Source organism: Rattus norvegicus, chromosome 10 (genome assembly GCF_036323735.1).
Source record: "Rattus norvegicus strain BN/NHsdMcwi chromosome 10, GRCr8, whole genome shotgun sequence".
Classification (NCBI taxonomy): Eukaryota; Metazoa; Chordata; class Mammalia; order Rodentia; family Muridae; genus Rattus; species Rattus norvegicus.
The window spans coordinates 103255161-103357352 of NC_086028.1; the positions used below are offsets into that span (position 1 = coordinate 103255161).

General features: G+C 50.4%; 2 long non-coding RNA genes across 10 annotated transcripts; one reads left to right on the forward strand and one right to left on the reverse strand.

Annotated features, from left to right (window-relative positions):
• Positions 1–9972: 9972 nt before the first annotated feature.
• Positions 9973–20338, forward strand: LOC102546977 (uncharacterized). Of its 6 annotated transcripts, XR_010055894.1 has the most exons (5): positions 9973–11546; positions 11834–11969; positions 14523–14653; positions 19514–19663; positions 20057–20328. It is a non-coding gene; the product is annotated as an uncharacterized LOC102546977 (long non-coding RNA). The 6 variants fall into 6 exon arrangements; XR_010055892.1 differs by lacking the exons at positions 19514–19663; positions 20057–20328 and adding an exon at positions 14737–16165; XR_005490562.2 differs by lacking the exons at positions 19514–19663; positions 20057–20328 and adding an exon at positions 14906–16165.
• Positions 20339–41259: 20921 nt separating this feature from the next.
• Positions 41260–88958, reverse strand: LOC100912319 (uncharacterized). Of its 4 annotated transcripts, XR_010055896.1 has the most exons (8): positions 88001–88285; positions 72382–72521; positions 67034–67147; positions 64381–64618; positions 58698–58735; positions 58126–58290; positions 46999–57275; positions 41260–43949 (listed from the first exon to the last, which is right to left on the reverse strand). It is a non-coding gene; the product is annotated as an uncharacterized LOC100912319 (long non-coding RNA). The 4 variants fall into 4 exon arrangements; XR_010055897.1 differs by lacking the exons at positions 67034–67147; positions 72382–72521; positions 88001–88285 and adding an exon at positions 88304–88958 and having other exon boundaries at positions 50348–50421; XR_005490566.2 differs by lacking the exons at positions 67034–67147; positions 72382–72521 and having other exon boundaries at positions 50348–57275.
• Positions 88959–102192: the final 13234 nt, after the last annotated feature.

Consider the following 102192-nt stretch of genomic DNA (forward strand, 5'->3'; position numbering starts at 1 on the left):
TTAGAAGACCCAGCTTTTTCCTCTAACTCTTAGTTCCTGGTGGCTGCTAGGATTGTTGCCTGCCCTATGTTTTCTCTTAAGTGCTAATAAAGCAGTTCTCGGGCTTAGAATAAAAATGAAAGACACCCCCACCCCCTCGACCGGTGGCTGTGAGGCTGTGGTGAGACGCTGGCGGGTGAAGGAGATAAGAGAAGGATTGGGTAAACATGGGCGCTGGATGGAAGGCTTTGTGAGGGATGGACCAAAGCAAGGCTCTGGGCAGATGCCAGGACAGGAGGACCAGAACAGTACAGGTCACTGTCCACCCAACCCAGGTCCTCATGTCTACCAGGGCCTCCCGTCTTGACTGTGGGACAAATTAGATAGGACCTCACGATCTGCCCTCGGCTCCTGTCTCTTGTCCTACAGAGATGCAGGCCATGGCTCCAGAGATCCTGGCACCATGGACGGAGACAGTATATGCATTTTTAACTTATGGTTTGGGGGTCATCCTTAGAGGCCTCCTGTCCCCGGTAAAGGGAGCCTGGAGGGTCTGGCTTGGATTTGAAGTCCTCTCTCAGCCCAGGCATCCCTGACATCTAGGAAGGGACGACTCATAAGAAGCTTGTTCCCTTGAGCAAGTGCTGGGGGATTCAAGGTGTCCTCCCGGCACCCTAAGAGCACCAAAGCAGTCCAGGGAGGGAGAACAGCTGGGAGTTGATAGGGCAAGGCTCTGGGAAACATGGAACCTTTCCAGAAGCAGAGAAGGCTGAGGAATTAGCATTGGGAACACCAAGGTCATCTAAGGAGACGTCTTGCGGCGGGAGGGGCATTTCATCATCCAGGTGGCCAAATCCCAATGGAGGAGACTGACTGTGCACCTCGCTTGCATCGAGTGTTCGCATTTCCAGAGTACATTCCCTTCCACTTCCTTCACTACAGCCTTGCAAAAGCGGCAGGGAGGGAGGGAGGGAGAGAGAGAAGGAAAGAAGGAGGGAGGGAAGGGCAGAGGTTTGGAGAAAGGGAGGGAGGCTGGGAGAAGGAAGGCAGGGAAGGCAGGGAGGGTGGGTGGGGAAGGGGATGAGAGGAGGGAGGAAAGGAGAGGGGGAACAGAGGGAAGGATGGACAGAGGGAGGGAGGGAGGGGGAGGCACATACCCACCTATCTTCATATACACAGAGCTCAGATCACTGAATGCATTGTGAAATGATTACAAGAGGAAGCCAAGGCTTGGAGGCACTGGATTAGCAGCCCTGCAGGCCAGAGGAAGAAGAGGTTCACAAGGGTGTCCGTACCATCTCAGTCACGGCTTCTCTTAGATAACTCCCCTCTAGATGTCTCCTTGAAATGATGGTCAACTGGGGCAGCACAGACGACGACGGCTTCTATCAGATTCGTGCTCTAGCTGACAGTAGAGCAAAGTTGAAGTGGGAATCAAGGGTTAGTTAGGCTGAGGGGCTGGTGAAATGATTGAGCCATTAAGAGCGCTTGTTCTTGAAGAGGACCCAGGTTCCGTTCCCAGCACCTACACAGGAGCTGGCAATCACATGTAACTCAGCTCCTAGGGGCCTGGCACCTTCTTCGGGTTTCCAAAGGCACTAGGCATATACACAGGCTGTGTGGTCATACGTGTAAAGAAAACACTAATACACATGAAATAAAGTGAAATGAAGTAAAATAAATCTCAATTTTTTTCCCACCATGCTTAAGGGCCTGGGGGGAGGTAGCTAGGTCAGTAGCGTGCTTGCCTACCATGTGCAAGGTCCCGAAGTACCTCATAAACCAGGTGTGCTGACACACATCTGTAATCACAACACTAGGGAGGTGCAGAGAGGAGGACGAGAAGTTACACAGCAGCTTAGAGACCAGGCTAGCTACAGGAAATACTGTCTAAACTAACAAAGACTCCAGCTAAGGAGGATCCCAGACACCAGGATCAGAAGTTTCAACCTTTCCCAGGACTAGTGGGGACTGAAAGCCTCCCTCCAAGACCACTGCGTGCCCACATCTTACCTCCCAGAGCCTGTGAATAGGGTTGGCTTGGAAGCAGTCTGCGGGTGCAGTCTCTCTGCAGAGCAGAAGATGAGAGGAGTTGGTGAACCCTAAACTTCATCTCAAGGGTCCTTGAGAGACACAGGCAGACAGACTTGTGAACACAGAGGTAGAAACTGGAGGGATACAGTCACCAGCCAAGGAACACAGCAACCACCACAGCAGGATGAAACAAGGAAGGGTCCTCTCCTGGACATCCCCCAAGGAACACCTGCCTGCCAGGTTTCAGACTTTGGCAGACACCAGAGCTGCGCTGCACCATCAATATAGCAGCAGAACACAGATGCTGGGATGTGGGGATGCAGGGGTGCAGGGGTGCAGGGGTGCAGGGGTGCAGGATGTAGGGCTTCAGGGATGCCGAGGTGCAGGATGCAGGGATTCAGGGATAGGCTACATGACGCTGCTGGGCAGGCCTTGATGCATCAGCCCTTCTCCTCCATTCAAGCTCACCTTCATGGACCAAGGATCCAGCCTTGGTCTTGCTGAAGTCACACAGTGAGCGTGAAGGACCAGAGCCCAGGTGTCCTTACCCCAACCAGGCTCTCCTTCCACACACTGTGGAGGATCAGAGACTGTGTCCGACTCTGTGCACTCCAGTCCCTCCCTGCCTTCTACTCCTTTTGTAGACTCTACTCCTGAGTCTACCGATATTTTGACCTGATTTTCACCAGTCAGGGAAAGACCCAGGAGAAACCTCTGAGTTGGTTCAAACAGAATCTGTCTTAAGGAGATAACTCAGGCTGCGAGGTGCGTGCACTGTGAGCGGAAGGACCTGAGTTGATCCACAGTCCCATCCACATGAAAAGCTTGTGCATGGGGGAGTGTAGAAACTCAGCACTGGAGAGATCAAAGACGGGGAGGGTCCCAGGGGCTCTCTGACCAGCCAGACTAGCCAACTCAGGGAGCTCCAGACCAATGAGAGCCTGTGTCAAGGAGGTGGATGGGCTTCCCTGAAGAGGGCATCCGAGATTGCTCTCCGGCCCACATATGTATGAGCACACACATTCCTGTGCATACACAGACACACAGACACACAGATGCACAGACACACTCTTGCATGTGCACACACACACACACGATGTGTGATAAAAACTCTACTTTAAAATAAGTGGGGAGAGTTGAAGAGAAGGTCTCCGACTTAGGAACGCGGCCACATTTTCCGCCCATTGCTCTCCTGAGGTCACGATGCAGGATGTGTGACATGGACACCAGCTCTGAGGTCACCACCAAGGGCCTGAGGGAGAAGAAGGAAGCAGTGCCTGCTGGGAATGCTAAGGGGGAATGGAGTGCAGGAGGCAGACAGTGATGTGGAAGGGGGGAGGAAGGTGGTGGTGAGGACAAGGCTGGAAACTGAGGCCACCAGAGGGAGGGGGCTAAAGATGACGTTGAAGCCAGAGACAGGTGAGCAGGCAGCCACAAGCAAAGCTAAACTCAAGGCCACTGTGACCTGACCACCCTCCACTTTGCATCTCAGCATCTAAACTCAATGACCTCCTTCATATGGAGAAGCCAATTACCCCACCCACAGCCCACAATGCTACCACCCAAGGTGACTCACACTACCACCCAGGGAACGGAAAAGACCCTGTTTTTATTCTTTAAAGTAGGTTAAAAGGAAATTTTCTTTGTATTTGTATTTATATTTTGTGTTTTTGTAAATCCTGCTAGAAGTCGGCCTTTTTTGCTTTTGTTTGGTTTGTTTTGAAACATTGTTTCTCTCTGTAGCCCTGGCAATCCTGGAACTTGCTCTGTAGATCAGGCTGGCCTCGAACTCACAGAGATCCACCTGCCTCTGCCTCCCAAGTGCCTCCCATACCCGGCTAAGGTCAGTTATTAATGACGACAGCAACTTCTACCCCAGCCTCAGAGCATTCTCTGTCCTAGTTCTTACCTTTCTTGTAGCATGACCAAGCTCGTTTCAATCTCAAAAGAGAGATTAAAAAAAAAAAAGCATGTTAAAAACAGCTACAAAAAAAAATCTTATTTTGAGCTTTCCAGTAACTTTTTTGCATATCTAGCCGGACTGTAAGTGGTTGGTTTGTGTGCGATCGTCTAAAAACCAAAAATAACATTTTTCTCTTTTTTTCTTCGTCTATGAAACGGCAGGGGTTTTCTTCTGTTTGAAGGCTGTTTGGAGTGTGAAACAACGTCCAACAACAAACTGGAATTTTATTTTGTTGAGTTGTTTTTTTGAAAGAAAGAGAGAGAGAGAGAGAGAGAGGAGAGAGAAAGAGGGAGGGAGGGAGGGAGGAAGGAAGGAAAAAAGAAAGGGGATCTGGGTAGGGATCTAAGACCGTCATCTCTTTCAGGATGACTCATCTTTGGAGATGAGGACCAAACCCTTTGGGGATTATTTTTTGTAGTGGTTTCTTCCTAGGGATGCCATGAAGAAAAATAAACAATAAAATAAAGTAAGTAATATATCAAGCAGGCAGGATGTCAGGGTCTCATCCAGATCCCAGTGGAGGAGGACGGTGATGGTGACCACCATGAAGGTAACAGTGACGGTCTTTATGGTGATGCTGGTGAAAGTAAACTGCTTAAGTCCGTGATGATGCCAATAACAATGATAACTGAAGAGCGTGGTGATAATGGCGGTAGTGGTGGTGGTGATGGTGGAGGTGGTGATAGTGATGATGAAGATGGTGGTGGTGATGGTGGTGGTGGTGGTGGAAGAGGTGGTGATGCTGATAATGGTGGTGATGGTGGAGGTGGTGATGGTGATGATGAAGATGGTGGTGGTGATGGTGGAGGTGGTGATGGTGATGATGGTGATGGTGGTGATGGTGGTGGTGGTGGAGGAGGTGGTGATGCTGATAATGGTGGTGATGGTGGAGGTGGTGATAATATCTGTGGTGATGGCTGTGGTGGAGGAGGAGGTGGTGATGCTGATAATGGTGGTGATGGTGGAGGTGGTGATGGTGATGATAAAGATGGTGGTGGTGATGGTGGTGGTGATGGTGGTGGTGGTGATGATATCTGTGGTAATGGCTGTGGTTGAGATGATGTTGGGGGTGATGGTGATGGTGATGTTGATCATGGTGGTTGCGGCACCATATTGAAGAAGCTTGATTTCACTAGGTAGGACTCAGGAAGAATGGGACTTGTTTGGAGCATTGGAGATCCCCCAGGTAAGAGCCCACATTCTGACCTGGCCAGATGAAGCAGAATTAGTGATCACATCAGGACAACACTTACAGTGTCCTCTGTTGGCCACAAGGTCCCCCAAGTCACCTCTCTCCCTGGAGCATGGCCAGCCACCCATCGGCCCTTTCTCTTTCTTCTTCCTGTCTAGCCAGCTCACCCTTGGGATCAGATACAAATAATTTGCCTCTGTTCTGGTGATTGTGCATCTGTCCCCTCTAATTCTCTGTCCTGCAGCAAATTCCCAAGTGTTGCTAAAAAGACAACCATGTGACACACTCGGCTCCTGACACCAGCAAAAGAAAGGGCACACGGTACTGCCTTTCTGCTACTTTGAGTCAAGTTAGAGTGCACTGGATGAGCGGAGAGCGAACTTGCACCCAGCTGCAGAAGGAAAGGTGTTTGGATCCAGGTAACACATAAGAGGCCACTCACATCACTGCACAGACTTTATGCCCTCTGGGCATCTCAGGGAAGGTAGATGTCAGCCGTGTTGTGAGTCTTTAATAACCCACCTCTGCCCACTCACTGGAGCATCAAGGCCAGATGTTCACCAGTTGCCCTGGCTCTCTTCAGCTTGGCACCAGCAGATGCTGGACACTACAGGACAGATCCAGGCTCTGTGAGAGTGAACAAGCATAGGCCACAAGGCAGCATCTCCTGACAGTGAAGAGATGAGCTTCAGCTTCCTGAGCATCCAAACAGCATCACCAACCACCTCAGCGGGCAGATGTACCCCATCATCAGCCAATCAGCAGTGTAGAAGCAGCCCAGTTGGTAGAACTGTTTGGAAAGGATTAGGAGGTGTGGCCTTGTTGGAGAGGATGTGTCACTGGGGATGAGCTTTGAGGCTACTTTTTTTTTTTAAGATTTATTTACTCATTTTATGTATGTGAATACAGGGTCACTATCTTTTGACATGCCACAAGAGTACATCGGATCCCATTACAGATGGTTGCGAGCCACCACGTGGTTGCTGGGATTTGAACCCAGGACCTCTAGAAGAGTAGTCCATTCTCTAAACCACTGAGCCATCTCTGCAGCCCGAGCTTTGAGGTTTCGGAGAGCCATTGCTAGTTGGCTCTCTCTCACCTGGCTGTTGTTTGAGCGTGTAAGCTCTCAGCTGCTGCCCCAGCACCATGCCTGCGTGCCACCATGCTCCCCACTGTGGTGGCCATGGACTCACCCCTCTGAAGCCGTACACCCCTAATAAACTCTTGCCTCAGTCATGGTATCTCTCCTAGAAAGTCACTAGGATATTTACTTCATCCCAGAACCCTGCTGGTCTCCTCTCACCCTCCATCTACTGAAGGGATAACACAGGTGAGGAAGGAGGAGACTAGAGCTAGAGCTGTGTCCCATATAAGATGAGGAGGGGGGGTTGGGGATTTAGCTCAGTGGTAGAGCGCTTGCCTAGGAAGCGCAAGGCCCTGGGTTCGGTCCCCAGCTCCGAAAAAGAAAAAAAAAAAAAGAAGATGAGGAGGGGCCTCCAGAGGTTCCATGGGAAATTCGCTTCAGCTGCAGCCAAGGCTGGATAGCCATAAACACCATAAACACCTTCTCACAAACTGTCTGCTCCCTAGACTCACAGCCTCCCTATGCATTGCCCTGCCCAGCTTCCATGAGCATACAGGGCAGGTGGGAGGTGGGGGGGGGTGAGGGAGGGTGAGGGGGTGGAGAAAGGCTGAGTACCAAGTGAGACCCAATCACAATAGCAGTGAAATCTCCAGGCTCAGCATGGTCCACCAGGCATTGTTCATCCATTCTGTGTCTAAGTGACTGTCTCAGTCAGGGTTTCTAATCCTGCACAAAATATCATGACCAAGAAGCAAGTTGAGGAGGAAGGGGTTTATTCAGCTCACACTTCCACATTGCTGTTCATCACCAAAGGAAGTCAGGACTGGAACTCAAGCAGGTCAGGAAGCAGGAGCTGATGCAGAGGCCATGGAGGGGTGTTACTTACTGGCTTGCTTCCCCTGGCTTGATCAGCCTGCTCTCTTATAGAACCCAGGACAGCACCGCCCACAATGGGTCCTCCCTCCTTGATCACTAGTTGAGAAAATGCCTTACAGCTGGGTCTCATAGAGGCATTTCCTTTCTCTGTGATAACTCCAGCTTGTTGGCACACAGAACCAGCCAGTAAGTGACACACTTGGTGTCATGTTGGATAAGAAAACATGGTCCTGGGGGTCAAGGAGAAGACAAAAGACCACAAAGAGTCACCTCGCCCCCGACTTGAGCAATGGCAGAAAGTAACAAGACGATGATGTCACCACACTCTCTGAAGGCGTGACTGCAGTGTGGCGTCCTCTGGTCTACAAAAACATAGACCCAACCAATGACAAAGATCAAAGACGGCAGAAGAGACAGGTTGACAGCATGATCCTCCGTGGCCATGGCCACGCCAGAGTCTCAGCAGGTCAGCTCCCTCGAGTCCTGGAGGTTGTGAAATCCTGATTGGTGGATCAAGACCTGCCCAGAAGCAATAGTGTGGGAACAGATGACCCCACCTATAGCTGGGCTCAGGATAAGTCTGTATGAAGAAACATGACACCTGCAGGGAGCTTGATGTGCCCCATGGCTGTCCTGCAGGCTGAGAGGTCACACACAGAGCAGAGAGGGTCTTCTCAGCTGAGATGCCATACCACCCAGCCTGCCCCCTGCCTAAATTAGGATGAGGCTAGCTCAGCTCCTGGCCCCAGTATGGCCACCAGATGCACCTGCTGACCAGGAAAGCAGCTCTAGAAGGTAGTGGGCCAGCCGACCCACAAAGAACAACACCGCTGACTGAAGCTACAAGGGACTGCATGTGAGAGACTATTTATCCACGCTCCCTACCCTCTGCCTGCGTCACTGGAGGGCAGAAACGACCCGATTTGAATTTGTCTTTTCATGCCCAAGACAGGACAGCCAGCGGTTGATCAAAGGCAGCACAAACATATGGTGCGTGCACACGTCTCTCGCAGCCAGGCACCCGCTGAATGCATGGAGGCGCGTGAATCTCAAGCCTCTCTCCCTGAAGACACCCTGATTGGAATTTTCACAGCGCCACTGTGGAATAACCGTCTATAATCTCGGACGGACACGTGCGGTGATATCCGGCTGTCCAGAAAGCCATGTACAGGACGACCGGGATACGCCAGCCCCTTGTCAACCTCCGGCAGCACAAGGTGAAAGCAAAGAATTCCCAGTGCGTTCCTGGGAATGAATGTGCACATGTCACAGGAGACTTCCTGGGAGTGACAGTACAGAGGTCTTATAGGGCAATGGAGACTAGGCCACCCTTGCTTCACCAACGGTGCACAGAACGCACGGGACCTCACACCATCTGTGAGGAATACTTCTTCCCACACCTCAGAGGACATGCCTGCTGGGGCCCTCATGAGCTCGGGTGTGTGATCAGAGTCTGGCGCTGCAGCTGGGCCAGTCAGTCCACGAAAGCCCCTCCTGACCTGTCAGTCAACACACGCACTGTCCAGTCCTAGGTCCAAGCAGTTCTCTGCTGATTGAGAGGGAGAGGTGGCAGGTTGTGGGAACAGCGGGAATGCCCAAGAGCCAGGCCAGCAGCTATGGACATGATTTCTGAGGCTCAGTGAGGCGGGAAGAGGGCAACAAGAAGGAGGCCCGAGCTGGGGAAGTTGCAGAGAGAGCTGAACTGGGCGGCACCCCCATTTCCTCCTGGCAGGACCCCAGGGCCTGAAGCGCCCAAGGGCAGCCTGAGCTGGCCATCTCCTGACTCCCAACCAATGGTTTCCAGGAAAGGCTCAGTTGTCATGGCAACATCCCTCCAATTACTCCACTTTTGCAGAAATCACTCACCAGCCAAGTTGGCTGGAACTCACCCCTTCAAAAAGAACAAGTCCTCCACTTGGCCTCACTGTGGCCAAGCGTGTGAAGCAAGAAGTGGAGAGGCGGGTAGGAGCACTCAGGCCACAAGAGAGATGGTCACAAAGCCAGGGGCTGTACCCGAGGGACAGTGGCCAGCCTTCATAAACCAGAGATGGACAGAGAGCTAGGTCCCCCCCAAGGTGCAGAAGGATAGACTCGTGAGGAAAGCAGCTCTACACTAAATAGCTTTGCTGCAGACTGGGCTGGCCACTGAGAATGCAGAGGGGCCTGCAAAGTCTTCCTAGAGGCTGCGGAGCCCAGAAAGAAGGGGCTGGCAGTTGGTTGTTTTCTGGAGGTAACAAAAGGGAAGACAAGTGGAGAATGGGTAACCCAGAGGCTGGGTTGTGATAGACACATAGGAGGTTGCCAAGCCAACCAAAGAGGGCGGGTGCTCCGGGTAGAGACAAGGTGAGTGACAGTGGACGGTAGAAGATCAGTTGATTGAGTCCGGCCAACAGCCAGAGCAGGCTGGGAGAGAGGTCAAACAGGCTGGCTTTGGGTTGGGTGCCGCGGGAGGAACTCAGGCTGCCACAGGGAGTCCGAGGGCTGGATGGAAGCCAGAAGGCCGGAGAGGAGACTGGGTCCCTGCAGCAGAGGGGGAAGAACCCGAACCTGCAAAGGATAGATGTAGAATGGGCTGTGAGGGCAAGGCCATAACTAAGAAGAGAGCCAAAGCTCTCTGCCCAGCTCTGAGCTTCAGGGAGGACGGGAGTGGAGAAGGCCAGGTTGGGCGGCTCTGAAGAGGGGAACCCATTTTGCACTGTGGAGGTACTTCTGAAGCCTGACACCAAGATTCCCAGTCCCAGTGCTTCTGAATGTTAGTTAATCATGCGTCTTAATCATGTGTCTGAACCTCTCTGAGATGCTCTCGTCTACAATAGCATCCTTCCTCCTCACTGGCCCCTTTTGGGGACCTGGGCTCTTGGTATGAAAGGCATAAGCCTCAGGATGAGTTAAGATGAGTTTTAAGTACCACATCCGGGGCGGGCCTCCAGCTGCCAAGCCAGCTTATGGTGCTGCTTGGCTCTATAAGGTGTGCTGTGGGGGTTGGGGATTTAGCTCAGCGGTAGAGCACTTGCCTAGCAAGCGCAAGGCCCTGGGTTCGGTCCCCAGCTCCGAAAAAAAGAAAAAAGAGAAAGAGAAAAAAAAGAAAAAGAAAAAAAAAAGGTGTGCTCCCTGGGTTCGGTCCCCAGCTCCGGAAAAAAAAGAACCAAAAAAAAAAAAAAAAAAAAAAAGGTGTGCTCTGTGCAGGACTCTCTCCATTAGCCAGGTCACTGAGACTACAGGGCAGATTCCAGAAGACCCTCCCGTCCCTCCATAGCATAGCCCACAGCTTTGCTCGACAGAGCTCAGCAAAGACAGAAGTCAGCACTTGTGGGCCCTCACAGCGCTTACAGCTGGCCTGGGTTCGGTTCCCAACACTCACATAACTCATGACTGTCTGTAACTCTAGTTCAGGGGTTCTAACACCTCCTTCTGGCCTCTGTGGGAACCAGACACACATGTACATACATCCAGGAGAATACACACATGAAATAATAAATTTTTTTTAAGATAGGCAACCCCTGCCCGCCAAGGTGCTGATTTTTTTTTTTTTTAAGATTTATTTATTTTGCGGGGTTGGGGATTTAGCTCAGTGGTAGAGCGCTTGCCTAGGAAGCACAAGGCCCTGGGTTCGGTCCCCAGCTCCGAAAAAAAGAACCAAAAAAAAAAAAAGATTTATTTATTTTATATGAGTACACTGTCGCTGTCTTCAGCCACACCAGAAGAGGGTATCGGATCCCATTACAGATGGTTGTGAGCCACCATGTGGTTGCTGGGAATTGAACTCAGGACCTCTGGAAGAGCAGTCAGCGCTCTTAACCTCTGAGCCATCTCTCCAGCCCTAAAAAGTCTTTTAAAAATGTGTGGTTTTTCATGAGTAAGCATTACGGCTCAGATCCAGCAGCCTCTACTGGAATCCCACCTCTCCCAGCCCCCACTGAGCGAGGGCACATCCTCCGGAAAGCAGCAAGGCCAGTGAAGGGGTGAGGAGGCCAAAAGAGAGAGCATCTAGGACACAGGAGTGGAGAAGGTCAGCTTCCATTACAAATGGTTTTCTCCCATAGGAAGTGGTGGACGCTGGGCCTGGTCAGGAAATTCGCCCACCTCCAAACCTGGAACAAATTGTGCCCTCCACCTTTCACTAAGTCTCTGCTGCTGCGGGACACGCAGGCGCGAGTGACGTCATGACTTCCGAGCCCAAGCAGAAGCTTCCTAGGCCAGGAAGTAAGAAAACGGACTCTGACCTTTACTGGGTCATTTCCAAATCACCGCCCAGCAGGGGCCTGAACAGCCCGTGTTCTCCATGTTCCGCCTGTGTACCATGAGCACTAGATTTTGTAGATCCCCACATGTCAAAGTCACAAAAACCTCAAAATCTGGAGGTGACTGACTGGGAAGGCAAGAACTGACGCCCAGACTGATGGAGACAGACGCACACGGTATGGCCTGACCCAAGTCCTGCTCTTCAGTCTTCTTCAGTCACCATCCAGGCCCGGTCTACAAACCCTGACATCCATCCGCCTCAGCTTCTAATGAGGAGTGGCCACGCCCACGCCAAGCAATAGGAGAGAGGAAAAACATCAGACCCCCTCCGGGCTGATCCTCGTTCAGGAGGGCAGGGAGGGTCGGGGTGGGGGTGAGGGCGCTAGCGGAGACATTACAAACAGCCCAAGGGGAAGGCCCTAAACAGCCCCAAGCCCTGAAGATTGTTTGTTTCTTTGTTTAGCTCCCAGCCTTGAGGAGCCGTCTAACCTCCCAGGGACTTGATTAAAAGGTTGCTGCTGTGCCCGTGGCTGGCCCACTGTGCCGCGTGTGGCACCACCTTCCCGGGAAGGACTCTTCCTCTTCAGAACAATGGGCAGGTGGTAATTAGTGAGATGCTAATAGAGGTTTGGGCGGGGTGAGAGTTCACCTGGGCTCTCCGGAGGCTTTTGCATCACACTTAATGACACCCCCCCTTCCTCTGTCTTCTGCAATTTTTTTGAACTGTAATTATTTTAATTGAGATCTTCCCCTAATAAAAACAAAGAGCACAGCCTGGAGCCCTGTCTTCTGGGGCCTCCAGAAGCTGCCGTAGCCTCCTTGCTGGCTTTGGAGACCCAAAGCCTCTGAAAGTTTCCACCTCTGTCTCAAGCTCCCTGTTAGGAGTGTGTGTGTGCATGTATGTGTGAGTATGGTGTGCATGTGTGTGCATGTGTGTAGGTTGTGCATGTGTGTGGGTATGTGTGTATGTGAGTGTGGTGTGTGCATGAATTTTTGTGAGTGTGGTATGCATGTGTATGAATGTGAGTGGTGTACATGTGTGTGTGAGTGTGGTGTGCATGTGTGTGAATGTGTGTATGGTGTGCATGTGTGTGGGTATGTGAGTGTGCTATGTATGTGTGTGAGTGTACATACGTACATGAGTGCATGTGTGGTGAGCATATGTGTGAGTGTGGTGTGTATGGGTTTGTGTCGTCATGTCCCTGAGCCACAGTGGACAAATGGGAAATGTGATATGTCCCATGTGTCCTGGATTACCACTTCTGTCCTCCATCTCGAACTGGGGTGAGAGTTGGGGGGGTGCACGACCCTGGCTGAATGTCTTTGGGCCTTTGTTTTCTGTCCTTTAAGAGACCAGGTTTGCCCTTCATCTCAGTGGGACACTGAACTCTCTCCTAGGTCCTCTCATGACTCTGTCACAGTAGTGATCAGGTAGGAGAACAGATCCCAAGACTTCATTTAAACCAAGGGCCTTGTTCTAGAACTTCTGCTGTTCAAGAATCCACAAATCTGTTCACAGAAATGAGAAACGCAAAGAGCAAGCGTACAGTGGGCCAGACTTCAGACTGAGCTGCAGGGTTGCGGGGAAGTGGGACTGCGGGGCAGCAGAGTAAGGGTGGAGCCCGCTTGGTGTGGTGCCCTGGTCTGAGTGTCCTCTGGGATGTACCCTCCTCCCAGGCAGGAGCCCTGGCTTGGCCCACGAACTCTGACTCCCAACCTTCAGTGCCTGGATTCTTTTTTTTTTTTTTTTTTTTTTTTGGTTCTTTTTTTTCCGGAGCTGGGGACCGAACCCAGGGCCTTGCGCTTCCTAGGTAAGTGCTCTACCACTGAGCTAAATCCCCAGCCCCCAGTGCCTGGATTCTTAACTGCAGACTTCCTATTGCTGGCATGAATCTGTTGCCAGCAAGGCCTCAGGGAGGGCTCTGCACACACACACACACACACACACACACACACACACAGGCACTCATAAATATACACACAAACACACATGTGCACACACTGCACACACTCAGACATGGGCACACACACTCACACACACTTATGCACACATACACACTTATGCACACTCACACATACATGTGTACACACCCAGGCACACACACAGGAACACACATGTGCACACACTGAACACATACACACTCAGACATACAGGCATACTCTCACACACACTTATGCACACTCACACATATGCGTGCACACACACAGGCATACACATAACTATACACAAGGACACACATGTGCACACACTGAATACACACTCAGACATACAGGCACATTCTCACACACACTTATGCACACACACATGCACTATGTGTGCACACACAAACACACATATGCACACACTGTACACACTCAGACGTACAGGCACACACACTGTCACACACACACTTATGCACACATACACACGTATGCATACTCACACATACGTGTGCACACACCCAGGCACACATACATAAATATACACAGGAACACACATGTGCACACACTGAACACACACTCAGACATACAGGCACATTCTCTCACACACACTTATGCACACACACATGCACACATACACATATGTGTACACACACAAACACACATGTGCACACACTGTACACACTCAAATATATAGGCACACTCTCTTTCTCTCTCTCTCACACACACACACATACACACACTCACACACACCAAGCTGATCTTGCCCTTGTTTGTGGAAGCTTTTTTCCCCCAGAGTCTCAGGTAGCACAGGGTGATGAAGAGCCCGCTCTGCTCAAGTCCTACTCTCTGGCAGACGAAAGACAATCAGAGACTGAGTTTGGTGACATACACCTATAATCCCAGTTCTCAGGAAGTTGAGGCTAGCCTGGGCTACACAGCAAGATTCTGAGCAAAAAAAAAAGTTAGAAAGCATGGTCTCTAAGAGCCATGTTTCACAGTAGTTAGTGTGGGATGGCCCAGAGAGCCACAGAAGAAAGTAATGAGCACAATTAAATAGTCAGGAACCCACTATACCTGAGGCTACCCCCAAAACCAGAACCCAGTGACGTCACTCACTCAAGATAACCAGACACAACCCTAGAACCCCACTGGACAGTGTCTAAGCAGAGACCACGAGCAATGCTCAGCTCTGCACGTCTGGAGAAACACCACCTTGATTTGCCTTGCAGCTAGAGAGTCTTCCCCAGGATCCTGACCTGCAATCTGTTGGAGACTGGACCTGACTGTTGGCCTTCTGTTCAAGCTCCACTCCCACAGTTACCTGGCAACAGCCAGGTGTGCCTGACCTCGAGTTGCACAGGTGAGCAGCCTTGGAGAGATGGGTTTAGGACCTTAGTTAGGAATTTAGAGTGTCAGCATAACAAGCTGGAACTTCTGTTACAGTAACTACGGTATCCACCTTTTACTGACTGTTTAAGAGGAGCGTTAGCAAAAAGTCAGCTTTAGATGACCCCAGGGCATCAGCCACCTGGATTCAGTTCCCAGGAGTACTTGGCACATGGGCCCTAATGAGCTAGGTTTGCTGAGAAAGACTCAACTGTCTCAAGCACAGCCTGCCAGTCTCCGGTCTCAAGACCACAGCTCATCATGGCCCAGATCCACGAGGGACAGAATCTTCCACACACTGAGCCCCACACTCTGGGCCACACGGGGCCATCTGGACAGCCAGGCATCGTGTGAGCAAGCCTCAGGGCCTGGAGCCAGGTACCCTACCCAGGCCCCTCCTTCCAGAACCAGCCCTGTCCACCCTCCTCAGCCACAACCCTCCCACTTCAGGACTATGGAGCAGCTGGAGGAGGAAACTCCACCCTGAGTTTCCATTGTTTTTACAAAAAAGCCAAAAGGGAAGGATTGAAATGGGAACAGTGGCCTCTGGAGACTTGTGACTTCTTCATGAAACCCTTATGATTCGATTGGCCAGGAGGACTCCTGGGGTGGGGTCCTGGCCATCTGCCCTCAGCTCCTCCTCAGTCTCCTGCTCTGTAGGCTCAGGAGCAGGACTGGATGGGACATCTGAGTATCAAAAGGAGAAAGAAACCCCAGACTTCAGAGGTAGGGCCATGCCCAGAAACCCCGACCCAGGATTCCTGGCCTGTAGCTCCCATGACATATAGCTGAGGTTCTGATTAGAAAAGCTGCCCTGTCACTTCCATGGTCACAGGGGTCCTGTTGGACGCCCTCCTTGTGGAAATCCAGACCGTCAAGCTGGCTAGCTGGGACCTCCATGAATTCCCTGAGCTGTGAGTGGTCAGTGTCTTTCTCGGCTTCCTATGAGTCACCACTAGGCTGGGTAGGAAGCAGTTCTGGGAGGGGGGCGTTCCTCCACCCTCCCCAGATGGCCCAGGGGAGCTGGCCTCTGAGCCCTGTGAACTTGGGGAATGTACTGCTCCCTCCCTAGCCCAGCCCAGCCCAGCACCTCCCGGTTCTCTGCCTGCCTGGGCTCAGCCTGTGGAGCCTTTCAGCTTCTGTCTCTGCTACTGGGGAGGTCAAGTGACTGGGTAGTGTTGTCTCAAAGTGGGGTCTTCCTGCCAACACCTCATCTGGAGAATGTCAAAGAGGAAAGACAAAGCCATTAGGCGTCCTCTGGGAGGTACGGGTGGGCAGTCCCAATGGCAGCCCCTGGACTCTTGCTCATTGTAGCATCTATTAAACTTCAAACTGGGGGTTCTACCCCACCTTGGATCATTCAGTTCCCAGATCAAAGACACATTTTATATTTATCACAGGCCTTTAATGCGCTAGTGCTGGGCAGATATCTATCCTGGAAGCTATTATTCTTACCTCCCTATCAATAAACTGGGTTATAACCACCTGAGCGGCTCTTGACTCCAATTGGCCAGCCCTCATGGCCATGTTTTCATAACTCGCCAGCCCCATAGTGACTTCTCCTCTCTACACCTTCTTCTCCTCTTCCCCTCATGGTCTCTCCTCAGACCCCAAGCCTGGGAACCACCTATATCTCTCCTGCCCAGTTGTACGCTGTAGGAGTCTTTATTCACCAATCAGAGATGACTTGGGGGTCAAAGTTACGTAGGTCACTTGGGTCAATGTGTGGACTCTCTCATCCCTAGGGATGACAAGGCCATGTGGGCCAGTATTTAGCCTTGCAGTACACAGCAGAAGACTCAAAGAAACCTCAACACCTGCTTTTCATTTTTTCCACAGTATCCTGGCCGCATTCCCACCGCATGTTAGGGTTTAGCTGCAGAAGAACACCTCGGCAGATGCAGGCCAAGCAAAGCTGCAAAGATCACACCACATAACCGCATTCACTCAAGAGATTTATTGGGGGCATAGAAGGCAGCCTCTGAGAGTGAGACCCAGAGAAAGGAACAGAGACAGAGAGCAAGAGGTAGACAGACAGACAAGAGAGCGACCATAATGGAAGAGAACTTTTAAAAGAGTAGAGTGTACACACTTAGGGAGACCATGCCCCAGGATCCATGTTCCTTCCCAGGCCTGCACCTTTAGGCCAGGATCAAGCTACACCTCCCCAAAGCTCTCTCAGGAACAGAGTTGAGAAGTTCGTGGTACCTAACTCCTCCATATGCTATGCCAAACTAAATCATGCAATATGACAACTTCTTGCCAGCCCTAAGGAGTTATTAAAAGTCAGATCTTGACTTTGTTCTTGGAATTTAGGTTCAGAGACTCCTGGTAGTGGCAGGGGGGCAGAGGGGTGGAGCAGGGTGCTGGGAAAGGTGTTCTGAAGGCTGCTTCCTGAAGAGGTTCTGCCTCTCCATCCACTCACAGCAGCTATCTCTCTCTTTCTCTTCTCTCGGTTTCTCTCTCTGATTCCCACTCTTCAAGTTCCTCTCTGAGCTCTAAAGGGAGCCTCCCCTTGCTGTGAGCGCCCCCATTTGTTTAGCTCATGGCTATTGTACTGCTTCTGTCTAACGCTCCCCTCCCACCTCAAGCATCATGCCTGGGAGGTTCTCCCATTCTAGCATCACGAAGGGAATTGTGTCAGCTTCCGTTCCAGATCCGCCTCTGCTGCTCATAGTTTAATTCTGTTTGACCATAGCCAAAGCAGGCAAAGCCACAACCATCGCTTGAGGTACAACCCAGAGGTCTTCCTCCTGGAGGCAACTCCCACTTTTCCAGGGACATTTTGGACATTTGGACAGGTTTCCCATACAATGGTAATGTTGTTTGCACTCGAGCTATGACATCACCTCTGGATTCCCTTACCAATCTGAGACCAATGGAAATGCTGTGCAAATAAACCCTTGTGTTATATGTTGGGGTGTTATCTGTATTTTGCTCTCTCTCTCTCTCTTTCTCTGTGTGTGTGTATGTCTGTGTGTGTGTGCGTGCATGCTTGTATGTGCACACGCATGCACGCACACTTCTTCCAAAAACCTTCCTTCGATTGTAGCTTATCTTTGGCTACTTTGTGGGTTCTTCTTCCTTTCATCCTTTCAACCACTACCTAACACAAGATGAGAAAAAAACGAAAACAAGGATAATGAAGAGAGCAGAGAGATCCTGAATAGAGTCAGGGGTCAGAAATGGGGGTGGTGTAATCATCAAACTACTTCCTGTTGATTAGGAGCATTAAGTTCCTTGGGGCAAGTTTGATCTTCACTGTCAGGATACCTATTTTTTCTTGTTGTTCCAACAACCTACCACCAACCCAACACTTATCTGGGGGCTCCAGCACTTATATACTCTCTGAAAAGCCCCCAGAATTCCAAACATCACACAATCACAGAAACCATCCGCCGCTGGCAAAATCATGTCCCTACTAGAGCATGAGGCAAATCATAGTCAACCGCTATGGAAGATCTGAAGCAGCCCCCCATCTCCTACCTGAGATTAAAACAAGAATATTTCTGTGGGGTTGTTTTGTTTTGTTGTTGTTGTTGTTGTTGTTGTTTTGTTGTTTGGAAACCCAAATTCTGGGGCTGGAAAGATGGCTCAGCAGTTAAGAGTACTGACTGCTCTTCCAGAGGTCCTGAGTTCAAATCCCAGCAACCACATGGTGGCTCACAACCATCTGTAATGGGGTCTGATGCCCTCTTCTGGTGTGTCTGAAGAAGATGACAGTTTACTTATACATAATAAATAAATAAATCTTTTAAAAATAAAGAACTGGGGGTTGGGGATTTAGCTGAGCGGTAGAGCGCTTGCCTAGCAAGCCCAAGGCCCTCGGTTCAGTCCCCAGCTCCAAAAAAAAAAAAATAAATAAATAAAAATAAAGAACTGATATTGGTGTTATCCCTTATCCACTTGTCCATAGGTGCTGCTCTTGCCTTTGATGGGCTAATAACTTTCTTACATTTGGTATTCCCGTTTTTCAAATGCCAAGGTCTCTAGCAACACTTTCCTTTTGTCAGGGTCTGATATGGCTTTGTTCCTAGCTGAGACTAATCTTTGTCAAAAAAAAAAATTGACTATTTCTCAAGCTCCTTTTATTTTTGTCTATTTAAGTGTCTCTTAAAGCCACTAATTGGCCCTGTTCTATAATAGCAGCGTCAGATTGAATCTGTTCTTGTATGTCAGAGAACCACCTTTCACCCAGGAACTGATCTTTGACTCTATTCATTTCCCATGATCTATTTCACTGTTCAGTATTCTCAGCGTCCTCCCTCCACCATGTTCACCATTGCAACTGCAGACCAGCCTCGAGTACAGCTGTTACCAATCTCTTCCAGTCTTGAGGAGTAATTCTACTTTGTGTAGCCCAGTTATTTAGAATTCATTTCACATAAGGGGAGTGCAACCCATATGAAAGCATGGCCTCTTTAAAGAAAAAAAAATGCCTTGGATCTAACATTTCTTTTTATTTTTTCTTTTTTTTCGGAGCTGGGGACCGAACCCAGGGTCTTGCGCTTGCTAGTCAAGCGCTCTACCACTGAGGGATCTAACATTTCTATGGGACACCATCCTACCTCATCATAACCTTCCTCCCCACCATTAGCAAGCGTATGCTGTATGACTACTGGGAAAGCTGTTGGTGATCTGATAACCTTGGACAGCTCCTCCTCCCACTTTGGTAACCCTTTGTTTTGAAACACAGCCTGTCCTCCCACCCTTTCAGGCTTTCTCTGATCTGATTGCCCTCTGGCAAGGTTTCCTTCCCTCTTTCTTTCTGAGGGAAACTCCTACTCTCTTGCTCAGTCACTGTGACTGAGCCTTCTTGTTTTCTCTTTTCCAGCATTCCTCACCGCCTAAGCGCTTCCACCTCCACCTGTAATTTTTCCAACTGCTCAGCCATTCTTCAAACCTTTTCAAAACAGAAGATATGAAGAAGAAATAGAAAACACAGAAAATCCCCTCTGGAAGCAAAGTGGGGCATATCACAGAGGTAGCACCCACAATAAATTTTTTTGCTGGTGTTTTGGGAGGAAAAAATCATCCTTCATCCCCTGCAAGTTTTTCTATAGCATTTGAAATGAAATTCCCACTCTGGTTAGCCCCATATCTGGGGTCACTTGTAGCTGGTCTTTGGCCACTTTATGGGTTCTTTTTTCTTCGACCTTTCTCTACCCTTTTTTCACCCTTTTAACACCCAACACTAGATTAGAGAGAAAAAAGGATAGAGAGGAAAGGAAAGAGATCCTGAATAAAGTCAGGGGTTCGGGAGGGGGGCAATGCTATCATTAGACTGCTTCCTGATGATTATGGGTGTTCAGTTCCTTGGGGCAAGTTTGAACTTCACTGTCAGAATATCTAATTTCTTCTTGTTGTTTCTCTTTAGTACATGGCCGCTTAACGAGCCACGAACAACAACAACAACCAACAACTAACAATCAACAACCCACCAACAATCCACCACCTCTCTCGGAGCCCTAGCAATTACACACCCTCTGAAAAATCCCCAGAATTCTAAACATCACACAATTGCAGAAACCGTCGGCAGCTGGCAAAATCGTGCCCCTGCTGGAGCATAGGGCAAATCATAAACAGCTGCTGTGGACAATCTGGAGTAGCCTCATGGTCCTGCACCTGGGATTAAAATGAAAACATTCTTATTATATTTGTTTTTTTTTTAAATGAAAACCAAGATTCCAAAATTCTCTCTATATTCCATTGTTGCACAAATCTGGGAAGAGGGAACCCACAGATGAAGAAACCTCCTGCCTTGGGACCCAAGTCAGTGTCTGCTCTGGAAGAAATGCAGAAGATCTAGGGGAGTGGGGCAAGGGAGAACACACATACAGGCACATGCATATACACACACACATACACACACACATACACACACATACACACATACACACACACACACACATACACACACATACACACACACACACATACACACACATACACACATACACACACATACACACATACACACACATACACACATACACACACACATACACACATACACACATACACACACATACACACACATACACACACATACACACATACACACACATACACACACATACACACACATACACACATACACACACATACACACACATACACACACATACACACACATACACACACATACACACACAAATACACACACATACACACATACACACATACACACATACACACACATACACACACATACACACACACACATACACACATACATACACACATACACACATACACACACATACACACACAATACACACACATACATACACACATACACACACATACACACATACACACACAATACACACACATACATACACACATACACACACATACACACATACACACACACATACACACACACATATGCATGCACGAGTCATTCCCTATTCTGATTCATAGAAATGTAAAAGAGGCTGGTTATGATGCTAAGGTCCTGTTCTCTAATTGGTTCTTGATCCATCAATAAAGATGCTAGGGGTCAATGAACTGGGCAGAAGAGGCAGGACTTCTGGATCGCCCCAGACAAGCTAGCTGATACAGGGTAGAGAGGATTGAGAGAACTGGGGATGCAAAAGGAGGGAGTAGAGGAGGAGGAGTTAAAGCCAACCAGCCATGTGAGTTTTCAGTTAAGAGTGGCCAATGGACTCTATCTGATTATGCCTGGGGTCAAAAGGGAGGTTTAAGAGTGCCCAGTCATTGATCTGGTAAAGGTATTTTAAGATTAACTGATAATGGTGGTGGCGGTGGCGGCGGCGGCGGCGGCGGCGGCGGCGGCGGCGGCGGCGGCGGCGGCGGCGGTGGTGGTGGTGGTGGTGGTGGTGGTGGTGGTATGTGTTGTTTTTTAATCCATGGATTCAAGGGAATCTGGGTGGGGGCTGGTATCAAGTTCTGCCTGGAGCTTAAAGCAGAGTAGCTAAAACTACACGCTACACAGAAATACATCATGCATCTCATCTGATAACCTGCCTGGGGGAACTGGACTCACCCTGAAGCTTGGAGGTTTCCTTGTGTTGAAAACCAGTGAGCCACCCTCTGCTTACCCTGAAAGCCAGTGAGCCACCCTCTGCCCACACGTGGTTCTGGTCTGAAGGAATCACATGCTCTCAGTTACCAGCACCACACACCTTGTGGTACTGTGGCATCTCCCGGTTAAGGCTACATCCCCTTGATAGAAGCTACTAGGGTAGCAGTTTGAATGAGAAATGTCCCCTATGGTCCTGGGTCCCAGTTGGTGGCACTGTCTGGGAAGGTTTATGTGGTACAGCTCATATGCCATGATTGGATCACCAGCTGACAGCACTCTTGGGGGACAGTTGGGAAACTTTAGGGGAGATGGAATTAGAGGACACAGGTCAGCAGGGGTGCATCATTGAAAGCTGTATCTGCTTCCTGTCTTTCAAGAGGTAAAAGCCATCTTTCTCTACTCAGTCCCTCTGCCATGATGCTCGGCCTAGGCAGATGAGGCCAAGCAACTGTGGGCTGACCCCCCCCCCCGAAACCACAAGCCAAAATAAAACTTTCCTTCCTTAAGTTTTTATGTCAAGTATTTCAGTAACGGTGATGGGAAAGATATCACCTCCAATACCTGACCAAGAGGTGGGATGCCCACACTGCTTTTAATCTGACACCATGAGTAACTAATTACTAATTAAATAAGTCTCTGGCATGTATTCAGTTTGGATTCTATGATGGCCATAGTCTGTGTGTATATTACATGTGTTGCATGTGCATGTATATGTGTGTGCATATGTAGGTGCAGACACATGCAGATCCCAGAAGAGGACAGTGGCTGCCTTGTTCTATCACTCTCCAATTTATTGTCTTGAAACAAGGTCTCTCCTTGAGCTCAGAGCCAGGCTGGCCTCAAACTCACAGAGATCCCGCCTGCCTCTGCCTCCGTAGTGCTGGGATCAAAGGCGTGTGCCACCATCACCCAGCCAATTTTCTTATGTGGGTGCTGGGAATTTGAGCTTACACTTGACCCACTAAACCAGGTCTCTGACCCCAACCTGATGACGCTCTCTCCCCAAGTTGACAAGAGTAATGAAGGGATGACTGCTTAGACCTCTGAACACACTATACTGCAGACACCCACTAGACTGCATGTCCTGCACGTGACCTGTGGGCTTCTGCTCTCTTATCCTGTCAGAACAGCACAGACCAAGGCAGCCCGGCAATGAGCCACAAGCAGGTGGCTCCTTGAGAAGCCATTGTCTCTAGCATGGAGATGTCTTTTTCCGCATCTTCATGAATGCTTCTGTGCCTTTAAAGGACTGCAGTCGCCAGGGCTGGAGCCCGCCCTAATCACATCTTAACTGTCTCTATTCCTCGAGGCAGGCACATGTACAGGCACACGGTTTGGGCTCACATGTGAATTTGGGAGGATACAACACAGTCTGTGGATAACAGGATGTAGAACTTCTGTCTCGGTGAAAGTGTGGTGAAGAGGCCAGCAGGATGGCTCAGTGTATAAAGGCGTCCGCTGCCGAGCCTGATGTCCTGAGTTCAATCCCTACAAAGTGGAAGAAAAGAACTGACTTCTGCAAGTTGTCCTCTGATTTCCAAATGTACATAATGACATGTGTGTATATTTTTATTCACACACACCCTAAAAATGTAATAAAAATGTTTTAAAAAGAAAAAAAAGAAGAAGGGGGGTGGGGATTTAGCTCAGTGGTAGATTCCTAGCAAGCGAAAGGCCCTGGGTTCGGTCCCCAGCTCCAAAAAAAAAAAAAAAAAAAAAGGCCTTTCCTTCTGGGGTGGGAGCTTATTTCTTACCAGATGGCCACAGTGTAACTTCCTGCATATCCCAGCTGCCCCTACACCCTCAAGATGGGTGGATAAGACCTCTGGAAAGAGCGATGGACCACAAGTGCTACAAGGTTCCTGTATCCGTCTGACCTGTAATCCAGCCTGACTCAGGACATACAGGAGAAGCAGACACCTACACTGCAAGCAATTCAGACAGCTCCAAGTCTAGAAACCCTGGCCCAGACACTGTAGGCAAGTGGGAACCTCAGGCCTGAGCATAAATGTGGCGTCCTGAGGGGTCCTGAGGAGGAAGGGATTCTGTCCTGTGCTCACCCTAGCCCAACTCCAGGACTCTGCAGACACAAGCAGAATATATATGGGAACTCGTGGGAGGGAATCTGCCTGCAGGGGGAACCTACTGCAAGCCCCAGGGGCACAGCTCCTTTTCTAGTGCTCCCTCACCCATCTGGCACATGCTTGGGAGCCTGTAACGGGAAGGGACAATGTCTGGGAGAGATCGGGCCCTCGCTCTCCTGTGTGCTGAGCTCAGCACCTCAGATGGTCGCCAGCCAAAGCTTGGTGGATATCCACTAATTAGTATAGTTAGAGCTGTGGCTTTGGAGTTGCTATGGGATCAGTAGAGGTGATAAAAACCACCTGCTGAGCTCCTGGGGGACTCCACCCCAGCTTCCCAGCTTCTATGCAAGTTCACACCATAGCCAGGGGAAGCAGAAGGAGGGTGGTCTGCGGAAGGGGGAGCAGTCAGCCCCTCCCTGCCTGTGACCTAAGGGATCTATAGCAGTAGCTGGTCTGGAGGGAATCTTAGCCTGAATCCTGGGGGTCAGGAGATAGATGAGAACTAATCTGACATTGGCTCTGGGATCCAGGGGACTGGTACCCCAGAGTATCCCCAGACCTGGGTGAGGACTCTCGAAACGGTTATGGGGCAGGGTGACTCAGGAACAGCTCTGGGATCTCTGGAAAGTTGCTTCATTAGTTCTTCTGTTCACTAATTCATCCATCCATCCATCCATCCATCCATCCATCCATCCACCCACCCATCCATCCATTGACCACCGCTTTCCCTGTTGCCACGACAAATGGCTGACAAGATGCGGCTGAAGAACGGACAGTTTACTGTGATGAGTGCTGTAAGGAAAGAAACGCCCCTTGTGCTGAAGCAGGGACCCTAGCAGGACCATGAGCCATCTAGTCACAGTGCTTCCTCAGTCAGGAGGCACAGTGACAGGGAATGGGAGCAGCCTATAAAGGCTTGGGGCTCTCCCAAAGTGACCCACTTCCTCCAGCCTCCACCTCCTGAAGGGCCCACAGTCTTCCAAACCAGCACACAAGCCTGCAAGAGACATTTCACATTTACATAGCATCGCTGCGTATGACATTTAAACTAGAGAGAGCCATTCCCTACCTCACAGGGCTGGGGTGGGGTGTGCAGTACTCTCAGCTTCGAAGCTTGTCTAGATTAGTCATACATCTCAGGCAATCGCTGGGTTAGACAGCTAGATTTTCTCAGGGCCCTCTCCTTGTTTGTCCTCAGCAGACCCCAGTGCAGCTCCTATCACACACAATTGCCCTGGACTGTGCGGGCAGTTGTCTGCTGTCCTCCTGGATTCCTGAACTCTGCTGAGTCCCCTGAAAGTCATGGAAGCATCAATTCAGAAGCGAGAAGGAGCACTGATGGCCTTTAAAAGTGTGTGTGTGTGTGTGTGTGTGTGTGTGTGTGTGTATCTATGTGTGTGTATCTATGTGTGTCTGTCTATGTGTGTCTATGTGTGTCTGTCTGTGTGTGCATGTGTCTATGTGTGTCTGTGTGTGTCCATGTGTGTGTCTGTGTGTGTGTCTATGTATCTGTGTGTGCATCTGTGTGTGTCCATGTGTGTGTCTCTGTGTGTGTATATCTATATGTGTATATCTATGTGTGTCTGTGTGTGTGTCCGATGGTATATCTGTGTCTGGGTATGTGTCTGTGTGTGTGTGTATGTGTCTCTGTGTATGTCTATGTGTGTCTATGTGTGTGTGTATCTGTGTGTACGTCTATGTGTGTGTGTCTGTGTGTGTGTCTGTGTGTGTGTCTGTGTGTGTGTCTATGTGTGTGTGTCTATGTGTATGTGTGTCTATGTGTGTGTGTCTGTGTGTGTGTCTGTGTGTGTATCTGTGTATCTGTGTGTGTGTCTATGTGTGTGTCTGTGTGTCTATGTCTATGAGTGTGTGTCTGTGTGTGTGTGTCTATGTGTGTCTATGTGTGTGTGTCTATGTGTGTGTCTATGTGTGTGTGAGTGTGTTTGTGTGTGTGTCTATGTGTGTCTATGTGTGTGTGTCTGTGTGTGTGTCTATGCGTGTGTTTATGTGTGTGTGAGTGTGTGTCTGTGTGTGTCTGTGTGTGAGTGTGTGTTTGTATGTGTGTGTATGTGTATCTGTGTGCGTGTGTGTGTGTGTGTGTAGAGCAGAGGTTGTTGTGGTTGTCTTGCTTTTGATCACTCACTCTCTCCATTTATTCACTTACTCTGTTTGTTTGTTTGTTTGTTTGTTTGTTTTGCTGGGTCTCTCTTTGGCCTTTGGTCTCTCCCATAGGTTAGGCTGGTTGGCCAGTGAGCTCCAGGAATGACTCTGTCTCCATCCCGCAACACTGGGGATATGGTGCAGGCCACCATGCTGGGCTTTTACAAAAGTTCTGGAACCCAGTTCAGATCCTCATGCTACTGACTGAGCCATCTCTCAGTCCTGACCTTTAACCTTCTGAAGCAGAGGAGCCACAGATGGTGAATCTCAGTTTTGACACTTACATGGTGACTTGGGGTTTGGGGCTGGCAGGTGGGAGAGACTTGGTCTACAGTGTTGGGACCCTTGGAGGGCAGAGAATAAATGGGCGATGTCCTTCGGACCTTGTTGAGGAACCTGCTAGTCTCTTGGTGACCCTCCTCAGCACCTCCCTCCACCTCTGACTCAGAAAGCATTGTTGTCATCTCTGTGTCTATGGAGGCAGCTCTCATGGCTTCACTGCCTGGTACTGAGGCCGAGCCCAGAGCAAGCACTGCAGAGGAAGACCCACCTTGGGTGTTGATGAGGATCAGACTCTACGCTGGCATCCATTCAGGGTGGGCTTCTCTATGGAGGAGAAGTTAGGCCAAGGGTAGCAGGGCCTGGAGTCTGGAGACTTTGGACTCAAACAAAAAGCCCCATGGAGCCTTATTTGGAAGGGAAACTCGCCAACTCCCAGAGCCTCATGAGTCAGCCGTCAGGAATGCCTGTGGTATTTCATAACGAATAATAAGGCTGCAAAGGTAGCATTGTTAGCTGGTTTGGCCTGCACGAACCTGTGAGTAGGCAGGTCCCGAGTTTTATCGGTGAGATGCACATGCAGCCCTGGCAGCCTGTTGAAGATCACAGTGGGTGAAGGCAGTGGGAGCCCAGATCGGGGCTTTGGCTTCCTCCCCAGAATGGCTCAGACACAGCCACCCTGTGGCTCTCCAGCACTTCCAGTGCATGAGCCAGTGCCCGCCGTCCATGTAAGAACATGAACGAGGTACAGCTCGGGAGATAAGCACGAGGAAGACACTGGGTCAAAAAGCTAACCTAATGCCAGCATGGGGTGCACGCCTCTGACTACACAATTCTGGGATAGAAGCAGGCAGATCACTATGAATTCAAGGCTAGCCTGGTTTAGACGTGGTGAGCATCAGGCCAGCCAAGGCTACATAATGAGACCTTGTGTCAGAACAAACACAAAATAGGAGGAAGAGGAGGAGGGGGGGAGGGAGGAGGAGGAAGAGGAGGAGGAGGAGGAGGAGGAAGAGAAGGCAGTAAGAAGAAAAGCCAGTCTGCCTCAGAGGCAAGTTGTACAATCAGGACATAGTAGATCAGGGCTCCTCAGAGAAGATGGGCCCCCAGGCCATACTGTGGCTGGCAGTGTTGGGTGACTTGTGGCTCACCTTGGTGTCTTGGCTGTTGGCACAGAGCAGCTTTCTACTCATTGAAATATAAGCCTCCCCCAGAGGTGGTCCTTAATACCATCAAAGCCAGAAAGAAGGGAAGAAGAGGAGGAAGGAAGGGAAAGGGGAGGGGGAGACACAGAAAGAGAGAGACAAAGAGGGAGAGAGGGAGAGAGGGAGAGAGGGAGAGAGAGACAGAGAGAGACAGACACACAGAGAGACAGAGACAGAGACAGAGAGAGTGCAAAAAGTACACTTACTATAGAGACAGCCTGGCTCTGCCCTAGCTATCAGAGAGAAGACCTCATCTCTGCTCAGAAGTGAGAGAGAGAGAAACACAGTGTCCCCAGAAAGGAGGCATGTAACCCATGTTCGCAGACACAGGTCTAAATCATGTATGACATGTCCAGGTGTTATCCGGGAAGCTCTGGACCAGGTTGCTAGTAGCCCAGTGCTGCCAAGGGGGTTGGTGGCAGAGAGAGGAACTGTTTAATTGACACCACCTAAAGGTGACCAAGTGGACATGTGTGTTGCCAAGGACTACCTGTGTGTGACAGAAATACATATCCTGTCTCAAAGACGTGTTGTCATCAAGGGAGGCACTCACTGTTGAGGAAGACAGCTTAGAAAGTCTCACCCCCAGTAGTCTCCCTGGGGAAGCCAGCTTGCTGTGACAATCTTCAACACCCACCTCTGGAAGGGACCTCTGTCTATAAACATTTTCAGTCAGGTCACACCTAGGAAATGGACATCAGCTCCTGAATGTTCCTCAAAGACAACACAGAGGAGGGGCAGAGCTTGGCTGGACTCAGGCTGAGCCCTGGCCTTTACACATGGCTAACCCCATGGCTATCTGAAAGAGACAGACTCCCACTAGGGGACAAGGGCCACCTTGGGTAGATGAAGGGGTGTGGGTGAGACAGGGGTGTGCCTCTGGAAGCTGGGCTGCAGGGGTATGTAGCAGCCCCTACAGTCCAGGGCAAGGCCTCAGGGGACTGCCGAGAGCCAGGCTGGCCAGACTCTTTGGAGTCTTATCTGTCTATGCTTGAGCAGTTATCCTGATCTCTGTCTCCCTAGAAACCTTGGGGAGTTGCTAGTGCCCGTCTGAGGAAACTCGGAGAAATTTTCCAAGCTACAGGCTTCTTGGAAATGCCTAGGAGAACAGACCTGTGGGCACAGGTGGGCACCTCTTTTGGAATGCCTCTCATGACAAGGACATGAAAGGACCAGAGTACAACAGAAAGTGGTTTCCCCAAGATAGTGGATCTCCTGGGGCTGGGGCTAGCGGATATACAGTGCTTGCCCAGCATGCACGCTGTCCTGAGTTGGAGCCTAGCGTTGCATAAACTTGACACAGATATGTGTGCCTGTAATCACAGCCTCATCGGGAGATGGAGCCCGGAGAACCAGTCCTTCTCTGGATACATAGCCATTTTGAAGCCAGGCAGGATACAGGAGACTCTCTTTAAAGAGGCACCAAGGGCCTGGGTCTGTGGCACATGCCCATTGTGGAAGGAAGCAGAGTGTGCCATCAAGTGATTGGTCAGTCCAGCTACACTCATCTCCACTGATCAAGAAAAGCAAAGGAGCGGGGTTGGGGATTTGGCTCAGTGGTAGAGCGCTTACCGAGGAAGCGCAAGGTCCTGGGTTCGGTCCCCAGCCCCGGAAAAAAAAAAAAAAGAAAAAAAGAGAACCAAAGGAGTGTTGGTGGTCCAGGCGCTAGAAGTGAGAGCAGTCACAGCAGCTCTGAAAAGGTGCTGGCACTAAATTACCCTTCAGAGGTGAGCTCTATTGGGAGAGAGGACCAGAGGATCATGGGAGCCAAGATCAGGTCCTGAGGTGGGAAGAGCACAAGAAAGGGACAGGACATTATGTCAAAGACAACACAATGGGGCCTTAAAGGGGAAGAGAGGCCCCTTTAACCTGGAGTGATAGCTTCAGGTAAAAGTAAGAGAAAACCCACTTCGTGACAAGATGCCGAGAGAAGGCTCGTAGGGAAACCTATGGAGAAATCCTCTGTACGAAGGGAGATGTTAGACTCTTGTGTCCTTCCAGAGGGTGCACCCACCACATGACTGAGCCTGTGTGACAAGTATGGAGGAGCCTGGCCCTGGGAAGAATCATAAATTAGGACTAGCTCTATGTCCCAGAGAATGAACTGTAGGGTACGGGGAGGGCCCGTGACATGATTGCTTCAGACAGTGAGCTCTGACCAGCTTACAGTGACGAATATCTTAAAGAGGCAGGCCAATGGCTACTACCCAACCATTCAGGTAACCTTCAAGATGGCAGCAGAAACGACAGAACTGTGCTATGTAAGGGCTCCAGCCAAGGTCTTCCAGGGATGGTAACCAGGAGACAATCCACACACTGGGCAGGTGAGGACAGACATGTTAGCACAATCAGACTGTAAACACGGACTCTCAAAGGCTCGGGAGAGTAAAGGCATCCAATTTACATAGCACAACTTGCATGGCGGGACCCACGTGTCATTTGCATAATCTTAGTGGATTGACATATGAAGGAAGAGATTTCTTGTGAAGGACAGACTTTCAATGTCCAATGGGCTCCCCAGAATTCTGGTTTTCAATCCAACATGGACAAACGGCTACTTGGTATGAGAGAGGAGACTAAAACCGGATGCTAATTCTTTTTTTTTTTTTTCAGAGCTGGGGACCGAACTCAGGGCCTTGTGGTTGCTAAGCAAGCGCTCTACCACTGAGCTAAATCCCCAACCCCCTGGATGCTAATTCTTAGATGACTCTGCCAGTGTGCACTGCCCTCCAAGACATGGGTCCAGATAGAAGGTACAGACATATGTGTGTGTGTGCATGTACATGTGAATGTGTGTATTTGTATGTGTATGTGTGTGTCTTAGCACCAGAAGCCCCCAGATATCACCTACGCCATTTTCTCTCAGCTTGTCTTCTTCCCACACACTGGCTACCAGGATGGATTCCAGAGCCCCAGACTGTCCTGACAATCAGGGCACCGCAACTGGGGTAAGGCAATACACGCTTTCTCCTCTGTTCACACCCCAAACCTGAGTGCCCAAAATTGCTTCCAGAAGCCTTCAGGAGCACTGGGTCATTGGCCCTGAACACCCCAGCTTCCCTGTTATTATTTGGGGTGCATGTGTTGGTTGTTTGGGTTTGTCTTTAGTAATATTCAGATGCACACCTTTCGGGGTTGTTTCAATACATGTTGTTTGTCAGGGTGTCTGTATCACCCACTGAACTTGGGGTCTTTCTCCTTTGATCACTAACGAGAAACCCACTTGAGTGAAAACCTGAGGTTATTTCTCTCTGTGCCCACAATGAGAGGAGAAGCTCACTTAACAATCTATCTCCCATCCAACAAGAATCTAGAGAGTCAGCTATCTACCATTTACTCACTTATCATCCCCACCCATCCGTTTACCTATTCTCTCCCTTATCCATCCACCCATCCGTCCATCCACCAATCCATCCACCCCATCTGTCTATCCATCCATCTACCCATCAGTCCATCCATCTATCCATCTACCCATCTGTCCATCCATCCATCTACCCATCTGTCCATCCAGCCATCCATCTACCCATCAGTCCATCCATCCATCCATCTACCCATCTGTCCATCCAGCCAGCCATTCACCCATCAGTCCATCCATCCATCCATCTACCCATCTGTCCATCCAGCCAGCCATTCACCCATCAGTCCATCCATCCATCCATCTACCCATCTGTCCATCCAGCCATCCATCTACCCATCAGTCCATCCATCCATCTACCCATCTGTCCATCCAGCCAGCCATTCACCCATCAGTCCATCCATCCATCCATCTACCCATCTGTCCATCCAGCCAGCCATTCACCCATCTGTCCATCCATCCATCCTTATATCCATTCATTCCCTTATCCATCCTCAGCTACCTACCCACCCACTAACTCACTTAACCATTCCTATCTATGCATTAATTATTTCTCAGTTCATCCATCCATCCACGCATCCATCCATCAATTCATTCATCAATCCATCCACCTATTAACTCACTTATCCAATCCATCCATATATCTATTCATCCCCTTATCCGTTCCCATCTACCCACTCACCCACTTACTCACTCCTATCCATCCATCAATTCATCTATCAGTCCATCCATCCATCAATCCCTCTTCTCACCCACTCTCCAACCCAATCTTCCATTTACCTATCCATCCAGGCAATCATCCATCTATCGATTTATACATCCAACTATTCATCTTTCAACCTCCCCTCCCATCCACCTTTCCACCCACTAATCCACTTATCCACTCCTCTTCATCTATCACTCCATCACTCTTTCCTCCTTCGACCCAACCCACTCATCTACCCTCTCACCCATCTATCTACCTACACGTCCTCCCATTCAGCCGCCCACAAAGTCATCCATTCGCCCATCGAAACATCCAACAAATCCCCTCCAATCCCCTCCCATCCTTCCATCCATTCATACATACATACAACCAATCCATCCTGACCTTGACAAGCTGCAGATATGGCTCCTTCCCTCATCCAGTGGAGAAGTGATGCTCACACCCAGGGACAAACAACTATGAAGGTTAGGTGTGCACGGAGACAAAGGAACCTGGAACCCCAAGGGCCATCTTAGGTTTATCTACACAGCTCCCCTGAGACACCAAGAAAGCAGGAGCCACTACTGCAAGCTGGCCTCTCCCCCCAGGCAAAGAGCAATGCTACGGGCCAAGGTGACCTCACAGACTCTCCTAGATCAGCAGCTGAGCACCCCCACCCCCAGGCTTTCTTCCAGCCCAGCACTAGGACTGGGAAGAACCCTCTGTGCCTCAGGGAGGTGGAGTAGAGGAGGGATAGGGTTCTTTGTACTCCATTCCCCTGAGAGGTCCGAAAACACTGCCATGCACAGCCAGCCCAAGTCTACTCTCAGAAAAGAATGATTTAAAACACACACAAGGTCTGGCCTGTTTCCAGCCTGCGGGTCCTGCTTGGGAATCTGTGAGGCTTCCTCAGGGAGGAACACTGCCCCTCGGGTGTCTCCTCTGGAGTTCCTGGTCACACCCTGGGAAAGGGGCCCCAAAGAGTCTCAATAGCTTAGCCCTTGGGGCCTGTGGGAGAGACAGAGGGAGGGACAGACAAGACGAGGTTGATAGAACTGCTGACAGAAAGAAGGAGTGAGGAGGGAGAGAGGAAGTCCTTGCTCAGTGCATTTCCTGCAGCTTCAGAGAGAGGGGTTCATGTTGGAGAGGAAGGTCGATACTCTAAGTCAGTGGTTCTCCACCTTCCTGACGCCATGACCCTTTAATACAGCTCCTCATGACCATAACAGACCATAAAGTTATTTCATTGCTACTCCATAACTGTAATTTCGCTACTGCTAGGAGCCGTAATGTAAATATCTGATATGTGACCCCAAGGTCATGACCCACAGGTGGAGAACCCCTGCTTTAAATAAACTCCAGATTGCGTTCCTAGAGGCAAGTACATCTCCTGGGTCTCCCAGGCTCTCTGCCCTTCCTGACTTCGTACCGTCTGAGGATAGAGATGGCTCTGGGGTGGTGTGGGAAGAACAGAAACCTCAGAACTCCCCCGGGTTCAGGCCACCTTCTGACTTGGGTACTGGGAAGTGACCATGAACAGAGGACACCTGTTGGGACGGGAGCCATGGTGGAACTGAGGCTAGACAAAGCAGCTAGAGAAAGAGCTTCTGGGAGGACCACCAAGCCCTGGCACCGAGCACAGAGAGAAAACCGTTCCTCTCCAGGCTCCAGCCAAGCTCGGCCTCTGGTTTTCAGACCCACCCTGTGGCTGCCGTCTCACTGGAGCAGGAGCTGGCCCTGTCTGAGGGCTGCTGGGCTACCAGGCTGTCAGGCTGCAGAACCACCTCTATTTTTAGCCTGGACGGCTTGTTTTATTTATTCGTGTTTTTGGCTCCTGTGCAGGAGACCTCTGAAGCTTTGCCCTGCCAGAGTGAGGCTTCTCTCCACTCTCTCCCATGAAGGAGACCACATGCTCCAGCACATACATGTGCATGCACACTCACACGCAAACACCCACATGTGTGGGTACACACATGCGAGTGACTGCACACACATGCACACAAACCAACATGGACAGATTCCCTCCTGTCTTCCTCTGCACCACGCCCCCAGCTTCCCAAGACCCTGCTGCCCCCCACCTACTCTGCCCTTCTTGACATAAAACACTTCTATTCCTGGTCTGGTTTTGAAAACAAAAACCTTATAATGACCTAAAGTCCAGTTCCTTCTGCAAAGGAAACCAGATGAATCCTAGTATAAAGCCAAAAGAGGTTTTTGAAAGCACAGAACCCCATGTTGTTGCCAACTGGGAGAAAGTGCCTCATAGTGAGGTTACGGTATGTCCTCACCACCTGGTAAGAGGAGGGACATGGTTCCACAGCCTGAGTTTTTTTGCTGCCACCATGTTGTGGTTCAAGAAGAAGCCATGGGGAAGCCAGGCAACCATATCTGTTCTTTCCCAAAGCTCCAGTTTGCCTTTTGCCTGTGCCAGCTGTGGGCTTTCAAAATGGGTGTCACGTCCTGGGCTGAACACCTTCTGCTTGCACAGTGTGACTGGCTAACATGGGTTGGGGCCCTTGCCACTTGTGTCTGGCACCAGAGGGGTGCAGGGTGTGTGTGTGTGTGTGTGTGACTTTTTCCTTTTGTTATTGTTGGTGTTTTTTTTAAAGATTTTATTTATTTACCTCATGTATGTGAGTGCACTGTAGTTGTCTTCAGACACACCAGAAGAGGGGATCCGATCTCATTACAGATGGTTGTGAGCCACCATGTGGTTGCTGGGAATTGAACTCAGGACCTCTGGAAGAACAGTCAGTGCTCTTAACCGCTGAGCCATCTCTCCAGCCCCTTGTTGTTGTTTTGAAACAGGCCTTTGCCGTGCATTCTATCTAGGCTGGCCTTGAACTCACAGTGATCCTCCTGCCTCAGTCTTCTGAGTCTGGAAGTCCAGCCCATGTCACCATACCTAGCTTCTGTTTGATTGAGACAGCCTCACCCCGTAGCAAAACTGGACTTGAGCTCTCAATCCTCCTTCCTTAGCCTCTTAAGTGCTATGGTTTCCTAACAAGAACAACAAGCCTGGACTTACTTATTTTTTCCATCTGTCCATCTGTCTGTCCATCTGTCCATTTGTCCATCCTTCCTCCTTTCCTTCTTCCCTCTCTCCCTATCTCTTTTCCTGCTCTTTTTCTGGTGCTGAGGTAGGAGCCCGGATGCCCTGAATTAGGGGAACAGTCTGTCTTGTTGGAAGCTCCCTTTGGTCACTTCTTCCTAGGGAGGAGAAGAAACAAAAACAAACAATCGAACTTCAATGGTCACCAAAGCCTAGCCCCTCCTCTGGCTGGCGTGCCCCCCATCCCCCATCATCCACAAGCGCTCCTCTGACTCTATGCTAACCCGTCCGCCCAGCCAGGGCTCAGAAGGGTGAGTGGGATGCATGGGCAGAGGTCTGGGTGGGAAACCTGACCTGGCTCTTTTGAGGAATGGACTTTTCGGGCTGGCAAGCTCACCAGCTCCACCCCAGGACCGCACTCTGAGCAGAGTCTGGCTTAATCACTCCAGGTCATTTACTGTCACTGTTAAAAGAGAGACTGGCCTTCAAGAGGCACAGAGTGGGGCTTTGGACCTGAGAGTCTATCACAAGAATTCTGTTCTCTCAGGCTGAAAGCGTAGCTCAGTTGATAAGAGTGCTTCCTAGCATGTTTGAAGCCCCAAATTCCATCCCCAGTGCTACTCCTGTGATCCCACCACATGGGAGCTGGAGACAGGCACAGGGAGTTCAAGGTCATCCTCAGCTACCTAGCAAGTTCAAGGCCAGCCTGGATTGTACTAAGCAGAGGACAATATGAGTCCGACTCACAGCTGATGATGACTAAGACAGAACTCAGACCCAGGGCCAGACTCCAAGCTCGATCCCTAAGCTGGGGCTCAGCCTGCCCCTCAAGGCCCTGAAGGACCCAGGTTCTGCTCTATCTGGGCCCATTGATCACTTTCCCTACCTTCTCCCAGGGTGGAGGATGCTCCCTCCTCAAGCTGGTCTCCAGAGATTGGGGAGCTCAGAATAGACACCCAGGTCAGAGGCATGTTTCCTCCTAGTGGGCCCTTCCCTGGGAAGGACTAAGGGAGGGTTGCCCACCTTCTTCCTGCTGTCTGTGTTCATAGAGAGGAGGAGCCATCTGCCCTAAGCACGACAGTAGCTGAAGAAGTCTTCACTCTTGTTCATCAACAAGGGTTGGGCGGCTTCATGACCCCACCACCTAGAGGCTAAGAGCAACTTGGGAGCTATTGAAGGACCCCTCTTTGCTCCCAATAGACCTCTGTCAGCCTGTGGAAGCTGCTCACATCTCCTGCTGTCTTCTCGGCAGAGACTCCTGAGCTGGGGTGGGATGGGTTCTCGTGAATGACAGGGGCAGAGCAACCTTCCAAGTGGAAGTCGGGCAGCCCCCTGCCCTCTGGGCCCTCAGCCAAAATGGCTTCTCCAGTGGCTGACACTCAACTCCCTCCTCACAAGAGCAGAGGGTTCTGCTGTGGGGTGCATCATCTGGACATATCACTTCACCAGACATGATAGACTGGAGCTAGCTCTCTGTCTACTGTGGGGTTAATCCAGGTTCCCTAGAGGCTTGCATTTCCCATGGCTCTGCGTAAAGTGCTTTGCTGGGTTTTATTTTGCTGGTGGGAAAAATACGAATGTGTACTGGGGACCCTCTTGCCCCCCAGTACTGAGAGCCCCACCTGCAGATTTCAGGCCTCCCTGGACTTTAGGGTCAGGATTCAGGGGACATCAAGGCAGAAGGCCTGGCTAGATAGGATATGAGGGTGGGAAGGAGTGTGTGTGTGTGTGTGTGTGTGTGTGTGTGTGTGTGTGTGTGTGTGTATTTGAGTGGTTGTGGGTGTGCGCGTGTGTGTATGTACGTATGTATGTGTGAGTGTGTGTGGTGTGTGTATTATGACTATATGTGCTTTGTGTGCGCATGTGTGTATGATGTGTGTGTATGGATGTAGGTATGTGTATGATGTATATGTATGTGTGTATGATGCGTATGTATGTGTGTGTATGTGTGTATATGATTGTATTATGTGTGTATGATGTGTGTGTATGTATGTGTGTAGGTATATGTATGATGTGTGTGTATAATGTGTATGCTATGTGTGTATGAGTGAGTGTGCATGTGTGTGTACATAACAACACCCCTCCTTCCCAGTGCCATGAATCCAGAGCCACAGGGACGTCTGAGCCACATCACACTCAGCTGTCTGCCCCATGCACTGCCACCTCTCACATGTCCCAGTGCCTGGAATCACAGATGGGCTCCAAGTATCACCTCAGAGGTTCCATCCAGTCCCAGAGGCCACAGAAACAGTGTCTGTCAGGTAACCCTTCTAACAAGCAGACATCCGGAACCAGCATCTTTCTTCAGTGCAGAAGAAAGTGCTTGCAAACCCCACCCTGCTGGACTCTGTCCTCTGTGGGTGAGCACATCAGGTTTGGTGCTTACAAGGTCTATGCATGGTCAGCCCTGTGCTCTGTGGCTGATCTTTTCCTGTACTAATGGAAGAGCCGTCAGTCCTTCTCTGGCTTCTCTAGCAGGGCTCTTTCCCCCCAAACTCTGATGTCCAGGCACAGGAGCTCCGAGCTGCCTCTGTGCTCAAATGCTCCTCATGTCTGACTGTTCACTCCCTCTGAGTGGAGGGTCAGTGGCAGCCTCTGTGCATTTGCCTGTAAGGCCTGGAACCACAGAGGAGCAATTAGGGTACCCCACATAAATACATTTGTCAAAGTCTTCCTACAGCACCAGGGGACACTCAGTCTGCCACACGGAGCTCTTAGCTGTTGTATGACTTGTGTTCAGCCTTAGATTAGCTAAGGGCTTTCTTGGATGTTTTCCATTAAAAATTTTTATGCAATATATTTTGATTGTGTCTCCTCCTCCTCCAATCCCTTCTCTAATCACCCCTCTTCCTTACCACCCAACTTCTTTGTTCCTTCTCTCTCCTTCTTTAACACACACACACGCACGCACGCACGCACGCACGCACGCACGCACGCACACGAGGGAGAGGGAGAAGGAGAGGGAGAAAGGAGGGGGAGCAAAATATAAAAGCAAAAGACCAATAAGACAAAGAAGTCCAAACAAAGCAAAGTGCAACAAATCAGAAATGCCACTAAGATCATTGTGTGTTGGTCAACTCCTCCTGGGCGTGGGCCATCCTCTGAAGTCTGGTTAATATATCTCATAAGACTCCACCAGAGAACATTATTTTTTTTCTTTGCCAGGGCATCAACTTCAGACTGCTTCTTGGATAGGGGTGGGAGGGACCCCAGCTCTGCTTCCCCTCTCCCGTTTTCTTGTTTCAACTTTTATTTCTACATTTATTCATTTCATGTATATGTGTGCGGCTACATGGGTGCCACAATGGACATGTGTGGAGATCAGAGGACAACTCTCAAGACTCGGTTTTCTTCTGCCATGAGACCCAGGGGTCAAGTTCAGGCCACCAAATTTGGTAGCAAGCACCTTCACCCACTGAGCCATCTTGCTAGCCCACTAAAAGGGTTTTCTCTCTTCCTTCCCCTCCCCCTCCCTCCCCTTCCCTCCCTTCCCCTTCCCCTCCCCTGCCTCTCTCCCTCCCCCTTTCCTTTCTTTTTCATTTTATTATATGTGCATGAACATTTTTGCCCTCAGGTATGTCTGTGTACCACATACAAAGGCCAGAGGACTTTGTATCTCTTGGACCTGGAACTACAAATGGCTGTGAGACACACCATGCTGGTCCTGGGAATTGAACCTGGTTCCTCCAGAAGAAGAAGTCAGCGCTCTTAACCACTGAGCCATCTCTTCAGGTACTGAAAGGGTTTGGAATCAGACAGTGGGGAAGCCATCAGGAAGTGCACAGACCAAATAAATAGCCACTAACCGCTGATGTGAGATTGGCAGGAAGCCCCTTTTTTCTTTTCTTTTTCTTTTTTTCTTTCTTTCTTTCTTTCTTTTTTTTCAGAGAGACAAGCCTGGGGAAGACTGTCAAGAGGTGGAAGGTGTAATCAATTCTGTGTCACTCTGAAAACTCTGCCCTCGAGACTCTCTAGGCCAATAACTGTGATAAAGCTTGAGCAGCCGACAAGGGACACACACTCCTTGTCACATCAGAAGGAAAGATGGCAGCAGGTCTGGCTAGAGTGGCCTTTCTCCTCCCTGCAGACCCGTGTCTAGTTCCACATCTGAGCCCTTTTGTCTGTGCCCAGTTAATTCTGCAAGGCAACTTGATTTGGGGAGGTTAGTGTCCCTGAGTGACACCTACGGGAATGAGCTTTGTCTGGACAGCAGTATTACTCATGAGAAAGTGAGGCTTGGGATAAAAGGGGTCCTTCAGACCCTATGGCTGGCAGTGTGGTGGGCACAGTGTGCCCTCATCCCACTGTAGCCACTCCCATAACCATTGAGCTGTCCCGCCTTTTCAAGATCCATGGGAGTGTATGCTGTGCAGGTGCCTTCAAAGCTGGACCGAGAACAGGGCAGAAGAAGATGGCTTCAAACAGCTAGGTACAATGTAAAACACATGGTCCCAAGCCAGGCCCCAAAGGAGGCATTCGGGCAGGCTGTCCCCCCACTATAAAAAAGGCTAAGCAGTAATTTGAACGTATTTTCCTCTCTTTAAATTTTTTAACTGGTATTGTGCTTTGCCAGCATGTACAAACGGGCACCACATACATTTCTCTGGAGATCAGAAGAAGGCATCGGATCCCCTGGAATTACAGATGGGTGTGAGCCACCATGTGGGCACTGGGAACCGAACCAGGGTTCTCTGCAAGAGCAACAAGCGATCTAATCAGCTGAGCGGTCTCTTCAGCCCTTCTTTGGACAGGGTCTACTAACTGTGTGCAACTCAGGCTGGCGGACTGTAGGTCCCCTGTCCCACCTGCCCCAGTACAGGAAAAGCAGGCACATTCTGCCATACCTACCACTTCAAGGAATCTCATTGAAGACCCGGAGGCCGAGGTCAGTAATCCCCACTGACAGGAACCTACCACAGGCTCAAGCCCTTGTGTGCACTCCTGTCCTGTGGTCACCTGCTACTCAGCTTCTCTACTGCGCGGGTGCTTAACACACACTACAGGTTCACCCCTCAGCAGCTCAGTGTACAAAGGCAGAAACTGAGGTCTCGAGATAAAATGGGGAGGTGTCATTGTGTTGTGGATGGTTGGTGACTCCATGCCAGGCTGAAGGTGCCTCCAATCTCCAACCTGCAAGCCACATGCGGCTGAGGGCAGCTACAAGTGCCCCCCAACACAAAATTGAAATGTCAAGACTTTAAACTGTTTTGTTTTTATTAATTTTAAACCATGTATATATGTGTGTCTGCGTGGGCACATAGGCATGTGCAGGGGCCCAGGAAGCTCAGAAGAGGGGGCTGGATCCCCTGGAGCTGGAGTTATGGGTGAGTTGCCTAATGGGGGGCTGGAAGCCAAACATGGGCTCTCTCTAAGAACAGTAAGCACTCTCAAGGGTTGAACAGTCTCTGTAGCCCTTACAAACTCTTTTTTTTTAAATGTCCTTTTCTTTCTTTCTCTCTTTTTATTTATTTATTTATTTAATTTTATTTTATTTTTGATCTTTGGTAACTAGATCACATGATTCTCACGAACCTCGAAGATGGTGATGTCATTCTATGTCAAAGGTCAGACTCAAACTAGGACCTCTTGTTCTCTACGTCATCATTTCTACCTGTCCGCGCACACACACACACCCCCAACCGAACCATCGAGTGTATTTAACATTGAATGAGGGTAGAACACACACGATCACTAAATCAATGACGTTTGCTGAGGACCTACTGTGCGCCAGGCACCACGTGAGGGACCGAGGCTAGATAGCAAGCCAAAATAGATAAAAATACCTTTCCACACCCGCTTACCTGATGTCAGTCTTCGATAGTTGTGAAGAGACACCATTTCCAAGGCAACTGTTATAAAAGAAAGCACTTGGGCTGGAGAGATGGCTCAGCGGTTAAGAGCACCCGACTGCTCTTCCAGAGGTCATGAGTTCAGTTCCCAGCAACCACATGGTGGCTCACAACCATCTGTGGAGAGATCTGATGCCCCCTTCTGGTGTATCTGGAGACAGCTACAGTGTACTTATATATAATAAATAAAATAAATCTTAAAAAAAAAAGAAAGAAAGAAAGCACTTAACTGTGGGCTTGCTTACAGCTTTAGAGAGTTAATCCACAATCATCCTGGTGGGAAGCAGACAGACGTGGTGTTAGAGCAGTAGCTAAGAGCTTTGCACCCTGATCCACGGGCAGCAGACACTGGCCTGGTGTGGGCTTTTGAAACCTCAAAGCCCACTCTAAGTGACATATCCCTTTCAAGAAGGACCTGCCTCCTAGTCCTTCCAAACAGTTCACCAACTGGGGACCAAGCACTCAAACATATGAACCTATGGGAGGGGGTGTGCATACTTATTCAAACCGCCATACCTGACACTACTCTTATTTGTGTATTTGATTGGTTTTTTTCATCTTTAGATATGGTCTTCCGGGCTAGCCTTGGACTTCTGATCCTTCTCCAGAGTGCTGGGATTACAGGGATATCTACCTCACTTGACGTCTGCCCAGACATTGCTGGGCACTACAGAGGAAGATGTTCCTTTTCCATCTCTCCCCACACAGCACCACAGAATAGTTTAAACCATGGATGTATATTGTCTGTGGTTCTGGGTCCAGAGGTTCAAGGTCAAGGTGTCAGTACCGTTGCTTCCCCGCTAAAACCTTTTCCTAGCTTGCTTTCTGTCTCCTCGATAAACACTATGACCAAAAGCAACTTGAGGAGGTAAGGGTTTATTTCAGTTTACACTTCTAGGTCACAGTCCATCATGAAGGGAATTCAGGGTAGGAATCATGGAAGAATATGGCCCGCTGCCTTCTTCTTTTAGCTCATGCCCAGCCACCTTTCTGATTCAGCCAAGACCCACATGCCTAGGGGATGGTGCTGCCCATGGTGGGCTTGGCCCTTGCTTACCCAATTGTCAATCAAGACAATCTCTCATGGTCATAGGCCAATCTGATGTATTTCCCAGGTGGCTCTAGGTTAGGTTAAACTGACAATATAGTCTAACCAGCACAGGCTTCCTTCCCAGGCTTGGGGACAGTCCTTCACTGTGTCCTCACATGCATACTTGGTGTCTCTCTGTGTGAAAAAAACTTCCTCCTCCTGTAAAAGTACCCATGAGTTCTGGCTTGCCCTGGTTGTCTTATTATAACTAAGTCAACACTCGGAAAGCTCTATCTCTAAACAGCCACATTTTGAGGTTCTGGAGTTCGACCTTAACATACAGCCCTTACCCTAGTTCCAATTCACTGCTGACACAAACAGGGAAAGAGAAGATGACCTGGGTCATAGTAGTTATCTGAGGGATTTATTGCATGAAGTGGCACCATGACCACTAAAACTCTTATAAAGAAAAACATTTAATTGGGGCTGGCTTACAGAGGTTTAGTCCAGCATGATCATGGCGGGAAGCTTGGCTAGGCACAGGCAAACATGGTGCTGGGGGAATTGAGAGTTCTACATCCGGAACTGAAGACAGAGCAAGAGAGACTCTGGGTCTGGCTTGATCACTTAAAAGCAAAACCTCAAAGCCCACCCCCAGTGACACAAGTCCTTCAACAAGACCACACCTCCTAACAGTGCCATTCTCTATGAGGCTATGGGGGCCATTTTCATTCAAACCTCCACAGATGCATGCAGAGCAGGCCAAGAGCCCAGGGGCATTCATATCCCACATGCTACCTATGCTCACTGCACATCAGAGTATTTGTGACCGCAGTACCACGTGGCCTTCCAGTGGTCTTTATTTTGCTGGTACTACTCGTTCACCCGTTCTGTGTTGAGATACTGTCTCTCGTGACGCCTAGACTGGTCTCAAACTCACTGTGTGTGAGAATGACTATTGTCTTAGTGACCTTTCTATTATTGTGAAGAGACGCCATCGCCAAGGCAACTTATAGAAGAAAGAGTTTACTGGGGACTGGCTTACAACTTCAGAGAGAGAGTCCACGATCACCAAGTCATGGAGCAAGGAAGGGAACACGCAGGTGTGCACAGGAGCTCACATGTTAAGACGGCCAGGAGGCAAAGAGCTAACTGAGGATGACGTGGGCTTTGGAAACCTCTATGCTCACCTTCAGTAATGCACCTTCTGCAGAAAGGCCACGCCCCCTAATCCTTCCCAAATGGTTCCACCAGCTGTAGACCAAGCATTCAGATGAGCCTATGGGGGGTCATTCTCATTCAAACCACCACAGCCTCAATCTCTTGATCATCCTGCCCCCCCCAATTCTTAAGTGACTGAGTGCTAGGATCACAGGCCTGTGCCACTTTGTCTGGTTTGTGCAGTGCTAGGGATCAAACTCAGGGCCTCCTCTGTGCAAGTGCTCCAACGACCAAGCTACATCCCAGTACTTAGTGGCTTCACAGGCTTCCTAGGAAGACCTTGGTAGAGACAAACACACACACACACACACAGAGAGAGAGAGAGAGAGAGAGAGAGAGAGAGAGAGAGAGAGAGAGAGGCATGCACACAAAGGGGGTTGGAGAGATGGCAAAGTGGTTAAGAGCACTGATTGCTCTTCCAGAGGTCCTGAGTTCAATTCCCAGCAACTGCATGGTGGCTCACAACCATCTGTAATGAGAGCTGATGCCCTCTTCTGGTGTGTCTGAAGACAGCTACAGTGTACTTATATATAATAAATAATTCTTTTAAAAAACCACACACACACACACATACACACAAAGACAGACACACATACATATACATACACACAAATGAACACACACACACACACACACACACACACACACATACGATCTTGTTCAACAGTGATGGTTGTTTGATCCTAGCCACTTATTCCAAACTACCACTGGGTCTCTTTCTCCACTACCACTGGGTCTCTTTCTCCACTGTGGTTGTAGCGTCACATCTGGAAGGCATGCATGTGACCCATTACTATGATGTATTGAAGGCTGTGCCCCCATACCTCAGAGGTCACGCACAGAGGATGCACAAGCTGAGCCTGGGGCATTGTTTTCCTGACTGCATACACTAAAAGCTTCCACCGCAGAGCTTAGTGTGCAGAATCCAGAGTCAGGTCTTTGTTTAATATGAGTCCTGTTTCTCCAGGCATCCAAGGGATTAATTTTGCAGAGTAAACAGACTTCGAAATGGGACACGGGCTCCGAGAGCCTGCACTTGGCTTGCTGGTCCTGGCTGGTTGGAAGAGAATGAGGGAAGGAGAGGACAGGATCCTCCTCACAAGTATTCAGCAGACAAGATTTGCTCCTAGAACTAATGCAGAGACCCTACTGAGTCCAGCAGAGACTCTGGATGCTTCAGGTAGGGGCGACTTTCTGCCCTGCTTCCCTCGTGTCCACCTCCACACAGGAGCACCATCTCCTGGCTCACAATGTCCAAGGATGTGCGGTCTAAATTCCAGAAGGGTTTGAAGATCATGCCTGGAAAAGACAACCATTGAACTGGTAAGATCCCCTCCCCAAGCAGCCGCTTTCCCCTCAGCTAAACCCAGAAACTGGGTGTATCTTTGGGATCCTGACCCCTTGGAAGTTCCCAGCTCAGATACAGCGAGTTATCCTTGTTGATGGGTACCTACCCCTTAGCCACAGGCTCTACAACAGCTTCCCTCTGCCTAGCACCCTCCAGTCTCCACACTCAGCTCCTCCCACTTCTTAAACACCAATCCCATGTGAACTTCCTCTTCAAACTCCTCCTCCTTCTTCTGGGACCATCTGAACCAACCCTACCTTTAGGGAGCCGGGGCTCAGCCTAGGGGCTCTGGGAGGACTGAGCTGTCTTGGGGTGGTTCCTTGCATCCTAGCACCAAGCGCAGTTAATGAATGCTGAGTGAACATGCCAATGAAGAGATGTGTATGTGAATAAATAAATGGATGTGCAAACGAGTCTGGGAATATGCAAATAAGAAGCAAGCTACATATGAATGAATGGCAAAGCCCGGCTGCTCAGAGATAGGTCAGTCCACGTGTAGCGGGAATTAACAGCATCAGCAGAGGCCCAGGAAATTGGCCAGCTTCGAGGTTCCATGAAAAGCCCCCAAACCATTCCACATAGCATGTAGCACTGTGGGAACGTGGCTGCAGCTTTCGTCATGTAATCTGGAGGATCTGGTAAGGACTATGTATTTTATAAGAGAAAAGCCATGACTCCTCCTGGGTCACCTCTTCTGTCCTCTTAGACACTTGGAGGTTCCATGTGGTCAGCAGGCCTTTCTAGAACTGGGTCTCACACCTCTCTTCTCAAAAGCATCCTCGGGTGCTGGGGATGCTCAGTCAGGGGCATGAGAATCTGAGTCTGGATCCCCAGAGCCCATGTTAGAAGCTGGCACTCTGCTAATCCCCAGTGGTGGTGAGATGGAAGGCAGAGACAGGCAGATCCCTGGGTTTCCAATTTTCATCTCTGTTGCTGTGATAAAATGTCCTGCCAAAACCCTTTAGGGTAGAAAGGGTTAATCTTAGCTCACAATGCCAGGTTACAGGCCACCCTTGAAGGAAAGTCACAGTAGGAGCAGGTTGAAAGGTCTGGTCATATCACACCCATGGTCAAGAGCCCAGGGAATGGTGCCACCCATAGTGGACTAGGAAATCCTATATCAGTTAACATAATTAAGACACCTCCCCCAACAGGGCCACCCAATATAGACGGTCCTTCACTGAGACTCTCTTCCCAGGTGACTTTTGGTGGGTTATATACAGTTGGTAATTAAAACTAATCCTCACGGGGTTGGGGATTTAGCTCAGTGGTAGAGCGCTTGCCTAGCAAGAGCAAGGCCCTGGGTTCGGTCCTCAGCTGGGGGTGGGGGGAGGGGGATCTAGCTTGTCACATGTGGCGAAGTTCCCAGCCTGCCACATAAGGCAAATGTCTTGGAGGGAATCAGGTTACAGAATGCAAGGAGCCTTACACTGACAAGCCAATAGTAGCTTCTGGGAAGGAGAGCTAGCAGTAGCCAGCTGGGAAAAGGAAAGAAGGATTGAGCAGGCCCTGCAGCCTCATCTCCTCCCCAGCAGAAGACTGGTGCAGCTTTCCTTTGGAACAGTAGTCAGCAGACCCCTGAGGGACCCAGACTGGTCACCAGGAAGTAAAAGAAGCCAACCAGAAGCCCTGGCTACCTGGGAACAGAAGGAAACCTGATTTTAGGGCTTTCCCATATTCTATAACCCAAAGTCCTGTGGATTTTGTTTGGCCAGGGGTAGGGAACCCAGGCTGAGCACTTAAGGATGAGCAACTGAAGCCCCTGAGTCCTGGACCTGCTTTCAGATGCTAGCCTGAGAGTCAGGGTGAGGGTAGATCTAGGCTCTTCTTTCCCATGTCTACCAAGTAGGGACAGAAAGCTCTAGACTGAAGCTCTCACACCTGAAGGGCCCTTTAAGAAAAGAACTTTTGGGGCTGGGGATTTAGCTCAGTGGTAGAGCGCTTACCTAGGAAGCGCAAGGCCCTGGGTTCGGTCCCCAGCTCCGAAAAAAAGAACCAAAAAAGAAAGAAAAAAAAAAAAAAAAAGAAAAGAACTTTTAAAAATTTTTTGTTACCTTTTTTTGTGTGTGTGTGTGTGCAAAATGCATTAGACCATATGACAGTGGTGGACCCTTCCCTGGGTGCCTCCCAGAGTATAGAAGAGGCCCTGAAACTCCAGTTCCTTGGACTCCCAGGAAATCTACTCTGGCATAGCAGAGCATATGCAGCTGTGTGTTAGGTAAATGCTTAAAATTTTCATAACAAGGTAATTTTAAAAGATATTTGGCACCATGTTTTCTCAATTATTCATATACATCCATATTGTACATATACATCTATATTGTACATATATATTACATATACATTGTGTCAATACTTAAATACGATAACCATCCAAATATGTTAAAAAAAAAAAAAAAGTAAATGACTTGATGATGTGCAGGCGCCTGGCCTCACGGGTCATCTGTCAGCTGGTTGCTGTTCATGCACATGGCTGGCATCATGCAGATACTGAGCTGGGACCCTCCTGTCCGAGGGCACCCTTGACCTCAGGAGCAATGTTATGTAAGGAGGGGGAAAGCGAGGCCATGGGAGGCCCAGCTCAGCCATCTTGTGCTTACAGCAACCAGAGCTCTGTGAGGCCAGCCAACCTGGCCGGAATCGCCAAGCTTCCACCCCAACTCGAGCAAGTCCGGTGCTCCTCTGATCCTGATCCTGCTAATGAAAAGCGAAGATGAGAACCACAGGCCCTGAGACCCAGAGACCGGGTTCAGCAGACGACCGAAGCGCCTTTTTCTAAGCTGAAAGAGGGAAGGCAGGGCCTGTCCCTCATTCAGGAATGCCAGGCCTCGCTTGTCAGCACCGAGGGGCTCAGATTGCAGAAAGTCCCGGGCCGGCTCCAGCCTGGCCGCCCTGACCACACGCATGCACCGACTCTGCCAAAAAGGACAGGCTGCGGTTAGAAACGGCGGCCATTATGGTTTCCAGAGAAATTCCTTTGAGCAAGGAGAAGCTGCTTACCATTCCTGGGGCCTCTCAGCTTGCACCAGTGTGGTTTCCAAACGAGCTGGGCTGCGGACCCTACCTCCCATCTTTATTTTAACCAGTCCTCTCTCTGCTTCCCCAGAAAGCCCGGGACCCTGGCATTTCTTCCTCTCACTCCCTCTGGGACTTCCAGGCATGGCTTCTGATGACCCAGGTGGTGGTTGTTCTGTCCTCTAAGGCTGCTAGGAGGGCCTCTCCTGAGGGGGAAGCCTGGGAGCTAGATGTAGAGGGACCACACAGGAGAGAGTTGGAGCGCAGACAGCAAGATTTGCCTCAGCACTCTCTGAGGGAGGTGGTTAATTCTGCCTCAGGTCAGAAAAGGGGCAGGACAGCTTGGACTGTCACTCTGGCTTGGCTATAGGTTGGCCCAAGAGGGTCCTCTGCACAGGTGAGATTGGGAACAGCAGATGGCGTCCCAAGAGAAATGAGGCAAGGGGGAACCGAGCGGAAGCTGAAGGAGAGAAGTTTAGTAGGAAAGGCAGGGGGCAGGGCAGGGTAGGAGAGAAATCTGAGAAAGGAAGCTGAGGGCGGGACCTCGACTAAAGACAGGTCTGCCAGTTCAGTGAGCCTCTGACAGTCCACTGGAACCAGACAGCCAAGAGCACTGCAAAGCGACGATGTGACACCCAGCCTCTCCTACTTCCTCCCTTATCCCCTCTTTCCTTCTGGGATGGCTTAGGGCAGTGACCCCTTTGTGGGTCAAGTGACCCTTTCACAGGAGTCTCATATCAGATATTTTCACAGGGGTCTCATATCAGATATTTACAGTACACTTCGTAACAATAGCAAAATTAAAGATAGGAAGTAGCAACGAAAATAATTTTTATGGTTGGGTGTCACCATACCACAAGGAACTGGAAGGCTGAGAGCTACTGACTTAGAGTCTTTTCTCTCAGAACATCCTGGGAAGGGTAGAGTCCCTCCGATCTCAGCCCTGGCCAAGTGACCAACCAACACTCAGCACTAGTACCAGTCCTGGTCAGATATGTTCCTGGCTGCAGCTCTAGGCCCTCCCAGCTGAGCCCAGACAGATCGTAGAACAGCAAGATAATTGTCATAGCTATGTTTCAATTGCTGTGACAAAACACCATGACCATGGCAACTTACATATAAAAAAAGGTTTAATTTGGGACTCATAGTTGCAGAGGCTTGGAGTCTATGACCATCATGGTGGTGGGAGCACAGCAGGCAGAAGGCAGGCCTGGTGATTGATGAGTAAGCTGAGGGCCTACATCCTTAACAGGATGAGAGAGCTAACTGGAACTTTATGGGCTTTTGAAACCTCAAAGACTGCCCTGAATGGCACACCTCCTCTAACAAGGCCACACCTCCTAATCCTTCCCAAACAGTTCCACCAACTGGACACCGTTCACTTTCAAACCGTGACAATAATAAAATGAGTTTCTATTGATTTTTATTTTAGATCAGAATACAAAAGAGTAGTTCTCTTCCCACCCCAGTGCTGGGATTAAAGGTGTATACAACCACCACCCTTTGATGGTTCCATTTTTAAGTCAAAAAAGAGAGTCATTTTACAACCTCACTAGAATGACTTTGGTGGCATAATGAGTGTCTTCGTCCATTGAGTGTTACTATCACAAAAGGTCTGAGGCTGGAAAATTATAAAGAGAAGAGGTTTATTTAGTTCAAGTTTTGGAGGTCTGGGAGCACATCACCCTGTCAGCCTCCAGTGAGGGTCTCACACAAGTAGCATCTCATGGTGGGAACACATGTAAGACAGAGCACACAGCAGCAGAAGAAACAAACACCAGGGGTGCCAAACTCAGCCGATATGCACACACTCTCCCAGGAATGGATCCGATCCCAAAGCATGTGCGTGCATGCGTGTGTTTGTGTGTGTGTATGCACGTGTGCATGCGTACGCATGTGTGTAAACTGTTCAGGGAGCTGGAACTTGCCCCTGGAAGAAAGACAGACAATCCTGTCTTTCTATGACCACCCTTATGTCGTAATGGCTTCCCTTGCTCATGTCATGACTTTCCAAGGAAAAGGATCCTTCAATCCAAAAATCAACCCAGCCTGGCAGAGCCTAAAGCAGGGTTCTGGGCCCCAGACTCAGACCTGTAACCCAAACTCTGTCCAGGGTCTGCTTTCTCCTGCTGTGAAGCGGAATGACGTCTGTACCGTCTGTCAGCTTTCCAGGCAGGATATAAACACGATCAGGAAAAGCCAGGCATGTGTGTGAACACCTGAATCTCAACACTTCAGAGGCAGAGGAGGCAGGATTAGAGTTTGAGGCTAAACCCTGCTTCCCAGTGAGTCAGAAGCCAGCCTGGGCTGCATGAGACCCTGTCTCAAACAAACAAACAAACAAAACGTATCAGGACAGAGGCTAATGTAAGGGATTCTTTGTGTGAGTGTGTGGTCCCACGCGTGCATGCATGTGCATGTATCTGTGTGTATGCATGCGTGTGCATGTGTACATATATGTATGTGAAGACCAGAGGTGGATGTCAGTCCTATTTTTCAATCACATCTCCCCTTTTACGGTTGGGAAGGCAAAAGGATGGAAGTCAGAGGGACAACTGGTGAGTCATTTCTCCTTCTACTATGAGGAGCCCAGGGATAAAACACAAGTCTCTAGGCTTGGCAGTGAGCTCATTCGCCCCATCCATCTCTCCCACTCTTCGTCTCATTTTTGGAGTAATGGTCTCTCTCTGAACCCAGAGCTCACCAATTTATATGAACAAGCTGATGAGAAAGCTGGCGTTCCAACTCCGCTGAGCTATCACGGCTGGAACCCTCCCTCCAATTACCAGTCCACGGAAGGAGAGGAGTCAGAGATGTACCGGATGGAGCTGGGGGGCGGGGCTGGTGACGCTCACTCAGGCTGAGCCCTTGGCCTCGGACGCGAGTGCTGTGGGCTCTGTAGCTGCAGATGGGGGCGGTGCCTAACCGGCTGAGTTTATGCAAATAGGTTAAAACTGGAAAACTTGAAATCCAGAACACATCTAACCCTCGTATTCAGGTAAGGATGCACAACCGACACAATACACTTATAGAAGAGATAACTTAGGGCGATTCAGCCTACCCCAGGTCCTTGATGTTCACGAGCAACCTATAGAGCCCACCGAGCCTTCAGCCCTCAGACGGCTTCTCAGAGGGGAGCGGAAAGGAGAGTTACTTCTGCAATCATCGCACCTGTGGCGAGGCAGCAACCTCCCTCTCTGCTGCTCACAACCCCAGGCTCTGCTGCCAGCTTCCAACATCAACTCTGGCCCCAGCAGCCAGCGCAGGGCCCTAGAGTAAAGCCCGGAGTACCGGAAGCCAAAAAACAAAAGCCTTGTGCCTTTTTCCTACTGACCTTGCAGCTTCCAGCACAGGACTTGCGAGTAGAGTAGCCCGTGAAAGAGTGCAAGAGAGAGGAGGAGATGCGCCCTGGGGAAAAAATAAATAAAAGTCACAGTCACTTTAGGGAGAGGCGCACACCGCCATCCAATGATAACAGAGCATCGTAGAGGATGCAGCCTGGCTGGGAGGGGTGGGGGAAGCGGTGGTTCTGAGCGGTTTCCATGGTTTCTGGTCCTTCAAAATCCTCACCCAAACAGCTTTCTTCCTGCTCACCTTGTAGCATCTCCCAAGAGAAATGCATGACAGATGTGCTGGGGGCGCGGGGCGGGGTGGGGGCGGGGCGCGTGGCAGGGGCAGGGCGGGGCGAGCATAGGTCTTGCTTCAGGACAAGTGTCCTGGGTTCCTGCCTGGACGTTTCTGAGGCCAACCCTGGCCCATCTCAGATTTGTAAAAATCTAGGGTCAAACGCATAGAAGTTCAGAGGGGAAAGGCTAAGACGTGAGCAGTGAACTGGACACTGAGTGACCTCCTGAGGAAGGAAGAGTAGGGAAGACTGGAGTCCTGAAACCCTGGAGCTGACTGTCCCAGCTCTGGCCTAGAGCTCAGGAGTTCATCAAACAGCCGCTTTCAGAAAATGAAACAAAATATCATTGAGGTGAGACTGCACATGCTATAAAAGTCATTAGTCGCCCTCCCAACCCCCAAACCCCAGGCAGGGTTTCTCCGTGTAACCCTGGTTATCCTAGAACTAGCTCTGTAGACCAGGCTGGCCTCCAGCTTAGAGCTGCCACCGGAGTGCTGGGATAAAAGTTGAGCCTCAATGCCTGGCTAAAAGTCACCAGTCTTAAGGGTTCATCTGACAGATTTGGGCTTCCTGTGTATGGTTGTGAGACTATTTCCAAGGTCAAGGTCGAAAGTATCTTACCCCCAGTCCTCTCCAGTCCACCCATCATGGCCTGGGGCCACCACAGTTCCTGTCTTGGATTTCTAGAATTCTGTTAGCCTCTGGCTTCTTTCTCTACGAACGCTTTGAAGGTCCTTTGTTGCTGACCGTATCTATGCCTCTGCTCTTTCCATTTCTGGCTAGCATCACGCCACACGACTAAGTGGCAACTTTTGAAAAAAAATATCATTTGGTGCTGGCACACACGTGGAGGTCAGAGAACAATTTCCACCTTTACATGGGTTCCAGGGATGAGCTCGAGTCTCTAGGCTTTCAGGACAAGTGCCTTTACCTGAAGAAATGTCTCCCCCAGTCCCGTGGCAACATTTAAATATTTAATTATGTGCAATTATGCTTCAAGCCCTGACTCATGGCGCTGGTCCCTTTATGGTCCTGCTGCTTCATCCCAGGTGCAGCCCAGCTCAGAAGAGGTCCTGTGCGAATGAGAGAAAGCCCAGCAGTTAAGAGTACACGTTGCTCTCTTGCAGAGGAAGGAGGGTCCAGCTCCCAGCACCCAGGCTGGCTCACATCCACCTGGAACTCCAGTTCCAGTGGCTCCCACCAATCTTCTGACCCCTGCAGGCTCCAGCACCCACACGGCTTGTATGCATGCACTCAGGTGCACCGAGTCCTCCGTGCACTCCCTGTCCCGCTGTTCAGCAGAGGGAACTCAGAGGATTTCCGGTCGCACTTCCCTTCTGAGGTTCGATGAGGATGGAGGTTGGCTCAACCTTTCATCCTTCTCCGCTCCTTCTCCTCTGTCAACTTTTTCAAAATGCTCTTAATGTGGGGAAAGTTCCCATGAAAGGAGAGAAAATGAGGATCAGAAAGGATGTGCGGACACCCGTGTGTGCACCCATTCATGCACAGCGGATGCTCCCCTGGCAAGTGCTTCCCTTGGCACCAGAGAAACCAAGATCCAATGCCTCCTGGGTGGGGGCCAGGAAACGGCCTCCCTGCACCCTTGCTGAACAGAGGCACCAGTGAGTTAGGCTGAGGTCTGATCTCCAGGGACACTTCTGACCCTTGGGAGACCAAAACGGGCACCACAGATCTCCTGGGTGTGGTGAGCACTATCCCTAACCAGGGTCTGAGAGAACTGGTCAACAGAACTTTTCTTGCCTGCCCAAAAGCAAGACAACCTGAGGGATGAGGGAAGGAGGTCTAGCGTGGGGTGCAGCATTCTTGTGGGACAGATTCTGTCCAGATCTGATTACCAAACAGACCCCCGCCCCCGTTCTGCAGAAGAGCCAGCAGATACCTGCTCCCTCACTGGAAGGCCAAGCAAGTGTACCCCAAAACATCTCCCTCCTTCGCCCCAAACTGACCCTTCTGGCACCTCTCCCTCCACACAGAGGGAAAATCAGATCCTGGCAGGGTGTGGGGAGCTGACTGGAGGAGGCCTCTCATGGAGGTGAGATGTCCCTGGATGCCCGTCATGGAAGCAAGGGAGCTGGGCCAGACTGCTGCTGAAATGAATGGGGTGCTTGTGCTTGTCTGCCTGGGAACAGAGGAGGATGAGGCCAGCAAGCCTCGGGGCGAGACTGGATGGCTCAGTGGTGAGAGCATGGAGCCAGGCTGCCTGGGGTTCAAGTCGAATCATATTGGTTCGCTGTTCTAGCCGTGTCACATGAACTGCATGATCGACGAAATATGACACTCCCTCCGAATCTCTGCCCTAGTCACCACCCAGAACACACTTGGAACAGTGCCCAGTGCACAGTAGGTGGCCAGGAAGGCCTGTGTTCCAAGCTTGGCATTATCTTGCAGGTAGGCCCTGCCCGGTCAGGCATGGCAGCTCTGCCACAGCTGGCAGGTGTGGTGATGGAGGATGAGTGCCCCACTGCTCAGACAGGAACCTCTGACTTTTGAGGCCTGGCCTCCTGCCTGAGACAGAGGCAGAGCCAAGTAAAAAGCAAAAGCCGCAGGGAGGCCCTGGGCTGACACTTGGTCAGGCTACCTCATACTACTCAACTCCTGGAGGCCATTTATATCAAAGGTACCCTGCCCAGGCCCTGGGGAAGTCCTGGAGGCCAGCAGGATCCACCTTTGAGCATTTGCTTTCTTAAAGACCCAGAGGATAATACCAAAAGGAGAGAGGGCCAGGTCAGCCTGGAAGGTACAGGCTGTCCCAGTGTAGCCTCTTACACTCCTTCCACAAAGCCCTTAACATGGCTTCCTCTCAGCACCGCCTCTTGGTTGCAACCAGCTCCAGGTAAGATGTGAACCAGTCCAGTATTGGGGAGACAGAGAGACGGCCCCAGGCCCAGAGTTTTCCAGTAAGGGAAGATAATGTAGGAGGAACAGAAGAGAGAACAGTGGCAGACAGGCACAGACCACTGTGTGCATGTCCCAGCACACTCGTGCTTATGGATGTGCATTTGCGGTGTGTGCAGGTGTGTGCATGAGATGTGCGACTGTGCACATGCACGTGTGCGAGTACATAGATGCACAGGGTGTGTGGTGTGCAAAGGTGCTGGGGTGGTGCAAAAGTGTGCAAACGGAGTGTATTCAAGTGTGTGTACAGATGTATGCTCACGGGTGCGAATGTACGTGTGTGGCAAACCTGAGGAGAAAGGGAGAAGAGAGGAGGGCTGGAGCCCCACACCCAGAAGCAGTTAATCAACCAGCAGCCAGAGACCTGCACACAGCCCCCAGGAGTCCACTGTACATTACCATCCTTGGGGGTCGAAGATCCTTCCATAGGAGAGTCCCTGAGACAGGCAGCTAGCCAACCCTGGCAGATCCACACACTCTACTGAACCCCTAAGTTTAGGTGCGAGGTTGGGAGGGGGAGGAATCTCAGCATGAGGGACTATCCCTTCCTTGAACCAGCTGTCTAGGTCAAGGCTGGGGTCCCACTCTCTGCTCTATGCAGGGCATCGACCTGGGCCTCAGCTTCCTTACTGTAATGTAGGAGGTAAGGAAGCCCAGTTTAGTGTCCCGAGGAGAGCACATTTTCCTATTGCCCAAGGTCTAGCCTGGGGCATCTTTCCCCCTTCTACTCTGGACTCCGAGACAAGCCCACCACACTCCCCTGCCCATCTCTGTGAAGAGCGCCTGATACTGCAGACCCCCAACAGACAAACCCACTGTCCATCCATCCCTGTCCTTCTCCCACGGAAACCCGGATCCATTAGCCCCATTCTTCTCTAATGGACTGTTGGTTCTTTAGGGACACCCCCAGAGACATCCTTCTGTCCTTTCCCTGAGCCTGGTATACAGAGAGGAGCCACCTCTCTCAGGGCTTACACAGTGCCCCAGAGGTGCACCATCAGCTCTTCAGTCTTAGACTGGGGACGACCTGGCAATCAGCTAGCTTCCTTCCCTGGACTGTATTCCCTTGGGGGCCAGATCCTTATATGCCTGTGTCCAAGGCAAGAGATATGTCCAGGACATACATGAAAAAAACAAACCTCTCCAGCAAAGAACAAGACTCCATCCACCACAGGACAGGCCACTGAGGAGGGATCTCTCTCTCTCTCTCTCTCTCTCTCTCTCTCTCTCTCTCTCTCTCTTTCTCTCTCTCCCCCCTCCCACCCCCTGCAGACCCTGACACGTCCAGCTTTTACTCCAAGGCAGCTTGAGGCTGACAGCTCTGCCACCATCTGACGCTAGCTGGCTCCTCTGCTGTTGCCATGGAGACCAGCCAGCAGTCAGATCCATGCCCTCCTGCTGCTGGGCATAGTGGAGGGAAAGCCACAGAGAGAGCCTTGCCAAACAAGGGAGAGCTCATAGCTCCACATCCCGAGATGCCTAGGGTTGGCCCCACCCGTTTACCTCCTCTTTCCTGCAGGAAGTCCCTCCACCCCCCACCCCACCTCCCCGGCCCACGTAGTCTCATCGGAATGCAGAGGGGCTGTCAACCCCTGCTGTTATGTAGAGATAAAATAAGCCCCTGAGGTGTGCTGGGCCTGACACCGAGTCATTTTGGTGGACTGACTTTTGCTTTTGCTTTCTGGGAGGCGGTAGCGAGGGATTCTGTGTCTGACCCTTTATCCTGACCTATGGCCCGCAGCTCAGGTAGGGCTGCAGGAAGGAGGGGGAAAAAATCTATTCATCACAACGGTTAAAGATTTTGTGTGAGACCTGGAAACAGAGAGGAGGCCTATAGGCATGCTGGCCACATGACCCATTGTAGATGCCACAATGGCTACCTCCTGCTGACTAACCCGGAGTCTCACTAGGGGGAGGGAGGGCGTACGGGCCATGTGGAAGCTCTCGCTGGGGATTGGTGGAGCAGGAACAAGTCAGGACTCTGTGGCCCACCCTGGGTGGGAAGAAGGTCAGCTCTCTGGAGCGTGAGCTCGTCAGCGCTTTGGACCTCAGCATCTGAACTCAGGTCCTCATGTTTGCAATGGCAAGCATTTGGCTGGTTAACTTTCTAACTCATGAGCACAGGTCTGAGGGACTGGGCTCCAGGTGCCTGCAGGCCACCGAGCTGCCCCAGCCTGAGTGGACAGGGGAACTTTGCACCTGGATTTGGAGGAGGGGGGACTGCAAAGCACCTGGCAGAAAGTGTGAATTTCTCTCTCTTTTTTTTTTTTTTCTTTTTTCTTTCTTTTCGGAGCTGGAGACCGAACCCAGGGCCTTGCACTTGCTAGGCAATCGCTCTACCACTGAGCTAAATCCCCAACCCCAAGTGTGAATTTCTCAACCAGGAGGGATGAGGGTGGGAGGCAGAATTGGGAATAAGATAAGAATCTGTCACGGGAGAGAAACTGAAAAGGAAATTCCTGTCCCCAGGGCAGAGTGTTGGGTAAAACGTTTAAGGTGCCTCAGTGCTGCAATCCCAAGGTGACCCTGAACCATCTCTTTCTAATAAAAGGGAGCAGAGGGACCCCCTGAGCAGCAAGGCAGGGGGACCCACCTCAAAGAGGGAGGGAAACTAAGGATTCACCTTATGAGCACAGCTCCACTGAGGTTTGCTGGGGGGGTGGGAGTGGGGGGACAAGCAGAGGGAAGCCAGCTTGACATTTCAAAAGCTTTCAGGTTACGGGGATAGATGGCGGATACATTGCTATCCCTTTGGGCTTCTTGAGGATGTACAGCCATCTTCTGGGTATGTGAGGTTAGCATCAGAGCCAGAAGGTTCTGCGTCCCCTCCCCCTCCCCCATTCCTTCCTGAGAAGCATCCTCTCCCCCACTCCACCCCCTGCCTGGCTCCTTCCCTCCATCCCTCCCACTCCCCTAGAGGGCTCAAATCCAAAGTGTAAATACGCAGTGTCTGTCTAGTTTAGGGCTGCTGTGAGTGTCAGATGAGAAAGTGCCTCAGACGGTGACCTGAGAGGGGACACACTCCACGTTCAGGAAGTGTCACTTGACCCCAATTTTGCTCTCGGAGAGAGAAGGAAGCACTGGCTGTCTCCACGTGCTTTCAGAAGTCTGTCTGTTTTCTAGTTTCCTTCCATTCTTTCTCCAAAGCTCTGCTCACCCAAAAAAAAAAAAAAAAAAATGATGTGAACACTTATGGTGGCATTTTAATGGCCCCAGGGGTATCGATCCTTATTGTGAATCCAAAAATAGCTAAGTTATTAATGCTCGACAGTGCAGCGTCAGGGTATCTTTCGTGGAGAGTTCTGCATGCATTTTCTCAGGATCAGGAAGGTCCAAAACAAGGGCTGCAGCTCTGGCCCCTGGGGAGAGAGGCCGGAAGCAGGGCGGCGTCAAACAGCCACCTAAACTAAGGAAAACAGCTTGGGACCAAGTCTTCCAAGAGCCAGTCCTGCTGACAGCGACCTCTAGTCTCTATTAGTGAAGCCCCTAGGGTCCCTAGAAAGAAACCAGTCAGCGAGTCCCTTTAGAAGCATTGTTAAGGGGACACCTGTGACCACTAGGCACGCAGGACATGGAGTTAGAGCCCTAGGCAGACCAGCTCAGAGTCTTCTCAGCTTGGGCTAAATGATCTTGGAACCCACATCTCAGCATCCGCCATCCTACCAGGGTTAGTTTCTTCCTTCAGGGTGAGTCTGGGTGTCGCAGATGAGGAGAGCTCCTTCTGGAAACAGATAGACCAGAATGCTCTCCGTAACCTCCTAGGGAACCTCTGTGAGCCCTGGTGTCCATGACTGGGACCCCACCCCCATCACCGTGTGCTAAGATTGCAGTATCAGTGGGTCTTACTGGGTATCCCCCAAACGTCAGTGGCACATCTTGCACTCCGTCGGTAAGCACCGGGAAAGGTTAAGCGTGCTAAGACACAGGCCATTCTGAGACAGTGCCAGATGTGAAAGCGCTATGAGTGTTTCAAGACAAGCTTTGGAGTCTCACCAACTCCAGCCCACTTCAGCCCTGATGCCAGACCACCGGCTCTCGCATTGCTCCTTCTGCCTGCTACACTGCTACATTGTGGCGAGCATCCTGACTAGGGCAGAAACCTCCTGGGCCTCCCCTGCAGACCTCAGCCTCGTCCTGACTCAAAACCTGTTGAGAAGGTTTCCGGGAAGCCACCGAGGATGGTCCTTGTGTACCAGTGGGACAGCAGCCATTAATCACGATTGTCTTAGCTGCCAACCCAGCTGCAACCTCCTGTAGATACCGCATAAGCACACTTCACCTTTAAAGGGCCCCAGGGTGCTACCCAGAGATGGGGGAGGGGAGTGTAAGGGGGAGGAAGGGAGAGAAAAAGTCGGAGATCTTCATCCCCTGCACTTCTCAGGCCTCCTACATCCCTCCGGATGGGCCTTTAAGAGACTCTCGGTCCCAGAGGGGAGAAAGTTGAAAACAAGCCGAGGAGCTGCTGTAACCAACCCCTCCCCCCTCTATCCATCACAAAGACAGAACCCTGGCCTCTCCAGTCCAGGGGGCTCCCTGGCAGGACAAAGGCCAACAAAGATGTCAGCACGCACCATGAGTCTGTCTGTCACCACTTCCTAGGGCTGCTGCTGCTGCTGAGGTGGTCTCTGATGGCTGGCCTTTTAGAACCAAAAGAGCAGGCAAGGGGTGGGGTTGGCGACACCCATCCTTGAAGTCACCTTCCCACAGTCACACTCCCAAGCTGCAGAGCTCACAATCTGGTAACAAACCGAGAATGGAAGGAAAAATAAACAGCCGTGCGCGATCCCAGGAGACCCTGACGTGTATCTAACCCTAAGAGAATTCTGACGCAAAGAGGGAACCCAACTCAGGTGGGTTGACGTAAACCACAAGATGGGCAGGAGGAGGCGCTGTGGAGCCCTGAGGGAAAGGGGAGAGCTGTTGACTTTTCGAGGTCAAATCCCAACGGAGGAGGCTTTGCTACCTGTCCGCAGTGCCAACTGAAAAGACAAAAACTCGGGAAAGAGCAGAGGAAGGAAGTTGGGTTTTATTTTTCAGCGTGGCCATGTTCAGATAAATGGGGCCAGCGAGTGGGTAAAGCCATCAAGCAACCTGACTGGGATTCCCCAAGACCCTCATGGTAAAGGACAGAATCGAACCTTACCAGCTGTCTTCTAGTCTCCTCCACACACCCCATTCTCCCTGCCGTAAATAAATACATGCAGGTTAGAAATAGAACTACATAAAAGGAACAGGTAAAAATCTACTGACCCTCCCCCACGTCCACCTTCAAGGTATGACAAGAAAATGGAGGTTTAGACAGAAGGCAAGAGGTCTGCAGAGTAACGAAAAGACCCTGGTTGAGGCGTGGCCCTGTCCGGGTCTGACCCATCTCAGCTCTAGTGGGTCCTGCATAATGATCTGGCAGTGTCAGGATCTGGGAAGCAAGTCTATCCTCTGGGTGGCACCAGGGCTTCTGCCCCCTCCCCTGCCCCCCATGAGATTCTTTGAAGGATGCTAACTCTTTGGGGTCCTTTGTTTCTACAGTGCGGTAGCAGGCTTGTCTCTCTTAGGGTATCCCTCTGGATAACAGCTGCATTTGACCCTCGTGGAGTCGGAGTTATCCATGCAGAGGCAACCTGAATGGACTGGCTGAAATCCTGCTCTCCCTGAAGGACCCGCAAGGCCACATCCAAGGAACTGCTACATGCTTTGGACACTGAGTTTTGATGGTGGTAATGCCACTTTTTCCTGGCATCAGACTCGCAGTGCTGAGATGTGCTCTGCCCACCGCCAGACTCTCCCCTAAGTGGCCATGGCTAAGGCCTGAGTGGGAGGTGGGTCAGCCGGGCTGTCTGGGTCAGTCCAGGACAGCACCGGTGGCTCCCGGCCTCCCCAAGCTCTCAAGCTCCCACTTCTTTCCCTCCTCCTGTTCTTTGCTGTCCAACCCCCAGGCTCCATTTGCCCTACAGAACCAAACCTACAGCCCCCTGGAAAGAGTGAAGGGAAGACCCCGACCCAGACATAATTAGTCGACACTGCAGATCAGAATCCAACTCTCCAGAGACTGGCTGGAAACGGGAAGGGGTTCTAATTTCACTATAGAGACTCTGCTCAGCTTCCAATGGGACCCCCACAGAGACCAGCAGGGAGCTGCTCTCCACACTCAGTTCCCTTCGGCTCAGCAGTTCCCAAAGTAGGACGCGCAGCATATTTAGGATAGTGCCACTAGGTAGAGAGGGAGCATCCTAAAGAGGGGCCTTGCTTGAAAGCTGAGTATGTACTGCTTCGGTGGCACAGCACTTATGGCCACGGCGATACACAAGGCCCATCCTAGGATAGCACATGGGTGAGGGCACAGAATGGAGCTCAGAACTTCTCCAAATCTCTGAGACAGCTACAGAGAACAGGATGTGGGGGGAGACTGGAAAGGTGGCTGAGAGGCTGAGAGTCCCAGTACCCACGTCAGGTAGTTCGTTACCGCTTGTGTGATCAACCCACATGAGCAGAGACACACAATTTAAAATAAGCCGGGCGGTGGAGGCATACGCCTCTGATCCTGGCACCCGGGAGGCAGAGGCAGGCGGATCTCTGAGTTCAAGGCCAGCCTGGTCTACATAGCCAGTTTCAGAACAGTCAAGGCTGCATGGAGAAACCCTGTCTTGGAAAATGAAACAAACAAACAAACAGAAAGCGTAATAAAAATTTCAAACGTCACGCAGCCTTGACGTCCAGCGACAACTGGTTCCCCGCCTTGGTCTCCTTCCCACAGCAAAGAGACCAACGGAGTCAGTCACTCATAGCATGGGGCCCCTCCCCTCCTTCTAGGTCCCTGGCTGAGAAGTTCTAGACTGGAGAAATCTAATTGCTTTACTGTGTGCCTGGTGTTGTCTGTCAATCGAGATCCCTCTCCCAGACCCATCTCCACCTACTTTCTGGAAGCGCCCGCTGTCCAGGTGGATCACTCCCCTGATGCCAGCTGGGGATGGCTGGAGGATGGTGCCCGTCTGCTTGTTTATTTCCAGCAAGCTCAGTTGCTAAGGATTTGTCAAATTACACCGTGGTGTATTGTTCACTAGTTCTGACCTGCCTGGAGGCATCATTTGCGGCTCAGAGAGAAAGGCTTTTTATCCTGTGGCCTTCCAGAGTGCACGGAGTCCAGTCCCAGCAGGGATGGCTGGCTTCTATATCAGTGACCAGGCAAGCATGCATTTTTCCTTTTCCTTCGACTTATAGGACTTTGGGATACTGAAGAGGGAGGGAAGCTCTAGAGGAGTCTCAGGATGAGGTGAACCCTGCAGAAACCTGCCCTTCGGGTGAACCCAGGGCCAAGAGCTTCTTAGAGGACAATGCTGGCCTTCTGGCTGACAAAGAGAGGCAGAACCCTCAGAGGCTGCAGGAGCCAGAGTTCTCTGGTCCAGAAGAACCTGTAGCGTCTTACCTCACCTGATCATACTGACTCATGAGAGAAAGGTCATGGGGAAGCCTGGAAAAAAATGGGCACAGGCAGAGAGATGGGGTACATACCAAGGAAAGCCTGGGGTTGGATAGAAGAGGGACAGTCTCCCCTTCCTGTCACCTCTGGAACTACTGTAAAAGACAGCCATCGTCCTGGGCAAAGAGGGGAACCTGAGCAGGAACCCCACCCAGCATGGCGCTTCAAGCCATGCACCAAACCAGGTTTCCATCCTCAAGGATCAGCCAGGAGAACCAGCAAAGGTCAAGGTGGGAAAGGCAGATGTGTCCCATCCATCCAGAGCCACTCAGAGTTCAGCCTTCACTGATGCCATACCATCTTGCAAACAGCTTGGGTGGCATGCTGTGAGGTTGTTATAAAGGTCCCTGCCTAGCTCCACCCACAAGAGCCCTCCTAGTCTCCAGCCATGAGTTGCTCTGTGGCTCACTGACCTTTGACCCGGGGTCACAGCTGGGGTCAAGTTCTCCACCTGTCTGCCTCATCTGACTTAATCAGGCTCACTCAACCTCCTTGATGTAAACGAGGAAAAAAAAAAATAATGGTGGCTGTCTTTCCTGGAACTAGGAGAGAGACTTAGCTGTGTAAGCGTAAGGACCCAAGTACAAATCCTTAGGACCTACGTGAAAAGCCAGGCATAAGGTTTTGTGCACTTGAAACCCCAGTGATGTGGGGAGCAGGGAAGAGGATGGCCGGGACTTGCTGGTGGTCAGCCAAGCTCCAGGTCCGGTGAGAGACCCTGCCTCAACGGAACAATCTGGGGAGCAATGGGACAGGACACTCGGCATCCTGCTCTCTGGCTTCTGCATGCACCTATGCACCATGCACAACTGCACACGTCTACGTGCATATGCCTCACATGTGCACCACAGAGAGGGAGAGAGGGAGGGGAAGGGGAGGGGGAGGGGGAGGGGGAAAGAGAATGTCTTAAAAAGAAAAAAAAAAAGAATGTCTCCATCCCTCCCCCAGCGTCTATTAGCTGTGTATAAATTCCAGTGGGGAGGGGAGCTTATGAGCACCTGCTCTTTGCACAACAGGGCAGCTGGTCTGGTCGTGTGCAGATGTTGTGCAGGTAACCGCAGAGACTGTGCATTTAAGAATACAACAGCCACATCACATCCCAAAGTCACTATCCTATGACATCTATTCTTTTTATTACCAGGGACAACATTGGACTCTGCGACACGTGGGTGTGGGAAAAACACAAGAACTTTCCCTCTTATACTTGAACAAAGCCACATTTGAGGTGCAGGGTGGCCAGTGACTCCAGCTCTAAGAAGCTAGGGACGAGTGCTCAGCGGTTAAGAGTACTGACTGCTCTTCCAGAGGTCCTGAGTTCAAATCCCAGCAACCACATAGTGGCTCACAACCCTCTGTGATGGGATCTGATGCCCTCCTCTGGTGTGTCTGAAGACAGCTACAGTGTACTTGTATATAATAAATAAATCTTAAGAAGAAGGAGGAGGAGGAGGAAGAAGAAGAGGAGGAAGAAGAGGAGGGAGAAGAGGAAGAGGAGGAAGAGGAGGAGGAGGAAGAGGAAGAGGAGGAGGAGGAAGAGAAGAAGAAGAAGAAGAAGAAGAAGAAGAAGAAGAAGAAGAAGAAGAAGAAGAAGAAGAAGAAGAAGAAGAAGAAGAAGGGGGGCTGGGGATTTAGCTCAGTGGTAGAGCGCTTACCTAGGAAGCGCAAGGCCCTGGGTTCGGTCCCCAGCTCCGAAAAAAAGAACCAAAAAAGAAGAAGAAGAAGAAGAAGAAGAAGAAGAAGAAGAAGAAGAAGAAGAAGAAGAAGAAGAAGAAGAAGAAGAAGAAGAAGAAGCAGCAGCAGCTAGATATGAGAATGTGGGAGTTCTCCCAGCCTGGCAACTTCAGACTTCCTCACCCGTGGGAGTGGTGGTGGAGCTGGCACCCTCCTGCCACCCCGTGCCCTGGCACGCCTGACCCTGGAGCTGGTGGACTGAGGCCAGCCACACTCAAATTCATTGACTTCCTGGGGAAAATGAACCACTTGGGGCCAGCCTTGGATGCCTGCTGTGTCTTCCTCGGGCCTTGTCTCATCTGGAAAGGTAGCCAGACATGGGTAAAGAAATTACCTCCCGGGCCTGCATAAACCAGAGGGAATATCGTGGCCCGACTGGTCCATCCTGCCCACTTCCATGACTCCACCCAGCCTCCCTCTTGCCTCCACGCTGTCCCTCCCCTGACCCTTAGCTCCTAGTGACCAAGGGAAGTTAGCAGCAGGCAGCTCCCCAGTCCCTGTCTACATTCCCATCTTGTTCCAGGTATAAGGGCAGACTGGCTTGCCGTCACTATAGACCATGGCGCAAAAACACAATAAAATACAACGAGTGTTTTCTCAGCAAAAAAAAAAAAAAAAAAAAATCCATTAGATGAGTTACTGTTGTAATTTAATAATGGGATGGGGAACTACAGCAAATTACCGAAGTATATAATTAAAGTAAATCTATTTTAAAGTCCTTTATTGCCTGATATTTCTCAGCTCTCACCCTCCTTCATCTCGTCTCCACACTGTGGCCCCCCCCTTCCCTTTCCTGCGCAGGAGGGGGATGGGAGTGACGGATGCCCACAGCGCTTCACGCCTCAGCTGCAAATCCCTCTCTCCTGTTGCTTCTCACTGATGGACAGGATGTGTGTGGTACCCGAGGTCATTGCTGCTCCTTTCCCGGATGAGCTGAGATCTACCACCCACAGACACCCAGGACCACCGTTCCTGGAACCTAGGGGCTAGGGGGTGGCTTTAGAACAAGGCATGGGCTGGAGAGATGGCTTTAGTGCTTGCCGTACAAGCGTGAGGGCCTGAGCTGGGATCCTCGGCATCAGGTAAAAAGCTGTCCACACCCACTGTTCCGGTGCTGGGATGAATCCCTGGAGCCCCCTAGTCTGATAATCCATCCAAATCAGTGAGCTGCAGGTTCAGTGAGAGAGAGACCCTGTCTCCTCAAATAATGTGAAGCGAAACACTACTGGAGAAGATGCCCAATATTGGTCTCTGGTCTCCATGGGTGGTCACACATGTGTACACCCATACTAACATGTACATATAACACAGAGAGAGAGAGAGAGAGAGAGAGAGAGAGAGAGAGAGAGAGAGAGAGAGAGAAGAAAAGAATACCCTTCATGGGGCTGGGGATTTAGCTCAGTGGTAGAGCGCTTACCTAGGAAGCACAAGGCCCTGGGTTCGGTCCCCAGCTCCGGAAAAAAAAAAAAAAAGAAAGAAAAAAGAAAAGAATACCCTTCATATGGAGTACATAGAAGCCATTGACTTGCAGGCCAATTTGCCAAAACTCTCCCATCCCCAAATGTTTGGTTCACACAGAGCAATAGAATGCAAGATACAGAAAGGGTTGGTTAGAACTTACCCAGCATCTCACAGCAAAACAGCGATGGGGTTGGGATTTGATCTCAAGCACCGGACGTCTGACCAGCCGAGTCAGGACGTGCTTCTGGGGTTGGAGTCTGGAGTTCTGGAGTCTGGGGTTGCTTCTGTGCAGGAGGCCAGAACCTGGGCTGCGATGAATCAGGAGGAACAGCAGGCAGCTGGCGGCCCAGCAGCCCAGCGTCCTTTCTAGAATTCAGGGGAAGCAGGAGGGAGCCAGGCTGCACAGTAGACACAAAACTAAATCAGTGAGTTAGACACGTTACTCATGGCTGTACTTCTAGCACTTGGGAGGCTGGGGGTGGGGGTGGGTAGGAGAGGGTGGAAGGGAGGGTGGGAGGGAGGGTGGGAGGTCTAAGTGTGAGGTTATTCTGGGTTGCAGGTAAAGATCCTATCTTAAAGAGATGAATCACCTTCATCAGAAACCCTAGGATATGTCACAGGAGTTCTCAGACTTTACGCTTAGAAAGGAAGACTTCACAGCCCAGACTTCTGGGGACAGGAAGGACAGGAAGGGGTGGCCTGAGTTTTTCCCACCTCAAGTAATCTCAGTATAAAAAAAAAAATTATGATACAGCATCTCTTGTAGCCCAGGCTAGCCTCAAACTTGATATGTAGCTGAGGATGGCTTTTTGCTTTTTGTTCCTCCTGACTCTACTTCCTTAGTGCTGGGATTATGGGGCGTGACACCCTGTCCAGTTTTATGTGAAGTGGGGATTGGAACTTTGAGCTTTTTGCATGCTCAGCAAGCCCTCTACCAACTAGGTCAAATCCCCAGGCCAAAGAAGAAAGTTTATGGTCCCCTCAAACTCAGGAAGAGCCCCCCAGATTGTATACAAGAACCAAGTGGTCTGGACAGAGACAAAGTCACATGCTACTGTGTTAACATAGTGAGTGCTTAGCCTTAGAGAGAATAAAAAAGGCCCCCAAACTGCCAGCACGTCTTGAGGGAGACCAGATGTTGCCCAGAGACATCACCCACGTCAGCCAGCAGAGGTCCTGCCCTCCTGGCTGAGCAAAGAATTGGGTTTCTCCTATGGAGGGGACCCAAGAAGCACCAGCCACTGGGAGAGGAAGGAAGAGAGAGGTTGCTTTAAAAAGCTGGAGGCCTATGCAAATGAGATGCAGAGTGGCATGCAAATTGCACCTTAGGTTCTCAGATCTCTAGTCTTTCCTGGGCTGAGCCTCTGCAGCCTTCTCTGATTTCTAAGGACCACCTTCTCCTTCCGTCCTTGTACGTGAAAGACAGAAGTCCAAGTACAAATCTGCCTCCTCCACAGCCTGCAGCCCTAGCCGCAGCACATCACCCGTCCACTTTCCAGTCCAGGACATGCCCAGTGATATGCACAAAAGCCCTAGGGATGCCTGAGAACAGTGAGGGCAGGCACACGCATGTCCTTGAGACTCTTTGCAGTGTCAGAACGTTTACCGGATGCTGTAATACAGGTGGCATTCTCCGCTAAGGCATCCAAGGAACGGTGTAGGGCTGTTTTCATAATGGAGAAAGAGAGCCACAGGGAAGGAAGGAGCAAGACACATGGCTATTAACGGGGCAGGGAAGAGACAAAATCAGGACAGGAGGGACCTGGAGCTCATGTCCAGACTAGAAGGTGTGGCCCTTAGAGGAAAGGATGTGGCAGGTGAGGGGAAACAGAGGAGAGAAAGCTTCAGGAAGGACAATGGGAAACATTCCCCTGCCCTACCCCCACAGCAAGGCCGAATCCAGCTGTCCTAGCTGCTGTCCTAAAGAGGGCCTAGAGGGCTCAAAAAAGCCTTAGGTGGCCCCAGTTGTATTCAGGGTCCTTAAAGTTGGTCAAGGATTCTCTAAGAGGCTCCACACCCTTCGCCCCTCATTAGGTCCCTCCCCAGGCTCCTTTGGCACCTCTTTGTCTAAGACAATGGGGGTGGAGGGAAGCGACTAAAGCAATCAGGTCTTCTTGTATCTCCTACTAGCAGGCTAGGCCCAGAGTGACATCAGAGACCTGGGAGGAGGGAGGTGATGCTGCCACCGATAGCCCCTTCTTCGTGCTGGTGTCCTCATGCTTTTGTACACCTGCACCGTTGGTCTTTCGTCTCCAGAACAGAAATAGGCCCTTCTCAGCAGCTACAGACCCACGGAGCTCTGAACAGACTCGATCACCAGGACCACATGGATGACATGGACTTTTCTAAGGTGGCAATGGGGGTGGGGGTAGGGTGGGGAGCAGAGGCTGCCCACAGTGGGGACTCTTTGAGGGATATCCCTTCTCCCTTCCCTGCCTGCCCACACCAGATCAAAGCTTGCTGCCTTCCCGTTTCTCCTCCGTGGGAATCACCCTCCAAAGGGGGTGACCTTCGGCAGAAGCAAAGTCCTGGATTACAAAGGAAGCGGGCACCATGTGGCTGAAAACGCCATGCTAGCGATGTCTGCATCTACACGGACCACCAGCCAGACCCTCTGAACAAAGCAGGCACTGGGAAAACATAGACTGAGCTGTGTCTTCCCAAAACCCGCAAGTCACAGCCTTACCTCACAGTGAGGCTGTGCGGTAGAGGCAATCCCTTTAGGAGCTAATTAAAGCCAGTACAGGAAGTCTTGAGGGCGGGGCTCTGTCTTTGTTACTATCCATGGTCAGCTTGACAGCGTCTAGACTCACCTAGGGCACCAGCCTCAGTGCGTGTCTGTGAGGGGGCTTCTAGAGCGGGTTAACTGAGGTAGGGAGATTGTCCCTGGATGTGGATGGCACCGTTCTGTGGGCTGCAGACCTGTGCTGAATAACAAGGAGAAAGGAAGCTGAGTGGCTAGACTTGTCTCTGCTTCCTGCCCACAAATGCTGTGTGACCCCTTATCTCAGACTCGCCACCATGCCTGGACTGCACTCTCAAACTGTGCACCAGAATAAATCCTTACTCCCTTAGGATGTCTTGCCATCTCAACAGGAACCTCAGAATGGATCGAGAGGAGACAACAGACAGTCCCCCCCCCCCCCGACTCCTCTGTCCACCCTCCACCCTCCTCCCTCCACCCTCCTTCCTCCCTCCTCCCTGCCCACCATGAGATACCAGTGTCTGAGGTTTCAGACCCTAGCCTGTAGTATGTGATCAGGCAACCAATCAGATTAAGACCTACACCGTCTATGCCTTTAGAACTAATTAACACAGATGTGGAAATGAGGATGACCCACCAGCTGCAAATGAAGACTCCTAAGAAGATCACAGAAACTAGAATCCGCTCTGCAGAAGCCTGCAGGCTAAGGGAGGTCCTGGGCGTTAGCTCAAGCACACATTTCCTGCCCCGCTCCTGCCCACAGCTTGCTTCTGGCTTCACCGTGGGTCCACCTGGGCCAGAAGCTGCCAGCACAGCCCCTGTGTGCACAGCCCAAGATGGATGCCTTTGGCCTACGTGGGGGGTGGGAGTGGGGGAGAATGTGATGGTTGATTTTGTCAACTTGACAGAATGGAGAATCAGCTGCCAGACAATCCCTGGGCTGGGTACTGGACGGAACAAAACCGAGGTGCTAGTTACCAGCATCCCTCTCCCTGCTCTCTCACCAAGGACGTTGTGTGACCCGCTGTCTCACACTCGGGCTTTCACCATCCCCCTGATGTCCTTGAACTGTGAACCAAAACCCTTTCCTTCCTCAGGTTCCTTTTGTTGGGGGATCTTATCAGAAACAGGAAAATTTATTTAATACAGAAAAGCGCACTTCCCAGGCGAGGCCAGTTCTGAGCTACAAGAGTCCAATAAAGAAGTACAAAGGCACCAGACTCCCCAAGCTCCTGGTGGAGGCCCCACCAGGGATCTCCTGGAAACCCCGCCCACTCCATGTGCTGCAGGAACACCTCCGACCTCATAAACAACTGGACTGCAGGGATCTGCCTTACAGACCACAGACCCACTAGGAGTACGGATATGGGAGGTTAGTCAAGCTGGCCCTCTGATTAGCCATATGGTCTCGTGCTTTCTCCTAATTTCCCAGGGCTTCTGTTTCTCCCTCTGCAAAACACACCAAACCATGCCTAACAGCCATACCTTACAGACACCTTACGAGCTGTCCTAAAAGTTGCGATCTCTCTGGAACTACAGGTTGAGTATTTAGTTAGGTGGCTGCTTTATTCCTTATGAGAGAAAGGAGGGACCAGCACCAACTCTATCCTGTAAGTGGGAAACTTGGGCACGTGGACGTGGTAGTTAGATCATCACCCAGCAAAGATGTGACAGCTCCAGGAACCTGCTTCAGATCCGGTATCTCAGACACTGTTCCCTAGTGCCAGCCTTACTAGTCAGTGCAGAGAGAGAGAGAGAGAGAGAGAGAGAGAGAGAGAGAGAGAGAGAGAACACACCAGGGTGGCTTCTGTCTTCATAGCTCACCATTTTGTGTCCAACCTCCCAGGACTGCTGAGGAGCTCCCAGATACTTTGCAACAAATAACTCTAAGACAATGAACTTAAAACAAAATTCCAAGATGCTTTGTAACAAATTACTCCAAGACAGTGGGCTTAAAACAAAGTAGGGTTCAGGGGTCCAGGCCTCCCGCCAGGTCCTCCACTTTGGGCTCTCACGAAGCTGCTATCCTAGTCTGGATTGCTAATCATCTGAAAGGAAGATCTGTCTTCAACTCAGCCAGTTGGTGTCTGTCAGTCCCTCGTGCACTGTTGGGACTGTCTCTTTGCTGGCTGTCAGATGGCGACCACCCTCTACTTCCGGCTAAATAGACCCTCTACCAGCAACTCAGAGCTTGTCCAGCTACTTTGTCAAAGTCAGCATGGGGTGGGGGCCGGGAGTGGGTGGGTATTGTGCCTATTTGGTCAGGCACAGTCCTACCTTCAGACCCAAAGGTGGCAGGAATCATAGAGAACAATCTGGTGGCCACCATGTGACACGGTAGGCACACAAGCATGTCCCCAGTTTCCAGTTGCAGGAAGAATGTCAAGAACAGGTGAAGGACCCGCCCAGGTTCGGCTCAGTGTGAAAACATTGCCAGCAGCACCTCCTGAGCTACATGGTGGCTGAGGTACCGGCTGGCTGTGGCAGAAACCAGGTTGGTAATCAGTAAATAAATACCCTGAAGTCAGCCCTGGGCTACAGACTGTGGGAGCCGGGAGAATGAAGCTTCCCTTACTATTATAGTCCTGTTACCTGGTGTCCGCTCTGCACAGTCTGGTGTCAGCACCAGCTGAGGATGTGCACATCGGTTGACAGTAGCCAGTGCTGCTGCTTCTGCCTCTCCCTTGTGGGAAGGGAGGTTGTCCGGCCTCAGTTATACCCCCGGTGCCTCTTCCACACCTGGTTTCTTCTTTTATTCTTCTTTTAAAAAGTCTTTTTGTTGCTTCAAATCTGTTTTTAGTTACGTGTGTAAGTGTGTGGTTGTGTACAGGTTTGTTTACCTGAGTACAGCGCCTGTGGTACTGTGGGTACGGTGTTGTTTCCCCTGGAGCAGGGAAGTTGTTGCAAGCATCCTGACATGGGTGCTGGAGCTCAAGGCCAATGCAAGAACAGTGTGCATTTTCAACAATCGAGTCACCTTCCTAGGCATCCCCTCGTGTGTGTGTGTGTGTGTGTGTGTGTGTGTGTGTGTTTGTGTATGTGAATGTGTGTGTGCATGTGTGTGCACGCATGAATGTATGTGTGTATACTGTGTGTGTGCACGCATGAATGTATGTGTGTATATTGTGTATGTGCATGAATGTGTGTATGCGTGTATACTGTATGTTTGTATGTGCATGAATATGTGTCTGTGTGTGTATGAGTGTGTGTGTATGTGTGTGTATGTGTGTGTATGTGTATGTGTGTGTGTATGAGTGTGTGTGTGTATGAGAGTGTGTGTGTGTGTGTGTGTGTGTGTGTGTAGCCCAGAGAATGACTCTAGGTACTACTGCTCTTCGGACCTAAAAAATCAGACACTGTCACCCCTGGTTTGGTCTTTGATGCCGTTATTGTTTAAGATGGTGTACTGGCTGGTTGTGTGTGTCAACTTGACACAAGCTGGAGTTATCACAAAGAAAGGAGCCTCCCTTGAGGAAATACCTCCATGAGACCCAGCTGTAAGGCATTTTCTCAATTAGTGATCAAGGGGGGAGGGTCCAGCCCATTGTGGTGGTGCCATCCCCGAGCTTGGTAGTCCTGGGTTCTACTGGACTTGCAAACTGATCAAGCCAGGGGAAGCAAGCCAGTAAGTAACATCCCTCCATGGCCTCTGCGTCAGCTCCTGCTTCCTGCCCTGTGTGAGTTCCAGTCTTGACTTCCTTTGGTGAAGAACAGCAATGTGGAAGTGTGAGCTGAATAAACCCTTTCCTCCCCAACTTGCTCCTTGGTCACGATGTTTGTGCAGGAAGAGAAACCCTGACTGAGACAGATGGGTTCTGAGCATGGAACTTAAGTTCCAGAGTTTGCAAGCAAGCGCTTTACCAACAGAGTCATGTCCACAGCCACATTGTGAGTGAGTCTCTCCCTCACAAAGGTCTGAGAATGAGGCCTCCAAGGAGACGGATTGTCCGTCCTCCCCCACCTCACCTGGTTGGCCTCTCTGTTCTAGAATAGTTAAGTTCACAGGAAGGCTCTGCGGGGCAGGTCAAACGTTAAAACTGCCTGGAGCCCAAACCAGCTCCCAAACTGAGAAGAAAGGCCTTTTGTTAGGAGAGCCTCTAGTGGGAGAGGGCGGTCTCCCTCCCGGAATGGGAAGTCTGCTGGTGGCGATATCTAATGAAGACTTTTATGATAGAAATGTAATTGTTTAAAAAAAAAACACTTTTTTTTTACATTGGTCTCAGAGCCTTCAATCCAAGAGCTCGTTCTTTCCCTCATTCATACCCTAAATGAGCCCTAATTAATCTCGAAGCTGGAAGAAAGGAGGCTAGATTGCAGCTTTCTCTGTAAGGACACACTTCATATTTTGGGGGAGTTTGAAGAGGCTCTCAAGCATTTCCCTCAGTGGTATTTTATCAGCGTTTCAGAGCGGCTTCATTAGGCTGCCGAGGCTGCTAATTGCATTACCATATTTTTAAGCCTCATAGGTGCGGGTCAGGCTCGACATCTTCCAAATTCTCCCAACAGTTTGCCAGGTTGGCATTTCAGAAACTCCGTGCACGGTTTGCTTTGGGCGCAAGGGAAGGAGACTGGCACCAGTACGGGGGGGGGGATGGGGGGCCTGCTGACCGCCACCTGGTCTCTCTCACTGGTCGGAGAATGTGGCTACAGAATCAACCTCACGGGTGAGAGGCTGTAACTCCAGGATTCAAGAGACTAAAGCTCTGTAGGCAAAGGCACCTGCCTCCATCCCCAAAGCCCCCACGAAGGAAAGAATTAAAGGGGGAAAAAGGCATAGCTGTACAAGTTAATGTCATCCTGTGGAGGGAAAAAAATCCCTTCAATACCCTCGCCAAGGAGGCAGAAACAAAATGGGCCCATGTGTGCACGCATGCATGACTGTGGATAGATATAAACATATGTACACACGTGTATTTACATAGACGTGTATATGTGTGTTTGGACAGTTACAAAAATGTAGGCATATATATGAGATAACTGCACATATGTGTGTAGGTAGATAAAATACATATACATGTATATGACTGAATTTAGGTATATGTAAATATATGTGCATATATAAACACTATGTGTTTACATAGATATAAATAAAGGCATATATACGGATATCTGTATATTGCATATCTATGAATGTGGATATATAACTGAATATAAATGTGTGTATATTTATATAGATTTGAATATATGCAGATTCTGTATTAGTTACTTCTCTCATTGTTGTGACCAAATACTTGACCAAGTTAAGGGGCTGGTCAGGTGGCCGGGCAGCTAAGAGCACTTGCTGCTCTTGCAGATGACCCAAGTTGGGTTCCAACCCCCCAAACCAAGCTGCTCACAGCCTCGTATGACTCCAGCTCCAAGGGATGTGACACGCTCTCACGCCTTCCATGGGCACCTGTACACATGGAGTGTACATTACAATTATGTATAAACAAGAGCTTTTAAAAAGATTCTTACAAGGGGCCAGAGAGGTGGCTCAGCAGTTAAGAACACTGGACGCTCTTCCAGAGGATCTGGGTTCAGTTCCCAGCCCCGACATGGTGACTCACAACCATCTGTAACTCCAGTTCCAGGAGGTCTGATCCCTCTTCTGGCTTCTGCAGATACCGAGAAAGAAAATGGTACATACATACACGCACAGGCAAAGCATCGGCATGCATACGTTTTTAAAGAGCAAACAAAACTTTGAAAAGCAGAGAAAGGAGAGAAAACGACAGGCTGGGCTATGCATCTCAAGATCTGCTCCCCTGGGGAGAGCCACTTCCTCCAGCCGGGCCCCACCTCATAAAGGTTTTACAACCTCCCAAAACAGCGCCAGCAGCTAAGATCAGAATGGGAAGCTAGGCCAAGTCAGAGGACCTTCTGTGAGAGGTCAGGAGCCCCAACCCAGCTGCACATTCCCAGACAGTTTCACCCCTCTAAACATGCGTTCCCTATCTGTAGGGTAGGGAAGTGTTGTCCATCCTACTGAGACAAGAAGATGGTGACATCCGATGTGGGAAACATTAACTCCATCCAACCGCTGGCCTCTTCCAAGGGCCCAGCCCCAACCTTGCACAATTGAAGGCAGCTGAGCACCTACCCCTAAGATGGGGACCCCTCAGGGCCAGCAGGCCTTGCCAATACACCACACTGGGTCTTGCTGACCAGCACCATGGTAAGACAGAGAGTCTTCCTCCCCCACAAGCTTTCTCTCACCTCCTTGTGAAAGGTCACCAGCAACCTGGAATCTCCCTAGGGGCAACAGGAAGAATGACTGCTAGGCCTCCCTCAGGCTCTGGGCTCCCCTTCCTAAGGTCACTGCCTGGAGAGACCCAGTCCTGAGAAAGTTTGGATCATGCTGTCTTGGCTATCGGGGACTGCTGATCCAGGAGAGAGGCTCCATGTTAAAAGAAAGGATAACTCTGCCCATGTTCAGTCGCTCTAGGAACAAAATGAGGCCTTTAGGCCACTACTTACTTCCCAGAGCTGCCTGATTCTTCGATAAGTTTCCCGGACCCCAGACTTCCAGACCTGGGATCCCTGCTCTGCTAAAGGAGGAAGGGTTCAGCAGGTGGTCAAGAAAGTTCCAGAATAAGGTTTTGTATTTCCACCTGCCGATGACTTGCCTCCCAGGAGATCCTAGAGGAGCTCCCAACAGCTGCTGGGGTAGTCTGAGGGGAATTGGCTACCTGACTGGTGCTGCCTTGTCGAGAGCTCTTCAATGTGTTCTGTAGAAGGCCCCAGTTCCCCACATTCGATGGTGGGTGACAGGTTAATGGAGTCCAGAAGTTGTTCACACTTCCTGGCAGAGAGCAGTGTGGTCTCAAACCTAGGCTTTGGTGTTGGGTGGGCAGGACCAAAGGGTTAGCTCCCAGGGCTGCACCCTGTGTGGGACTGAGCAAAAGGGTCAACCAGTAAGGGTGTCTTCCCCATCCTTCTCCATAGCCTCTCTCCACTGTCCACCCCATCCCCCCTCCACAGCAGCCTCCCTACTAAACAACCCTATCCTCAAATCTGCACAGCATCCTTCCTACTGCTCACCTAACCCATCCCCAGGCCATTGTCAACCCCTGCCCATCCCCCACCACAACTTCTACTCTACTGTTCCCACCCGTACCCCCTTCCCCCTCTACCTCACTCCCAACCTCCACAGTCTCTCCTCACTGCCTGACCACTCCTTATCTATCCTCACTGACCACCCTGTCTCTCCACAGCCTCCCTACTCCAGCACCTGTCTTGCTGCAGCACCATACCCATGGCAAGCCCCGCCCAGAGGAGGTACCAGCTTGCATCTGTTTACCAGGAAGCATGAGAAAGATTGTCTTTGAGAGCTTCCTATCCCAGAACCTCTCACCCCTCTTGTCCTTGTGTCTCCTAACCCTGCACCCTGTACCCCTCTCTCAGGACCCCTGCCTAAAGAATGATGCCACACTGGGTCCACCAACATCTCTTAGCCTAACTAAAACAATCCAACCCCCAACCTATAGGCAGACTCATGGGCCAAGGCTTTCTTCTCGGGCGCCTCTAAGTTGTGTCAAGTGGACAATCAAAACTGACCATCACGGTTAGTCCATGGGGTCTTAGCTTTGATACTTAGTCGTCAGTGAGGGTCGCTTGGGTGGGTAACACCCCTAGTGTCCTAGCCTCACCCTCCCCCCTCACCTGCTAACAAGGAGGCATCCGATTGCCTGCTTCTGAAGGGTCACAGAAGGTTCTGGTGCGCAGTTCCATGAGAACCTCTGACAGCAGAGATTGAAAGGGGCAGCAGACACCCTGCCAGCTCTGACACCGAGGAGTAAAAAAGTCAGGGTTGCAGTGATTTAGAACAGAACAGGCATCCCCTAGGGATGAGGGGTCACCCGACATGAGAAGACAGATGACACCCACGGTAGAAGAAGCTATACCCCTCTCCCTCTCTCAGACTATGCTCAGGCCTATGCTTTGAAACCCTGTTCTCTGATGTCACCTAATGTCACCCTAAAGGACACCGGAGGGCTGAGCACCTCCTAGTCATGCCTTCTCTTGCATTGGTTGCAAGGCCTCAATGAAATACACGCACAAGGCTGCATGTGTCTTGCATGTGCACAGCCCATGTCTGTGCCAAGGAATACCACCAGGTAGGTACCAGGTAGGTACCTCATGGTCTCCTTAGTACAGTTTTCCTCAGCTTCTCTTTCCCTTCTCCTGTGTGTCCCTGCTGAGTCCCAGCACCTACTGTGTGTGGGTGGACACTGCTCAGAGTTGGTGCTTGGTAACTGTTTGGAACATTAAACATCTTCACACAGGCACATGCACCACCAGCCAGCCCTATTGGCACAGGCTCCGCCCCCAATCCCTTACTGTCTCAAGGAAGGGCATTCCTCCTGCTCCACCGGCCATACCTCCCTCTCTGCCCTTCTCTCTGCAGCTGCCCACCCCCAGGCTGCCCTCCACAGTGAACCCCTAGGCTGCCCTCCACAGTGAATCCCCCAGGCTGCCCTCCACAGTGAACCCCCAAGGCTGCCCTCCACAGTGAACCCCCAGGCTGCCCTCCACAGTGAACCCCCAAGGCTGCCCTCCACAGTGAAGCCCCCAGCAGCCCTCCACAGTGAACCCCCAGGCTGCCCTCCACAGCGAACCCCCCAGCAGCCCTCCACAGTGAACCCCCCAGGCTGCCCTCCACAGTGAACTCCCAAGGCTGCCCTCCACAGTGAAGCCCCCAGCAGCCCTCCACAGTGAACCCCCCACGCTGCCCTCCACAGTGAACCCCCAGGCTGCCCTCCACAGTGAACCCCCAAGGCTGCCCTCCACAGCGAACCCCCCAGCAGCCCTCCACAGTGAACCCCCCAGGCTGCCCTCCACAGTGAACCCCCAGGCTGCCCTCCACACTGAACCCCTCCAGGCTGCCCTCCACACTGAACCCCCAGGCTGCCCTCCACAGTGAACCCCCAGGCTGCCCTCCACAGCGAACCCCCAAGGCTGCCCTCCACAGCGAACCCCCCAGCAGCCCTCCACAGTGAACCCCCCAGGCTGCCCTCCACAGTGAACCCCCAGGCTGCCCTCCATACTGAACCCCCAGGCTGCCCTCCACACTGAACCCCTCCAGGCTGCCCTCCACACTGAACCCCCAGGCTGCCCTCTACACTGAACCTCCAGGCTGCCCTCCATAGTGAACCTCCCAGGCTGCCCTCCACAGTGAACCCCCAGGCTGCCCTCCACAGTGAACCCCCCAGCAGCCCTCCATACTGAATCCTCCCAGGCTGCCCTCCACACTGAACCCCTCCAGGCTGCCCTCCACAGTGAACCCTCCACAGTGGAGCCAGCCATTCGGACCTGTTGACAGACTTATGCATGGGACTTTTAAAAATGACTGGGGTTGGGGATTTAGCTCAGTGGTAGAGCGCTTGCCTAGGAAGCGCAAGGCCCTGGGTTCGGTCCCCAGCTCCGAAAAAAAGAACCAAAAATAAATAAATAAATAAATAAATAAAAATGACTATTTGCATGCTTCTAAAATGCTTCTTAAAAGACATTCTGGAACCTTCCTTTCCTTCTCTCAGAGTCTCTGGGTGCTGCCAATCCAGCAGAACTGAGGGTCGAATTTCATACCCCACTCAGAATGTATACTTTATGTGACGGTTACCTGCGTTGGGTACCTTCCAGAGCCCACCCCAGTTTCTTCTGTGAAATGAGAGAATAACAACCCCAGCAGGCTGATCCTCCTGAAGAGTCAATGACCTGCGTGTGTTGTCTCGACCACTTGGAGCAAAGCCCGTCTGTGGCGTCAGTGATTATGATTGTCACCGTCATTTTTTGTGTACAGAGAAAGAGATGCTAAGAGTTGGACGTGGGAGGTGGAGACAGACAGATTTCCCAGAGCTCACTGGCCAGCTGGTCTAGCCAATTCAGCAAGCTCTGGGTCTGAGAGAGACCCTGCTTCAAACACTAAGCTGGAAACCAACTGGAGAAGACACCTGATGTTACTGGTGGCCTGCACATGTGCACTTATGTATGCTTCTGCATACAAGCACATAAACTAGTACACATAAGGAAGGAAGGAAGGAAGGAAGGAAGGAAGGGAGGGAGGGAGGGAGGGAGGGAGGGAGGGAGGGAGGGAAGGAGAGGGGGGGGTTGGGGATTTAGCTCAGTGGTAGAGCGCTTGCCTAGCAAGCGCAAGGCCCTGGGTTCTGTCCTCAGCTCAAAAAAAAAAAAAAAAAAAAAAAAAAGGAAAGAAAGAAAGAAAGAAAGGAAGGAAGGAAGAGGGGAAGGGGAAGGGGAAGGGAAAGGGGAGGATGAGAGGAGATGAAAGGAGAGGAGAGGAGAGGCAAGGCAAGGCTGTTGAGAAATACATTCTGCACAGTAGCCAATCACAGTTGTTCAGCTGGTCGCCACCCTCCTTCGTGAAAACCCCTCCAGGGCTCACAGTGTCCTTAGGCAAAGTCTTTCGAACTACTGCTGGCTGGAGGTTTGTACTGATGACTCCCACCCAGCCAGCCACTCCTCTGACACCACCAGAGGGGAGAGGGTCAACACAAACCCCCCCTCCAAAAAAAAAAAACCCCATGTGGCCCCAAATCAATTCAATATGGCAGGACCCGCTTACATCTGCGCCCAGCAGTAGCCTGTGCTTTCAGGGCAAAACGCAAATGATGAATTCTGGAATCCGAGGCACTGAGAGGACTTCCCAGGCTTTCTCTCTGCAGGAAACATCGGCCGTGCTGGCGAGTACCCTTGACTGTGGGGACTGTGTTATTGCAGGTGTCTTATCTCATTCAACATTATTATTTCCTGAGGAGAAGGCAGCAGAGCAAGCACTGGGGCTATTGGCCCCTCTACGGCGACGGCGAACCACACTTTGTATTCACAGCCGAGAAGAAAATCCTTCTAGGACTTGTGAAAGAGACCAGAATGGTGGGGTGGGGACAGGTATTAAAAAAGGGAACTGGCCAGCATGGGAGCCGAACCGCAAGAGGAAAATATTTCATTTAATGTGTGGTTAAGGGAGGAACCAATGCCTTCTCTCTCCCCCCTCTTTCTCTCCTTCTCTCTCCCTTTCCACCTCCTCTCTCTCCTCTCCCAATATCCTCCACTGCCACCCCACACACACACACAAATCGTGTGCCCGTGTTTTGTGATGACTGATGTTATTCCTTATGGCTTTCAGAGCAAGAGAAGTCACCAGGGCTTCATCTGTTATGTTTATTCCGACAGAAATAAATCTCAGTCCTTCAGAAATAAGTCTCAGCCCAGGCCGGCTGGGGAATCAGGCTGGCCACACCCCCTTACCACTGGTCACCACCCCCCATCACCTCCCTGTGGATAAGCCCCATAGAATGGACCAAGACACACTTTGGCCTTATTGATCACCGGGCTGCTTCATTACCTCTGTGGGCTGTAGATCAATAAGCTCACAGCAACATAATAGACTTTTTAAGAAAATCAATTAGGCAGATTTTTTTTTCTAGAATCGAGTCCGCACGGCCCTCGAGTAGGTGTGTGTGGTTTAACTTGCACAGCACAGATCCCTCCAAGAGCTGTCTTATAATGAGCGGGGTCAAGGCCAAGCTGAAAAGCACACAGTCAGTAATAGAAACCAGCCGAACTTGAGACTGAAGCGAGGTCTCAGGGAAAGGCCAGAACCATTTGAGCCACGGCCTTGCTAGAGATCTGCGAGTAGCCCCATTGGTCACCTTGCTTGATCCCTGCGCATCCTTTTGTGGGCAAAAATCTGTGAGCATGCTTCTTCATTCGTCCTGATTTTGAAGACCTGGAGTCGAAGCTTCTTAGAAAGCTCAGACCGCTGTCTGAATTTCCCATTCAGAGAACAGAAGGAAGCTGGGCGGGCAGAACCATGAAATGCGACCAGGCTGTGGCTCACAGATTTGGCACCGTGCCTCCCATGCCTCTTCCCCGAGCCTGCAGAGAAGCACCTGGGGCCCTGGCAAGCCAGACCCAGGCTTCACGTAGAGAGGGGGAGGCTTCTGACACCTGCAGCACCCAGGGACTGGCTTCAAACATTTGGGGGTAGGTGCAAATGAACAAATGTGGGAGGGGTGCGTGTGTGTGCAAGTGCACACAAGCATGTGTAAGTGCAGGAGACCAGACGACCACCCCCAGGGTCGTTCCCCAGGCACCTTCCACTTTTTGTTTGAGACAAAGTCTCTCACTCGTCCGTCTGGAAATCTGCTAAGTAGATTGGGCCCCTCCTAGTCAGCAAGCTCCAGGAATCCTCCTGTCTCCACCTTGCCAGCACTGGGATTTCAAGTGTGAGGCACACCGCAGCTGGCTTTTTACCTGGCATCTGGTGGTCCCCACTCAGGTCCTCGTGCTTGCAAGGCAAGCCCTGAACTGGCAGAGCATCTCCCCAGATCCTGTGCTTGGCAGCTCACAGTCCCAAAAGCAAACCGGAAGGGTGGAGGTGTAGAGTACCCCAAGGGGATGCTCAGAGGTTCTCAGCGGGTGGGACCGACCCACCTACAATCTCCTCTGCTTTAGCCTCCTGTCCGCTTTCTTCCTGGCCTGATTATGGACCGTGCGCATTTGAAAGGAGTGGGAGAAAGAACGGATTCTCTTCTCCCTTCTAACAAGTCTGAGATAAACTATTCTAACAGTCGTGAGGACACGGACTGGTGTAGAGCCCAGCAGGAGAGGGGCCAGAAGTCCACAGCTCTGCCAAACTCATGGATCCACGTGTCCCAGCCCGTGCAGAATAAATGACAAAGTGGTAAACTCCACAGAGGAGACGAGCGCTGACATTTAAAGTTCTCTCTCTGCTTCGTTCTCCTGGTTCATGTCATCAGAACACTGGGGTGGAATCTTAGCTGTGATTTACGTCCATTTCGAGGTGGATCTTATTCACCGGCATTTCCTCCCGTCGGTGTCTGGCTGTCCCGAGCCTGTCCTTGGGTAACTCAGGCTCTCTTTCTGAGACTCCCGTCCTGCCTCAACCCTGGGCTATACAAAGAGTTTGATTATTTGTTTGTGAGTTTGTGTGGTGTGTGTATGTGTATGCGTGGTGTGTATGTGTGTGTTTATAAATGTGTGTAGTGTGTGTATGTGTGTTGTGTCTGTGTGTGTGTGTGTGTATATATGTGTGTGGTGTGTATATGTGTGTGTGGTATGTGGTGTGTGTCTGTATGTATGTGTGGTGTGTGTATGTATATGTGTAGTGTGTATGTGTGTGTTTATATATATGTGTAGTGTGTGTCTGTGTGTATGTGTGTGTTGTGTCTATGTGTGTACGTATGTGTGTGGTGTGTGTATGTGTGTGTATATGTGTGTGTGGTATGTGGTGTGTGTGTCTGTATGTGTGTGTGGTGTGTGTGTCTGTATGGTGTGTATGTGTTTATGTGTGTGTGGTATGTGGTGTGTGTGGTGTATGTATGTATATGTGTGTGTGGTGTGTGTATGTGTGTATATGAGTAGTATATGTATGTGTATATGTGTGTATGTGTATTTGGTGTGTGTACTGTGTGGTGTGTGTGTGGTGTGTGTATGTTTCTGTGTGTGTGATATGTATGTGTGTGCATGTGTGTGGTATATGTGTGCTGTGTATGTGTGTGTATGTGGAATTTGTGTGTGTCTGTGTTGTGTGTGTTGTGTGTGTATGTGTATATACGGAGTGTGTGTGTGTGTGTGTGTGTGTGTGTGTGTGTGTGTGGTCAGAGGTCAGCCTAAGCTGTCACCCACCCAGCACTGTTCACCTTGTGTTGGAAAAGAGTCTCATTGGACTGGAACCCATTAGATGAGCTGGACTGGCTAGTGAGCAAGACCCAGGGACCGAGCTATCTCAGCCTTCCCAATTCTGGGACTGCAAGAATGTGCCACCATGCATGGCATCTGCACCCGTCCTGGGGATCCAACTCTGGTCCTTGGGCTTGCAGTTGAGCCAGCCCAGCCTGCTGCTGTGGGCATCGCCTGCAGACACTAAGTCGTGCTTTGTGTAAGCCCTCCCTCCTTTTCTTACCACACCTGTCGTTTCCCTTGGAGTTGGGAAGTTTGTAATTTAAAACCTGGATTGCAGTGAGAAGCCCAATTTCTCCCTGAAAGGCTAAAAAAAAATAATAATAATCTGAAAGACGGGGTTGGGGATTTAGCTCAGTGGTAGAGCACTTGCCTAGCAAACGCAAGGCCCTGGGTTCGGTCCCCAGCTCCGAAAAAAAGAAAAAGAAAAAAAAAATAATCTGAAAGACTCTCAGACAATTCTCAGGCCCAGGTGGAGCTGCCTGGAGACCAGAATTTGTCTGAAAATGGAGATAGTACCCATCAATCCTTGCTGGTGTGAGAGTCAAAGGCTGTCTGCCTTGATCCTTGGCCTCCCTGCAGAGGGCAGTGTGAGGGAACCAACAAGGTTCACACCCAATGCTTCCCAAACAGTTCCAACAACTGGAGACCATGACTTCAAATATCTGACCCAAGGGGGGACACTCTTTTTTTTTTTTTGGTTCTTTTTTTTTTCGGAGCTGGGGACCGAACCCAGGGCCTTGCGCTTCCTAGGTAAGCGCTCTACCACTGAGCCAAATCCCCAGCCCCCATGGGGGGACACTCTTATTCAAACCACCAGAGTCTTTAGTCCCAACAGACTTCATAGTAACTATAAAGGATCTCAGCTACCCACTGAACAAACCATCCAAAGAACCATGTTGAACCTTTTGCACCGAACCACTCGGATTTAATGCCAGCCACATGGATGCTGGGTTCTGAGACTCTGTGGAACTCCACAAAGAAAAAAAAATCAGCCTCCCTTAATAAGCAGGGTAGAAACAAGACATCCCTCTGTGTGTCCTGTTGGTACGGTCCTCCCTAGAGAACTCTAAAATTTTGTTTTTACAGAGCCTTACTATGTATCCCTGGCTGACCTAGAGCTCACTGTGCAGACCAGGATGGCCTCAAACTGACGAAGTATGGCTGTCCCTTCTTCTTGGGTTCTGGGATTAAAGGCACGCAGCAATACACCTGGTGAGAACTCTTGGTTTTTCCCTCTCAGAGAAGGACTGAAGTAGACAAGTCGTCAGTCATTAAATATACAGGGGGAGCTTCCACGTGCCTTGAGTTCCTCAGGGAAATATTCCCAAGTGAGCCAGGACAAAGGTCTGTCTTCTAGGGGCCTCTATTCTGTGATTGCTATTAACCAAGACCCAGGCTCCCAGCAAAGTGTGTCTAACCCACTGCCCAATTCCACCCCACCCCAGCTAGAGAACTCCCCTGAAGGCAACCTGTATTAAGGAGTTCTCTGTTACAGTAACAAAACTTCTGTTGCAAGGTAGCTATAAATAGAAATTCACTTAGCTCAGGAATTTGGTCTTGCTTTGGGGGTGCTGTTTGTTTGATGTTTGTGATGGGTCTCCGTGTATTCCAGGCTGATCTTGGACCCAGTCCTGGCTTGGCCTCCCAGGTACTGAGAGACTGAAAGGCCAATAGTGTATCTGCTGCCCTGGGAAGGGCTTCTGGAGGAGGCCATCATGGTGGGCTGTGTGTAAGAAGAGGTTCCCTGTGGAGATGGGGCCAGAGCAGGAGAAACACACACACACACACACACACACACACACACACACACCTTCCAACATCATCAGAGTGAAGACCAAGCTTCTAACACATGAGCCATTGGAGGGCACCCTCAAACCATGTCCAAACCATAGCCCACTCCAGAACTTATATATACAATCCTCTATCGGGTTCAAAGAGGTACATGCCCGGCAGGGGTAGGGGATAGCTTTACTGGCAAACTGGTTACTATACAAGCATAAAAGTCTGAGTTCTGACCCCCAGCACACAGGTAAGAAGCCAGACATAGTGGTATACATCCACTGTTCCAGTGTCTGGAAGACGGACAAATCTCAAAGGTCACTGGCCAGCCAGTCTAGCTAAATCAGTGCGCTCCAGGTTCAAGGAGACACTGTCTTAAAAAAAAAAAAAAAAAGGTGTGGAATGTGGTGGTTTGAATAAGGAATGTCCTTCATTGGCTTGTGTATTTGTGTACCTGGTCTCCAGCAGGTGGCGATGCTTAGAGGAGGTTCTGGAACCTTCAGAATGTGGGCCCTTGCTGGAGACGGGAGGTGGGCTTTGAGTGTATAGCCTTGCCCTCCTGTCAGCTGGCTCTCTCTCTATTGGTATTAGGTGTAACCTCACAGTCTCTTGCTCTGATCACAGAAGTCATGCCTCCCCAGCATTGTAAACTCCCCTTCTGGAACCATAACAGGAGAAGCTGGATTAAAGTGTCCCAACATTAGGAAGGTCCACTGGCCTGGACTGTGTTTTTGTCCTCTGTTGTATAACAGTTTCCTCTGAGGTGGAAACAAGTCTATCCTGCAAAGTAGATCTTAAACAGGGAGGTAAACAACTTAGAATATATTCAGGAAGTCTCTGAAATCAACAAGATTCACTAGGCCCCCTCCTTGCCAGAGTAAGCAATAAAAGCTGAGAGTCCCACTCAGAGGAAGGGAAGCTAAGCAGGAAAGAAGACGTTTGAGACCAGACTAGCAGCCTGGAAGAAGCGAAAACCAGTCAAGCTGCAAAGAAGAGGTTTAGACCAGAGTCAGTCACTTGGAAAGGACACACTCCAATCTGTTGAGCTGCCCTATAGGCTGTTCAGTGTGCTCCAGGTACCCAGCTTTTGTGAGCTGTCACCCAGACTGGGGTGGGACTTGGTGACACAGCTGTCTTTGAGTCAGCTCTGCTCTTGTAAGTAACCCCGATTGGTTCACCAAGATGGCCTTTTGTGGTAACCATCCTTTAGTGTGTCACCGGATCCCTGTCTGGGGTGAGCAGACATGGGTGTTGCATCTCCCCAAGATAAGTTTTGTCAAACAACAACCTCCTCTTTATACAACGAGATGACTGACAGGTTGAGCAAAGGCCCCAAAGAAATACAGGACCTATTTCTCCATCTCTAAGCTGTTGTGTGTATGAAAAAGAGAACATTGCATGCATGATTAAAGTTGAAGATTTGGGGTTGGAGAAACAGCCCAGGGATGAAGAGTGCACACCGTCCTTGCAGAGGCAGCTCACAGTTACCAGTAACTGGAGCTCAAGGGAATCAAACACCGGCTTCTGGAACTCCAGGGCACCTACACTCATGCATGCGTGTACACAATTAAAACTAAATTAACAAAATAAAGTTGGGGATTGAGCGATGGGAGGTTACCCAGGATCTCAGAAAGACTTATGCAAAGGGTACACGGGGAACCTTAAGAGCAGACTCGGCGCCATCAAAAACCGAGATCTCGGTATAGATAAAGGGCGGAGCCATGAGCCAAGGAAGGCAGGCAAAGAGAGATCAGGATTCGCCCTACAGTGTCAGGGACGATGAAACCTGATTTTCTTCCTTCTGGGCAGCCGGGCCGTGGTTTAGCAGTGGGATTCTCACAGCATGCACACGCGTCAAATTAAAATCCGAGCTCACTTCCAAGAAGCGCCTGAGCTTTAGAAGTAGACGATAACACACTTTATTATCTCAGCGACCGAGCTTTCGATGACTCGGTGTGGGGGAGCGCGTACGGCAGGAACGCCGGCCACACTCGCTCTCTCCTCGATTTGTGATTTTTTTTTTAAACAATGATTTTAATAGAAGAATAAATTCTCATTTAAAGAATCAGATTCAATAAAACATTTCATGCGTGTACTAAAATTTGCATTTGCAAAACATAAATATTTCTCGCCACAGTCCTTGCTGTTTCATTGTTTTAAAGTTGAAACAGAAATAAATGCTATGTGTGTTCCTACAGATTGATGGGATCAGAGCCAAGCTCTGCTTCTTCGATGAGGACAGCCAGTCCTGTGTTCACTTCCACATGGCTGTCTAAAGGCAGAGGAAGGGGAGTCTGCAGGGGGAGGCAGAGGAAGGGGAGTCTGCAGGGGGAGGCAGAGGAAGGGAAGTCTGCAGGGGGAGGCAGAGGAAGGGGAGTCTGCACGGGGAGGCAGAGGAAGGGGAGTCTGCAGGGGGAGGCAGAGGAAGGGGAGTCTGCAGGGGGAGGCAGAGGAAGGGGAGTCTGCAGGGGGAGGCAGAGGAAGGGGAGTCTGCAGGGGGAGGCAGAGGAAGGGGAGTCTGCAGGGGGAGGCACACAGAGACACCTGGGGATGAGGGAAAGCCTCTAGCTACATAGACTGAAGGTCATGAGTTCAATCCCAGAATTCATGTACAAAGGATGCAGCCGTACACATCTGCAATCCCAGCATGCCTACGGCAAGATACCAGACAGACAGACAGAACTGCCAGACATCTCTTGGGCCAGCCCAGGGTATACAGCACACTGGCAGAAACAACAAGATCCTTCTTCAATAACATAGAAGAGGAGAACCAGCTTCTGAAGGTTCCTCTGACCCCTATCTGTACACCAGAGTAGGCTCACGCTTGGACACACACACACACACACACACACACACACACACACACGGGTGCCAAATGCACACACAAACAAATAAATACACAATTTTTTTAAACATTTATTTTGTTTTGTTTTTTTGGAAAAGGGTCTCACTGTGCATCCCTGGCCAGCCTAAAACTTGCTGTATAGACCAGTCTGCCCTGGAACTCACAGATATTCACCTGCCTCTGCCTCCCCAGTGTTGAGATTAAATGAGTGAGGCATCATGCCTCCATATTTTATTTTATTTTTAGGGTGCGTGCGTGCGTGTGCGTGTGTATGTGTGTTTGTGAATTTGTATATGTATGTATTTGTGTGAACGTGTGTTTTTCTGTGTATATGTGCATATGTGTGTGCACATGTATGTGAACATGAGTATGTAGGTGTGTACATGTGTGTGCACATGTGTGTGCACACACCCATGGGCGTAGGTGCCCATAGAGTCCAGAAGAGAGTGCTGGATCCTTTAAAGCTGGAGTTAACAGGCAGCTTTGATTTGCCCAGGAGGAGTGCTGGGAGCCAAATTCTAGTCCTTTGCAAAAGCAGCAAGTGCTCTGCTCGTGACCATTGAGCCATCTTTCCAACCTTGACAAATATTTTTTAAAGGCGAGCAGGGCAATCCTGAACCGTCTCAATCTATAAGGAATCGCTTTCCTGATGAATGTGCGCAGCCGCTCTGGCGTACATCATTTTTTAAAGTGTGCTAATTTGAAGCTTACACATACGTTAGAACCCCTACAAGGGCACAACATGTTTCGGTGTGTAAACAACTGGTGCCAATCAGTGTTGTATTAAGGTGTGTGGCGTTTAATAAAGAGCCGACTAGCTTTCCCTGCCTTTTACTATTGTTCTCAGACTTGCTCTGGGCACTGGGCGTTCTCATGCTGGCATGGGGTGTGGACAGCTCCCATGCCCGCCCCGGACCACACCGGTTTCTCGCTGTCCAGGAAGAAGGAAGGGCGTTCTCTTGGCTCAGAAGCTCAGCTTTCCTCTAGCCCTTGGTTGCCAGGGGCCCAATGGGAACATCCAGGGGGCAGTGCTGGGTCTCTGCGGGTCATGATGAGAGATCGCGTAGGGGCACTGGGCCAGGGGAAGAGGGAACTGCAGATAAGACCTAAGCTCTTCTGGAGCAGCAGGGATTTTTCTCTGCCCTACACAGAGCGACTTGCAAGGGAGCGATGAGAAGGATCGGATCGGCTGATATCCCAGTGGTAGATGGGCCCCTGCAGCCCCTTCTTTCTGGAGCACCCAGCCTGCTGAGCCTAGCCTTCGTGACATCCCTGCTGAGGTTACCAATTCTTAGACACCATACACAGGCCTCCCCCATTAAAGGAACAGGCCTCATCCAGGGCGTCCTGTCCTGGGACACTTGCTTCTGACTGACTCTGCAAATCGGAGCATCTGATGTCCCCAGGCTGAGGAAAGTCACCAGGAAGCAGAAATAGTAGACAGCAGGCCACTCTGCCTGGCATCAGCACCCAGCTTTTCCCTCTGAAGAATGCACTGTCAGTCAAGTCCTCATAGTCACAACCCACTCCCCCCATCCCCAGTGCTCCAGACCGCAGGCGGTATCTCCCAGGGTAAGAAACGGGGAAGGGCCCAAGCCTCTGGGTTTCTGGAGCTGGGAGCCTGCAGGGCTACAGGATGCATGGCTAAGGCTTGCCAGCAAGTGGCACACACACGGTGCCTGCCCAGGAAAGTCAGTTATGATACCAAGTCTTCACCTCACACACACCCCCTCTAAGACAAAGGCTTCCTGGTATAATCGTAATGGCTTCCCACCGTGTCATTATCCTGAACCCCCTCCTCAAGCCCCATCCCACTCTCAATCAGGAAGGGTTTTGCATACCCTTTGTGCTTTTAAATTTACATTTATTTGCCTCCCTCCTCTATCTGTGTCTCTCTGTGTCTCTGTCTGTCTGTGTCTCTGTCTCTGTATGTCTCTCTGTCTCTGTCTCTCTCTGTCTCTCTGTCTGTCTGTCTGTCTCTCTCTCTCTTCCTGTGTGTGTGTGTGTGTGTGTGTGTGTGTGTGTGTGTGTGTGTGTGTCTTGGTCCTCTGGCTTCACCCCCTGAGTCAGATTTGGCCTCTTTAGTTTGATTTAAGAAAAAGGTCTCCAGATATAAATCAGGCTGCCCTGGAACTCACTATGTAGACAGGCCTCAGACTCGGCGATCCTCCCTCCCCAGCCTCCCCAGTGCTGAAATCGCAGGCAAGAGCCGCCAGCCACTCCAGGAGAAGCTTTGGCGTTTTGCCAGAAGCTTTCTGGAGCGCCCGAGACGTTCAGTAGCGCCCTTGGGGGAGTCACCAAAAGACATTAGGGAATACTTCAAGGATCACCTGGGCCAGCACCTCATTCTGAATTGGGCTGGAGTGGGACTGGGTGAGATGGGGGAGCAGTGGGCAGGAGTACCTCCCACCCTGTCGGAATGCAAATCACCGGCGGCTGAGAAGGATGATCCTGCAGGACAGCACGCAGGTTTCCCAGTGGGAGACGTTTGTCATTTCTACTCTCCAGCAAGATCCCCGCCTCTGTCTTCCCTCCTCCCCTCTTTCCCATCCAGGTAGCTCCACTGGGCACAGGTGCCTGAGACAAACAAAGGCTGCTCCCTGCCCCCACCTCCTCCCGTCTGAAGAGATGATATCTGGCCTGGTGCCACCGTAGATGTGGGCTGCACAGGCTGCGCACAGAACGGCCTCTCTCAGGCATCAGGCAATGGCCCTTTGTCTCCCGCAGGGATAATTCGAAACCTCATACCTCTTTCCTCTGTGGGCTCCCCTGCTAATTGGCAAGTGTGTGCTCTGCGGCCATGCAGCTAAGATTTTCCATGATGTCAGCAGAGCGCCAAGATGCCTGGATTCACCCATCAGGCCTAGAGCGGGGGAACTGTCAGCCTGGTTGTGTTCTAGCGAGAATTAGCAATACCGCTTGGTCCCCTCCCGCTGCCGTAGAAATGGCTGGTGTAGGGAGAGCCGGATGAATCTCTCCATCCCTGAGACTGTGTCACTGCCAGAAACCCAGCACAAACCATCCCACCCTCGCCTCTCTGGGGCTCCTCACCTTTTGTGCAGAGGATGGAGAACATCGCACAGCGAACAGGACGCAATCGTTCCAGACCCAGTGCCAGGAATCTACAAAGACAGAATGGGAGCCCTTCCTCAGTCCCGGGGAGCAGCTCTGCCTGGCTGGCTGCTTTCCTGTGCTTGGAGTGGATTCCCAGTGATGGTGGACTGAGCTGGTGCATCTCACCTCCCTTCCCTGCCCACAGCCTGCTCCACAGGCATCTCCCCGCTGAATTAAGAAGGGGATTGAGGCAGGGCAGGAAGATGGATGGATGGATGGATGGATGGATGGATGGATGACAGACAGATAGATAGGTAGATAGATAGATAGGTAGATGGATGGGACATGAGGAGAGAAGAAGCCCTGGGGAATTAGTCTGTCTTTCCCACTGAATGAAAGTCAAGAAATTTCAACATGTACCTTCAAGATGGCTTAGCAGGTAAAGATGCTGGCCTCCAAGCCTGAAGGCCTGAGTTTGATCTCTGGGACCCACGGAGTGGCGGGAAGAGGATTGGCTTCCACCAAGTACCCCCTGGCCTCTACATGTACACTGTGCCACATGTGCACAAAAATGAATAAACCGATGAGTGTGACTTTTAAACGAGAAAAGAAACTTCACCATAACTGATAAAGCCAAAATTACCTACAGGAAGAAGCCAACTCCTCAACCACAGACATTAAGAATAACGGACAAGGGGGGTTGGGGATTTGGCTCAGTGGTAGAGCGCTTGCCTAGCAACCGCAAGGCCCTGGGTTCGGTCCCCAGCTCCGAAAAAAAGAAAAAAAAAAAGAATAACGGACAGGGACTGGAGAGACGACGGCTCAGTGGGCATAGAGCTCAGACTGCTCTTCCAGAGAACCCGGGTTCAATTTCCAGCAGCTCACAACTGTCTGTAACTTCAAAGGAAGAGAGAGAGGGAGGGTGAGAGAGAGGGGGAGGGGAGGGAGAAGGAGAAGGAGAAGAGGAGGGGGGAAGAGGAAAAAGAAGAAGAGGAAGAGGGAGAGGAAGAGGAAGAGGAAGAAGAAGAGGAGGAAGAAGAAGAAGAAGAAGAAGAAGAAGAAGAAGAAGAAGAAGAAGAAGAAGAAGAAGAAGAAGAAGAAGAAGAAGAAGAAGAAGAAGAAGAAATACGGACCACAAAGTTGCCCTCTGACAGCCAAGCCAGTCTCAGTGACACATCCACACCCATATGCAGCACACAGAGCAAAAAGTCCAATTTTAAAAACTGTTCAGTTTAAAAAATGAACTATGCCTACTTAGATCCACAGTTTAACATGCCAGGGTGCCTCTCTTCCCTAAACCTGAACAATGCACTACAGAAAACTTCTTTATGATTCCATTTCCAAGGAAATTGTGTGTGTGTGTGTGTGTGTGTGTGTGTGTGTGTGTGTGTGTGTGTGAGCATTTTCATGCAGATGCCCAAAAAGGCCAGCCGAGAGCATTGGATCCCCTGAAGGGGGCAATATTAAGTCAGCTTGGGGATGTTGAGAGCTCAGGTCCTCTGCAAAGGCAGTGAGTAGGTGCTCTTAACCTCTGAGACAGCACTCCAAAGTAATTCTTTAAGATAAAGAAATAAGTCACTATATATGACATACACACACACACACATACACAGATACACACACAAACACACACACATACATACACATACACACATATATACACACATACACACAAACACATACACACACACATACACACACATACATACACACACACATTTGACTTAATTTTTAAATGTTGCTTTTATTATTGTTTGTTTTTTTTTTCCAGACGGTTTTCTCTGTGTAATCCTAGCCTGGAACTCTCTCTAGACCAGGCTAGCCTCCAACTCAGAGATCCACCTGCCTCTACCTCCTGAGTGCTGGGATTAAAGGTGTGCGCCCCCACTGCTGGCTTACAAGGTCCTTTTAAAGACACGTATCTCAAGGAATCTTTTGAGAAGCACACACTCATGGCTTGGAGCTCTGCCGAGCCCTTAAAGCTAAGGCGCAGGCTTACTGAGCTGGCCTTGCTCCCCACTGGCTTGCCCTCAAATACTTTTCTGTGGCACAAGCAAGGATCTGGCTTTATGTTCATGGTGTCCCTAAGGGTTAAGGAAGGAGATTCCTCAGGCTGCCGGCAGGCTTACTAGGCTGTGTGTCCCTGCCACCCTGACAAAACCAACACACAATTCTGGAAAGACTTAAACTTCTTTGTCGGTGTTGGGGTTGAATTGCCATCTGAGTGTTGAAAACATGTTCCTCCCTCTGGCCTTATTTCCCTCACACTTTACCGCCATCACTTCGAAGTCTTTTTATTGAACATTTGCTAGGTGGCAGCTTTGGGTCATAATGGTTCTTACTGAGTCATGGAACGCAGGTGAGTAGTACCCTGTGCTGACCTGTGACTCTGTTGGCTGGCCAGTCATTACCAAGAGCTCCCAGAAACAAAGGCTCCACGTTTAGTCACCGGTATCCCCATAAAAGCTGGCTCAGTGGTGTGAGCCTGTAATTCCAGCCTCCCTGGATCCAGCTAGCCAAACCAGTGAGCTCTAGGCTGAGCGACAGACTCTCTCAAAAACTATGATGGAAAGTAATTGAGGAAGACATCCAATGTTGACCTTTGTTTTACACATGCTCAAATGTGTGCAAGTGCACGTACACATCTACATATATGCACACACATGAACATATATATGCATGCGGGGCGGGGCGGGGGAGAAAAGGAAGGCTGCAGACCCAGCCTGTGTGCCACTTCAGGAGTTTGACTCTGACCCACTGTCATGTTCTATCTCTTGCCTTCTTCCAGCCTTCGGCCTAAGCAGAGGCAAATGCCTGGGAAAGCGTTCAGCTCTTTTTGTCCTCATTTCCCCTTTCAGCCAGAAACTATCCCAAGTCCCTGAATCAATGAAGACTCGGAGCTTATTCACTTCTTTCTAGGTTTGTCTCTTCCCAACTCGGGGAGTGCTCTGCTGGGAAGAAGGCACACCCCATACCCTTGTCACATCTACCAGCCCCAGCTCTCTCTGGCCCATCCCAGGTTCCTCTCCAGCCTGATGAAGCCTCACCCTGCTAACATCCCATGGTCCTGGTCCTACACTCTCCTCCATGATGACTGTGTCAGCTCAGTGACCCAAAGAGAGATGAGCCAGGGGTGCACTGTGAACAGGGAAGAGGGGAGTGTCAGTAAATGCAGGTGTTTAAAAGTCACTGTGAGGGGCTGGGGATTTAGCTCAGTGGTAGAGCGCTTGCCTAGGAAGCGCAAGGCCCTGGGTTCGGTCCCCAGCTCTGAAAAAAAAGAACCCAAAAATAAATAAATAAATAAATAAATAAATAAATAAATAAATAAATAAATAAAAGTCACTGTGATTAACTGGAATGAATACCGTGAATTGGAAGCATAAAAGCTAAGCGGGCTTCTAACTGTCTGTCGTATACTTAAAGGGGCCATCGGAGAATAGAACACGGGGTTATGTTCTTGCTTTCTTCAGGGTTTCTACCTGGTAGGTATTTTCTTGGCTATGTGTATATGTGCATGCAGATACACACACATACACTCACACACATACATACACAGTCACACATATATACTTACTCACATACATACACACACATACACTCACACACATACATACACAGTCACATATACATACACAGTCACACATACACACTTACACATACACACACATATACTCACACATATACATAGTCACACATACATACTCACATGTACATAGTCACACATACACACTCACATACACACACCCACACACTGTCACACACACACTAACTCAAACACAGTCCCACACAACATACTCACACACACACACAATCATGTACAACATACTCCCACACACTCACACATACAGTCACATATACCATACTAATACATACCACACTCACACAGTCACATATACTATACTCACTCACACACACCAAACTCACACACACTCACACATATACATACTCACCTATATATACAAACTCACACACATACACGCTCATTCACACATTCACACACATTCACACACATTCACACACACTCACACTCACATCTCCACAGACACAAACACACGACACTCAAACTCACACTCACACACAGCTCCACATACAGCCACACACTCCATACTCTCACACACACCACACACACTCACAAACACTCACACACACCACATTCACACATACATATACACACATACACACACATACACACACTCACACATTCCCTCTATCTCACATTTCAAATACGAACACTCAGCATACATACCCCTCGATATCTGTAATGGCCGTCTCTCACACTCAGGGCCTCCCTGAGGCAGTCTTGTCTACAAAGGAGAAATGGGGTGCCACAAACACAGGCTGGAAGGGTCTGGCTTTTACCTTCTTGGAAAGTTTGTGCAGATAGTGGCCTTGGGGTCTTTCTGTTCCAGAGCCATATGGGGAGAGAGAGGGTTTGGAGGGGAACATGGCTTCTCAGGGGACATACTTGGCTGCTTGCTCTGATCACCCCAGTGCAGGGCATGTCCATGGACTTACCATCCCAACACCATCCCTGGCTGACTAGAAGGATGGAAGCAGGTGCACCCCATTTGGGTCAGGCTCCACAAAATGCCCAGGCATTTCATGCTTACACTTGTTCCTTCCCTGGTTCTGGGAGCAGGGAAGAGTCTGGAGTCTGGCCTGGGGGGATTTGAGAGGGTCTGTAAAATCCCTCTGGTCAAGTGTCTCCTCACAGCTTCCTCTTAGACCCCGATGCATGGGGGAGGCAGGCTCTGTGGTGAGCAAAGGTCTAGGCAGCTAAGTGAGGGGTCAGCTAGCTCTCACCCACTCTTAGCCTACAACCCACCCAGAGGAAGCTGGAACAGAACTTTTCTGAGAACAAGTGTCCTTGACATTGGTAATCCTGTTTTAGGATGAGACTAGGAAAGTGGGGGTGTCCACCTGGGCCACCCTGAGCCCACGCATTGTCATGCACAGCCAAGAATGTCCTTGTACACCCTCTGCTTCTCTTCTCTCTCACACCCTTTCACTGGGCCCTAGCCTTGGAAACACAAGAAAGCCAGGGAGGAAGTCAAGGGCAAGACAGCTTAGATGTTCTGGAACGGCTGCTGGACCAGAAACCTGCTACTCCTGTTTGCTACAGGACCAGCAAGGACCTCTGGCTCTCCAGTCCTGTGTGAAGATGGCAGTGGTGTAGACTTCTGAGCCAGGCTAAGATTCCAGGGCTTGGAGAATCGGGTTTTGGATAAGTCCAGCCTGTCGCAGCCCAGCCTGGAAAGACTCGGAGCCTGGAAGCTTAAACCTTGCCTTTTAGCATGACCAAGGGGGAGCATGCCAATTCTCAGCCCCAATACCCTGCAGTTCCCTCCCTCCCTCTATCCCCACAGTCAGAAGCATGCACATTCTCTCAGCGAAGTAAGCTATGCTTGTCCCTAAACCACTGAGGTAAATGTACCACAGAAGAGCTCACCCTCATCTCTTTATAGCCTTGTCTGTTTCCTTCATTTACTTTGTGCATGGGGACGTGCAAGCTCTTCTGTGTAAGGGTGCATGTGCTGGGGGGTATGCATGTACACACACGCATGCACAGAGAGAGAGGAGAGACAGACAGACAGACAGACAGACAGACAGACAGAGGGAGAAGAGGGAAAGGGAGAGACAGACAGACGGACAGAGATAGAAAGGGACAGAGAGGGACAGAGGGAGAAAAAGAGAGACAGACAGACAGAGACAGAAAGGGTCATAGAGACGGAGACATGGAGAGAAAGACAGAGAGGAGGGGGAGCAGTATTTTTCTCTTATTTTTTGTGTTGTGTGTGAGTGCTCTGCCTGCATGTATCTGTCTGGGCACCACATGCACACGGTGCCTAAAGAGACCAGAAGAAAGCATTGGATCATCTGGGACTGCAATCGAAAATGGTTATGAGCGACCATGCGAGTGCTGGGAATTAACATCTGGCCCTCTGGAAGAATAGCTGTTAGGCCATCTTAACCACTGAGCCGTCTCTCCAAGCCCCAGAGCTGAGAGTCTAGTGTGTAGTCACTGCACATGCAGCCCGCTCTGTGGCCTTCTCTTGGGTGGTAGCTCCCTCACTGCTCTCAAATGCCTTAGAAAGTAGAATTTTATCATGGCTATCCTGGGAGAGGGAAAGGCTAGGTAGTTACTCTAGGTTTTTGGAGACCACTGGTGAGGTGGGGTTGTGAGGGAGGGAGGAGGAATCACACGGGGGTTCCAGGATATCAAAGTCAAGTTGTCTGCGGAGGCCGGAGGCCGCGGCTCCCAGGGGTGGGTGCTCAGATGGCCGGATGTGCCTGCAGGAAACAGGGATTATTCTGCTAAATGAATGTGAACCACTGTTTCCTAAGGGTTCTCAGCGTCCTTTGGAGCTTTAGTCGAGGGTTCCTGCGGTATTCCGAAACTGTGAGGAGCAGGAGGGAGAGAAGGAGAGGAGCAGGAGACAAAGCCTAGAGGAGGAGCAGGAGAGCAGCAAGTGACCCTTGAAAATTCATTTTCACTCTGTAAATGAAGGAGTGTATTTACCGTCAAAACAGCTTTATCAGGGGCTAAAGAGTTGACTCAATTTATAAAGTCCCTTCTGAGGAGTAGGAGGACCTGCATCTAGGTCCCCAGAACTCTCATTATAAGGGAGCTGGAGAGACGACTCAGGGGTTAAGAGCACTGGCTGCTCTTGCAGAGGACCCGGGATCTATTCCCAGTTTCACGTGGCAGTTCACAGTGGTCTGAAACTCTAGTTCTAGAAGCTCTGACGTGGGTTGGGGATTTAGCTCAGCGGTAGAGCGCTTGCCTAGCAAGCGCAAGGCCCTGGGTTCGGTCCCCAGTTCTGAAAAAAAGAAGAAGCTCTGACGCCTCCTCTGACCTCCGTGGGCAGGTGGTACACAGACGGACACACCCAGAGACACACACACACTAATAAATATACACTTTAAAGCCAGATGCTGCAAATCACGGCTTGGGTTGAGGAAAACAAGCAGACTCCTGAACAGGCTAGCCAAAGAGATGAGCTCCAGGTTCAGCGAGAGACCGGGACACAAAAGAATAAAGCAAAGAATGACCGGAGACACCTACCTGCCCCGTGCGAGAGCTGCCATGATGGCCCACGTGAGTCTCCTCCCTTCGCCTGCGACGTCCTGGTTCTTGGAACCCTGGGGCTACAGTACAGAATCCAGCTTTCCCTGCAGGCTCGTGGGGCGTGAGCTCTATCATCAGGTGACTGCAGCAAGGGCTTCTACAGCGCGCCTACAGCCTTGGCTTCTACAACGACCGCGCCGCTTACAGCCCTGGCTTCTACACCTTCAACCACTTCAGCTCACGGAAAGCAAAGTTTGTGGCCACAATTTTAATTTATTTGCAGGGTTTATGTGTTCGTTCGCTTTGTTGAGACAGGGTTTCCTTGTGTAACCCTGGCGGTCCAGTTCTGGAACTTGCTCTATAGACCAGGCTGGCCCGGAACTCAGGGATCCTCCTTGCCTCTGCTGGGATTAAAGGCACACGCTATCACCAGTAGCCAGTGCAATGCAGTTTTATGTATGTAAGCCAGTAAGATGGCTCAGTGGGTAAAATACAGGTGCTTTCTGCCAACCTGAGTTCAATTCCAAGAATTCACATGGTGCAAAGAGAAAATTGACACCTTACAAGTTGTCTTTTGCCCTCCACACTCAAACCTTGGCATGCCTCTGCGTCTCTGTCTGTATATGTCTCTGTCTCTGTCTGTCTCTGTCACTCTATCTCTGTCTCTGTCTCTCACACACACACACACACACACACACACACCTCTTTTACAATTATTTTTAAAGTCTTATGTGTCTGTTTCCTGATGTGTTTTCCCAGCAGGTTGGTGGGTTGTTTTATTTTATTATTATTTCTTTCTCCAGTAGCAATTAACCTGACAAACCTCTGCTCCCTTGCTCTCCATGTAGATGAACCACTTCAGACATCACCAGATAAGCTTGGTGCTTTGCATTTCTGAGCCTTCTGAGGGAAGGCTGCCTTTCTAGAAGCGGGCAGAACAATGGGGCTCGTTTTAACTGCACAATCTTAGTAATTAGAGAGAAGAGGTCCCCCAGGTAACCGCCGAGAAAGGTCCCTTAATTTGACCCTCTTTCACACAGTCCAATTTTCAATAAAACAAGACACTTCACCTCATCCCTCAGGAGACCGACTCCAAGTCTGTAAAGCCTCGATCTTGCTGGGGTTCAGTCGGTTGGAAGACCTCCCTCCCCATCCCCTCACATCAAACCAGCCCTCCCAGCCTCTGCTGTGACCGGACCCCGTGGCAATATCAGTCAAGTGCAGCCTCTTCTTCCTTCCTCCCACAGCCCTGCCGCTATTACTTTTGATGATCTGCTCAAACCTCCTGTGCCTGCTGTCAGAAACACAAGGCAGTAGGTGATGGTTTATTCATTGTTTACTTACTTATTTATCGACTGGCGTCTCTATTGCAATTACTGTTTTACTGGCAACAAAAAAAGAAATATACGCACCTCCCGCTCTGGAACACCTCTCTATTTAAACCTGAATGGCAATCTACATGCTCATAGATGGCAGCCTCCCCAAACTCGCTGGGACATGTTACTCCCTGCGTAAGATGTGGTCTGGTTTTTCTTTTGGCCTCAGCTCCCACCACCCCCACTTTTGATGTCTGCCCCAACAGTTTAGGATGGGAGCAGCCACTGCGGTCATATGCAAGCTTCCCTCAGGCCTAGATTTTCAGTTGCAGCACCCAGGAGACATTTCTGGGAATCCTTATCCACTTTTGGGTGCTTGCCTCTGTGCACCAGGCTTTTGCATCCAAACCTTCTGCACCTCTGTGTCTCGGCACCAAGGGACATATCTGGGGCTCGGGACTGACTGTCCATGGGTGTCACACAACACTTAGCACTGGCTGGCCTAGAACTCACCACGTACACAAGATTAGCCTTGAACTCAGAAGCAGAAGCTGCCAGATGTCTGAGTTTAAGGCCAGCCTGGTCTACATAGTGAATCCCAGGTCAGCCAGGGCTACACAGTGAAACCCTGTCTTAGAACAAAACAAACGAGCAAAAAAAGCAACCATTCAACAACACGGGGCTTGTGGAGTAAAAGGAGATTAAAGGATGAATCATTCTGGTTTGGGCATTGGGGGTAGGGAAGGTGAGGGGGTGCTGTGTGTGTGTGTGTGTGTGTGTGTGTGTGCGAGAGGTGCATGCATGTGTGTACATGTGTGTGTGTATGTGCACATGCATGTGTGTGCATTTGTGTGTATGTGTGTGTGCATTTGTGTGTGTGCATGTGCATGTGTGTACGTGTGTGCATGTGTGTGTACATTTGTGTGTGTATGTGTGTGCACTTGTGTGTATGTGTGTGTGCATTTGTGTATATGCGCATGTGTGTATGTGTGTGTGCATGTGTATGTACATGTGTGTGTACATGTGCGTGTGTGTACGTGTGTGTGTTAGCATAGTGAATGCAAACATTCGCATACATACATGCAGAAGTGTGTGCCCCTTATGCATTGTGGAGGTCAGAGGTCAATGTTAACTGTCTTTCTCAATGACTCTCCACCTTACTTTTTGAAACAGGGTCATCACTGAACCTGGGGCTCACTGATTGGCTGGCCTGATTGGCCAGGGAGCACCCAGGAGTCTGTGCTTTCGCAGGGTTAGGATTACATGTAGGTACTCACGCACCTGGGTTTGTGCGTGGGTGCTGGGAACTCGAACTCAGATTCTCATATTTGTGCAGCAAGCGTTCTCCCCGCTGAGCCATCCCTCCAGTACCCATTTCCGGCCTTTTGAGGGAGGGTTTTATGTATCCAGGCCAACCTTGAAATCAATGTGCTCCCAAGAATGACCTCAAACTTCTGGTCCTCCTACCTTCCCTCCCTCCCTCCCGGGACGCTATGATTACAGACGCACATGACCACACCTAGTTTCCACGGTGATGTGGAGCCAACCCGGGGCTCCGCACACACCAGGATGGCACTCTCTCTACTCTACCATCCACAGCCCAATCATTCTATGACAGCACCTCACGCCTGCTGGCTCTACCGTGCCTTCCTCCCTACTTCTCTTGGGAATGGGTTTGAGCTGGAGAAGTGAGAAGCTCCTCTCTCCTTTTGTCTATTTCCTTAAACCCCAGGCTTTTTCTGACCCTCCACCCCCAGTGATTCACAGGTACCCCCAAAGCCCTCAGTAGCGACGCTCCGAAGCCACACCCCACTTACTGCTTAACTCTGCCTCCCACTGTGCACACAGATGTCACCATTAAAGCCTCCCTAGTAATGGCCACCACCAAGCCTTAACTACTTACTTAGTCCAACAGCAACAACCCCTCCCCCCAGTCCTTTCTGTCACAGAGCAAGGAGTGGGTTTCATGATTCAGTTCTGGAATGTTCTCCTTCCTCGCTTCCTGGGCACAGTTGCCTGTTCCTCTCCCACCCTCCCCCTTGGTGGTTCCCTCCTCTTCCTGCCCATCTTGGTTTATTTCCCCATAGCCATGGGGGTTTGTCCTGGTTCTCAGCGGAAGCGTGGGGTCCTCCACGGCAGGAAGCCAAGGCTGCAAGAGCTTGGAGTAACTGGCCACATCACACCCATTATCGGGGGGAAAACATAGCCACGAAGGCTGGCGTGCACAGCTTCCTTTCACCATATTGTACAGGCCAAGCGTCTCATCCAGGGACGGTCTCACCCACGTTGAAAGGAATCTCCCACCTCAGTTAACTTAACCACCATGATCCCTGAAAGGCAAGGCCAGAGTCCCATCTCCCAGGCCATTCCAAACCTCATCAGATCTGACAAATGAGATCAACCATCATACAGCTCGTTTAACATGGTCATTCCAGAGCTTTCCTTGAGGAACGATTTAGTCATGACCTATAACCTCTGTAGCGATGGCATTTAAACCTGCATACCTTATCTGAACCTAGTCGTACATGTGTCTGTCTTGCCTGGAAGACTTTCTGCTAGGGAGCTTTCCAACGCAGTCTGAATGCCTGAGATCAAGAGCTTCAGCAGAGGAAGAGGGTTTTTGCTCACAGTTTTGGAGCACACACACACAATCACAATAAATGCATGTTTAAAAAAAGTATAATGATAAAGACGGTTACAAATAATTTCTCCTCACAGGGACGACAACTGCTAGCATTGGGAGAGTGTGGTGGTTTGTCTAGGCTTGGCCCAGGGAGTGGCACTAGTAGGAGGTGTGGCCTTGGTGGAGGAGGTGTGGCCTTGGTGGAGGAGGTGTGGCCTTGCTGAAGGAAGTGTGTCACTTTGTGGGTGGGCTTTGAGACCCTCCTAGCTGCCTGCAAGACAGTCTTCTCCTGTCTGCTGTCGGAATAAGATGCAGAACTCTCGGCTCCTTCTCAGCGCCGTGTCTGCCTGGCTGCTGCTGTGCTTTCTGGCATGACCATAATGGACTGATCTCTGAAGCTGTAAGCCAGCCCCAGTTAAACGTCTCTCTTATGAGTTGCCTTGATCATGGCGTCTCTCACAGCAGTGGAAGCCCTAACTGAGGCAGGGAGGCTCCTCTTTCAGCTTCTTCTACATGTGTGGGTATACTTAACGTGCAGGTAGGAAAAACACCCAGACACATAAAACAAATACATTTAAATTTTAAAAATTTAATTTAAAAATTAAAATAAATAGTAAAATCACACGTGTATTAAGTAACTGTTTCGAATGTACTTATTTGGGTCTATTTCAAGTAGGTGTTTGGTTTGTATAGCCATTTGATTTATATAATTTTTTTTCTTCTTTTTTCTTTTTTTCGGAGCTGGGGACCGAACCCAGGGTCTTGTGCTTTCTAGGCAAGCGCTCTACCACTGAGCTAAATCCCCAACCCCCGATTTATATAATTTTTAAGGGTTTGTGTGTGTGTGTGTGCATTTGCCTGCCTCTATGTCTGTATACCAGGCCCATCCAGTGCCCTTGAAAGCTGGAAAAGTTCATTTGATCCCCAGGAACTGGAGGTACACACAGTTGTGAGCCACCTTGTAGATGCAGGGTCCTCTCTCTGCAAGAACAGCAAGTGTTCTTAACCACTGAGCTGTCTCACCAGCCCTATTGTATTATACCTATTTTATATACCTGAATTAAAAAATGCCTTAGGTAAACGGGGCTTGCAAACGCTTAAGGAGCCAGTACTGGCTGGTTTTCTGTGTCCACTTGACACAAGCTGGAGTTATCACAGAGAAAGGAGCCTCCCTTGAGGAAATGCCTCCATGAGACCCAACTGTAAGGCATTTTCTCAATTAGTGATCAAGAGGGGAGACCCAGTCCATTGTGGGTGGTGCCGTCCCTGAGCTGGTGGTCCTGGGTTCTATAAGAGAGCAAGCTGAGCAAGCCAGGGGAAGCAAGCCAGTAAGTAACATCCCTCCATGGCCTCTGCATCAGCTCCTGCTTCCTGACCTGTGTGAGTTCCAGTCCTGACTTCCTTTGGTGATGAACAGCAATGTGGAAGTGTGAGCTGAATAAACCCTTCCCTCCTCAGTTGTTTCCTGGTCGTGATGTTTGTGCAGGAATAGAAACCCTGACTGAGACAGAGCCCTACTATGTGTGTCTCATGTATTTTGAAGCTATTTGTCATTGCGTGTGCGCGTGTGCACAGGTGCATGCCATAGTGAGCATTCTCTCCTGCCGTGCGCTCATGACAGTGAGTGCCTTCCCCCACTGGGACCTCGAACTTTGTGGTGCTTCCTCTCCTCGCCGACAGCTGTGTAACAATACATCGGAGAGGTGTGCGTTAACCTGCCTAATTGCTTTGTAAAAGGCTGTTTTAAAACGTATCATCATTCTGTTTATTGTTTATTATTTAGTTTTCCTGTGCACAGCAAGGGTTTTTTACTGACTGAGTCACCTCCCTAGCTCAGAAATGTGCTATTCCAAAACTGTGGCCTGAGGTGTTTTCAGAGTTCAAACTGGGAGACTAGAGAGATGGCTCCGAGGTTAAGCGTGCTTGCTGCTCTTCCAAAAGACCCAAATTTAGGTCTCAGTGCCAACACTGGGCCGTTCACATCTGCTCTGCAAAGGATGCAACCCCATCTTCTGGCCTCTGAGGGTACCCCCCACACATGAGCATGCACACACACTCTCATACTCTCTGTCTCCCTCGCTCTCTCTCTCTCTCTTACACACACACATACAAGCGTGCACATGCACACAATGCTCGGACATACACACGGACACACACACACACACACAGTGATAAACTTTTAAATAAACATTTAAAAAACTCAAATTGAAATGAAGCTGTCAGGGCCCCCTTCATGGTGACCTCACATCCTAGGACTTCCTCAGTGGCCCTCCTCCTTGTTCTTCTGGAAGCTCTGTGAGGGAGAAGATGTTTAGCCTTGGCATTCCAAAAGGCTCCCAGCAGCAGGGAGCTCTCAGGGATAAGCTCATCAGAGAACCTGGCTGTCCTCCTCACTCTCACCCCTCTGGCACTCCCTTCACTGGGCTGGGATGACAGCCCCCTGAGGCACCGGACATAATTGACAGAGCTACAATAGAGCAGAGCCTCACTACCTTCTCACCTCCATCATTTTAATCTCCCTCCGAACAGTCATCTAATGAATCTAAGTTAATGTAAAAACTCCAGGAACAGTGGGTGGGTGTCCATAAATCCCTCAGAATCACAAGAGGTCCTGCCCTCTCCCTGATTTAGGGAGCTGTGCAGACACCCAGGCCTGGGACAGAAAGAGACTGACAGGAATGTGCAAGAAGCATTCAGTATGGTCACTACGAGGGGACAGGCGGCGTGGACCACCTCAGCACCGTTGGTGTGTGCATTTACTCCTGTGGAGAGCAATTAGAATTGTGGACTGATTTGTTCCATCACTTGGGAGTTTATGGAGCTGGTTGGTTTGTGCCAGGCACCAGGGAACCCAGCTAACTGGAACGGCCCCAACCTT